The 142,392-nt window shown below is 44.7% G+C and overlaps 6 protein-coding genes and 1 long non-coding RNA gene across 12 annotated transcripts in view; 2 read left to right on the top strand and 5 right to left on the bottom strand.

Annotated features, from left to right (window-relative positions):
* Window positions 1-18,798: 18,798 nt before the first annotated feature.
* Window positions 18,799-26,533, bottom strand: btg1 (B-cell translocation gene 1, anti-proliferative). The gene is made up of 2 exons (XM_030112968.1): window positions 26,062-26,533; window positions 18,799-22,558 (listed from the first exon to the last, which is right to left on the bottom strand). The coding sequence occupies exons 1-2, from the start codon at window positions 26,204-26,206 to the stop codon at window positions 22,155-22,157; spliced, it is 549 nt and encodes a 182-aa protein (XP_029968828.1). The 5' UTR covers window positions 26,207-26,533; the 3' UTR covers window positions 18,799-22,154.
* Window positions 26,534-70,022: 43,489 nt separating this feature from the next.
* fam3c (FAM3 metabolism regulating signaling molecule C) lies at window positions 70,023-74,414 on the bottom strand. The gene is made up of 10 exons (XM_030113412.1): window positions 74,285-74,414; window positions 73,359-73,409; window positions 72,581-72,685; window positions 72,414-72,440; window positions 72,054-72,177; window positions 71,505-71,563; window positions 71,372-71,422; window positions 71,219-71,303; window positions 71,012-71,138; window positions 70,023-70,698 (listed from the first exon to the last, which is right to left on the bottom strand). Exons 2-10 carry the CDS (start codon window positions 73,372-73,374, stop codon window positions 70,609-70,611), a joined length of 684 nt encoding a protein of 227 aa, XP_029969272.1. The 5' UTR covers window positions 73,375-73,409; window positions 74,285-74,414; the 3' UTR covers window positions 70,023-70,608.
* Window positions 74,415-76,146: 1,732 nt separating this feature from the next.
* LOC115404162 (sortilin) lies at window positions 76,147-84,119 on the bottom strand. Its single transcript, XM_030113389.1, has 21 exons — window positions 83,793-84,119; window positions 82,998-83,060; window positions 82,695-82,771; window positions 82,529-82,625; window positions 82,259-82,426; window positions 82,029-82,102; window positions 81,893-81,939; window positions 81,545-81,681; window positions 81,364-81,447; window positions 80,369-80,429; window positions 79,287-79,439; window positions 79,048-79,145; window positions 78,854-78,953; window positions 78,597-78,771; window positions 78,315-78,508; window positions 78,025-78,217; window positions 77,789-77,905; window positions 77,561-77,705; window positions 77,368-77,474; window positions 77,171-77,288; window positions 76,147-77,076 (listed from the first exon to the last, which is right to left on the bottom strand). The coding sequence occupies exons 1-21, from the start codon at window positions 84,027-84,029 to the stop codon at window positions 77,062-77,064; spliced, it is 2,460 nt and encodes an 819-aa protein (XP_029969249.1). The 5' UTR covers window positions 84,030-84,119; the 3' UTR covers window positions 76,147-77,061.
* Window positions 84,120-86,587: 2,468 nt separating this feature from the next.
* On the bottom strand, window positions 86,588-88,182 carry LOC115404366 (uncharacterized). Its single transcript, XR_003933342.1, has 2 exons — window positions 88,044-88,182; window positions 86,588-87,103 (listed from the first exon to the last, which is right to left on the bottom strand). It is a non-coding gene; the product is annotated as an uncharacterized LOC115404366 (long non-coding RNA).
* A 5,711-nt stretch (window positions 88,183-93,893) lies between these two features.
* Window positions 93,894-110,429, top strand: impdh1b (IMP (inosine 5'-monophosphate) dehydrogenase 1b). Of its 4 annotated transcripts, none has more exons than XM_030113088.1 (16): window positions 93,894-94,193; window positions 100,099-100,197; window positions 100,380-100,457; window positions 103,139-103,187; window positions 104,567-104,668; window positions 104,998-105,072; window positions 105,494-105,700; window positions 105,780-105,867; window positions 105,987-106,186; window positions 106,355-106,445; window positions 106,550-106,645; window positions 107,115-107,258; window positions 107,729-107,873; window positions 107,961-108,104; window positions 108,189-108,272; window positions 108,362-110,429. In XM_030113088.1, exons 1-16 carry the CDS (start codon window positions 93,985-93,987, stop codon window positions 108,381-108,383), a joined length of 1,833 nt encoding a protein of 610 aa, XP_029968948.1. In that variant the 5' UTR covers window positions 93,894-93,984; the 3' UTR covers window positions 108,384-110,429. The 4 variants fall into 4 exon arrangements, with proteins under 4 accessions (XP_029968948.1, XP_029968949.1, XP_029968951.1 ...); XM_030113091.1 differs by lacking the exon at window positions 93,894-94,193 and adding an exon at window positions 97,873-97,998; XM_030113090.1 differs by lacking the exon at window positions 93,894-94,193 and adding an exon at window positions 98,011-99,381.
* prrt4b (proline rich transmembrane protein 4b) lies at window positions 110,032-131,618 on the bottom strand. The gene is made up of 4 exons (XM_030113087.1): window positions 131,496-131,618; window positions 124,316-125,467; window positions 119,890-120,027; window positions 110,032-113,132 (listed from the first exon to the last, which is right to left on the bottom strand). The coding sequence occupies exons 2-4, from the start codon at window positions 125,373-125,375 to the stop codon at window positions 111,073-111,075; spliced, it is 3,258 nt and encodes a 1,085-aa protein (XP_029968947.1). The 5' UTR covers window positions 125,376-125,467; window positions 131,496-131,618; the 3' UTR covers window positions 110,032-111,072.
* Window positions 131,619-140,156: 8,538 nt separating this feature from the next.
* LOC115404206 (uncharacterized) overlaps window positions 140,157-142,392 on the top strand; it is a 2,757-nt gene continuing 521 nt past the window's right edge. The window contains exons 1-3 of one of the 3 annotated variants that reach the window (XM_030113441.1): window positions 140,157-140,291; window positions 141,172-141,731; window positions 142,265-142,392. The exon at window positions 142,265-142,392 is cut by the window's right edge and continues 521 nt beyond it. In XM_030113441.1, the coding sequence (XP_029969301.1) occupies window positions 140,272-140,291; window positions 141,172-141,731; window positions 142,265-142,392 (708 nt within the window). In that variant the 5' untranslated portion in view covers window positions 140,157-140,271. Of the gene's footprint in view, window positions 140,319-141,162; window positions 141,732-142,264 lie in introns of all 3 variants that reach the window. The other 2 variants (XM_030113440.1, XM_030113442.1) reach the window with 2 other exon arrangements.

The following is a 142,392-nucleotide window of genomic DNA, read 5'->3' as shown; positions in this document are numbered from 1 at the left end:
TGTTGAGTAAGATTAGTGATATTTTTTTGCGTTTCATTGATGGATGGTAACTCCAGCAGGGTTGCTCCAGATCTGGCATGAGGATCCTGTTTGTTACAGCTGGGGCGCTTTTAGGAGAACAGTTCATTTTCTCATCCCATTTCGTTTTGGTTCCCTGGGATCGTCCATCCATTCAAACAAAACCTGTTGAGATAAATGGTGGCGAAGTGCGTCTGTGCGGGTTTTTAATTGTGCGTTTTGCTGTGTTCGCCCTTTGATAGGCGATGGGTGTAAACGGCAGCTCGGATCAGCTCCAGCAGGCCTAAGTTAGATAAAGTGTCTACAGAGTGAATCGATGAAACATTTTTGTATTTAGATACAGTGACCCTCCTGTTGTCTTCTTTTGGTTTCTGGGTGATTTTAATATTTCATTTTGCATTTTTATTCTATTTATTCTTCTATTTAAAAAGGCGTTGCTATTTCACGTTTCGGGCCCGGGTCACTGCGTCTGTCTGCGTTTCCCCTGCAGAACACAAAACCCCCATTACGCACACGTTTCCACATAGTTGCAGGTTGTAGACGCGTGTTGGGTCCGTCGCCCCACCGAAGCGTGGAGCCCATATGGTGGGCAGGTTGGACGGTCCCGGAACGCTCCATTATGTGGCGATTTGGCAGCGCACACGCCGTTACCTCCGCTACCCTTTCCACACTCCTGCATCGATGATGTGCCGCCCCGCTCCAGGAGTAGCTCAGCGTGGGCGTGTGTGTGTGTGTGTGAGTGTACGTGTGTGTCCGTGAGGTAACGAAGCATCCAGTGTGTGGGAGAGTGTACTGCCAGGACACAGAAAGTGTGTGTGTGTGTGTGTGTGTGTGTGTGTCCCTGCAGCGGGCATATGGGCTCGGAGACGGCCGCGGGCCAGCCTGGCTCAGGCTGCGCTCACCTCCAGGACCACAGCAGATGCTCCGGCGACACCAGTGGAAGGAAGCGTAAAACACAAAGGTGGGCGTGCGCCGTACGCAGGGCCACGCTAACGAGAGTTACGGTTATTTTTACGCTTTGGTCACAACATAGCGATGTATTGCTATTCTTACTTTTCCCGTGGATGAAAAGTGTCGTCGAGCTGCAGCGCTCCTGTCTGTCTTTGTGCCGTTAACGATCAACGTTACTGCCATCCATTGCCGTTTCCTTAAAGGTTACTATATCTATAAGCTGCTGTTTACTGTTTACAAGTTGACTGTTTTGGCAAAGCAAAATTAGCCAGTATGTGTGCATTATGTGCAGCTAAAATAAACACTTATAACTAATTAAGTAACTATTAGTAGCAACATCAGTCAAATACTGGTTTTCAGTGAATTTTGCAACTTAGTGTTGAACAAATTGTATTTAAATCTTTTTTTTTTAATCGATTTCGCCATGTTGTCTGAAAATGTTATAGCAGAAGAAAAAAATAGAGACAAAACTAAAAGAGCAGCGTTTGCAGACTTACAGCAGACAGTAACATCCATGACACTCTCCACACGAGACAGAACCAACATCTGAGTGCCGTGTATCAAACTGACAGGCCTTTTGTCGAGAGACTGATGTGCTGGCAGGTTGTTTTTTTTGTTTTTTTAAAGCCTTCTTTGAGAAGTGTGTGTGTTTCCCTCAGCTGTGCACCAAGTATGACATTCATTCATAACAGTTGGGACGGACTGGCACTGCTGCTGAGTAGCTGAATTCCTTGTTTAGTCACACACACACACACTCAGATACTACAGCATACAAACAGTGAGTCTTGATCGAATAGGACGAATAATTTCAGTATAACATGAAATTAGGTAGATTTTGATACCAATCAGAAATATTGTGTCGTTTTAGGAAAGTGTTTCAGTCCCAAACTCTTGTGATTTTCAGTAAAATCCTGTGGAAACCCAATTCAACTCCCTGAAGATTATGATAATCCCAGGCATCGCTTTGGTGGTTTTTATTTTTCATGTTTATTATAGACAGAGGTTAGCAGATGTCTGTTCCTCAGCAAATCCCCCATTTTGCCGGGAAGCTCCCACTCAGCACCCACACACACACACACACACACACACACACACACACACACACACATAGAGCAGAGCTGCAACCATCCAGTCAGCCAGGAGGAGACACACACTGGCTTCACAAGCCATTTCTCCGCCTTTGCGCGGCGATACACAAACACACTGCTCAGACACACACACACAGGCCGAGGAGAGGAAGTGGGTCATCTCTCAATGGGGCTGCAGGATAACAACACAACGTATAAATATAACGCCGTTCTATCAGAACCGTCACAGATGTAATTACACGTCACTGTTTTTTTTTTTAATTTACCTTGAAACTGAGATATTACAAGAACAGTGAAGTGAACATTTACTTGTGTGTGAGGATTGGGGGGGTGGGGGGGTGAAAGGTTGAGCCGCCGTCTCGTCTTTTGTCCTTCTGGCCATGCCCGGTTGCGTTACATTTCAGACGATCATTATGCACTCACACACACACACTCCCCCTACTTGACCTCGCCATTGGCCATTAACTGCCTGCATCTGTTGTGTTCAGCCATGACCTAATGCCAGCAGTGTGAAAAAAACAAGGTTAGAGCCTGGAAACCAGGAGGACGGAGGGCAGGACTTCAGCCTCGTTTGTGCAGTTATTACTCCGAGCTGAGAATCTACTGACTGCAAGACGCTCTCGCTGAACTCACGCCTGTTAATGGGATTCAGCTGACAAGCAATCGTACACACACACACGCCAACGCTTTTCCGCTTGCCCCCCTGCGGTAAGCCGAGCTCTGCCTCGACCGCACCGCTGTCCCTTTATGACGTCCGCCCTCTCTTTGTTGTTTGCGCCGGGTGGACGTGCATGCTGGGCGCCCGTCGAGGCCTTTAGAAACAGAACAGAGGTGTCCGGCGAGGCGCCCGCCTGGCCTTTTTACCTCCTCACTGGACCAAGCGCGGCTTGAAAGGCACCGGAGCGCCGCGGAGATTAAACTGCAAACCGGATGCCGCTGGAACACAGGAACGCATTTCGTGGTTTTCCTTGTGAGAGCGCACATCATAAAACAAACGCAATCAAGCTCAAAGAAATACCGGGAATTCAGCATGTTTGGTAAAGACACTATAAATGAATTTAGCTGAAACAAACGCTGTGATGAAAACAGTCATAACAGGCCAAAAAGTGTGTGTCTGTGGTTCGGATTGTTCTCTCAGACGTTCGGGTCTTTCCCTGAGGTAATTAAAAGGCCGTTCCAGCCCTGGACGGACGGAGGGCCGGCGACCGTGGCTGAGTGGAAGCGAAGAGAGACATGGGGGGGCTGTGGAGGGGCCGCCGCTGCCAGAAACACTCTGGATGGTCCGCCGTAAGCCCAGCAACCCCACTCTGAGGCCGTGCCAGTGCCCCCCCAACACACACACACACACACACACACACACTCACTGCTGCAGACACAGACAAGCGCTCGCTCGGCCGGTTGTGCCAGTATCACCCCCGGGGTGGAGGATACATTAACTAATTGCTCGGCCCGGCTTACGGCGCACAACAGCTCGGACGGAGCGAGAAGGAGGAGAGACGGAGAATAATGAAGGCGAAAAAGAGAGATCAGGGCGACGTGAATGGAAGGGAAGAAAGAGGCCGGGAGACGGACGGGTCGAGAGACAGACAGACAGACAGACAGACAGGGAGCTTGTTTACATGGGCACGAGTCCAACACGGCACTGGGACTTCGGCCAGCAGTGGCAGGACAATGGGGCGGGCTGCAAGGCCGTGTGCGTGCGTGCATGTGTGCACGTTATTCAGCGCGCGGCGTTTGGGACAATGGGCCAGTGGGGTATTGAAGGATGGAGGGTGGAGGGGGGGATTATAGGTCAGAGCAAAGAGAGAAAGACAAGAGATTTGAGTCAGGGAAGAGCAAAAAACAAAAAAATAGCAGAGTGAGGGAGGGAGGGAGGGAGGGGGGGGGGGGATGTGAAGCCGAGCAAACATTAGACAGGTACAGACCCCCGGGACAAACACACCGCCTGCTGCCCGGGGCGTCCCGCCGCCTGAGCCTCAGATGTGCCCACGCTGCCCGGAGAAGGTGCCCAGACCCTTCCCCAGACCCCCCGGTAGCCCACCTCTCCCCTCCGCTCTCCTCTCTCTCTCTCTCTCTCTCTCTCCAACCTGACACACACAAAGAGGACCTACAAAACGAATCGGCCAAACAAGTGTATGCATTGTTGCCGGCGGTTACGCAGAATGGCGAGGATTTGGCTACTTTGTGGGCTGCGAGGGCCCTTTGGAGATCTTCGGCCGGGTATCTATGGTGACGAGAGCGAAAGAACATAACACTTTTGTTCACGGGAGTACAAAATTGTGTGTGTTTGTGTGTGTGTGTGTGTGGGAGGGGGTACTTTCCAAAGGCACAGAAGCGCAGGTGCTGGTATCCTCCCTGACATTATTTCTTCACTTTTCTCTTTTGCCCGGGTTGTTTTGTTGCTCTTTGCTCACTTTGACTGATGTGTGCCGAGTTTGGAGCCAGACTTGAAAGAGAAGAGGGAAAAAGAAAAACACCTCTAGTATCAGTGTGGTCATGTCAAACTTGTAAACAACGGACGAGCCCGAGGAGTCAGCCACATGTTGAAATAGCTCAGATGGATTAACCGAGGAGAGCGTGGCTGTGTTAACTCACTAATTTACTCTCACTGAAAAGAAAAATACACAACAAAAACACAAAGCTGCGAACTTGTTCGATGGTTTTCACAATAATTGTGTTTGTGTGTATTTTTGTGTGTGTGTGTGTGTGTGTGTGTTTGGTTTTCTGACTGACAAGCGAGGTGATTCATGTTGTCACGGGCATACAGAGCTGTGCAAATGTCCTGTGTTCGGCCTGTGTACACTTAGGGAGGTGCGCCGTGTGCGCATATAATCCTCTCACACCATGTCTTTCTGTGTGTGTGTGTGTGTGTGTGTGTGTGTGTCTGTGGGGAGCGCATTGTGTACTTCCTTCAATTCTTCTCAGCGGATCTGCCGCCCCGCTGTAGCTGGAGTGCGGGACGAGGTCACATTATCACGGAGACACGCACAACCCTGGACATTTAGTTTGTTAATCCCCTCTGTAGCAGGCGAGGCCCACCTGGTCTCTTACATCTGCACTGAATGGCCAGATTGTCTAAATTCGCCACAAAGCGCTGGACAGTGGAGAGTGTGTGCGCTGTTTCGAGAGTGTGTGCGCCGTTTCCTCGTCTACCTTCTTTCTGATGTCCAGGCTTTTCATATTTTTGACCCGATACTTTAAAGTGCAACCTCGTGATTTGCCCGCAGCTTCGCAATTATCCTCTGCATATCTTCTTGGAAAGCGAGAACATAAGCAAGAGCAATTTACCCCCATCCTCCTTCCTTTTGCTTGATAAACAGCAAGAAAGCAAGTTTCCATGACCTCAATGACTAATTGGGCCTCTTGCTCTTTTTTTTTTTTTATCTCGTCCTACCTCTTTGCTGGTGCTGTCTGTGTTTTCTCTTTTTATAAATGGACTGTAATGACAGATAATCATCCGGGGATTTAACAGAGAGAGGAAAAATACAGCGGTGGGAGAAAATGCAAGCGATGTAAACCGAACGGTCAACAGGTCACCTGTGATTACAAGTAATGACTTTGCAGACGTGCACAACGGACGGTGCGGATGGAGCGAAGAAGCTCCCGAATTACTGGATCAGCCGCACAAAGTGTGTTTGCACAAAAACACACATCACTTTAAAACCATAATTAAACGTTGATTACACAGTGGGAAACATAATGATTACTGTGCGTCCGTGTGTGTGTGAGAGATCCAATCTATAGTTACCGCTGGGTGAGGTCGCATTAGCTTCCCTTATATACAGGAAGCTTCTCCCCGTCTCTCAAACACACATGAACTCATTCCCTCAAACAGTTTCAGACTTTACTCCTTTTTCCTTTTTCTTTTTTTCTTAATTCTTCTCATTCCAGGGAGTGCCAGGCTTCGCTGTCGAAATTGTTTTGCATTGCTATAACTGCAGAGTGAGCTGAAAGGAAAACTTGTGTCCGTATCCTGGAAACATTTTACAAACATTTGACCTATTTAAGGGAAACTTTATCCTCCTTCCCAAGTCTTAAATCAAGGATTTATTCCTTTAGCTTCCTCAACCAGCAGTCAGGGAACAGGTAACAAAACACTGAAAAGGGTTTACCACTTCATTTATTTGTCAGTAACTGCAGTCCAAACGAGCCACGTCCCACTATATATAGACGCAGGGTAGTATCACTGCCCTATATGGCCGCTGTTGTTTCACCACCGAACCCTTCCCTGTGAGTAAACAAGCCCGATATCGACAGCAGTAAATCAGAAAATAAATAAATCACACTGTAACGCACACGCTCACGCACGCGCACCTGTCAGTACGGTGAAATCTGGGCCCGGGCATGCTGCCGAAAGCGTCACCGGCATCGTAACTTCAGCATTACATAAGGTTGTGCCGGGGTTGTGTTATGCGTACCCGACCATCCACCCACGCGCCTGAGACACCCAGCGCATTAGGAAATGTGTGTGTTGTCAGGTCACACTCGAGGGAACAGGTGTTTGCAGGGTTGCATCAGCTGTTAGAGATCTGCACACATGCATTTCAATCTTATTGGTGCATTTTTAAACTGTAGCGCGAGCGGCGGCACATAAAGCCCAGTGCAGAAATCCACCTGTCTTCACAACGTTGCCGCTGAAATCAATGAGAAGTGTGTCCACTGTGCACAGAAAATGACTTGACATATAAATCACACCGTAATTACAGGTGAGCGGTGAAATCTGTTGCCATGGCAATAACAAAGTTGGCACAAATAGTCCATTTATTGTAGATGAGTCACCAGACATGGATTGTTTGTCCACTTCGATACAAATGAAGTCTGTTAAAAGGCCAGTGCTTGTTGCAAGTGCAGCATTCCACCCAACCCTGTGGTCTTCGGTGTACATCCATTTAATTATCAGTTATATGTTCAAAGGTTAATAACAAGTTTGACAAAATGATAGCACATGAGTTTCAACAGATACTATCAATCCTTATAGGACTGGACAGGATCAGTTTGTAGCTATAATTCTGATTATTTACAGTGGTTTAATGTGTGCACACATAAAAAAAAAAATGAGTATGAAGAATGTAAGGCTGAGCGTGAAGTTTAAAAGGCAGAGGACCCTCTTTTTAGTGGCGTCATTGCAGTACAGTGGCTGTTTTCCGCTCGGTTCAGCTGGCAGGTCAAAGATCACATACACACAGAGAAAAGGCCCTGACCTTTCTCTTCCCCGGGATCCGTGGTAATTCATGTGGAACGAGAATGCGAACACGCTCAGCTTCCCGACCTTTTCACAGACTCGGCTTCATGCGGATATGCAAAACAGCCACCTTTGCATTCCCACATAATTGTCGGAGCACGTTTTGCATGCGACACATGTGAGAGGAGAGCAGGTATTTTTGAGCATTTTTTGCTTTGGTTGTGCCCGAAGACTCATTTTGAAAAACACAGGGTGATTATTACTGTTAATATTTATTGCTTACTTAACAAATCTTCCAGCAGTACTTCTTAGATCTTTCTATTTCGAGCAGGATATAACAAGAAAAGCGTGTGAACAATTATCCTGTTCTTGATGTATCTTACCTGGACATGTTCATGTTCAGCCTTCTGAAAGGAGCTGAGGCCTAAATGGGGAACTTTCTTTGTTCCTTTGGGGGGGGGACTAAAAACCTCCACGGCTTAGACAGCTGAGGCTGTTTGCAGAAACCGGAGGAAGAGGAGATGGTATCAACTTTCCAAACATGGGGGTTTTAGGACAACAGGTGACAGTTATGCCCATCCATACTGTGAATACTCCCCCTTCTCTCCCTCACTCTCCTTTTCTCTGCCTTCTCTGCAGCTGCATCAAGGATTTTCTTTGTCAGGTCAGTGAACAATGAGGTAAGGAAAAAGGAAAACGGAGTAGCCTTCGTGAGCAAACAGAAGAAGAAAGAAAGTTTGTAAGAATGTCAACACGGCCTTTCACTACTTCGACCAAAAATTGCTTTACTTTGAAAAATCTGAGCCTGGAGTTTGGAGAAGTAGCGAACGAGTGGCAGCAGACCACCGACCTGAAGGCACGACTATTGAGAAACTTGAGAGAATAAGGAGGTAAACAAATCGCCGGAGTACCAAGGAGGCCGGAGGGTGTTGTTGACATGCAGGGTGGGTGTCTCTGCGTCATTGTCTGCCCCATCTGTCTGGCTTTATCTCCGCTTACCACCCCCTGGCCTTGCCACCACCTCCTCCTCCTCCTCCTCCTCCTCCTCGTCCTGCTCCGGAGCTTCACCTCCCCCTCTCCGGCCGTCCCTCCCGGGCTGCTGGCAGGCGACGGGGGGAACTTCCACGCCGCGGCAACCGGTGGCATTGTTCACATGCGCGGCGCACATATGTGCACAGTTGGCTGGCTGAGAGTACACACACCCAAATTATAGGCATCTGTTAGCAATGAAGGAGGAAACACATGAATGGAAATCAGAGGGGCTGTTTGTACTTTCTTATCAGATTTACGCTGCAGGAACTGCATGGGAAACAGTGCGAATCAAAGACCGAATGAAGGACGATCTGCTGCCGAGACCTAATATTCATACCGTCTAATGTTTAGCGCGCACACAGGGGTAATCTAGAAACCAACCCAGACAGCATATAGGGATAACCCACAAACACAGCTGTGGATAAAGGCTGTTTTGGACGACATCAAAGACGTCCTTGGTGAGGTGTTCGCATGCGGGAGAGGAAGGTTTAGGATTTCTCTTTGAACCGGTTTTGTTGTTGGCAGGAACCATGTGGGTCTTTTCTTTGTTTGGCTCACATGTTAAATTCTGTGCAGGGGTAGAGGAAAAAAAAAAGAAAGAACTTGTAAAGAAAAACACCCTCTGTGTGGATATCCCGACTGAAATGGGTTTAGCACATTTGTTGCCCGCTGGAAAATTAAAGAAGTTTGGATAGCAGCCGTTCGGATGTGCTCACCACAGACATCAAACATGACTCTCGGCACATGTGCACAAGCTCATTGGGAAATATGCGAGGCATTAGACATCAGCAGACAATAATGCTCCCAGTCACGTTGCTGCTCTGCCCTGAGAGACAAGCACAACTGCAGGCAGATGGAACTGTATCTGATCCCAACAACAATGTTCCCCTCGCATCAGCCAGTTTCTTAGTCATATCCTCATCGTCAACAAAGAGAAACCTTTGCCCCGTGTGAGCGAAATGAACCGAGCCGAGCTCATTATATTTGACTCACGTTTCTCTCAGCATCGACGCAAACAGAGTGAAACAGGGACAGTGATCGGCTGCTGATTACGGCTTCTATATCTACCAGTATCAGTTGCATACGAAAAGAAAAGCACTCATTAACAAAGAAGAGAAAGGCTAAAGCACCTCTTATTTCTCACTTTTGCTGGTGTTGGCGCACGCCTGCATGTGTTGTAAAGCCACATGTCTGCTTAGCATGTCCGTGGAAACTTGCAAATGAAGGCCTGGCCTGTAAATGCAAATAAATTGTTGTTATCGTGGTGAAGAGCGGACAGGGACTGACAATGCAGCTTCTATCCTTCTGTTTTTCGACGTGTTCTGGCACAGAGGTTTTTATTCTCTTTTTTTCTGCAGTTTTCAGATTTGTGTGTTTTTTCAGTCACAGGTTAAAACATCAGAGTCGGTTTAACAGCCTGCGTGGAGTTCTCTCTCTGCCATCCGTCTTTCACCTGCAGCCGCTCATAAAAGACTCAAGAGCAGATTTATTGGTCACGGAAAAAGCTCACAACTCATCTTCAGACATGGCAATATATCTGGAAAGTAGAAAAAAAAAATGAAGTGTGTATAAACAAATGAATCCAGATGTAGTGATGAATGCAGATGTTTTGACATTAATATATGTTCCACCCGTAGAAATGCACGCTGGTGTTGTTCCGCTCGCATAAACAACAGATCCCTGTCTGCCTTGGGTCGGACTGGAGGAGGAGACACACACACACACACACACACACACACACAATCCTATCCGACATCCCGTTTGCGAACACTTAAGAGACAGCGCGCCCCTTCCTCCCACCCTCCCAATAATTTAATGAAACCAGAAGTAGGCCAAGCGTATGCAGCCGCAGTCAAACCCTGCTTTCATGTTCCAGCGTGCCGCTGACGTTTTACACGGTGGATCCACACAACCCCACGGTTTCATTTCCATCCCTATAGAGGAGGCGGCGAGAGAGCCGAACCGGGGAAAAGCAGCGGCTAAAGGGAGTTTATTCAGAGAAACCTGGAAAAGGGTGTCTGAGATAATTTACAACTGCCACTGATAATATGTGTAGTATTCCATTTTCCCGATCAGTCAAACATGCCCTGACATTCAATCCATCCAAACAGCCCTTTTAATAGATCAATTGCGTGTTTTAGCTTCTTCCTTTTAAGAAATCTGAGTCCGTGTTGCACATTTTACAGATGTTTACAGTTTGAAGTTAGCATTACTGTGGATTACACGATGCTCGTACACCCCACCGCAGGATTTCCACCCCTGTGGTCACAGAGAATAATTGAAATGTACCTAAAAGTGATGTTTCTGGATTGTTTGATTCTTCCTCCCTCTTCTTCCTGTACACCGCCAGCGAAGTGTTTAAGGAACACAAAGAACCCAAAACAGAGCAGGACCGTGAACCCATGGATTTTGTGGATGTCAGCACATTTGGGAAAGGGTTAGAATGGCTTTTTGGCGTCATTGTGGCCCAGAGGTTCGTTCAGAGTGGCTCAGAAACGGCTCCAGCTGTGGTGGAGAGCCATGAAGGGGCAGCTCTGAGAGAGAGGCTGCAGGAGAAGAGATGAGGGAGAATCAGCGGCGGAGACGTGGAGGCAGATTAGAGGAGAGGGGCAGACTGGGATGCGAAGAGGAGCAGATGTTTCCCTTCTGAGAGGCATTAGGAGTCGAAGCCCTCCGCCCACGCCGCTTTCATGTCTGCTGTGATGTGGGCCGGTGGCGTGGACCGTACGGGGAGAGTGTTTACTTACAGGAGGGGAATGTGAAAAGTTGAGCGTCGGCGAAGTCAAGTTCGTACTGCACTCTCATGTCCGTGTGCCCCCCCCCCGCCCCGCCCGCCCCGCCCCCGGTAAGGTGCCATCCTCCTCCTCCTCCTCCCTGATGCAACTAGGCCAGCGCCGAGTTCACCGGAATGCGCGGCATGGGACCGGCCCGTTCCAGCCGAGCCCGCGATAAATCTCGCACCAACTGGGCCGAGCGCAGGCAGAGCGGCTGGGGGAGCATATCAGCCGCCGCCACACCCCGACAGCTGTGACAGTGCACGTACGTGCGCCTCCCCCGTCAGCCCGCCAGCGGCCGACGAACCGCTCATATCTCTGCTATCTGGAGGTCCTCTCGGGTCCTGCTGAGGCGCTGGAGGGGCATGTGGAGAAGATACCGTGTTCGGAGTTTGGGCTCAGGGCCCTGCTGGAAGGAGTTTGCATGTTCTCCCTGTCACATAAGTCGTTTCCTCCATTCCTGTCCCTTGCACTCCTCAAACTGTCCTGTGTTCCTGTTTCAAAGGTTCTAATTTGCAGTCCGTGTTGCAGTCCATCTGCTCATTTTCTCTGCAGGTATTTCTAGAAAGCCTCACAGCTCAGAACTGGCAGCACCTCACATGATTCATGATCATTACTGAAGCTTCAAACATGACTGATAATAAGTGAATCTATAGATATGCCTCCCGTTTGAACCTTAACTCTCTCCACCACTGAGATGTTCCCAATTCACGTCGACCTTGTTTACAATTACAAAGACTCTGCTGATTCTGGTTTCACTTCTCTTCATTTTCTGTGTCGTCTCTTCTTTGAAGATGTGAAGCTTCACTGAGAGGAAATCATTTCTGCTCAGCTCAGCTTATCCATCGTTTTTGGATCTGTCTTGTCAGTAGCTTGTTTTCAAATCGCTTTTTAAGTATGTAGACTAGAGTACGTGGCCTACCATCTCCCCTCTTTACGGCACACAAGATCATTTTCCTGAAGCGGTGATGTGAAGAAGGTCAATTAGCAAAATGAAACTCAAAATAGACATCAAGCATTCTGTAAATATTACAAAATTAGATGCAAATTTTGCATGCATTTTTTTCCCTCAAAGTAGGGAAGTTCCAGCAAATTTTTCAACCTTCACATCAAATTAGTCGCTCCATTTGTCAAATTATTATAAAAGCAGTTTTGCTCTCATCCCAGCAGAGGTTGCCTATTCCTGTTGTATGCTCCTCTTTAACAGTTAATATGATATAAATACAAAGCCCTCTTCGTGTTAAAGTTATGGATATATGGTTTATGTCACCTCATCAAGTATAATCTTAAGACTTAAGTTATTATTTATTCAGTTCCAGGCTGTGTATCTTTTGCGTTAATGAGCAACACATTGATCTCACACTGAAAATTAGCCTGCTGCAGTTACTTATTAAGCTGCAGGTCCGATGGAGGTCACGGTTGTTTTCGTCACGTTCGATGTTTTGCTGCTGCTTTATCAACCGTATCTCCCAGCCAGGGAACAAAGAACGTCACACGAACACGACTCCTGCTGTCCACACGGGCTTTGTACCTTCTGCTGCGAACAAAGTCAACCGTTAATTGTCGTCGCGCCGCCAGGGCCGCGCTGACAGAACTCGGCTGATAAGAGCAAAACCAATTTTCCACATTTCCGTGAAAGAACATTTTGTATGTGTGTTTTTAGTGGTGAAACAACACTGTCTTAAATTAAGATTGAGGTGAGATTGAAGGTCGTGTCTCCGGATCTGCATTTTTAAAGGTCATGAAGCGACCTCACAGCGACAGAGCTGGTTTATGTCCAAGTTTGCATGTTCTCAGTGTGTTTGCAGCTTTCGGTTCCTCCGGGAGGCCATGTTGTTCGCCCAGATATTTGTGGATGTGCCTTTGTGCACGCTTATGTAGATTCGACCAAACTAATTTAGTTGTTTTTTTTTTTTTGTTTTTTTTAACTCGGGCACAGTGTGTTCTTGTACAAATTACGCCTGTGTGTTTTCGCGAACACACGGATGCTGCTGACTGCCACAGCTTGGCTGTGGGTGTTTTGAAGCCGTGTGTGTGTGTGTGTGTGTGTGTGTGTGTGTGTGTGTGTGTGTGTGTGTGTTCTCACACAGCTGTGTTCACAGTAGAGCCACACATCTTCCTGTCAGCTGTTTTCTTTCTTGCTGCTGTTTTCCTCAATGCTGCTCAATCAGACTCTCTCTGCCTCCTGAATGATTTTTCTGTCTCGAAGCAACACTTTTTTTTTTTTCCATTCACGTCACATTTTTAATCCGTCTTTAGTGCCACATTTCCCTCGGTTTGCCTGTGTGTCCTATCTCTTAATTCCCCGTCTCCCATCCTAAATCGCCTTCTTTATCGCTCCATCGCTCTGCGTTGCCTTCTGTGACCGCGTCGCATGTTCTCATCTCGGTAAACAGGAAACAGCTGAGGAGCTCGTCTTTTTTTCCTGTCAGTTTCACAGAAGGCGAAACCAAACCGCCGGAGCCGAGGCCGGCGTCGCCGCCGCCTGCTGCAGTCAGACGAGGCGCAGCGGTTCGAGTTTAGCGAGCGGCGTTGTGTTTACAAGCAGCAGTGGGGAGGGGGGGGTCTTTAAACGAACACGTGCTTTCGGCGAAAAGATGTCAAGCGGCCGTTCTCTCCCCCCGCCGGAACGTCGGCCTCCCGAAACGACTCCTGTGATGCAACAGCGGCTCCGAGTCAGAAACCGATTCAGGAGGGAGAATTTTTGAGGATGTGAAGCCTTGATGTGAAAAAGTGAAATGGCCGCCGCTCGCCGGGGGATTTTCTCCTCCAGTCAGCAGAAAGCAAGCGGCCTGTGATGCAAGTGACCTTCAGCCCGTGTGTGTGTGTGTTTGTGTGTGTGTGTGGGTCTGTTTATTGAAGTGAGCGCAGCCTTCCCACTGTGTTTGTCGGCGTGAATGAACCGACGCTCTAAAAAGAGCGAGTGATTGATTGTGTGTGCCTCGTTCTTTTTTGTGTCGACGGCTCCGACTAAATAAATGTGCAAAATGTGTGTATGCGCTTCGCGTATACATACCCGGACCGCCGTGTGTGGCCAGACCTCATGGAGATCGGGCCTCTTGCTCAGCCCCAAGGCTAGGCTATATTTAGGAGGCAGGTTTTTTTTTCCCTCTCTCTTTCTCTCTCTCTCTCCGAGTGGTTTAAAGTGTTGCCTACCGATTGGGAGAGGCTGACCACAGGAATATGTTGCCTCCGTGTCTCACCGCCGACTTTCAGATAACCATATGTGGGAGAATACAAACGGGCGACGACACCGGCGGTGGTTAGCATGTTAGCTTATCATTAGGATGCAGAACTTGCTGGTAGGACAGACTCTTAAATGCATGAAGCACAGTTCCAATTTGTTCCACAAATTGTTAACCAGAGAGAAATTGCTGGCTCCACGTGGACTTTTAAGTCGGCGTAAAATCCCCTTTGAACACTTTATATTTATTTATATATATTTTTTTTAGCTTCAAATGCATTCGCAGACACACACATCACATGATTCTCACCAAGCTAGTCTTCGCCTTACCCCAATAAGGCCTGATGCCAGAGTCTGGAATGAATTCCTGCGCTGTGCGAGTGTGTGGTGACTGGTGACAGCGGCAGCCCGGAGGAGCAGGAGGTATAAAGATAGACGGAGGTGGTGGGAAAGGAGGGGGCGACGGAGACGGGGGCAGGACTGGGCGGAGGGGGGGTGACTTGGGAAAGGAGAATCCAGAACCTGAGAAGGAGATAAAGAGATGATCTGTTTTTGTAAAAAAAATGAAAATGAAGGGGGCTCTGAGTGGAAGTTGAGGAATCCGTGGGTCAAATTGTACAAACTCGAAGGTCACATTTAATTTCTGAGTCACCAACACACTGAAGTCACCAGTCTGTTTGACTTTTAGCTGTTATTGACACGACCCCCGGACCGAAGTCTAACTTCGTCATGGGGAGCGTGAAGACGGACGTGCGTTCAGTCTCGTGTCTGAATGGTCATATTTACACACACACACGCACACACACACCCATCTTATAGGGAAAAAGTAAAGCTTCAAACATGGGTGGAAATCACAAAGGGAGGAAATGAGGGATCAGGGCCGCAACACCAGCAGACCCCACATGAAGCACAGAAACTGTTCTAGTTTCTAAATTAGCTCAAAATCATATAAAATATTGACTTAAGCTTTCTTTGCTTTACGGAAACATCGAAATTGTATAAAAGAAATAATCAAAACAAGATTAAGAATAATCCCAACCGTGTTGACAATTACATTTTGGGTTAAAGTTGGACTCGGATCTCAGTTTTGTAGAACAAGGAGCTTTAAAGATGAAAAATATCATCAAAAGTTCTTGAAATTTTAACCAAGCTAGAAATATTTTGATTCACCAAAGGTCTACTTCCAGTATAATGCCAAGAAAACATTTCTTTCTGGCTGATAGAGGTAATACTTCCTTCCAAAGGTAATTGTTGCGTTTGAAAACATGCTGTAGAGAAGTTTCAGGGTTTTCTTGTTCACACGTTTAATTCAGCAACGTTTCTTTGAGCTCCTTTGGGGTGAGCTTTTAAATTTACACCCAGCAAACATAATCACAGCTTCTTCTCTGGCCGTGCACCATTTTCCTGTCAACACCGTAACCCCAGCTGGCCTGGACACCCCGCCCCGCGCCGATTCGGTGACGTCCGACGACCCGAGCTCGGCGTCTTTGTCCCGACTGTCTTCTGTTTCAGCCTTTGTGCCGTCTCTGGACGCCGGTGGGAAGGGTGTGTGCGAGCGAGCGAAAGCAGATGTCACCGCTGAGGATGAATAGTCGCCCTGAGGGGAAAGAGAGAGAGAGAGAGAGCTGGTGGAGCCTCTGCGCCCCAGAGACCCACGCCGGCAGGACGGCGCTCGGTTTCAAAGAGGCACCACCGTGTCCTCGCCTCCTGAATGATGTATACAGCGAGACGGAACACAGGGATACTAATCGAGAGGAAATCCAACCGCGCCGGCACGCTGCATCGTCGTGTATTTGGCCATCAACAGTTTGCCGACGTTTTTAAGAAGTAGCGCCGCAACACAAACGTGCACACAAAGCCCGTCGGCGTGAGGCGCATTCTGCAAAACGCCGCTGTCCTTCAGGCAGAGGAGCATAAACACACAGCGTCTCCGCAGGAGGGCTACCCTGTCATCTCACTGGCTGTAAAGCGGGACCCAGATGTCTGCTTCCACCCCCCCCCCTGTTAACACGTGCACGCAGACACGTGCACGTACACACACAATGCCACACACCGCGTCTTTGTTCTCAGACAGCTTGTACACAACATGCAGTGTACATAAAAGAAGCAAACTCTTCCATTTCACAGTTAGATTCCAGTATTAAAAACGACCATTTAGTAAACACTGGGTCGATTTATGGAGCCTCAGTTTGTCATTTCATATTAATTCGATCAGCTTAATGTAAGCAGCGCTGCAGGGTGACCTCTGTTGCTATGTCAGTGAGACGAACGGGCAGAAATGTTACGCTGCTGTTTCATCAGATCCAGCCTGAAACTCTAATGAAACTCCCGCACGACAAACTGCACCCCATTCCCACCTTACACGCAATATATTGAAGCGAAATCTGCGTCGAAATCGAATCTGCGTGTCTTTCCTTTAACCTGCTTTTTGACTGTTGAGACAAGATTTTAAAAATCAGAGTAAATGTGAAACACTTTCGACACAACCACAGTTTCTGCAACCGACTTGTGCGAAAACAGTGTCAAAACAGATTGCTCAAAAGAGTCGTTGCGAAACATTTTCCACCAGAGCGTTGCTAAACTGGGTTAAATCTGTACTTGTTTGCTCCTGGATGCTTGTCTGTTCACTTCCTCCACAGAGTTTCATCCAAAACAAACCCGGCCAGCCACACCCCGGGAATTTTTTTTTTTTTTTTTTTTTTTTTGACCGGCTTCCATTCTGAACAAAAATGGAAATTTGCAGCGCCGCGTATGGAAAATCCAAAAAAAAAAAAAAAGACCCCGACATTTTCCGATAATGTGTCTTCCCACTCTGCGGCGGCGGGGGCCTCATGCCGGCCAGTGTTTGGAGAGGTCGGGCTCAGCCTAAGCACGAGCTCAGTCACCTTCCCTCTCTGCGCCCTCGGCCCCACGCCTTCAGCTTTCGCTAAACCAGCTCTGCTCATTCCCTCCTTTTGTCCGTTTGTCAGAACGAGCCACATGTTTTTCTTTTTCTGCCTGCTGCTAAGCAACCTGGCGGATTCAGAGAGCTACAAAAGGACTGTAGTCTTAATCCAGACGCTCTGGGTTTCTGCAGCGTCAGCTGTTTTTTTTTTTTTTTTTCCGTAGGTACAGGTTCGGTATCCTAATGGCCTTTTTTCATCTGTGCAGTAACTCAGGAGTTGAAAGCACCGTAGGTGGAAAGTGGAACGTGACCGCAAAAAAAAAAAAAAATCACGTGCACGTGCATTTTGTTGTGAAGCGATTGGATTTGCTGATCAGGGAAAGCTGCAGCAAAGAGCTTATGAAATGTTCCACATTCGTAAAGAGTAGCCCGTCCCGTTAGTGCAGCAGATTTCCTGTTGCACGTGTCGCACGCCGGTCCGAGTCGCGGCGGCGTTTCAGAACTCCTCTTTTGGTTTAATGTGCTTACAGAATGCGCGACCTAAAAAAAAAAAATCTCCTAATACGACAAAGTGCCGTTTACTGTCCCAGGAGGGGGACAAATGTCAGCCAGGCAGAACTGCTGACTTGAGCGTTCGGCGCAGATGGCCTCCTCCGTCCTTAAAGTTTTGTAGGTCAAATTCCGATCCGGGCTCCAGCGAGGCCACGAAATCAATGCTTCGGTTTGTAGAGCCGCTGTCGAACAAGTTCAAGACTTTGTCTGGACCTCATTATGTGCTTTGGATTTAATAATCTGAAGTCATTATTAAATTAAATTAAGTGCTGAGTAAATAATGACACAGCTCACAGGAAGTATGATGCCAAGATAGGAAATCTTTTATTACAGAGAAAAAAAAACTTTTCTTCCAAAATATAGAAATCTGTACAACTTCCGCACAATCAATTTACATGAACTGTACAAATTTACAGCAGTTCATCACAACATACCCAAGGAAAAATAAACTGAACACGTTAAAGATGTACTGACATGAGATCACAAGATACAGCTTTTCTTCTTGGGTAAGCTCAGATTTTTTTGTCTATTTTCTGGTTTTTGTATGTAAATAGAAAAAAAAAAAAAGGGAAAAAACAAACTGAAAAGAAAAGAAAGAAAAGAAAAAAAGAAGAAAAAAAACAAAGGATACGTCTACACTTACAGATCATGGAAACTAATATTTTTTTTTTTTTTTTTTACCAAAACAACTTTGGTCCTGCCAACACTCCCAACACAAATGGCTTCACTTACGAAAAGCGTTATCCATGTTAAAAGATGAAATACGAAAAAGGAATACATCTAAAAACACCTCAGGATAGCAATTATTGGCACTTCCCATGTGTAATGTTATGTACTCTACCATTTGTTGTACAGTTACAATACATTCTACAATATGTAAAACACCTCAAATGTGAAAGTGGCAATAATTCAACTAATCGATGACAATATTGACAACAACGACAACAAAACTGCTGTTCCCTTCCTGTTTCATGTCTTAACATGCACAACTTTTTCCATAAGAGTATTTATTGAATGTCCGAGGCCTGAGTTTGGCAATACATTCCAGGAGAGACTCCTCGCGTCTCGAAAAAAAATGTCACACAACTTCAACTTGACATTTAGTGCATTTATGTGCTATTTTTTTCTCTCTCTCTCTCTCTCTCGCTTTACCTCTGACTACTCAAAGCACTCTCACAACGATTCTGAAACCTATGTGCGCACAAGCTGAATGGATGCCATTTAAATAATCCGTATTTCTGAGGACTTTGAACCATTTTTGGGTGGCGGTAGCACAGTCGAGAAGGTGTCGAGGGGGATTTTTTGGGGGGGTTGAATTTTTGCAGCTTTGAAAAATTAAAAAGAAAAAAAAAACCCAAGGTCGGTTAATAAAAGTGGGTTAGAACATCAGACTAAAAAAAAAATCCTCTTCAAAAAAGAGGATGAAAATGAGTGGAAAGATGAGGAAAATCTACCAGTGTGACCATAAAATACATCGAGAGAAGAGTGAGACGAGACGATCATCCCGCGTCCGAAATATCGACCAAAACATCTTGTCACGTGACACCGACAAAAAAAAAAAAAAAAAAAAGCTATCATGGAGCAGCGCGGTTTGGAAACGGGCGTCCACCATGGAAACCAAAGCTCTGGGCTCCCATCCCAGCAGGCTCCTCTCCATCTGGCCAACGTGGAATCACTGCTTTTCACAGATTGCTGAAGGGAGTATCAGCAGAGAGCAGGGCAGGAAGGGGGGGGGGGGGGGGGGGGGCGTTTAAGGGTTGCAGTGCGTCAAAGGCTATAGCTATATTACCCATGATCCTCTCAGGCTTAGGGGAGGCTTAAACACCCATAGGTCTGGTGATGAGCGGCGAACCAGCCTGCCGTGACAGATTTGGCCAGCGGCTCAGGCCCGAGCAACACCAGCAGCCGCGCCGGCATCTGTTCCGCCACGCCGCGAGCCGCTCAGCCCCAGAACCGGGGGGCGAATTTGGTGGTGGGGGGGCGGTGGGGGGGGTACATCAGACAGCCATCGCATCCTTTCACATGCATGTAAACAAAGTTGCTACTCAAACTCAGTAATTAAGTGCAGCACAATCCAGTGAGATGAAAACGGAAAACAATGGCGTAGTACCCTCGATTCTTCATCTTGTGTCCACGTTTCCCTGTCTCTCACTAGCCCCCGAAGTGCAGCTTGAGCACGCCAAGTGCGTGTGCTGGTTATCCATCACTGTTGAGGGAGGGTTCAGGGCTTCTGGCCGGGGCGGGGGTTCGTTGAACAAGTCCAGAGTGGGGGGCTGGAGGGATTTTAGCTGCCCTGGACAAAAGGAGTCCGGCCCTGGCCCCCCACTCTCTCACACCAGCGCCCCATCCCCGCCTTCCTTACCCAGCTCCCCACGGTGATGGATGATGATATGTGTCACATTAAGTCTACCTGCATCCACAGGGGGTCAGCTAGCAGCGTGCCGGCTCGCTTTTGGCTGGAAAAAGGAGGTCTGAGCTGCGGGGTGATATGTGGCACGTGAGGCACTAACACCCCCGGCGCCGCCAAGAGAGAGAGAGAGCGGCGGCGGCGCGGGGTTCTGAAGCTGCCAGGCTGAAAAGAGGATGCCTCCGACGAGGGTCCGGGCAGCGTAGTGCACCAGGCTGGCTCGAATACGCCTGATGCTCGTCTCAACATCACAAATGGCTCAAAATTCACGACAATGAGGTCTCTATATGGCCGTGCGCCTTCAGTTAATGCAAATAGAAATGGAAGGCTGCCCCGGCCTGGTGTTGTTGTCAATTCAAGTCAAAACGAATCTCTGAACAGTCGGCGCTCCAGACCTCCTTTTGGCCAAAGTCTCACACAGTCATCACTTAGTCCAGACCTTTCAGACAAACTGTTTTTTTTTTTTTTTTTTTTTTTAATCAGCAACACAAATCACCATCTGTGTGTGTCTGGGGGCGAGGGGGGTAGAGCGTGTGTGTGTGTGTGTGTGTGGGGGGGGGGCAGCTTAGCTCTGCAACGTGCCAGAGTCGACAGTGCCATATGAATGGATGACAAAACGTTTCTAACATACCACCCAGAAAACTCTCTCCTCCTTTAAAAACAGCTCTGAAATGCTCACAGATACAGTGCTCAAGGTTTTTTTTTTCTTTTTTTTGTTTTTGAAATCCATAGATGTACACTCCCGAATCACCCGACGTGGGAGCCAACAGTATCAACAAAACGGCTAAAAGTGAAGAAGGGCAGTAAAAACGGTGCGAACAGATGACATTCGAATGGATGGAATGCAGGCGATTTCTTTCTCTAAGTACACATCCCACACAATCTCACGTCAAAGTGCATTCAATGTCAATTCTATAGCCGGGCCACAGGACCGCCAATTTTTGGGTAATTAGGGCCCCCCTTTTTGCTACACTTTGAGTTTTGGTAATGCAAGAGACGACAAAGTGGTGACAGGAAGGAGCGGGCTAAATCAACAACGCAGGAACTTGATTGTGAATCTCATCAACATTCATTTCGTGGGGGGAGGAGGAGGATCCCCTCGTCCTCCCCCAGAAAGCTACACACACGTGGGCGATGGGAGGGCGACACACTGATATCCATAGGCGGTGGGCGCCACAACACGTTCCACTTGCACTTACGTACAGGCCGACTGATGGCAGGAGGGGAGGAAGAGAAGTTAAGACCACAGGGCCGCTTTCTCAACAGCTACAAGATAAGGAAAATAGACTCCCTGTGGTCCAAAAAGGTAGTTTCTTTGAGTAGAAAATAGAGATGCTCTCATTGGGTCGTTTCTTTACCTTGAGCTTGGATTGCAAAGGCCCGTCTCAACTTCCACTTCCTCCCCATGCAAGAACCAAAAAACAATTTGGAGGGGAGAAAAAAAAAAAAAACAGAGAAAAATCTGCATTTTGAAATTCGGTGGGTAGTTCCTGGAAAATAAATCCTTACAATTTAGATTCTGGTGTTCTTTTTTGTTGTTTTTTTGTTGTTGTTTTTTTTTGCAGTGGTGTGTTGAACATGTACCCATAGTAACCACAAGTAAGAAAAGTGCAAAGTCGATGCTGATAGCCCCTTGGGAGACGGAGCCGGTCACCTTGATGTTTACAGTTGGAGGGTGAGGCGGGGTGAGGTGGAGCCCGTCTCCAGCGGGAGGGGGTGGGTTCCTGGTTGGTTGGTTGGTTGGTTGGTTGGTTGGTTTAGCTGCCCCAACAGTTCCATTTTCACAAAGCCTCTCCTAAAAAAACGGAGTGCCCAACTGATCCAATGACACAACAGAACAGATGACAATGGGGGAGGGGGGGTAAAAAATATCAAACCTACAAGGTTTCCATCACCTGGACGATAGGCCACATCCTCTGTTTTTTTTTTTTCTTTTTTTTTCCTTTTGCTTTTTTTTCTTCTTTCACTATTTCATTTCATATTCTTAGCTTTAAAAAGGCTCGCCCTGATCAGGTCAAAACAACAATGACCGGCCACGGCGTGACCCTGAACGAAAGTAGGCCGGAGCGACCGCGCGCCGCTTTAGCTGGACACGGTCATCATGTTGTAGGCTTTGGAGGGACTGGCTCTGCCCAGCACCCTCAGTTCCTCCTTGCAGCTGATGTGACTGTCCACCATGGGGCTCACCGAGCCGCTGTTCCCTGAGGCGGAGCTGGCGGCGGCCGCCATCGGCATTCCCCCGGGGCCGGGCTGCGACTCGTACAGGACGCAGATAGAGCCGTCCTCGCCGATGCGGTAGGACACTTCGAAGGGGTCCACCCAGAGCGTGAGCTCGCTCGGCAGGAGCAGGTAGAGTTGCTGGATGGTCAGGCCGATGCGCTGGCCCGCCTGCCACACCAGGGGGTCCATCTTGTGGTTGATGCGGATGCAGCGGTAGCCTGAGCCCTTGCAGGGCCGGTCTGGGAACCAGTGGTGCTTATATTGCTCTGCAGGGACACAAAGAGACACAAAGGAAATGACAATTAGATCCAGATCAGTTTTGGGAACTTCACAATTTCAGTCCAATCATATGTGACGATGGGAGGTGACTGTGGTCGAGTCGGTAAAGACTGCGGTCACATCGACTCGGAACAAAGGTCGAACAGGAAGCAGACGCCCTGTACTTTGTCTCAGATAAGCACAGCGGTTCAATAAAACAATCTTGGCTGTAAAAGCAAGTTTATATGAACGTATGAGAACATAATAACAGAGAAAAACAACAGCCCGTTCGGAAAAAACATGGACTTTAACACTTGGCAAAAGCATTTGGAAATGTTTCACATTGGCTTGTTTGCATTTTAATGACTTTAGTCTTGTCCTTCCATCTTTTTATAGAACTTACAGTACATTTTCATTTTTCTAAGAACTGTGTGGTAAAAATATATTATTATTATTTATGTCATTCTTAATAGATTTAATCCTAAACAAATCATTACTGCCAACAGTTTATTGATTAAGAGGAGAAAACCTTAATCGTGTTTTTGGAAGAAAGTAAATAAATTGAAAATGAGATGGTCAAAATACAGTAAACTACAGTGGAACTGCTCAAGATTCACAGGCTGAGGTTTGATTTCACGTAATTTAGTAATTCTGTAATTCTGTAATCTAAACAAAATGAGTGTTCATATATTCTTCATACGTAAGATTTCAGTGTAAAGCTCGTGAAAATCACACTATGGTTGTGTGTACAGAAGTACAGGTGGTTGCTGTGCGGTGGCAGAAACCCTCTCCACCTGTTCGAGGGCTGATAAGCGGCTCTGAACAGGCAGCCAGTCGCACTCCGGGGCCTACGTGACAAAAAGACACAATCCCTCCCCTGGCCTTCGTCAGTGTCACAAAGTCTCCCATGACTGGCTGGACAAAAAAACACCAAAAGTGCCCCAGCCAGCCATCTGGGACACGCAGCTCCGCCCCCTTAAAGGCAGAGGAGCCTGTTTTTGTTTTTCTCGCCTGTGTGGAAGTTTTTTCGGAGTCCGGTGATTCACTCCGGCGCTGCTCTCCCCACAAGCAGAACACTCTGGTTTCTAATGTATGTGGAAGTACAATGTGACGCGTTATTTTCTGGCAGGCCTCGGAAAGCCGGACACTTTCAGATCCCCTTTTGTCCCAACCTTTATATACACTGATCTTTTCCAATTTCAGGAACCCACCGAGCCACAGCTCACCCCCCAGCATGGCTCATCCATATTAAAACCCCATTTATGGAGGCTGAAAAATGAGTGAGGGGAAGTAGGCCAGCGTTCAGGCCCGGAGGCCACCTGTATGCATCTACAGGATAATAACCCCTCCGCCCACCCCACCCCACCCCACCCCTCCCCCCACTCGCCTTATCGTACACCGCCGAGCTAATGGAGGGGCTGGCACTCATGAAAGAGCACAAGGGGGCTGGATGAGCTTTCAGCCGGAGACTGCGCCACAAAAGGCTGCTACCTACAAACCCCGGAGCAGCTGGGGAACGATCGGCTCAGCGTGGCCTATTCTTAAAAACCAGGGCACATGGGAGGAGGGGGGGTGGAGGAGGGGAGGAGGGGGGAGGGGGGGTGAGTGGAAAAGTAAGCAGACAAGCGTGCGCTTAACCTAAAGAGTTTAACCAAAGACGGTTGTTTATTCATCGGAGCTGACCTCGAACGCTTGCATTACGTGAACGCATCCCGGCCTGCTGGGTATTTTCCACTCGGTCACTTCCGGGACGAGACTCAGCTCGTGTCGCCGCTGACGCACAGAAAAAAAGTGAAGCTACCCAAACAACAACAACAACAAATACTACTACACAACTACCGCAGCGAGCGCCGGGACCGATTTCTCCCCCCTGCTCCCCTTTTCGCTCGGCACAAACACGGAGGCCGAGGCACGCCGCTTTTCAGCACGCAGACACAATAGTGAGTAACTGTGATGATTCCAGGCACAAAAGCACTCAGGCTGGCCTAGTTCAGCTGCAGCGAGCCCCACGGGGCACTGCCACACACTCGCTTTGGTTTTCACACATTTGCCTCATCCTGAAATGAGACTTTGTGGAACCTTTTTTTTTTTGCGTGCTAAATTTGGGCTGCTTTGTTTTGCACCGCAGTGGATTCCTCCTCCACTTCCTCCGACTTTAACGTCCTCCTATAAGCGCCCCACCAAAACACGTCCCCTCCCCCACCGCGGCCAGTCAGCAGACTCCCAAGTTTTGTCTGTTTATAAACACCGCCGCTGAAAGCAGCCCTCACAAAGACCCACTGCACAAATCCCCACATCATTTCCCAGAAATCACAGCATTGTTCTGTCTCAAACATTTACAGGATGAATTCTAGCAGATCATAATATTGCTTCAGTTTTTAAATCAAGGATTTCTTATATAAGTGTTTTTACTTTTTTCTTGCAACTTGGTTTCCAAAATGAATATAACGGATGTGTTGTTTTGATGCTATATTTAAAGTTAAACCCTCACAGGCATCCCGTGGGATCAACTTGTTTTTCCAACAAGCTTGGCCCTCCTATAGGGAATGTAGGTCATCCGCTGTTGCACGGAGATGGAATAAGACAGATGTATGGCAGCTTTAGAGAGCTCGGAGATCGGAATGTGCACAGCAGGAAATGACATACAATCCCACAGATATTTTGTTATGTAAGGGGAAAAAAAAAAGAGATCAAACTAAATTTGACTGCAATGATAAATGTGTTCAGGTTCGTTTTCGTCCAGATAAGGAAAAACTGAGATCTGATCTGATATTTGAGGGCAGTGAATAGATAGGAAGTGTGTTGTCTGTGCGTAAACTAAAGGGGTGGGACGTGTAGTTACGCAGAAAGTCGACCATTTTGTCAGAAAATGTCAAATTACAAGTAATAAAGCTGTAATAGTTATTAAAGTCGCTACATGCTCATGTTTCTATCGAAATTGAAGCGTAAAAAATGGAATTTCTTCAGTTCTTAACACTAAAAAGAGGCTGGTAAAGGGCGTCTAACCCGGGACAGGTTTTCATTAATAATCTATTTTGTCCAAAGCATTACGTAATTGAGCGGCAGCCTCCGCCGTCTCACTGGAGGCTGTTTTGCTCCGTCGACCGAGGCGCACTTCCTTGTTTGAGCCGAGCGCCTCTTCCTCCCCACCCCCACACCGACGCACAGCGCCACATTGAACTTCACAGGAATCATCTCCCCCACTTTTAAACCACCGTTACATTTTATTCTTAAAATCTGTCGACAGATCGCCCCCAGTGCGTGTGTGTGTGTGTGTGTGTGTGTGTGTGTGTTTATAGTTTTCCGCTCTCCGTCCTGCGCAAACAGCGGTGCGCGCTGGAAGCGCTGATAAGTGATACTTAAGAGAACAAAGAAAAGGTTCTTCTGAACCGATCTCACATCGGTTGGAGCGCAGATTTCACCATTTCGTCATAAAATAGCCCCACACGTCGACGTGCGAAGCAGCACGACGTAACGCGAAGCGGATTTCGTGCGTAAAACGGATCCTTACCTGCCAAAATGTCCTGTAAGCTTTGGCTGAATGTTTGGACCTGTCGATCGTTTACGTTTCCTTTTACCCTCAGAAATCTCGACAGAAATCCGACGGCGGCGTTGATCTCTGGTTTCATGGTTCCCCGGGCACAAAGGGTATGCATTGAGAAAGGCAAGCAGCGACGATCCGTGCGCTTTCCCTGGGTTTTCTTCTTTTTTTCTTTTTACGTGTCTGTCCGACTGCTTCTCTCCGGTTCAGAGCGGCGATCCTTATCTGTTGGCGCTTGTGTTGTTTCTCTTGGCATTTATTTGTCGAGGTAGAGGGAAGTTTTGCTCAACAGAGAGAGAGCCCCGCAGGCTGGGACGGTTCAGTGTCGGGGGGAAATAGACGCCTGTTGTTGATAAATACAGCGGGTTGGAGGGGGGGTGTCCCTCTGCCAGTCTCTCGCCGACCCTCCCTGCGCACTTTCCTCCTCCAGAGTGGAGCTCCGTGAGAGGAGACGCGCTGTTTTATAGCCCCCCCTCCTCCTCCTCCTCCTCCTCCGCCTCCTTCTCCGCCCTCCGCGCAGCGATGACACAAGCTGCTCCAGCAACCGGAGCGCACCAATCCCGCGCCGGGCCGCACATATAGGGGGGGAGCGCAGCGCGCGCGTCACGTCAGCGCTCTGAAAATAAACAGAGCGACGCGGCGTGAAACCCTGGTGCCTTCCAGTGTTGTCGGGAAATACGAGCTCTCAGAGAGAAAAAAAAGAAATAATAATCAAAAGAGGAACGAATAATGATAACTAAAAAAAGAAAACCCCTCACTGTCAATCAGTAATGACATAAATAAAACCATACTGTAATTATTTAGCCTGCTTTATGGTCAATATTGCAGGTAATAGGTAATAAACAAAACCACAGGATTAAATATATATAATAATATTATTTAACCCTTTTGAAAAATAATACTCATGTGTTCTTGTTTTCTTCCAAACTTCACAAAGGATGTAAGCTTTAAATTTGTTGTGCTAATCGTCAAAGTTCCAGCATATTGACTATAGTGTTTGGGTCTTTAATCTTCTTATCAAAGCACCTAATTGAGAAATTAATCATAAAAATATGAGAAAAACTACTTTCAAAAAGCACAATGCACATAAAACTACAAGTTATTCAATTGTTTTCTAAACATATACTATTGTAGAACACGTGCTTTGTAGAACATCAGGGGGATCAAATAAAATTACATATATATATATATATATATATATATATATATATATATATATATATATATATATATATATAATTTGATACAGATCTGTGTGTGATTTTGATCATTTTTATGCCACAAAGTGAGAGATTCCACTTTATAATTACACTGTCATGGTGGATCTTTATACTGACTTTAAAGTGTTGATGTATGAAAACATTCTGCAACAATGGTTCGAAATGTTTACTTTTACAAACTTTTGGTAGGTTCTCCATGGTTCTAATATTTCTGAATTGGAACCTAAATGTGGTGGGTTAGCTATAGTTCTAATACACACACTGTCGTTATAGCAGTCCCAATTTTACTGTATTTTCTTGAAACCAGCGTTCTTCTTGCTACTTTTAATCTCTATTTCTATTTATTGAATGTACTTTGTAGACACAGAAGACAACGCAAACAAGAAATATGGAAGTTTCCAATCAAAAGTGAAGCTAATTTGGCCAAAACTTGACATTTTTTCTTTGATTACGATGTGAAAAGACCAGTGTAGCATTCGGATTTGCACACTTACAGGTTCCATACTATTCTGAGTGCATCCAGTCTGTCTAGTTAAGCTGTGAAGAACTGTCAGTTCAAAATGGTCAGAAAGCGAAGCGTGGTGACACGCTGGACACGTCTCCCTCCCAGCCAGTGCCATCTTGGCTGCTTTTCCGAAGGGAAGGGAACCGCAGCTGTCACGAAGCCAGACGCTTCAAAACACAAACGGAGGATGTGCCGTCGGAGCAGACGACAATGGGATTTAATTACAATGTAATTGCAAGAAAACGCTCATTTTCCTTGGAGAGGGAGCAAATATGCTGGCGAGGATTTGGTTGGAGGTGAAGAAAACAGCATGTCGTTCAGAGCCAAACAGCAGCAGATTCATGAGAAAAGTAACATTTATCTGACCAGTGGTGAATTCCAGCCATTAATTTGATTACATCAAGTAGGATTCCTCACACTGAGCGCTTTGATCAAACCAGGTTGGTTTAGATACCCAGAATTTCAACAGCATTTGATTATTTAATCAGTCTTCTATGATCTTTTATCCTTTTCATTCTCTCTGCTGATAATAAGCTTCATTTACCCGCAACTTCCCCTTTAAATTCCCGTCTTTTCCCTTTTGTGAAACCCCCCCTACAATACTGAGAAAATACATACAATGGTTTCATTTAAAAGTAAGTCGTGCACATTTCCAAACAGTTCAGTGTTCTTCTGTAGACGTGTCCTTCTCTAAACCGAGGCGTGTCGGCTGCGTTTGGACACCAGGGCTTATTACATTGTTTACAGTACCATATGTTCAAAGTAATGATTTTATTGCTTCTGCTTTTTTTTTTTTCAGGGCAGTCCAGTGTAGAGAACAGGTGTGTATGTGTCTGTTTGTGTGTGTGTGTGTGTGTGTGTGTGTGCTCGGGTGTGTTGCACAGACAGGAAGAGCAGCAAGACTGTTTACATTACAGCAGCCTGAGCTTCTTTGTTGCTCTCACTCCCTTTCAGGCTGTACGTCAGCCCAGCAGGCCCGAGGGTGTTTGTTCACATAAGAAACCGGAAGAGTCTCGATCCGCAGCAAAAAAAAAAAAAAAAAAAAAAAAAAAAAAAAAAAAAAAAAGAACCACATCTTGTGTGACCTTGTTGAAGACCGAGGTGGCACCGCCACCCTGGGTTTCTTTACAGAAAGGGGCCAGTCCCTACGTGCTCATTAAAAAGAGTGGAAAAATACAGGCTTGCTGCTGCTGCTGCTGCTGCTGCTGTTTGTTTGTTGCACGCAGTCATGATGACCCGCTGAGCTTTCCAATCATGGTGCAATCAAAAAGAGGCCGGGACCACACCGACCGGAGCAACAGCTGACCCCGAAGAGCAGCACCAAACCGGCACAAGATGAGGGCTCGGGGGATGAAATGCCCATTTCCCCGGCGATAAATGGCTTAATAAGCAGCTGAGCAAGAGCTTGAAAAGAACAGATGTTCATTTGAAAACGTGCTGTACTTTATAACTCCAGTCTCTTTTGGTTTTAGGTTCTAATTGTAATGACTTAATAGTTCAAAATATCTTTATTTCCACAGGTTTAAGGCTCATTTTACTTCTGTGACACAAATAGTCTTTAATATTCAGCTTGAAATCTACAAAAAGCAGGTACATTAAAATAATATTTGATGACTTTCTGTGTAACAGTCCTGACATTTGACATTTAGATGTCACCGTTTGAGGGAACATTTGAAAAGCTGCTGCCTCCAAAAAAAAAAAACAAGAAAAAGTATCAGTTCCTCACCTAAAGGACACAACGTTCAGGGAAATCCTCAAATCACACACAGGTCCAAACACGTGTAAAACCCACAGCCTTCACCACAAGCTCTGTCATAGTTTCGCCCGTACACCGCGATACTATTCCGGGAGGGTGGACGGTTTCAGTGTGCCGCAGGAGGTCCGGCGAGTGGAAATCATCAGAAGTAAAGTCCAGTTCGTAGCAACTGTGGTCGAACGCAGCTGAGAATTTCGTTTTTCTGTTTCACTCTTTATGTGGATGCAACCGACTTTCCATATTACTCTCATATTCCTGCTCCATTCACATCTCCTGGGACATTACCTCACAAAAATAAGATTAAAGCAACCTTTAAGTGTAATAAGATAGGGTCTTTATAGTATTTATAACACTTAAGAGTGGAATATTTGGTCTATTAAGAATTCAGTACATATAATTACATGTCTCTTGTGTGAAAAACATTGAGAAATAAAAAGAGACATGAATGCCCTGCATTTACAAGTAGAAATGGTCATATACTTCTGTTATTACATATGTAGCAGGGAGGGGGATCTATCATGCATCTATATAGGCAGTGCTTGGCTGCATTTGCATGTATAAATGTGCATATGCACACTGTGTTTGCATTAGTAGAAAAACAAGGACTCATATAGGAAGGCTGTGTTTTCCTGCAGGGGATTGGGGCCACCCATCCCCCCTCTGGTCTATGAAACCCATCCCGAAGCTGAATTAGCTTTTTTTTTTTCTCTCTCTCTCTTTTTCTATTTATACTCCACCCACAGTCGTACATTTTCCTTGGATACCAGTCTTTGCGTATTTTGACAATAACATTTAGCCAATGATTGATCCGCTGGTCATAAATGGCTTTTGCTGACAGGTGCGAGTCAGAGCTTCGTCTCTGGACACCAACAGCCGTAATAAGCGTCTACAGCCGGCACACCTGTAGCGTTTTATCTTGATTATCTCGCTTTATAATTTGTCATCATTAAACCTCATGACTCACTCAAGTAAACACATGTTTTACCGCTTGTTCTCATTATGCTTCACGGTACACAATGTACTTATACAAAGTATATGGACGCAAATACTCCTTCATTGATGGTCAATCTGCTTTTTTGATACCACAAAAGGAAAGTATTGTGTCGTCATACTGTTGAATAAAACCACAAAACTTGAGAATGAGAAGTTCTGTGTTTGAGTTTTTAAGTTTTTTCTTCCCCTTTTTTTTTTTCCTATCTGCATTTAGAGACGACTCTCAGATGCCACACGGCAGCAGACGCAGAAGGAGGCCGCCGCCTGTGCCCCGCCGGCCCAGCAGGAAGCGCCTCCTGGGTGCTGCAGCAGTCGCGGCGAAGCAGGCAGAGAGATTTGCACGTCCGTATCCGTACCGAGCTCACATCTGTGCAGAGGCAAAGTGGCTCATTACCGACGGAGCAGCGTGGCTGTATGTGGCTGAACTCTGGAAACTCTGCAGGGGAGATGAAAGTCAAACGCCATAAAAGAGAAAGAAAGTATAGGCAGTAACCAAGAGGGTAATTAGACCTGGAAAACCCCAAACCCTCCTGCTCTTTCTGATACACGAGAAACGCCGTGGCTGCAGAGCACCTGAAAAAGAAACAGACACTGCAGAGAGCCTTCTGCTCCTGCGAGGTGTTTTTAATGCGGAGGCCACCAGCACGGGGTAAAATATGGCCCTGGTTGTTGCCAGACAAGGGTGGGGTATCCTGTCGTTACGCCGGGCCCTCGGAGTAATGAATGGAGGCTTTTATCTCCAAACCGCACGTGAACTGCAGCGGGGGAAAGAATGTCAGGTCAGGAATGAAGCGCCAGTTCTTGGCCGCTCGCTGGAATGGGGCAGAGTTTTTCCAAACACGCTCTTCTTTCACGGTGTTTATACGCACACGCCTGGCTGTCCATAAGGGCGCGGGGAGGGGTACACAAAGACCAGCTGAGACACCAACTTTCTGTCTGCGGGTTGAAGAAAAGGCTCAGGAAACATAACAGGGGCTGGTCGCATCGAGACAAAAAGACATAACAATGTACCTGATGTTCCCAACACACAGGGGACAGATCCGAATAACATTCCCTCAACATCCACAGATAATTATCTGTCTCTTTGTGCAGGATCCAGCTTATCATTCCTGTGCAGCTTCACTGTCAGCAGAGTTTGCCCCTTTGTACCATCAAATGGGCTTTTTCATGACATGACCCACTTAGCATATTTGCGCTCAGTGTAGTTGAACTTGAACCCTCGTTGTTCTTTAAACAGCAGCTGCACACTCCCAAGGGTTAAGGACTTTTTTTAAAGTTCTTGTGTTGGATCACTTGCAATAATCTACATGCATTCTTAAAGCCTGGAGTCCAAAACAGCAGTGTCCTGTTGAAGGGTATGTCCATACTTGACACTTTATACAAATTTCATGTCAACCGTGCAATCAGCCTGACCAAATTCACACACATATGACACCCTGACTAGGTAAATATTCTCAAAATAGACTTCATCCCCCCTTAAATATGGCCTATGTGTGTTTGATAGTACGAAGCTCACTGAACACAGCTTTATTGGGTGTAAGTGTAGAAACAGTCACTTGCAGTAGTTTTCTGTGTGTAGTGTTGATATTAAAGTTATTATCCGTGTTTTTTTTTTGTTTTTTTTATCACTGATCACCTGCGTTTTAGCAAACCAACCACTGTTCTGCTGTAAATTGAACCATTGTGTCAAGACTCATCTTTACTCACGGGAAATGTTGCACAATACAAGCATTTACCATTATTTCATAACTTCAGACTTGTGACTACAGTGACTCTGTAACATTAAAGCCCCGAAGCAAACTGCTGAACTATGCTGGAAATTTAACACAGACTAGAACTGAACGTATAGAGACTTTACGTTGTCTTATTGATGAATGTTCTCACCAAATCACTTTATATTCCAAGGTTTTAGATACCTGCTTTCAACAATTTAGGAACAAACCTCCAGTTTTGGGATTGAAAATGACCAATGAAGCTACAGCCCTGTTTTTTTTTTCTGTACAACATATTGTGCTTCCCCTCCACAGATACAGCTTATACTAATGTATTGCTTCCTTGAGTGAAATATCTGAGCACATTGTTCCCTGTGAAGAACAAAACACACCCTTGGAGCGCTCCGGCTAATACCGAACATTTTAACCTTATTATGTCCTCACTGGAACAGCCTCGTCTTGTTTACTCGGGGAGGGAACAAAGAGCAGCTGTCTGCTCCCGAGCTTATCGCTGATTATATTACCAGAGTCAACACGAAATAAAGTCGCCCAGGATGACCCGCGGGCGAACGGCGCAAGAGCGTGAAACGTCTCGGGGAAGGCGAGGGAGACGTCACGGTGAGTGTTTGGGCGTGGCTCCGGGGAGGCAATCGCCTTCCAGACAAACGAGTCAGTGAAACCATCGACGCCCTTCCCTCTTTTTTCCTCCCCGGTCAGCAGGAAGGGACTCTTCTGAAAAAAACCACAAACTTTCCAAGATCCTCTCTCTCTCTCTCTCTCTCTCTCTCTCTCTCTCTCTCTCTCTCTCTCTCTCTCTCTCTCTCTCTCTCTCTCTCTCTCTCTCTCTCTCTCGCTCTCTCTGGCTTGGCCGGGGACTCCCTCACAAAAATGAAGCAACGTGCACACTGAACACCACTGCAGCCTGTTTTTCATTGTTAGTTTTTTTTTCTCCTCGTTTTCTACGCCTGACTTGGCTTAGATTCGTCCTGTGTTTGCTTAACTCATGCGAGGTTTACGAACCAGATGGATTATTTCTCTCTAAATCATTTACAACCTTTTTTTTTTTTCCTTTTCATTTTTTTTCAATCGTCGCTATATATTGCAGTTTTGATTCCCGCTCGTGGCTTTCCAGTTGGTCCCGAGTTATTCGTGTTCCGTTCTTGGCAAGATGAAACGTAGAGACGTGAGCTGTGAGGATTAAACTTGTCTGCTGCGGTATTTATTTTATTCCGTTTCTCTTTCCACTCGCACATGAAGCGTTACGTGCCCACTGACTCAGTTCCTCAGTTTCCTCAAGTCGGAGGAAAAGAGGGAAGGACTCGTGCAAACTTCTGCCGGCGAGTCAAACAATGTGCAACCTATATGTGTGTGTGTGTGTGTGTGTGTGTGTGTATTTATATCTGTGACATTTGAGCCTGCGAGGGGCCTGCCAAAAGCGGCCACATCCAGCCTTGAAAAGTGATTGCCAAACGATCCCTTCAGCACCTTCACATGTCTGCGAGTCATCAAGCTCAGCCGATGTGTTTGCTTTTTTTGCTTTTCTTTCAGGTACAAATACTCTCATGCTTTCAACATGAACCCTGCAGCAGTTATTCTGTCATATTCAAGCTGACTGGGCGCTAAACTGGCGCAAGATACACCTGCTTCAGATCTCTTCTTTAGGATGTTCACCCTCAACCGTTGCATAATAACACTAATTAAAGGCCAAACATACTCGATCCCGTTGCAAGACTTGTCCTTACAGGAATAGCCTATAGGAGTGTGAGGCAGCTGTGAGTTATATAGCAAAGGAACCACCGTGTTCATGAAGCAGACTGCTTTCTTTGAGTCTGACTGAGCAGGTTCAGCTAAATACAGGAAAGGCAGAGAGAATTTAGCGTCTCCAACTGAAGGTACAGCCTCTACTATTTACTGTTTACAGTCATCTTGATGAGATGCATTTCATACATGCACCAGAGGCGTTTCAGTGTATGAGAATCCATATGTGATTGCATAACAGTAAAAGAATAGACTGACATGGCATGCAGCCTACAGCAGGTCCTGGTTTTCCATCTGTACGGCGGCCATTGTTGAAAAGTTCCCGTGTGTGCCTTCCTGCGGCAAAACAATGGAAAAACAAAACTCTTTCCAGCAGAGTACATCCTGCGCAGATATAGTCAAAATTTTGCTTTACAAATCTGCACTCGATGCTATAAATGGTTGAATTTGCCTGCCATGTGTTTCTTTTTCAGCATCAAAGTGCGTCATTATTCTTTAAACACATGTAGCATCCATTTTAATCTATTTCCATTAAATTTTACATGCGCTGCAGGAAAACGCTCCCCGCTCCGTGCGCATGTGGCACGGCGCGCGCGGCACGTTGCTGATCTCGTGCGGTGGCAGACTCACTTTTCCTGCTGGAATTATCCAAGTTTCTTTGCCCTCCGGTTGAGTCATTATACAGTCACACACCAGGCAGTCAGAGCGGGCCGCACAGCGCGGCGTCTGTCTCTGGCATGTTTTGCGTGAGATATAAATATGGAACGTTCCGATGAATATTACATACGTGTTCATCTCACTTTATCTGGGACAGGATTCACACATACTGAATATCACTCTGCTGCGCTGTGCTGCAGTTTAACCCAGATTAATGCTATTTTACATGCCCTGGAAGTCAATATTTAATCCAGACGGAGCGCAGTTCTCAAGTTTTGCTGAAATGGACACTTAGAGAGGAAGTGTTTGTATGTCTGAAAAGTTCCCAGCTCAAGACTGCACATGTGAGTGTGTGTGTGTGTGTGATGGTGCTACCTTAAGCCCTCGCCGTGACTCACCCTTTAAACAGCCGCAAACAGCTGGGGATCAGATCCAGTCTGGGCCCGGGCGAGCTGTCACTTCACCGCGAGCTGCTATTCATGACTCAGGCTACAGTTTCAGCGAGCGCGGCGGCAAAACGCGGACGAGCTGAAACCCAAAGTGTGCGGGACTCGCCCTGGGACGCGCTCGCCGTGACTCACGGGGGATGTTAAATTTTCCATGCGGTGATGAGGGTCAACAGTTTCCCACTGGAAAGTAGAAGTCGGTGTACTTTGCACTGCAGGTTAATGCTATTTTATTAACCCAGACCTAGAGACAAGTCAGATTTACAAATAAAAAAATGGAATTAATATCTGTTTCAAATGTGTTTTCACACTTGCTAGTAAGCAAAAGAGGTGTGAGTCAAATGCAGACTGATACGTTGGAGCAGCTGTAGGTCAGGAGCTACAATGTATCCATCTGCAGTTTACAGTGTATACTTGTATGTCCCTACAGTGGCCACGTTTCCATGACTACTGAGGATGACGTCATGGGAACAGCGTTCGTGTAGCTTTTACAGGAAGTTCTTTCATTGTGTCGCTCTTCGAGGAACAAGTGTTTTCTGCAACATTTTATTCTGTGCATGATGCTCTTTGATATGAGCCACACTTTTTTTTCTTTTCTTTTTTTTTTTTTTTTTCCTGTCACTGTTTGCAAAAATCTTGCACCGTTCCGTAGACGTTTGTCTCACAGCTAGAAGATTTTGTTGTGGGTTTGGATTACAAGTTTGCATCTTCTAACACGGATAAAGCAAAGATAAATCAATGGAATACAGACTCTTTCTGTGGAGACACATGATGTGCAACATTTTTCCCATGAACTGTTGAGTTGCATGTTTCACAGATGTTATCATACAACATATCAGTGAGGCGTAGAATCAAGTTGCTGGCTTTTTCCATGACGTGTGAAGCCACATGCTGAGCTCCTCATCAGACTTTAGGGGTTCCAGGACCACCTCTTCAACCCAGTCTCGGCTCGGCCGTTCCGTCTACAAGTAACAATTGGTTGAATTGATTTTTGTTTCAGACAAGTGGCAGCGTTTCTGAGTAACTTGGTATAAAACCTGCTTTTCAAAGTAATTCACCTTGCGACACTTCTAAAGAAAGTAGACACTAAGTTAAAATGAAACATTTTTACAGTTTTACTTTAATAAGTGTATTTTTCTCATCGTCTACAACACCTTCATGTTTATAGTAATGAAATCTCACTGTGAATTGTCTTATTTACTGTTTATAGCTTCAAAATGTTTCCAGGTTTTTGTACAGTAGTGTTATCACAAATGTAACGAAACAACTTAACAGTAATATAGTGTTACCATGTTTGCTGAAAGTTAATTACTGAGCCACACAGTAAATTACTGTTAATTTCGCAGATGATTCCTTACAGCATAGGGTCAAAGTGAAAATGATCATAATTAGCAATAGTCTAAAACGTTGACTGGGATTTTATTATTGTACTTTTTTTTTCTCAAAACTTTGTTGTTGATTTAAATAGTAAAATCTAAAATCTTCGTAGTTATAAACTCAAAAAATGCAATAAATTACTATTTTTACAGTGTCCTCCATGCTTATTTCTGACCTCAGTCAATATGTCTCACAAAAAAAAAAACCTTGAAGTGACTTGATTTCAGTAAGAACGACACTTGCCAATAATACAAGCGTAACAGATAAAGATTTCCAAACGCATGGAGAGAAAACAGGTTTTCAGATTAACTGGATGAACGCTGACAGAACCTGACAGTTTGTTCAGTCAGATCTGCTGTTTCACTCTCATGAGCATGTCCACTCTGAGTCACACATGCTGCTTGCTGCTGTTCTTTAATCTTGAACTGAACAAGTACAGCAACTTCAACAAATGACTTTCTTTGCTTTTTTAAGGCGATTATTTTCCTTATTTTGCTTTTTTTTTTTTTTCTTCTTCTTCTTTCACTGACAACAGCCCGGCTTTGAAACAAATCTTCTGAACCTGTTGTAGCGACAGTAATCACGACGAGACAAGCAATAAAACATTCAGTGTTTTCTTTGGATTCTTGGCAATAAAAAAAAAGATGTAATATCAGCAACCTTCTCACTGATCAAACCACAAACATGGATCAAATCTTCTGCAACCCAGTTCGAGGGATTCTCCATCAAATACATAAACAAATGGAGTTGTGTTTTATTTTGGCCCGTCGTTGCTTCAAATCGTTCTCCAGCATATGAAAATAATAAGTGCTTCTGGTTGAGTCAGTGTTGGGAGACATGCCAGGTCATGTTGAGGAGCTGCCAGACTGATGATTAGTGTGTGTGATGGCTGGGGGGCGAGTGGGCGGCGAAACAGCGCAACGCCAATCTGCTCAGATTTCAGTTTCACTCCCAATGAAGCGGCGTGATCGCAGCAGACAGAATAAGGTTTTATTCTCCAGTGTGAGTTCTAGGTGGGAAGGAGTGCTGCTAAAACATGGCTGAAGCTTTGTTCTTGCTTGTTTTTCGACGCCGTGTCGGAGATCTGTCATGTGTCAGGACATGTTAAGCTGGATCTGGGGTTTTGCCAAGCAGGGTGGATTTCTGAGGTGTGTGTGTGTGTGTGTGGGAGGATGGGACATGTGCAGAGGGGGGGGGGGATTAAATACTCTTAACTTTCCTCAAACTGTCTGATTCTTCTCTTTTTAAAAGCAACAAACCGAAACGCCCAGACATCATAATACTGTGAAGGCTTGACAGGCGGGATCCAGCCCTGCCATGTTTAAGGAAAACGGGCCGCTCTGATGTCAGGTTAAAGGGCTCCTGAACACAACACTCACAAACAACAGGAGCTGCGCTTCCTTTGTGGAAAAAGCTCAACATCAAGGAGCTTTAAAAATGATGTGCTTGCAGTGTTTTTTTTTTTATTTTTAAAGTGGAAGCAAAGTGAGTTTTCAAAGGGAGAAAAATGTGAGATCCCCCCCCCCCCCACCCACCCACCAGCAACTGCGGGTTCAATCTAAACATGAAACCCAGATTGCATAGCTGCTTCTGAAACATGCAGGAACAGTCACGGGGAGTGTTCCTGTGGGAGGACCGCATAAACTCCACACACCGGGTTCAGCAGCGAGATGTGGTGTGACGAGACAGACGGTCACGCGGCCTCGCCGGACGGTGATACAGTTTTGGAAACGAAGGCCTTTGTTTCCAGTGGAATGAGAAGTATCCTTGCATATCTGTATATAAGTTGATATGAAGCTCATAGATTACATATTATTGACTTTGCACACAGCTATTTGTCGTTCCTGCAGATTCAGACTTTTCGGATATTTCCTGTGGCTTTGGAAGTGGAAGTTTCCCAGCAGTTCCTGACTTCATGCAGGCAGCATAAGGATGGGTTTGACTGATTAATAGTGTGATCAAAGCATTACACTAAAATTATAAATCAAAGCGTGTGTTGCGTTCTTGTTTTGATCTTTAATTGTTGTTGCTGTCTTGTGGTTTGTCCAAAAACAGGATCTGTGAGTCTTGTTTTCTGGCACCACATGTATCAGCTGCTAACTGGATTTAGAATGCGTTTCTGTTTCCTTCTTGCCGTCGAAGCTCGGATAATTAAGCTCAACATATTGTTGCTCTGGCAGTAAAAGCTAAAATATTCGTCTGGAAATATTTAGTACTTTTCTTGCTGCAGCAGCATTCTGCCAGGTCATTTCAGTTCTTTCTAACTTAAAGAAGCAAATTTCTGAAAACAGAATGAAAAAAGAAGAAAATGTTTTGCATCGCCTCTACATTTAGCTATAAACAGGCACTAGTGCAATAATGTGGCTCAGTAATGTTTTTTCTATGATATATCTGGATTTGGACAGACAGCCAGAATCTGCAAACCTTGGGGATGAAATCTTGCACAGAACACGTTTCAGTTCCTCTTTACTCCTATTTTTAAGTCCAGCAGATGCCCCACAACAAGGGCGCAGATTTGAAAGTGTGTGTGTGTGTGTACCTTAGAGGGCCACGCTTCCCTTTTTAGGAACAAACACCTGCCTGCACAAGGGGAATTGGTAAAGTCAAGCAAAAATGCTCTAGCTTTGCACTCGGTGTGTTTGTGGGCGTGTTTGCTTGTGTGATTTTATCATTTTAACCTTGTAAAATCATTCCTATGTGACTCCTTTATTATCTTCATGCCCCAGAAGCAAGTGGTTATTCTTCAAACCTGGCTTTAAGGCTGAAAGAGTAACGTGATGATGAGATTCTCAGAGATGATGGTTAAAAGGCAAAGCAACGTCTAAAAATGATTGAAACTGAGATAGAAAGAGTTCTCATTACTTGGTACTCAGGGCTTGCTTTGGAGTCAATCTGCAGGAAATAAATGTAAGGCAATGGAGTGTTTCCAAAACACATGAAAACACAATCTGTGTGTGTGTGTGTGTGTGTTAGGGGACTCAAATTAAAGCTATCTATATAGTATTCCGAGCATATGGCCACAAAGCCTCTCAGGACTGCAACAAAGAAGGCTAATCTCTTGTTGTCAGCCCTGGCCCATATACATGCTATAGAGTATGACAGGTACCCTCCCATGCCATGCACACACACACACACACACACACACACACACACACACGCCATCCTCCCTGGAGGACAGCTGAAGTTGTGAGGGACCATACCGATCCAGGCTGAGGCTGTGACAGGCCCTTCCTCCCACCTCTGTCTCTGCAGTAATTAAATGAGCGCCGCCGGTGAGCAGCACTCAGGAAATTGGCCCTGTGCAGCTCCCGCCTGCGCTGTCAGTGTTTTCCAGGTGCCGCAGGCGGGAAGGGACGTGGCCGCGCAGGGTGGAGAACAGAGCAAACCGAGGGAAGAGTTGCCGTCGGGGTAAAATGAGGGGCGAAATAAGGCGAGGGGCGACCAATCAGGAGACGGCGGAGCCGGAGAGACGATGAGTCTGAGCGAAATGTCCATCATGCGTAGGAAGTGTGAATGTCACGCCGTCTCCCCACTCGCACGTTACCCAGAGTATTACGGCGCTGTCACAGCGCTGTGTTTACACGTCCGCTTCGGTTTTTTTTTTCTCATTTAAGACACGGGCGAGGTGAAGATTGGTTGGAGGTGAAAAAGCACCAGGTGTCATTGCAGAATCGCAGCGAGGAGGAAGTGATATTGTGTCGGGGTGAGAGACAGAAGAAACAGAAGAGCCGTTCTCCTCCAGTGAAAAGCTATTTTAGATCTAAACATCTGAACCAATACACACATTTTTAGTATCTCCAAGTGAGATTGTTTGACTTTAAAGATCCCACAACACTGTGTTAAATTTAACGGCCATCGCTTTAACCGTTGATCTTCGTCGGTCACACGGGTCACAGTCATGGATGTTTACACGGACGAGGCTTGTTTACTGTTGCGAACCTTCGGCTTCCCATTGATCATGCTGAATTTCAGGTTTCTCCTCTTTGACTCGCGGGCAAACACCCGCAGAGCGCCGACAGTTGACAGCCGTCAGCACTTCAGGCCGATAGATAAGAATGTGCGAGACTGTTTTGGAGAAAGTGTGAAACCTGATGCACCTCAGCAGCTTTGCAAAACAAGTTGTGAAATGTTGCTTAAACCACGCGATACCTGCTCTGGTTGAGGCTGTCCTCGCTTACCTTGACCAAACTCAACCCTGGGCAGCAAGTGCAAGTCGTCATATTTCCCCAGATTGGATTTTTATTTATTTATTTGCTGTTCTGGGGCGCCTGGGGTGTGTGTTCCTCTGAAATTAGATCCCTGGCCACAATTTGTACACCCTTCAACCACGGTTCCAGTTAGCTGGAAGGTGACAGCGGACATTAATTGGCCCCTTTAGTCTCGGTGGCGAGGCTGTTGATCAAGCGCTGGCGTGCGACTCGCTCTGGGAGGCAAGACGCGTTCACACTCCGCTGATGGTTGCGTGATTAGACCCCCCCCCCGCCGCTCCCATTGTCAGATAAGAACACCCAAAACAAAAGACGGAGCGTGCATATTTAATTTACTCCCGTTTTGATCGGGCACCTTTGAGAAGAGGCTGGTGGTCGAATCGGCCTTTTGATAAAAGGAGTGATTAAATGTCAGGGCTGCAGACCCCATACAGCCCAGTAACAGTGACGAAACAAAAGAGGTGTGAGATGGGAAAGTTGATATCCGCCGCAGTGCCGGGAAAGAGAACTCAAAGAACATTTGGCCTGCTAATTTGTCGGACAAAAGAGATGAAAGTGAAGCCAAAGGTAAAAAAAACAAGGCGAACAGGTTGGTGAAGGACGAAAGCAGCAACAGAGAGGAGGCGTGTGTGTGATGGAACGCAGATAGCACACATAACACAAGTGACATCAAAGTTATAAATAAATGTGGAGAAGGAAGCGTTTGGCGCAGAGACGCTGCAGCGATACCGAGCTCTGCTTCCAGCAGCTGCCCGGCCAGCATTTGTTTATATTTCTGTCCGGCTTCCGCCGACACGCGTCACTTGCATTAACTGATAATCTCTGGGCCCGCTGGGGAGCATCTCCAGCGCCGAGCTAATGCGGGGAGATTGCAGGCATGTGTGTGTGTCGCTCTTCTGCATTGTTAGGCTGAATGATTACGTCCCTGCGCCATGGATGCAGCTTATTAACGAGATTTCCAGTGGAAATGTGCATACCGTCGATTGTTTTTATTGTTCACATTACTGTGATCTCTTTATGTGTGTGTGCATGAAGTCCTGGGTGTTTCACTATGACCTCATGTGGTTGCATCCTCTGTTTTTTTTTTTCCATTTTCCCTTCCTGTTGCATCAGAAATGAAGAGGTACTGAAAGTATTGGTTGCTCCAAGTGGCCGTTTCATTCTCTCAGGATGACTACCTGTTGAGGCTGGGATCAGAAGTACAAACACACACTGACACACACATGCTTGCAAACGCATACAAATACAAAGGGAATAGTCTTAACGTGTGGATCAACTTCAATCCAGATCTTAAAATGACCTCTCGCTGCACAGCCAGCAGTATTTTAACACCTTCAGCGGCGTGACACACGCCACAAATGTACACCACGTGTTCAGATGCTTATTTCAATGACCGTTTTTTGCTCTGCAAAACAATGATCTACCAGTTAGGCTCCCTCAGTAACTGCATACTTATTTTGTTCACATGCCTGAAGACTATAATACACGAGCCTCGGAGCGTCTCGCCGTGGTTTAGTGGCTTTCTTTCACTGTTCAGCGGCGTTGCTTCACATTTAATGCCGAATTACGAGGGTCGGTGGATGTGAAGTTACAACAGCTCGATTCATCTCGTCTGCACACCTTTGCGTTTGCATTTACAACACACCATATAACATATCGATACACCTGCCACAGCGGCCAGACACGGCCTCCCGTCTAGACAGAATCCGTCGTCGGCCCCGCAAGAACAGGGTCCCTTGTTCCCGTGCGCGGCTAAAGCTGAGCTCCCTGCGTTTATGAGCGCATGTTTCCGACCACGCGGCGTCCAGAACAGGCAGGAAAACTTTAGCCGAGCGTAAAATACCCCCTTCATGTCTCACAAAGCCGTTCTTTGAAGATTACCCCGTTTAGGTTCTACTGAAATGATGAAAAATTGTAGAATTTGAAATGAAAAGTTGCTGCTGTTTGTAAAACAAAAGTTTATTTGCGTTGGGTTGAAGAGGTGTGCACCCGTTTTTCTATTTGTGCCTGTAAATGCTTGAAAAAAACAAAAGAAAAGGGGAAAAACATGCAAGAGACAGCTGATTGTAATTGGCTGAGGCAGTGGCATGCAGTGCCTCAGCTCAAGAAGCGCTTTGATTGTGGGAAGTCAAGTGTGTTTAAATATTTTCACCCGAGCAGAGACCGACCTTCCTCTCAGGAATGACGGCTTTTTCAATCTGACTTATCTTCTCACAAGGCAAAGTTACACGGCAATCCCCTGAGAATCCTAAAGGAATGTTTTTGATATATTTGTCAGTTATATAATCAACAAACAGTGAAACTCAATCACAGAATGTTTGATTTTGTTTATTTAAATGAGAAATCCGAAATTGTGTTTTACTGTACAATCAAGTTCTGTGCAGTATGCACGAACGTTAACAATTTGATGATTAAAACTTGGTTTATAACTGTTACAGTGCATGTAGGAGGGCCTCATATTATTAGAAGTGTCGAATCATTCATGCTTTTTTTTGTAGCTATTATACCTGTACACACACACACACACACACGCATATACACACACTCTCTTCATTAAAAGCAGCCTTCACAGTCGGGCTCGCCAAAGGAATCCAACCATATGGGGCAGTGGGCAGGAGAAACGGCAGCATGTGTTTGTAAAAGATAAAGCTCCGCTTTGTAGTGCGGCTGCCTTCAGGGAAAACTCCGCAATTTGTGCCCGCCATCAAAGAAACGGCCATCAAGAAGCATGTTTGCAATAACAATGGAACAAATGCACTTTTAGAATGTTCTTTTTTCGCATGTTGGGTGTCTGTTTTAGACGAAGTTTCAACATACAGTGTGCCACTCACCGGGCTTTTATCCGCAGTATGTAATGGCATTTTAAAGCCCTGCGCAGGGTTATATTTCCCACAGAGGTCCGCGCTGCCCGCCGCTATAACCATGGTGACAGGTGCTTGGAAGCACATCCTGCACGTCACCTTCAAGTGGCTGCACTTTCCTTTTGTTCTTGGTAATTAAAATGGATTATCAGGGTTTTTCTTTCCCCCCTTCGCAGTCCTTTTAGACTCACATTCTTCCCCCTCGGTGTTGACGGAGGGCTTTGACGGGAACAATTAAAGGGATAAAAAAGGGAGAGACCGACATGCATGCGTTTGCCCTCTTGCTGCGTCTTGCTATACTACAGTCCTCTCCGGCTCAGTATTTACCACAACATCACCAGCACATCATGTTTATGAGAACGTCACGTCTTGGATATTGAGAAGTAAACTCTTGGGTGCAGCAGGAATTAATTCTTAAAAAGAAAGAAATGAGTCTTAAGACTTAACTCGGCTGTTGCTTTGTGAATGTTCCCCCCTAAACTCCTGAAATAAGCTGTTTCTGCATGTCAAGCTGCCCCCACAGTGCCTGATTTTGAAACTCATCTAATTACATATTTACTCAATGGATTTCCTGCTTTAATTCAGTGTCTCTCCTCAAGAGCTTAAAGCCCTTTAATTGCCGTGGTTTATGACTGTATTAAAAAATACATTCGACTCAGCAGATGTGTGTTTCATTGTACGCTGGAAATGCACTGGTCAATACTGAACGCTAGGTTTTAAAACTCTTACATAACAAGCGGATGAACGGGACGACGGGGGCTTCTGGGGATGTCAGGACTAATAAACCGTATCGAGATTCTGCCCCTCGGCCAGGTCTGAATATCCAGACTCAGACTGTCCGATTCATCAATATTTTGTTGCAGAAAACTTTCTTGTTTACATGGAAACACTATGAAAACAGTTTTCATTTCATTTGATGGGGCCAGTTTTTTTTCTTTACTGAACCGATCATTTCATCCTAACAGCTAGATTTGTATTCTGTTCTCACGGCACGCTCAAACGGTTCATATCCTCTTGATGTTAATAGAAATCTGGAGGATTATTGAATATAGGCAACCTAATGGCTCCTATTAGCAACCCTACTGTACTTGGAAGAGTCTATCTAATTATATGGGCATCGAATTAGAGTGACCCAGAGGTCACAAACATGCTGGCATGAATAAATGATCAAACTCTCAATCCCGTTGTTCTGCAGCGTCAGAGTGAAACCTATTAATAAGCGCATTAGCCAAACAGCCGGGGCCGCTGTACGGGAGATATCTGAGAGGTGTAAGCTCGGGTCAACCTTGATGTATAATTTCAGTCGCTCTGCAAGGCAGCGGCGTGACAGTGATGGATAGCTCGGCGAGAGGGCAAAGAGGAGGAAAGATGGACAGGGAGAGAAGGAAGACGAGCGGGTGTCGGGCAGACGCGAGGAGAAAAGCCGACATCAAGAGGAGGAAAGAAACGAACGCCACAGAGGGAGAGGAGAAATTAGCTTGAAGCAGAATAAGTGGAATCAAAGCGCCCGAGTCTCAAGTCTCATCTGTAGCCGTTTCTTTTTTCTTTTTCTTTTTTTTTTCCTCGTGAAGCGCTCTGGATGGGGATTACATCGGGAAGAGTGCCAAGGAAACGGGGAGCGGTGGAGAGACACTGAAAGAGAATGGAGAGAGAGGGGGCGCTGACCTACTTGGAATGGGAATTCTAATACGGCATCGGAATCAGCGACGGGGGGGAAAAAAAAGAGGAAATGAAAAGAAGAACAAGACGATAGCGGCTTCTTGCTACCAGACGATCCTCAAGCAAATTCAAACCAGGCTGTGATTCTACGCAGGCCTTTGTCTCCCAGCAGCCTTCTGTTATTCAAGCCAGGACAAATCAATCTTTCCTTATAATTTGTCTGCATTAGGCTGTAATGGAAGCAACGTATACAAAGCCAATTCATCTTGTGTCACAGCACGTGCGCGAAACCCCCAATCTACTCGCTTTCCTCCGCTGTTCTCCGCTGTCAGACGCTGAATTCTTAATCCATTTATAATTAAATGTCATATATTTGGAAAGACAGGAGATTAATAAATGGGAAATTGAGGAACGGTGGGCAGAGAAACAAATATTGACCACAGGAGTGTAGAAAGGGACACATGGCCACAGGGACCACGAGGAGTGATTGTGCGTCTTAGTTATATTTGATATGTATGACAGAGAGATGAATGGCCGGAGCTTTTTAATCTCGCCGTCCGGTGCGAGTCAACACGCGCGAAGACGGACACATGCAGCTCCGCTGGCCCGCAGGTGCGCGCTTCGATTTCCACTACAAATACCTACAGCCACAGGACAGTTCCTCCTCCATGAACGTGCAGAGAATTGCAGTTATTTACGTGTAAGAATCTGTGCAAATGTGCACAAAAACAGCCGAGAAACCCCCCAAAAACACACATGATTTTCATTTTATGAGCAGCATCTGCTGTGGAAGACCAGAACAAAAGGCCCGAATTTTTGTCCCTTTCCCATCCCTCCAGGTGTGTGTGTGTGTGTGTGTGTGTGAGGGGGGGTGGAGTCTGTTTGGAAGATTGGCCTCACCTGGTCTGGTGCACTTAAAAAGGCCGCAGCTGGGAAAACACTCATTTCCCTCGTTCTGTGTGCTGAGATTAGATCTCTCGTTGAGTTTCAGTAAAACAAAAGTGGAGCTTCGGTTGGATGCGACATGTGTGGTCTCTCTTTCAGTGTTTCTCTCGATTGTGACTTTATCCTGTAAAGTTACGGAGCTCCTGTTGTGTTGTTCTTTTGCTACAAGTAGCACTTATGAAGGCTAAAGAGTCGGTTCGGCTTTCAGGAAAAAAGCATCTGAAGGATTCCTCGCTTCAAGTTTTTTTTTTTTCTTTAAATAAAAAATGATGGGACTGGATCTCTTTAAATCTCTCAATAGCAACCCAACATAGTTTCCAGAACACGTTGAGGTTCTTCGGAGACTCCTGTTTACTGGATGGGTTCAGAGAGCAGGTCCAGCCAAGCGAAATGTTTTCCGCAGCGTTCCCGGCTCCATTCAGCTGCCGGCCATCTTCCTTCAGAGTCAGAGCGTCTGCTGTGGGGAATATGAGCTCCTCTCTGCTCTCCTGATGAGTTTTGGGGATAAAATCTGCAGTAATTGGTGCTCCTTCACCGGCAGACCAGAAAAAAAGAATCAAATAAATGAAGCGGAGGAGCGTTGTGGCTAATGTTAGACTCCCTCGTGAATTTCATGTTGGAAAGATTTTGTTGTAAACTACCCTTGGGGATCCATAAACATAATGTCAGAGATGTGCCAGTAATTTGCTTTTAACTTGAATCTGAAGGTCAGGTCGGTGGGTCTCTGCTTGCCCTCCAGAACATCAGTTTCTCTCTCATTAAATTCTCAGAATGATCATTACAGCCTTGTTTTTAACCTTACAAGTTCCTTTTTTAGTCATAAATGTTGCTCTCCATCTTGTACTGAGCCACGCCGCGTTTGATTTGCAGTTTAAACACTGACCTTTTTTGGTGGTTTTGTATGATTGAAACAAACAATATGTTAATAAGTGATTTTGCTGAAGACTGATGAGAAGCGTTTCCTGACTTGGGGTCGTCCAGAGCGCTCGTGCTCAGAGGCACGTAACACTTCTGTATCCTTCCTTTGAAGGAAAATAGAAAGTGGGCTGTGTTTACTTCAAGGGGAAATGGTGCAAAATGCATAGATGGGGCAATAATAAACCATTTTTTTATGCTGATTCAGTGAAAGGCTTAATTGCATCATTTTAATTGGGCTTTCTCCGTGAGGGTTATGGGATGGATGGCTTTTTATACATCCTCTCACGGTGTTGGCATATAGATCTCTAGTGGCATTTGTGATGAATGGGCTGAAAGTAGCGCCCTTAATCTACAAGCCGGTTGCGTCTTTGGATTTCACCATCGCACCTTTTCTCATGGAAGTAGAGCAAAGTAGAAACTGTCCTGTTTTTGGAGTCGAAATGATTCTTATATCTGTCTGAAATGGTACTACTTTGATGATTGCATCATAAAAATAAGATAAAACATTAAACAACTATGCTCAGACATCTCCAGCATCCTGATTATTTTGCCGTTTATTATCAGATTTTTCGGCTCTCCCGGGTTTATGTGCGGTCGGATCTCTGAATGAACGAATCGGCTGCGGGTTGATCTCGGCCGCTGTGGCAGAAGATCTCATCTGCTACCCTGAGCACGGTGAGACGATGAGTCGGAGGTGGACGGGAACAGTACAGGATGTGCTCTCTCTGGATGACTCACCCAGCAGTCGGAACACACACATTAGCACACGGGAGTACAGCGGGGAACAGCCACACGTGGTACCGGAGAGACGGCGGGGTGATCGGAGAGCTCCCGTAATGTCCCCAAACATCACTGCGTCCCAGAATACACACCGGATGTAGCTTCTGTCCGTTTCTTTCTCTTCAAATGGATTTTACCCACTGTATTGCTATTTCACACAGTCTACATTTAGTTTTTTTTTATAGATGTAATGATGGATATTACATTTAGTGAATCCTCCAAGCATTTACACTTTTCTCCACTTTCAGAAACACCTAAAGGCAATTAGCTCCCAACACCATATGCTGCAATACGGAGCGCAAACTTCTATAAGAGCAGAAATGAAGCACGACCACGCACCGAATCGCCCTTCACATCGCCATCAGACGGTTGCCAACACACACCCACAGGCTGGTTTTCATAAGCTCACACCTCTTAAGTATGTGAGAAGATTTTCCACACACACACACACACGCTCGCCTGTGTAATGTGATTGTCTCGCACGCAGACCGTTGGCTAATGTGGAAACTTCTGCGGGGGGACGGATGAAAATGCGCCCCCCGTGGCGTGTGCGCTCATCAGTGTGACAGCGAGGCAGGTGAAGATGAGCACGGGCGGCGCTCTCCTTCCAAGGAGATCCTCTCCGAGCTGCAGACGGGGTGATGTCATTCTTCCGATCGATGCAGCAGCGAGCCTCCTTGATGTGATTTCTGCTAAATTTATTAGCATCATGCACCGCGGGAGCCTCTGGGGTGAAACCAAGAAGCGGCACGGGGGGGGGGGGGGGTAACATGACCGCCTATCTCCTCCACACCCATTTCTGCGTGCACACACTCCTGATTTGAGACATACATGTCAGCCAAGTGCAAGAGTACAGCAGCCGTACTGAGAAGCCGGTGCAGTTCGGTCAAGAGAAGCTCGTCCGAAAACAAGCCCCACCTCTCCTCGTGGGGATCCGAGGGGTTAAGGGTCGTAATGTCTCTCTGGTGTTGACCTCACCGTCTTATAAATAAGAGATTAACCCATCCGATGCCTGGATGCAGGCGGGAGGTGGAGCGAGCATCAACACACTGGGACCAGTGGGAGGATTGTATCCATGTGAGCTCATTGTTTGTCTGCGCCTTGATTTTTTCCATGAGCTGAAAGAACAGAGTGTGTGTGTGTGTGTGTGTGTGTGTGTGTGAGAGAGAGAGAAAGAGAGAGAGAGAGCAGGAAATTATGCATCATATGGATTTATATTAGTATAGGACTTAGCATATATTAAAGGCCATTTTCACCATCACGCTGTGTTCTGGGGATTGGTCTCCGAGTGTGTTTACAGCATGTGTGTGTGTGTGTGTGTGTGTGTGTGTGTGTGTGTGTGTGTGTGTGTGTGTGTGTGGCTCAGCCTAAACCCAGAGAGCAGAAGAAACCAGCCTTTTCTCCAGTTTTCAAAAGTTAAATATTATACAAGTGTGATTCACCATGTCAGCAGTAATCATGCTCTGGATTTGTTTTCAGCCACACGAGGCGCGGTCTCCACTTTGATCAAGAGGAGAAGAGTCAACAAAGTGGAAGAGAAGAAGACGGGTTCATTCCAGGTGTCAGTTTGGCCAAACTCAGATGGTTAGAACCGCCATGCCAAACTCTTGACGTTATGACAGACTGAAAAATCATCCTTTATGATATTAATCTATGCCACCTTTCTCACCAAGCTCCAGCTGTACTGGGCTGTTGTGATGAAGGGGTAGCCAAGTTTCGATCCCTCTAACCTGGCTCACATCCGCACCCTCACCTGAGGTCATGAAATCTGGGTCAGGACTGAAAGAATGAAACCCAAGCAGCTGGAAGGAGCTGTCTTTGCAGGTCTCACCTTTTGTGTGGAGGTGAGGAGATTAGCCATTCGGGAAAGATTCAAAAGAGATTGCGTGGAAAGCGGCGGGTTGGAGGCGGTGTGATCTGATCGGGTAGCACGCTCGTGACCTCCTCTCGGAGGTGCAGCAGGCGCGGCCTAACCAGAGGAGGCCTGCGAGGTTGCCTCAGGACGGCCGGAGAGATTAGATCTCCTGGCCGGCCTGGAAAAGCTCAAAGTCCCCTGAATGAGCTGGTAGAAGGTTCAGGGAACGGGTTATCTCCATCTCTCCGGTTTCTATGCTTTCCACAACACCAACATAAAAGTGTGCTACACATTACCTTTCCTGACCTGTTAACAACCAGGTCAGGGCGCCTCTGTGGCAAAGGGAAACCATAAAGAGGAAGCAGGGATCAGGACCCCGCCCTCCTATAGGGAAAAACATCCACATTTATTTAAACACTTGAGGTAAATAAAGCATTTTAATGTATGTTTCTAAAGATTCTGTTTGTTTTATTCTTCCCACATGAGCTGAAGTGAAGCACAAAGAGAACTTGTACTAATACTGTTCATGTAAAGCCTGAACAAGCTGTTAGAATAGTTGAATATCTATCAATCTAAACATTACAATTATAAAAGCCATAATTTAGGCCAAAAAAGTGCCTTATCCTCCACAACTGAAACAACAAACAAAAAAAAAAACTATGTGAAATAATGTTATAAAAATGTGCACGTGGACAGAGAATGTGATGTGCTGGCATGAAACGCCGAGGAGAATAACAAAGGAAAAGTGAGAGAATGGAGCGAGGGAGTCAAGGGCGAGGAATGTTATGACGATTATACGGCCTCATAAATGTCCATGCCCGGCCAAAATTGGAAGGCAAAAGTATGTGTAAAGTGGGTGTTTAAATGCATTTCAGTTTGTATTCTTTGCCTTTTGTGTGTTTTTTTAATATATATATGTGCATGTGTGGAAATGCTCATACGTGCTCGACTTATGTAACTATGGAGGAGAGGATAAAGTGAAACTATGGGAGGGATTTTGACAGCGAGGCGCATGCTGGAGGCCAGCCAGGGACGAAAATTGTCCAGAGATTACAGGGTTCCAGAGACTAATGGCCTCCCAATGTCACCCGGTGCATCTCGGCTGCGGGGATAAACTGGGGGTCCGGTTCAGGGGATTTACGTTGATGAAGCGCAGAAGAGGAGGCCGTGACCTTCCGTGTTGGACCAGCTGAGAACTTGTGTGTTCGACGTGTGTCTTTCTGCGTGCGCACGGGTCGGCGGGTTTGCCACCTTTCACAGCGTCGTGCAGAATGTGTCACACTTCATCAAGACTAATTACATGTGGGAGAGCAGTTTGGAAGCAAAAAAAAAAAAAAAAAAAAAAAACGACCTTCATGGGGAGTAACATGCTCCAGTCTCCTTGACCACAGACACATGCATGTGTGCATGGAATCGCATATGTATACACATTCCTGATTTATGCATGCAGCGCTGTGCACACAGGCAGGCACTATGCTACACACCATAAATCAGTTTAGTGCTACGCTGGAACATCTCGACGGTCAAAGGGGGACGGTTGGTTAACTCTCAGGTAAAAAACAAGGTAATCTGGGACAGAAACTCCCCTCAGGGTTCCTCAAGGCTGCTCCCAGTTAATGTGTGCTCATGGTATCAGATGGCAAAGATGTGAGAGGTCAATGGCTGTAAGTGGGGTGAGATCGGGTTGTTTGCTTTTGTTTTATGTTTAAACTATTTTACAGAATAATAATCTAAGAAAAGTGTTGAATGTCCCTCATCTGGGTCACAGCAGTTAATTTATTCAGCCGAGTCACTTCAAAACCCCACGATGGTTGAAGGGACAGTATCCCTTTAAGGTTAATTTACCATTGTCTGCTGCAGTGAAGAGATAAGTGTGGTTTGTAGTGCATCTTAACCACAGTGGTCAATAAGAGTGTGGCGTAATGTATGAACGTTGGCTTTCTTCTCACCCTGCCAGGAGACATCAACGGCGCCGATTGTGCTTCGGGAATCGGTGACATCATTCCGTCTCTCTCTCAGGGCAATCTACATACACAAACAGTCACACACACACACACACACGCCCATCCGCAGTCACGTTTTCTTTCAGCCTGAAGGGCTGAAGAAAGAAGGGCCTCACAAAGCACGAGGTCAGAAAGTTCAGTGAGTACGGGAGTGGGCGGAGAACTCCATAGACCTACATCACAGACATAATCAACAATGGCGGTCATCTGAGTCTTCACAACAACTCTGACACACACACACACACACACACACAGGCCTACTATCACTTTCCAGCAAACATACTGGCCACAACCTGCATCTGTTTCCAATTCATAATGGGCGGCTTGTTATTAGGCATCTCCACCAACCCCCGCAGAAGAGTCTGCCGGGACCTCGGCGCTTCAATGGACCTCTTATATCTGCAGAGAGAGAGAGAGCCAGTGCCAAACAAGGCTGGCACAGAGAGGGAACAACGTGGGCACGTGGGAAAAGCATGGGCGATCCGCGGCCCGTCTCGTGATCCAACACAATAAGTTTCAAATGGAGGGGCTGGCAGACGGAAAACAAAAAAAAAAAAAAAAACTGAGAGATGAACAGAACCAAAAAGTCTATAGTACCGCCGGGTCCCTCGTGACGCGATGCTCATTTCAAATCAAATAACAAAACCTTGGACGGACGCAAAATGAACAGACTAATTAAAAAGGAACAATAGGAAAAAGAGATAAAACAAAAGCTTGGCCTGAAAACTGACATTGAATGGAGAAGTCTGCAGGAGCGTGTCGCACTCAGTATATCCATGCTGTAAAGTTTCTGTTGAGGGATCGCAGTCACAGTGTCATGGGTTCAAGTTTAGTTGGCTTTCCGTCGCTACCTCTGGGTTTCCCCCCACAGTCCAACAACCTATCCAGAGGTTAACTGGCGAATCTAATTATCATGTGAGCATGTGAGAGTGTTTCTCTTTGTGTTTGTCTTCCTTTCTCAAACTCAGCTTCAGAGTTAGACAAACTGAAATAGAAGATCAGCACATACAATGAAATTCATGAAATCAGTCCTGCTTTTAAAACCAAGTGGAAATATTTACAACTCCGAGACAAAATGGCCGCTTGTTTGCGTCTGCTGCGAGACGCAGGATCCGCTGTTGTTTGCACGTCCCGAGGGTTTGCTTCTCCGCCTGTTGGAAAAACACACAGGTGACTCAATCAGGAAGGGCTTGTCTCTACATCAACAAAGGACGACAGAGCGCGGCAGATGATGTGCGGATTTCATCGCGCGGCTCCCGTCTTCTTTATCGGTCAAACTGCTCGCCGTGTACCATAACAAAGTTAGCCAGATAATCCCCACAGGCCCGCGGGCCAGATCTGAATGTGTTGCATGGGAGCAGAGGGGAAGAGCGTCCGTATGGGTGTACACGGAATGAATTGTGTATTTGTGTGCGGCTGATAAGCGTAAACAGTCCTCTCAGACTGTAGCATTTGCCTACGCTGATTACATCTCAGCCTCCTCCTGCCAAATCAGCCTCACCCTGGCCCTCGCCGCAGCACACACACACACACACACACACGCACACACTACGCACAAACAAACAGATTAAACACTCGAGCACAGGCATGCGATGCGTAAAGGCAGCTCTGAAATGCTCCAAACGCGCTTTTTTCAGCTGCACCGTCAACAAACAGGACGTTTCTGCTCATGCAAATTCAACCCCCCCCCCCTCCCCACCTCTACCCAGAGGTAGCTTGATGGGAATCTCGGACAATGATGAACTCATACTTTCCTGCGCTCCTGTATGCTAATGAAAGGCTTTATGTGGATGGGCTGTCAGGGGATTCATAATTACAGGGCTGCAGAGGAGGGCTGAGGGGCTGTAATGAGCCGTGCAGCCTGGTGGGTCCTCCGACGGGAGAGCTGGAGGATAAACGCCTCCTGTGGATCTTCATTCAGTCTGTGGGAGCGAGGGAGTGTGTGTGTCTGTGTGTGCACCGAGCACAGACACTTGTTAAAGCTCTAATTCCACAGTTATCAAGTCGTTTTGATGAGTTTACAGTTAAGGTTTTCGGCGAAATACCGGCTCCAGCGAAGTGCTCTCAGCTTCATTCTGTTCCGTACTTCTCTGGACGTGTAGAACAAGCCGGATCTCATCAAGAAATTGTCAAAGTTTGGGGTTTTTTTTGTTCTTTTTTTTCCATGTAATGTAATAGTTAAGTTTATCTGTGTGTCTGACTCTCGCCTCCCGTTAGCCTTGCAGCCAAATCGTTTAGAAGTGGTGCTTCTTTTCTGCCACTTGAATTTTGGGACTTCTGAACCATAAAAGGAGAACGCACAGGTACACACACTCCTCACTCGAGTGGAGGCACAGGGCGCTTGTCAGATGAAAGCCGACACTTTATGCTCGGGCTCTCAGTTACACTTATTTAAAGAGCCGGAATCGTGCTGCTTTTCTTGTGACCTTCGAAATCAAAATTAATTTTTATCTAATCAAAAGCAATTAGTGACTTGCATGAGTGCAGTTTTTTTTTCCTACAATAGAACAGATTTGTAAGGTGCTGCAGCCAGGCGTACTTTGGAAGCATATGATTGATTTTTTTTTAATTACTTTCCACAAATTACAGGTTGTGACATTTATATTTTTTGCCATTTTATTTCACGTGACGTTTGTTTCACGACGTTATCTCGCTGAGAGTCCTTTTCAAGAGAGACCCGTCAGGCATATAAATGAGTCAATGTTATACAATTAGTGACAGAAAAACATTTGTAAGTTCGAAACCTTCGGTCAGAAATAACCCTGGGGACATATGTAATCATTTTCTGTGATAAAATCTGCGTTGCGCTGCATCCAGTTATTTTTGGAAGCAGATGATAGCATTTTTCCACACAGTTCCACATTGTCTGTTTCTTTGCAATCTAATTGATGGTGAGAAACAAAGCAACAGTAAGGATTTGCCCCACCGTCAGTCACGTGCACGGGGCAGTCGTTTGTGTAAATAGGTCCCTCAGATGGCACCGTACTACATCTGTTCCCCACTCTATAAATCTGACCACTAATTAGACGATGCCTGGAAGAGCCGACGTTAATGCACAGATGGAGGAAGAGGCTGTGTAACCAAAGGTGGGAGGATTATAAAGATCAGTGACAAAGAGCTTGGAAAACATGGGAATGTTTGTCTTCTGGGAAATTACAAAATTGTTTATTGCATGTGGCATAATGTCAGTGATTACTTAAATTGCCTGTGGATAATTTGTATTTTGTGAAAATGCATAATATGGCTTACATCCCGAAACCCTCTCATTTAAAACTACGCTTTTGGAGAGGGGGCAGTTGTGTTTTATCCAGGAAGGTCAGTCCAAAAGCTCCCTCCCTCTCATGGTGTGAAGTTATGTTTCTCAGGAAGAGGACACACGTAAAACCCATTTCCATGCCGTAACAATCACATGGCGGAGCTGAAAATCGAACAGACAATTTCGGTAATGCTCGAGATTACGCACAGAAACCGCTTTCATTCCTCCGATAATCACGCATGCAAATGCGGAAATGGAAGCCGAAGGGGTCAGCGTAACCAGATTGGAGATATTCACATCCAGCTCGTGCCACGTGGGTCGAAAAATTATCTTGAAATCAATCTGGGCTCCTCTTCACTCGCACTCCACAATCAGCTCCATGCCTGAACGTCCCTCCGAGCTCAATAACAACCTGATTTCATACATATCCTCACCTTGCTTCAAGGACGCGCTCTCTGCGGGAAACCAGAAGGTTTTACATACATTAGAATACAGAACACCTCCCAGTTTAACATTGTTGGTTATGAAGATGGAAGAAACGTCGTTTTAGGCAAACAGCGCGTCAGTCAAGTGTATTGTCTGTGATGGAAATGTGGATTATATTTGCATTTGTCCCCCGAAAGATAATACACCAGAGAACCCCATTATTCTAAAATACGTCACTATTTTAAAAGAAAAGTGTCCTGAAGATGATTACTAATTCAATAATATTCCCAGTTTGACCTCATCTTCTTGCTTAAAATGGCAGAAATAGTGTCTGTGAATAGTTTGTAAAATACCTGCAGTCAGCCAGATATGTGCTGAATCCGCTATCAGCAGAGAAGTGGGAAGACCACAATGGCCTTTTATGCTTTTCTCGGTTACTGCGCGAGTATAAAATTTAGCACAGTGGGCTTTGGCTGACAGCGTTGGAGCTGCGCGCCAGACCGTTTCCCTACAAGCTGTGTTTTGACTGACTGCTGCTTGTGTTCCGTGCTCTGCGACTCGCAGTTGGACGACGTTCCTTTTTTTTTTTTTAACAGCCAGTAGCAGTTTTTCTGCTTCTCATCTATTCCAAGGAAAACATCCAGGCCGCATTTACCGTTGTGCCATAAAAACTAACGCCGTGGTGCCGCTTGCATTTAAACCTTGCAGCTATTAGACAAATGCAGGAGCGCTCAGAAGCCTAATCTTTAAAGTGTCTGTATCTGATCATCGCCAGCTCATTTATTTAATTCAGGAATCAAAATCTTTTTGGCTGCTCCTTCTCACTTGGATCTCTGCAACAAGTCAAGTACAACACACCTTAGTTTGGCGTGTTCGTTCAGGTATTGACGTTCTCGCGTGATTTTATGTTTCGACACACTACAATAAAAATGTGTTCGAGGTTCAACTGGTCCTTCTGTACTTGTAGAAAAAAAAAAAGATGGTTCTGTTGATGAGGATCTTTTACTGACTTTTTGTTGTAGGAGTGTAAAGAAAATTGATTCTTCCAGGAATTCAATCATGGGACCTTTTACTCCAGTTACATAACGATACAATTTATTCATGGTGGTTGGTTTTACATTTGTTAAACTTGAATTTTTTTGTGTACAAAGTGTCGTTTATGTATTCCAAAAGAAAGCATTTGTTTCCAGTCGGTGACGGCCTGATCTCCTCCCCGGTGACCCTGAAGGCTCCTGCAGCAGCTCGGTTTTCCTCTCAGTTCTGAGCAGCAGTGGTCAAACTGTGTGGTTTTGCGAGGCTTCCGTCATTTCTGTCAGAGTTAGAAAATAATCTGAGCCGGTCTGCGGTGCATGACTGCGATATCCAGACTCCAGGCTCATCTTCCATCAGATGACCGCAGATTTTAAGCAATAATTTAAGATGGAGTCACTATTACTTATCTTCTGGCTGAGACAGGCGAAATCATACGACAATATATAACAATTCAACTTTGGTGGGTCGTGTGATTTCACTTGAAATGGAGCCGAAACTGACCGTGTAAACACACTAACCGAGGGTTCATTCAGGAAAACAAAACTTGACAAAAAAAAAAAGCTATCTGTCCAACCGAGTCTCCGAAGAGCCCAAGAAGAAACAAACCAAACGGTAATTAAGAACGCCAAGATTCACCCCATTAAAGTCTCAGAGAGTGGAGAGTAAGAGGAGGCCGGGAGGAGGAAGATGGATTACAGGGGAGTGTTGGGAAAGGCAACGGAAGGAGAAGCAGACATCACCCATTACCCCATTACCATTACTCTGGGTGGCTGTGGGATTGATGAATGAAGGGCTTTGAGAGTAATTGGATTACAGGCAGCCAATTGCAACGAGAGCTGGAAAAAGGAGTGGAAGAAGATTAAAAAAAAAAAAAGAAAAACACTTGAACAACAACAAAGAAAAAGCTGGAATTCCTCTCCCACTCTTCTAAGTGTTCCTTAGAAAACACGTTTCCGAGCGCTTCATATGGCCTGAGCTTTATGTAACGCAGCGCTCGTATATAGCAGATGCATTAGCAGCCTCACCGTACTGCATATTTTATAGCGTCTCCCACATGCGAGTCTATGTGCGTTCAAGCACGACTGCCCACGTCTAGACTCACATCGAGCACATGAGAATAGGCCACCTGGCTTTCCTTTTTTCCCCCCCTTACATCTCGCACAGTACAAACATTATCAGCCTTCCAGCAGGTCAGACGGTTTTAAATTAGACAGGTTGTTTGTTCTGTGAGCGTAATCGGCCCATACCTGTTACACAACGTGCGAGGTGAACGCAAATATGACGTGCTGACCGTGTTAAACGATACCTGGCAACATGGCTGAGGTGAGATGATCGGGAAGCTTTGTCACGGCCGAGATATCGACGTGTGTGTGTGTGTGTGTGTGTGTGTGTGTCCACAGAGCGGGTGACCGGCAGCGTATCAGCGGTGGAGGGCTTCTGGACGAGTCTGAGGTTTGTATCTCGGTGGAAATGGAAACACTCGCTGGAAAGAGCTGATAAACACGCAGGACCTTTTGTGGTTATCCAGAGAGGACAGAATTAGAAGTCGCACTCACCCGGGCCAGAGGTAACGGTCAGCGAGGTGAACGCTGCAGCTGCGCCACGGCTGCGCTTTTTCCATGCATGTATCTCCTGCTCGCAGCCCGGCCACCCTCCTCCTCAGACCGAGGACTTCAATTAATTACTAGTTAGTTTAGAAATGTCCGAAACACTCTTTACAGTTGGTTTTCTTTACGCTCAATATCCAGGAGTTGACAATAAAAAGTAAAAACAGCACGATTACCTGGCGACTGTCGAAGGATAAAAACACACAATCAGATTTTTCTGCATAAAAAATTGTTATTTGCAAAAAAAAAAACCTAATGCATTTCACAAAATGAAAAGCCATTTTCTACTCTCACTCTGTCACTATGAAGAGGAAATGTTACCAATTAACTTCCCTGGTTTGGAGGAAAATGGAATTAGCTGATGTATAACTCATCTCTATGTAAATTGCTGACTAGTTCGATTTCATTTCTTAATTTGCGTTCATGTACTGTGATCTGCATGTCGCGAGCAGCTAACGGTGACAAGGTCTTCTCTTTAACCATACTTTTGGTTCCTTTTCCCGTCTTTAATTACGGCCGACTCTCATATGAATTATGTTAGATCCTAAAATTGAATTCCATTATATGTAAAAACAGGATTTTATTCAAAACGAAGACAATCTCAGCTGCAAATACTTTAAAGTCATTGGGGGGGGGGGAAAGCATTTAATGTGTTTTTCTGCTATCGTCAGTTTCATTCAGTTTTAAACTCTGGATATGTGAGAAACTCCACTATTGTAGGAATTAAACTACGGACGCCATATTTCTCTGCCTACAAGAAAAAGTTTACATTCTTCTGGATAATACATTTCATGTGTACATTTGTGCTGCCACATAGTTTGCAAGGTTTCAAAACTGAAGATTAAACGTAGCGACTGCCTCACACAGACTGGAACATGAAAAAAAACCCCAAAACCAAACACTCACATTTATTACACCAGGAGCTCAGATACCTCCCTTCAGTCCAAACTATGTTTTATGACCGCATGCCTTTTTCCCCCTTCTGCAGGATCTCTGCTAAAAACTGTTAACTATGTAAACATGAGCAAAACACAAGTCGAGGAGAAGGAGGAGCTCAGTCCCGCATTCTATTGACTTCTATTCAGTTGGATTCTGCTTTACTGTTTGCGGCTCCTGAACTAAAAGCTTCCAGTCTGACAGAGTTCGAATGTGTTTTTTTCCCCAATGGGACCGGAGAACTTTCACACCTCCCAGGTATGCATGAATGCGCTGTTCTGTAGGCGGAGGGGGGGGGGGGGGCTTGACAAGATGCAGGTGGACACAATCAGGGTGAGAGGGCAGATGAGACACGGGGAGTGGCGAACGCTCAGAACGTGACTGAGAAGATGTGCGAATGCAAATTCCACATAGAGCCATTTTTGATGATTCCCCTCGATGACAAAATGTCTTTCGTTTGCAGTTTTTTTGCCTTCAGCCTGCTTGTTTTTGCACATCCAGCCTCACAGTTTTATCGCTGATCTCTTGGCTCGAGTTAAAGTATTGGTTTCTCCATTACTCTGACTACAAAACGCAATGCTGAGTAAATAAACAACACTTTTACAACTTTTGTTGAACTATTCCAATCAGTGTGGTCCTTTAAACGTCATCCTGCGGCCCAGATTGATCCACTGGGTCGATGTGTTTGACACCTTTAAATTAGAGTTCGCAGAATAAAGTCTGACAAGTGTGTCTTTAAGGGGGAACAGGAACTGTTGTTGGCCAGCAGATTCGAACCGGCAACCATAAACGGCCTTGAGCTTTCTGTCCCTGTGTCCTCTCAGGCAGTCGGTCATATCGGCCAGTGTTCTTCTTCAGTTATAATCCCTGAAGCCCGAGGCGACGCTGCTCCCATATCAGGACGGCGCTGTGCAAACGAACAGCGGTGTTTTCTTGTGCTCTGCCGTCATGGCGTGAGGAAGTTATAAATAGGAATCGAGGGGAAGTATGCAAATGGAAACTTACGAGGCGCACAGGAAGCTCTTCCCCACCGAGCTTTAATCCACGTTTATCCTTCATATTGGATTTTATGGTAGAGAATAATTACCGCTCACGCTCCTCTGATGCTGTTGGTCATATTGTAAAATCGGCAGTGTCGTGCGTTAGCGGAGGCACCGTATGTGGAAATCCACACGTCGGTTGAGTTTTAATTGATAAATTGGCCCTCTAAGACGAGAGAAGGATGTTGGGAAGAGCAGGATCTTGAACTGCCAGAGCTCGTTACGAGGAACACACGTCATCCCTGTGATTGAATGACCCTCTGTGCAGCAGTCGGCTGTAATGGAGATGTGTGGCTTTGTCGCTTCATGTGTGTATTTAGTGTGTGCAAGCATGTGACGTGTGCTAATGCGTGTGTGTGTGTGTGTGTGTGTTTTGGTCCGCGCCTCCGTCTTTTCTGTGTCATCCATCCGTCCCTGGTGAACTCCACATGCCATTAAAGGATAGCGGGTCCGCAGCCATTAGTGTAACGGGATCAGACCACCGAGAGCCGCGCACGTGCATTTATATATATGTGTGCCGCAGACATTCGCTCGGTATCAAGAGGGCAGACGCACACACACACACACACACACACACACACACACACTCAGACGTAGGAGAAACCATTACTGCTGCTCGTCTTCGCAGCACTTAAGAGGGCAGTTAGTTATTTTGCGTGTGTGTGTGTGTGTGTCTGTTTGCATGAAGAAGAAAAAAAAAAGAAAAGAAAAAGGATCAAAATCATGACAGCAGAATGCATCCAACCCCGCAGCTCACTTTCTTGGCAGGAGGTGAAATGGAGACAAGAGAGAGAAATGCAATAGCGATTGTGTTTACCCCCCGATGTCACCCGGCGCTGCATCCAGCCTCCCGGAGGAGGAGGGAAAATGGAAGTCTGCTTGTTTTGTTTTGGTTTTTTTTTTTTTTCTGATGTTTTCTCCTATCCACAAGGCAGCGCTCACAGCCAGCCACAGCTCTTCCAGTAAGCTATAATTATCGCCAAACTGACGCAGATTACCGGAGGGAGGAACGGAGGGAGGGGGGGGGGGGGAGAAACAGCGGTGAGGGGTTTTCGAACAATGGCGCGGAAAAATGATAGGCTTAATATTGAGGTCACATAATAAAGGCAAATAGAGGCGAAATGAGACGATGCGATGGCGCACAAAACATTCCCCACGCCCGGCCAAAAGAGACAGAGGGAGTTTTTGTCCTTGGCTGCTATCAACGTTTTGCACAAGATGTGCTGTTGGCAATTACGTCCGCCATTGAAAAACACTTGAAGAGTTTGAACAGCGAGTACAGAGCGAAAGTGAACCGTCTTTATCCGTCTCTAATGAAATTGCTTTGAAACGAATTAAGAGTTAGCATGAATGATTTCTTCCGTTGGCCATTTAAGGCTCGCCAGGCGTGACCGAGTGGGCCGGGAGCCATATTTGGACAGCCCCGAGCCAAACGGCGTCGAGTTTCCACGCGGCTCGTGTGACGCGGGAGGCCGTCTCGCACAGAGATGTTGTGAAAAACGATCCGAGGAAAGTTGCGTCGGTTCTGAAATGGAACCCATATGGCTCTGCGGCGGAGGGGTGTCGTCGAGCAATCAGGCAGACGATGAAACCAAAACAGAGGCTTAAGGAAAGACGTCAAAACACATTTAAAGAAAAAGGAACACATGCAGGGCTCAAGCAAAAACATTTGGATCCACTCTGCTGCAGAAACTCTCCCCAGCCGTCTGTCCAATCACAAAGAATGTTTTCTTTTTCTCTCCTTCACCTTATCAATGCTCTGAAAAACACCACCTCCTCTCCTGAGCACACATCAACAAAAGCTTGTTTTTGTTGGAGCGAGCGGCGCAGCCTCGCCCCTCCCCTCCTATCGCCAGGTGTTTCTGGATGCTCATTGGTCACCCGAGCAGGCAGATTGCAACACCTCCTCGAAGTTCAGTGACCTCGGCTCCCGGCGTTACAATGAGACGTCTGGCGGATGAGTCAGGCCGAAGGGAGCCGCGGTGTTTTTCTGCAACACGCTTTACAGTAAAACTGCAGGTGCAACAAGCATCGATAAAACGCGAGTGTTGATGTGAGAAAAGAGAAAAGTCCCTTGAGCAGCTTGGGCTGTTTACTTGAAGAGATTGCAGCAAAGCCGAGTTATTCTGCAGATGGACCTGAATCCTGTGTTCTATCCTCAGGAAAAAAAAAAAAAAAAAAATACAGAAGTAGGTGCAGAAATGAGCGACTAACTGATCACTGCTGCAAGTTTTGCAGCATGATCAGAATTACTTTACTTCAAAAAGGATCTGTCTGCATTTATTTTTAGCACTAGCCAGAAACATTCCCGTCGCTCCCACACACACACACACACACACACACACACACCGCAGTAATAACATGCTATTAACTGATTACTGCAAAATTAGTGCGAGTTACATTTACCGATGTTTCTGAACTCATTTAGGTTCTTTTGTTGTAAGTTAAAGACGCTGCAGACTCGCCGCCACTTTGACCTACTGACAAGCCTTCGGCCCCATTTTCAAGTAAAAAAGCACAACTGTAATTCTAATTAGTTGCTGCTTTATTTGCAAAATAAATGACTCATTCAATAAAAAAAGCAACCAAAACATGTGGCGCTGTGATGTTGTGTTTTCACATGAGGGGCCTCCAAGGTTATGGAGTTATTTTTACCTTGACACACCTGAGTATGTGAAGCAACGCAGCTCTCCTCGCGTGTGTTTGGGTCATACCGTGAGTGAAAGGTGTAGGTCAAACACACACACCTGCATCTTTTTTTCTTTTTTTTTTCTTTTTATGAAAGCGAAAACAGTCCGGAGACAGACCGGCGTTTGTGCTGCAGAGGAAACTGTGAAATACCGTCACCTACAGTGTGTACAGTTGGCTTGGCTCGGGCTCAAAGTACACACACACACACACAAATGGTAAAGCAACATGGCCGTCATTAGTGGGCCGTTGTTTGCGCAGGCTGCTCTCGGCTCTGAGGTCTCTCCAGTCCAAACAGCCGCCGTGGAGAAACCATTTCATTTTCCCTTTTCCAAAACTGTTTTTTTTTTTTTTTTGCAAAGTAAAGCCGCTGTGGAAGCAGCACCACATCAAACAGGAACTGGATATAGAACTCATAATAAACAAATGTGAATCATAAAGTCTGTGTCATTTAACATTTGAGAGCATTTAGGCAAGAATACACACCGAAGCTCTTTGAAAGTCGTCTCATGCTGCTGATCAGACAAATCTTTGTTCGTTTTATTGATAGATTGATGCCAGAGTAACCCGAGGCAGACCCCACAGACTGAACTCCAGGTGGTCACAAGCTGAAAATTTACTCCACTTAGTTTTAATAGGCTTCATTTCTACGCAAGAACACCGCGCGCCGGAAAACAAACATAGTGAGACCTCAAAATTTTGCAAGCAACTGTCAGCGGAGTCAGGGAAGTTTCCATGCTTGTGCTAAAAAAATCTGAACTTTTATATTCAGAGTAGAAATTCAGGTCAAACACATGCCCAGATTTTCTCAATTTAAAGGGAAAACTCGCTGGTAGATGTGTACAGAGTCAATAATATGCGCCCGATATGAATTTTAAAATGGTACCTAATGTAATGTAATGATATACTGTCTTGCTGCTGTCCAAGGACACTCCTATGTGAGCATGGAGTTTTCCTACAGATGGATTGTACACTCATTTTACCGATAAGACTCTCACGGTGTCATTAGTCAGAAAATGTCACCGTGATTTGGCTGAAGTGTACGGCTGTAAATCATGTCTCCTGTCTGTGAGACGGAAAGTTTATGAAGCCTTAAAAAGCCTTATTTACATACTCCAGTGTTATGGATCTCAGGGGTTTTTGAGTCAGTTTTGAGCGCGTTTCCCTCCTTATCCTGGGAATCTTGGTTTAGATCTGGAAAAACTCCTGAAACAGCATTTAATGAGGAAAGTCAAAGCGAGCGTGCAGCCTGTGCAGGTCTTCACAGTGTGCGCCTTGCATTCAGAGTTGATTTGTTCATGATTTAACATTAAACCCTAAACACTCTATGATCAGCCCTGTCGCTGTTCAAAAAACAAAACGCGCAGCGGTGACTCAAACCCACTGCGCTGACTTTCAGTCAGTTTTATGGGGCAGCATGTTTATGTGTTGTGCAGTGAAGGGCATGCAGGATGCAGCAGGACGCAGGACAGTTTATGAGGTGGCTCTGTTTATCGGGGGGAGGCTGCACTCCATCATGAGAAATATATAGAGTGATTTTCTGCTCTCTCTCTCTCGGTACCAGCTCCACAGTTACGACTCTGCTATGGCTCAAAGCCTGTAATCATTCGAATGCTTATTTCACATTTTTATAATTGTATAACAACTCCGGGGCAAAGTCAGAGACTTGGGCTACATACATGCTGCAGTAGATTAGATGTGACGTGTGTTCAGCCTCTCTGTACCAAGCGAAGGGAAGACGTGCACACTGAGTGTACTTTGCATTCCCTTGAAAAAAAAAAGAAAAAAGTGCAGTTAGAATATATGAGTGATGGTGTTCAATCAGGGGAACCAGAGAGGAGTGTTGTCTAGACTGTTGCATAATGAATGAGGCCGACTGTGTGGTTACAGCAGTGGAAGTCCACCGGCCACGTTGACAATATCTCTGCACACCGACTGAAAAAACTCGCTGCAAAACAAAAAGCGAGGTGCAAACAATTTTTGATTTTTGAACACTGCCGCAGAATGGCTTTAAGCCTCCTGCGGACCGCTGGAAGCTTAAAGGGACAAGCTGTGATCATCTACATGGGTTTTTTTCGTCAGACAAAAAAGTGGAAAAAATTCTTTTTACTGAAGCGATAACTTCTTTAAGATTTTGTACAGCTGCAGAGAGAATTGCTTTTTTGACATACCTGGCAATGGATTCCAGATAACTACGTTTACTACACGATGCTGAAGTGAAGAAAAGACAGAATCGTCTGCAAAGAATCTCACATTTTTTCTGCAGAAAATACAAAAATTCCTCTGAGAGCAAAACACACAATGTTTTGCAGAAAATATAATAATCTTCTATCTACAGTAGGAAATGCAACAATCCCAAGAAGAGAAATTGCAATCCTCTACAAGGAATATCACAATCTTCCTCAAAAACATGCTTTAATTTTAAAATTTCTGCAGAAAGAACGACAATCCTCAGAAGGAAACTTTCATCTTGTGTGGGAAATAGCACAAACTTCTGCAAAAAGCACCACATTGTTCAGCAGAAAATACCACAGTTAAGCTCAAACAGAACCCCATCATCTGCAGAGAATTCAAAAATCCTGAGAAAATACCTCCATTTTTACAGAAGGCCAACAGAACCTGCCAGGCCGAGCGTGCAGCCTTCGGAAAGCTGATTTACGTTTTTAACTGAAACTGGTTCAACTTGGATCCTGTGGAAATCTGAGGTATTCTGTTTTTCACCGGCGGTGATCTGACCCATCTCAACATCCTGACCTCAGACTCGGAGGCAGCAGAAAGTCTCGGTGAAGTTTATGAATGAGACCTTTGTTTTGACGGAAAAGACCAAAGAGCCCACGAGCGTAGATGATTACGAGCCGTGTTCACAAAGAGAAGAGGTTAGTTCTAGTTCACAGCCGAGCTGGTTATGAGGCAGAAACTCTCCTTTCCCTGAACTGAAAAGAAAACAAGTCATCCGCTTCCACAACAACAAAGAGGACATGTGACCAACAGTTAACGTGACCCTGAGATTGTGTGAAATGATCCATGTGATCGGTTATTGATCCATTTGGGTGTCTGCGCCGAATTTGTCTTTCAGTGCCGAGGTCAGCAGGAAGTTTCCCACACACCCATTGAGAGTAAACACAGCTGTCTGTGCCTCGGCGAAGTTTTCTGGGACGGGAGGCTGGGGTCGAAAACAAGGGCGGTTGGGTCGCGGCGTGACGGGGGAAGGGAGACACAAAGATCCTGAAAAAACACCGAGAAGGTTGAAGGTTGGAGGGTTAATGTGGCGAGATGGAGGTAAACGCGAGGGCCGGGCCGTGTTCGGGGTTCTACTGTCGGGAGAGAAATAAGGGGAGTGGCCCTGATCCAGGACCTTCAGGCGACGCATTGCAGCCTGGGAAAATATCAAAGAGAACCTTAAACACTGCGATAACGCTCATGGGAAAGAAAACACCTTCTGAAGGACGAGTGAAGAGATAATAACATCCCAGTTTTAATTCAAGTAAGCAGAATGAAGTTTATAGTCACTGCTGAAGAAACAAGAAGAAGAAATACTTGAAGCGGGGGGGGGGGGACTGCTCAGGGGAAGAAGCTGCTTTCTCTTTGTTGATGTTTTGAGGAGTGTGTGTGTGTGTGTGTGTGTGTGTGTACCTCCGAGCAGCGAGAACAGTTCACATGGCTGGTATGTGGTGAGTGGGGTGGTGGGGGGAACGAGGGGCCCTTTAAAAAAAACAGCTGGCCTCCTTTAAATGTCTCGCAGGAGGGGCGGTGTGTGCTTTCACGATACGCCCTCGCCGCTCGCTGCATGTTCTTCCCGTTCTCCACTGTACACCACATAAAGGTCATCGGCAGTTTCTATACTTAATACAAAAGCAGAATTATTCTCCACACCATCTGTTTATAAAAGGTTGAGCGCAGCATAAAGGATTTCTTGCTTCCCACGTCTCTCTGTTGTTGAAGCGAGGAAGCGAGGCTCTTCCTGGAAGCAGTATCCCGACACCAGTCCCAAACAATAGAAAATTCCCTCAATGCAAACCGACCTGTCATTCTGTTTGGCCTTGAAAAGTCGTTGCGCCTTGTGAATCGGAGGACGTCGTGTTTTGTTCCGATCAGGGGAGACAGAATACATCAGGACAGCTGTTTCCAGGTCAGCAACCGGCGAAGGCGGCTGTTGATTAATCCTTGGCGGCTAAACTTTCCTTATATCTCAGCCTTTAAGCAGGCTGAAGGTAAAAAGTTGTCCAGTCAGCACTACACGAAGGGTTGAAGGGAGGAGACAGAAGCAGCTCAGGTGGTCTAAAGTTGTAGAAGGGTCTCTGGTCAGCAGATACTCGGGTCAGAGGTGTCCTCAGCAGGAGGGTGTGTATTTTGGTCTGTGGCGAGACTCGGTCAGCAGTGATGTTTCTGTCCGGTCACTGAAACGCTGCGGGATGGGCCTATCATTAAAGTCGTTAGTGGTTGTTTTTTTTTTTTTTCCCACAAAACCAGGGCGGCATCATGGACAGGATGGGCATCTTCATCACTCGCTTAATAGAGGAGTTGTCCTGAAAGGAAAAAGAAAAAAAAAAAAAAGCAGGAGTTTCTCGATCAGAGGGGGCAAAGGGCAAAGGTCGGCGGTCAGACTGAGGCAACGGGGAGTGAGAAAGCCGAGCTCCTCAAGAGGGAAGCCTGTTGTTTAGTGGACAGATTTATTTTGGGAGTATGCAAAGCAAAGGGAACTGAAGTGGGGGAAATGGGGAAACGGCTTTGTCCTTATATGAAAAAAAAAGAAAAGCATGAATTCTTAGAGGCTGATTTCCTTTGGCTCCACAGCATCGCTCGACGTTCACACACACAGCATGGAGACAGTCGATCACGTATCGATTCGCCATCGCACCAGGCCGCAGCGTCCTGACCAGCGGCCTCGTGTCCTTTAAAAACAAGCGGGGAAATAAAACGCTGCATGTGGAGTTTTGGTGACAGCAGAGGAAACGGGAAGGTGGTTTTTTCCAGCTGGTGGAAATGAGGAAGACGTCGGTGTCGAGCGAAGGTCAACACATGTTTACCAGTGACTTACGGCAAAAAAAAAAAAAAATTATAATCTAAATGAATAAACTCGTGTGTTCCAGTTGTCATTAGAACTGGGAATTCCAGCTTGTTTTGATTGTGAAAGACTCACTCCCTCAAGTTCAGAATTACACGTTTGAAGCCATCCTGCAATCCAGTTTTCTTTGAGCTTCGAATTGCTGTTTATGGATTGTTACCTCCTTGGAAATGAATATTTTAGCGTTCCTGCTAATCACAAAATTGCAAGTCGTGAAATACTACTTCTTCCTTAATATTGGTACAAAAGGCATTTGTTTATTACCCCATCACAACAAAGCAGAGGAAACATTGTTCAGAGCTTTTTCTGTTTATGTCATTGTTTATACCAAAATATGAGGCTGATTGCAGTTTGTTCGAGTTGAAAATCAAAAAAAAAAAAAAAAATCCAACTGAAGGGACTTTAAAAACTCCAAATTCAGAAACAACTGGGATCATAACCTTTCCTCTCTCCAGTTTTTCAATAATGTACCATTAAAAATGATACTTAATGATACACTGAATATTTCCGATCATTTAAATTTAAGTTTTTCCATATAAACGAGGCTACAGCTTCACTGAGCAGAAAGATGATGTTTAACTGGTTAATTCTTCTCCAATACATCAGATATAAAACCCAGCAGACATTTCAATTCAACTCATCTGAGTGGGAAGGCTGAACAGAATGAACCAATGGCGCCATCTGCTGGACATCATGCAGAACTGCTCGAGGCAGGGAAACATTATTTCTAGGAAGATCTGTTAGAAAAAAAATCACTAAAATATAAAGCTGTTGTGTGCTTAAAATCCTATAGCAATACAATTTCACATCAATATTAACTTTTTTCCTGCAAAGTGACTATTTCCTGTGAATTTCATCCAAAAAACTGTCACTTAATAACATATTTGTGTGACACTTTCAGATTGGTTCGGTTTACCAGGATTTTGTGTCATAATGATAATAGCTGACCCTCCTGCTTCAAACTTCTGTTATTGACATGATTTGAGTTTTTCCCCTTCACATGGAAAACGCCTCTTATTTCCAGTGAGTGAACAAAATCTGACTTAAGCTGTAAATCATTAAATGTGTGTATCTTTGGGTACTTTTACTCCTTATCACTGGTTTTATGGTCAATAAAATTGACATTGCTTATTTTCTTTTTGCTTTCATGAATTCCTTTTTTTTTTTTTTTTCTGAAGACCGTTTTGTGAGAATAGTTATTAGTGACCATTTTGGAAATTCTTCTTTTTAAAAAGGGGACTTTAGAAAAGAGAAGTATAAATGTTGTTGTTTTCATGCTGTACTCTCTGATTTGGGGCTGTTTTTAAAGGAAGCATGTTTCACGCGCTCACATCTAAAGCAAAATGAAGAAGTTTGCTGCACAAGTGCACTTTTAATGAAACTAAAATACGTGACTGAGAGTTTGGGATCAAACGTGAAATCTCTGTAAGATGAGACTCGCTGAACCATCCCATCAGCTTCATGCTCAGATTATTGGTATGTTGAAATTCCACACATCTTAACCTGCACAGCTGGTTGACTCCTTGACGAAATATGGAAATGAACGAAACCAGATCAACAGGTTAACCCTCAGTGTCAGCATGTCTGTCTATTCGGATGTGGTTATATTGATTTCACTGTGAAAAAAGGAAAAAAAAAATCTCGTTTCTATTTACCAAACTCCCAATTTAGAAAAATAGAATCAATACTCAGCAAATTATATCTCAATCCTCCATACTTCTTTGGGATGATGAGGGTTTTCACCCGTGACGCCAGGAGAAAGCTGCGGTGCAGCAGCCGGGTGTGTTCACCGCGACGCCGCACGGCCCAAAGACAAGAGAGCAGCTCATGAAAACAATGACCCGCTTCTGTTTGACTTGAGGGAGAGGCTTCAGGAAGTTCACAGAATATCATAAACTCAGCGCATTTCTTTAGCTCACCTTCATTCAATATTTAGTTTCAACCAAAAACTATTTGATGCATCCTGCTTCTTTATATTTTTAATGTCCTAACAGCCAGGTTTTAAGTCTATGAACTGCTGAATTCCCAATTTTCACAAAGCAGCAAGTCTACCTGAAGCGATGTAGCAAAGATTAACAGTGGCTGACACTCCGGCTGTTCAGTGAACGCAACACAAAGAAGCCAATTCCATACAAACAGGAGGAACCGCATACCGGCAGAACGACCTCAAAATACCTCCATCATGAAAACGCACACACATACACACACACACACACACACACACGATCCCAACTAACTGCATCATTTATTTTAAGAAAATTATATTAATATTACAATGTTCATTAAATTATTCAGAATCTGGACCCTTCTCTAAACAAATATTTACATATTTCACAGTGAATTTGGTACATTTGGTTTTCCCGTCATGAAAATACACAAAATCCTACTAAATAAGAACTTTAGTCAAATAAAAAGCTCTGAAACAAACAAACAAAAAGAATCATAAAGATGGAAACATTTTTTTTTTTTAAAAATGAACGCAGGATGATTAAGGCAATGTGGGAGGGAGTCAGTCTTCGCGGCCCGTTGAGAAACGTCTCTGGGCTTCAGAGCGAGTCAATGGATGCTTTCTGGGCAGAGCAATCTACGGACTAACTTCGCTACGAGCCCTGGAAGAACTTCAGAAGGGCTTCGATTTCCCGCAGACAAGCGGCCCTTTGTCCCGCTCACATCTTCAGCAGAGACTTTGGATTGAATGGTGCAAAAAAAAAAAAAAAAGTGAAATCCCTTCTGTCGGCTGAAGAGGCGTAACCAGAAAACCAGAGACGGGGGGGAGAAACGGCAGACGGCTTCCGGCGCACGGCGGCGCGCTGCTCACTCGTGCTTCTGCGGGACGCAGCCCTCCATCTCCAGCACGTCCGGCCAGCCGTCGAACTTGTTGGTGTCGGCGCTGTTTTTGATGTGCTGAGGAGGGAAAGACGAGACGAACCTGAGTTTCACTACATCCTCCAGGAACAGTTCCAGTGTGTGAGGTGATAAGGCTGCTGGCTTCAGGCGGAATCGTGTCCGTGTGTGTGTGTGTGTGTGTGTGTGTGTGTGTTTCGTTCTCTTGAACACAGCCTGTTAAGTTGTGTTGTTGTGTGTGTTTAACGCTCTCACAAGGTAAGATTACATGTAAGATTACAATCAAGTGTCAACAGGAGCTGAGATGGGATGAATCATGGCTCCTCTCTCTCTGGACAGAACCTGAAGATCGTCCACGCTGCGTTCTGTTTACCTGCTCGAAGGGACTCTTGGTCTTGATCCCTTTCCCTCCCACAAAGATCCAGTTATCGCGGAATTTCACATTACTGATGGACGAGCTGCCCAGGTCGGCGATGAGCTTCCTGGCTTCATCGTTAAGTCTGCAGAACAAAAGGAGGCAAATCATTTTCCCCTACACTGGAGGTGACAGCGGCCGCGATTCTGTGGAGGACGCTCTTACTTTGTAGCAGGATCGTCAAACGAAGCCATCATCACGATGGTCCCTTCTTCGATTTCCTTCAGGAACTTAATTAAGGGGACCACATCTGGAAGGAGAGAAATGTGGTGAAATCGACTTTCTTTTGAAAACAAACCGGCTGCTGAACACACTCACCTCCTCCCCACATGTCGAAACTGTCTGTCTTTATAATTTCGCTTGTTCTTCCTGTGGAGAAGAAGAGATTCAGCTCGAATCAAAAGAACAAAACAAAACAGCTCATTCATAGTTAATTAATTTGAAAACGTACCATCAGCCAGAGCGATGTTGATCCCTCGGCCCACATTGTTCTTCACGCTGCTCATTACTCTGCAACAGACGAACATTATGTTTAAAAATCAGGAAAAAGTATTAATGAAAGATTAAATCATCTCACTGCTACTTTTATAGAGCCACAAGCTGAAATGTGATTGTTAATGTAATTTGAAATCGCTGGAAGAGCTACAGCCAGTGTTCCACATCAGTGCTGAGAGGGGATCGGGTTATCTTTGTTCAGGATATTGTATCAGCAGCTCTACGTCATTCAGAGGCGACTGATAACCGGTCAGTCTGGTCCATGATGATAAGTGTTTCCAAATATCAATAACAGTAATTTGACCTCAGCAGTGCTGTGGTGAAGGTCAGGAACCTCTTTTAAAGCTGCTCTCATCATTTCAACTTTTTAGAATTGATGCAAACTGAAATGTGTTTGACACCCCTGACGACGCACACTTCCTGTGACACACTTTGGTGCTACAGCCCACTGCACAAGCTGCACAAGTTCCTGTGTGGCGTGGAAGCCCCAAGACCCGCCACTCACAGTTTATCCTCCAGGCAGAAGCGCGGCCCCACCACGCTGGCCGCGCCGCTCGCGATCTTGAAGGCAAAGTGTCCCGGCGGACACGCCTTGGAAAGCCCGCACTTGTGCTTGACCGGCTTCACGGCTGCGAACACAAAACCTCTGGTCACGCACAGAAGTGCAAACACAAACTAATCAGGACTCTATCTACACACGAAGCTGTCACACGGCTTCTACCAACGGGATACTGCTGATTTACCATTCTGTGTTGACTTGTACAGAGAGATGGAAAAGAGGAGCACATGCAGGAAAACATCAGTAATTCAGAAGAACAGAGGAAAGCGTAGAATAAGTAGAGTAATAATATAAAAAGTTACTTACTCACTGTACTTTCTGGACCAGACATGGCTGAAAAACAAATCAAACAAACTATTTAAAAAATTTAATAGGAGGATAATATTTATGCTGTCTAAACTGTCTGAAAGAAGAGATCTAGAAATTGATGATACATGATTACAGATGTGTGCTTTTGTCTAGACATCACTCACTGAACAGTTTGCCAACTTTAAAGTCCGTGGTGAGATCCAGCAGTTGAAAGGCCAGAAAGACGAGAAGCAGGAATGCAAAGACGAGCACTGCCAACTTGAGGATACCTGGGAGAGGCAAGGAGAGGCGTGAAGGCATCGCTTTACAAATGACATCATTACTGTTGCTTCACTTTTGAATGGCTGCAACGACTCAATGTTTGCACTACTCGACTCATTACTTCTTTTACACGTTTTGCACATTGTGAACAAAGCGACAGCTGTCACTAGACCAATTATACTAATTTATCAGGTGGTGTGTAGGATATGTGCGCTTTCTTATGTCAATATTGGTCCATTATCTGTCACAACAGTCCATAACAATAGTCTATCGCAAGATAGCAAGTCATCTCCCTCAACTGAGATGGCATGAACTATACCAGTTCCAAGTTTTTGACAGTTAACAGTCGGCACATGTCTTCCATTTCAGCTCCCTTATTCCTTCGACGTGATTGTTCCAAGTTTGGCCCAGAGTGACAACATGTGCAGAACCATGAGTCTCATTCCTGTCTAACTGCTCTGTATACACGCAGCAGAAGATGATATTACAGCCTCGCTTCAAACCCTGAGGTTAGAGGAGGAAGCTTGTAATCAAATTCTCACCACTTGAACTCAAGTCAGGAAAGAACTCTCAGTTAAATATCTCAGAACACACAGACTTGAGGGTTTATTTCCGATTACACGATCAATGCTCCGAATCCCTGTCTTGTTGCTTTCTCGGAGTAAACACAGCATCACGTACCGTTGGCCCTGAACATCTTCAAGAAATTCCAGCCACTCTGCCCTGTACAACCTGTAGAGACAAAACAACATGGATGAACTCTCATGGCCACTTTTTCTTCCTGTTTGAGTTCATGATAATCACAGCAGACACAAAATACAGAAATCAGATGTTTAGAATTTGTATAAATGTCACAGAAAGGCTTTAAACTAATGGCATGTCTACATTTGTTTTGTTTTGTTTATTTTTAACTTACAGATAACCTGACAACACATGAACTGTGACTATATTTAATCACAGAATCATAATACATATTACATAGTGTAATATCTACATTTCTCTGTTATTACCACATCATATTTCAGGAGCAGTTCCCCAAAAATCGTAATAAAACGTTTTTTGAAACCATAACTCTGTAAATAATTTCCATTTTGAGAATCTTTGCATACTTCCGGTGGTGTTTACTTCATGTAGTCTCGGGTAGAGGAGTTCCGAGGTTTGAATTTTTTTTCATTTCCTGTTAAACCATTCAACAATACTTATAATCCAGTAAATAAATATCAATAAATAATATTCCCACTTTTATAAGTTACACACATATGTTACATTATTTGATTGGGCTTCGGTGGTTCTTAAAGCGACGTCCACTTTAGCCCAGACTCTTAGCATGACAGGTTCTGGCTAACGTTGGCTTTATCTGTCAGATAGTATTTTTCAAGACTACAAGCGGAAATAAAATGCGGTATTTCATAGTTTTACATGACATGTGATGCGTTTTGAAAAGCTAGCCATCTTCAGCTGCAGCAACTTGAGACTGACACCGTTAAACTTCCTCGTCCCTGTCCCGGCAGTGCTAACAGGTTCTGTTTCATCCCACCGAAGCCCGAAGAGAGCGGGAAAGAAGGCAGCTCGCGCGGGCGGTGTTTGGGTTGGAGATCCGGGCTCACCTGTCCGGCCTCCGCGGCGGATACGAAGCTCCGACGGTGTTTAAAGACAACTACCCGGTACAGCTGCAGAACCGAGCCCTGTCATGACAGCTGGTCTATGGAGGCGGGATACGCAGCGAGATGAGCCACTCCGTCTGAGAAAACGGAAACCAAAAAAACAGCGCTTATGAGGCTGCGCACACAGCAAGATGAGCCACTCTGTCTGAGAAAAGTGAGACCAAAAAGAGCTACGAGGAGTTACTCACAGCGAGATGCGCCACTCTGTTTAAGAAAACGCGTCCATAGCATTGAACTTCGCAAATACTTCTCTGTTTACATATTTTGTGTTCAGTTTCAGTGCATTAAACATAGCATAGAAATGTTTTACTTTACTTCAACGAGGAAATTCTTGGAAATTCTATTTTTTACTAAATATAACCTATATGCTTCAGAAAGCAGAATGAAGTCACAAACCAATTCACAAACCTGTTCTGAAGAACAAATACACATAAGCACGCGCTCACACACACAAATGCAGACTGACAGCTGTCAGTCTCAGAGCGTCCGCTGTCCATGGTGCTGAAAGCTCAAATAAAGTCACGGGCTACATCTGTACCATTTTTGATGCAGCTTAAATATAAAATGAGCACAGCTGGTCTAAAATTACACAATCTATTCAGATAAATATAGACACAGCTATCTATATCTTTTGGAATTCACGTATATTAGAGAAAAAAAATAGAGTCTACGGTCTCTTATAGTTGAGAGCAACACAAGGCACATTCAAATAGGCAGGTGTTTAAGACCACAGCATTCTGATGAAGATAATATTTTTGAAGGTTTCACTGACTCACCAATGGCTCCGATGTTAGGTTTTGGGTAGTACCGCTAGCGGCTAGCATAGTACTTAGCATACTGTTTAACTTCCCTCCAAAGAGTTCAGATTAAGTGCAAAGAAAAACCTCGTTAATGCCACACAGCCAATCAGCGCTGCTTACAGCTCTGATGCATTCATGGACAGTCGTAAATTAAGATTTAGCAACCGCCCCCTTGCCCCCACTCTGGCTCTGCTACAGCATGTCCTCATCCTGTTTCACCTAAGTGCTGTCTTAGACTCTCCTTTGTTGGTATCACAGACACATCCCTCAAGTGTTTTTAATCTTAATTCTGTGGCCATACTCATTTATCCACCTCCACTCACACCCCAGCCATCCTCCGTCACCTCAGGTGTTCCACAGGGTTCTGTCTTCAGTCCTCTCCTCTTCATAATCTTCCTTCTCCCATTTGACAACTTCCGAAAATACAATATCCTGCTCCACAGTTATGCAGATGACAACCAGCTCTGCCTATCCACTGCACACTCCTCCTGTCTTCATCCCACTCACTCTCACAATTCACTGAAATTTAACAGCAATAAAACTCAGGGCTTCCTCGTTGGCATTAAATCCAGTCTATCAAAAAACGGACACTTTTGCTATCCAGACCGAAGGCATTCAGTTCCCCAGCCTTCGGAACATTTTTTTTTTTTTTTTTTTTACATCTTCAATTGTCAATTCTTTAATCTGAGGAATTCCATAAATATGTGTGATGGAAATTAAATATTAGTCCATTACATTTGAATCCAGAGATTTGAGTGTACATTTTCTTAGGGAGATAACGCTTCTTTACAGTCAGGCTTTAGTGTGAATATTTTAATCCTGTTTCAGAACATTTCATTACCTGCTTCCGTTTCATTTACCTGTAAATAAGACGTGTTGAACTCGAACATCTGTTTTCATGACAGAGTGAGACATCTGTCAAAAACACCTCTTTGTCTTCTTCCTCCTTCCTCATTAAGAAGCAGATGAAACATGTTGCAGCGCCAACACTGCCACCTACCGGGCAGCTTTTAAAGTACAGCTTTATTTTGTCTGCTGAATTTAGTTTTGTTACAAATCCACATTTTCAGGATTGTTTCAGACTGTTTTCACATTAAACAGAAAAAGGTGGAGAAAAAACAATGAATGAAAAAATACTGGAATATTTTGATTTCAATTTCCCCGAAGACACTGTGTGAAGCTCGCTCATAAAACATGAAGATGATACAGAAGTGCAAAAAAAGCTGTAATTCTGGAGAAATTCCAGCAGGAGTTGATGATGCTGGTTTCAAAAAGAGCCCTGATCTCATCAGAACCCATTAAAAGATGTCGATTTTCAGAATGCAAATAAACATATAAAGCGGCGCTTTATATGTTTATTTGCATTCTTTAAAAGCGCAGAACATATTCTGGTCTCTGTCACAAGTTTCTACAACCGACAGGCTGGACCAATCACATTTGCATCCGGTTTCAAATGTTCAATATGGAGACGTCCTGCTGGACTCGCTGAAATCTTCACAGCGGGATTTCGGAACACTATGGGTGACGTCACAAAAGCTTTATCCACTGTATTTACCATCTATGCTCCCTCTGCTTTCACTGGACTTGAAAGGAATCGTGAACGCTCATCTTAATAAAAACAGGAGTTATTCTGGAGGCGAGTGTCCATATAAACTGATCTGAATCTTTTACAATCGTAAAATAAAACCTCCTTGTTCAGCATCTGCACCTATACTCTTCATCTTTGGCTCTGTCTCACAAAATTACACAACAGTACATATCTATTTTTCTTAAAAAAAAGAAAAAAAAGTGAAGCAGTGAAAAAAAAAAAATCAGCTCAATAAATTAAGGCTTTCAGTGTTTTCATATCAACGACAAATCCAAGAAAATATAGGCGGCCGTTTCTTCAAACACAACATCCATCACACCCCCAGAAATGCGTCATACGAGGAGATCCTGTTGAAGAGAGGACAAAATGTTTCAGTATGAAAGAAGGTTGAACAGTATGGAATCATATAAGGTGAAAACAGGAGCACTAAATATATCTTACATCATCTGAATCCTGATGGCAGGCTGTGCCGTTGCTGCTCGTGCCACTCTCGTGATCGAGTGTGACGCCGTTGTTGTCCTCCTGGATCCGGAGGTTTGAGAAACGATACTCAGGGCACCTGTTAAAGAAGATAAAAGAAACTAAGTGAAGCTGGTGGGTGCAGATATAATCACAGCAGGGATGTGCTTCTGTCTCACCTGTGTCTGTACATCACTCTTCTGACAACCAGGACAGCAGAGACGATGGCGATCAGGACGATGAGTCCGGCTCCGGTGCACACCAGAATCAGCACCAGCCTTTCTCGCTGGAAAATACACAAATCGACTGAAGCAAACACACACACTGCCTTGTTAGACATCAGAGAGTCGGGATCTGTGAGGACCGACTGACCGGCGTGTCGAAGTGTGTGACCGAAGACGTGGACTTCTCCGGCGGACCCGGGCTGGGTTTAACTCCACAGGGTCTGATCACCGTCTGCATGGCCTGCTGAGGAGTGAATCCCCCCTCGCACCGGTTACTGGGCACCTTCCGATACCTTCACATGCATGAATCAATCAGAGATTTGCATTTGCCTGAGATCGAAGCATTTTTTTTTTTTCTATTTTAAAAGAATTGTACCCAGCTGTCAGCAGCTCGTCCTCCTCCCCATTCAGACAGATCTCCAAGGTTTTATTTGCTGCACTTGGTTGTCTGACACACTCGGAGGTGTTAACGTGGCGATAGTAGCCGTAGTCACTTTCATCAAGGACAGAGGGAGGATTATCAGGGGGAATATTTTAAAGGCTACTCATAATAACAAAATGAAGAAACAGTGAAAATACAGGCTTTTTAAACTTGCCCACGGTGTGACATACCATAAGTAGTCCTCCCTGGTGCACAGGCAGGAGCTCTGCTTCTTGCTCACTTCAAAGCCGCGGCCGTTCCTGCACACAGACTGCTTCTTCAGCCTCCTGTACGTCTCCTTCATGCCCAGGACGCAGCCGGTTCTGTCCGGTTCGGCTCCCTGTGCTGCATGCGCCAGCCACTCTTCGTAGTCCTGGTCGTTACCTGGAGAAGTACATGAATGAAAAAGTCTTAGGTCACGTTTTTGCCATAGTCAACTAAATGGACACAGAGGCCGAGGACAGACAGTACGCTGGCTTACACTCTCTTGTGATGAGGCTCTGGAAGTCGATGGTGACGGCCACCCACATGGGCTGGCCGTCGTCCTCCGGCCTGAAGCCCCACACGCTGACGTTCATGGCCTTGGTGCCCGGCTCGGACGCCAGCCCGGCGAAGAAGAAAGGCTGCTCTGTGAAGTTGTAGGACTTCCAGCACTGGCCCTCGTCCGTGGAAAACCTGGCGGAAAGAAACAGCAGCAACCGATGAGTATCATTTACAGGGTTGGTACTGTTAACCGAACATAGAGTGGAAGATTCGTCTTTACTTTATCGTCTTGACTTGTCTGTCTCGCTGGACCTCAACAGCAACAATCAGACCCCCAGAGTCCAGTATGCTGTAGTGGTGCGGACCCCTCAGAGTCCCCCTCCAGTTGTAACCCCCGTCTGAAGACACAAACACGTCTGGATGCTGCGAGGATGAAAGAGAATCACCCACAGTGCCTGAGGAAGGAGAAAAACCCACCGATTTCAGACAATTACTTAGATTGAAATCTTGTTTGACCATGATTCCCAGTTCCATTACCGTGAGCGATGACGAGGCCGACGGCGGTCGGCTCGGACAGAGCCAACATGGGCACCAGTCGGTTATTGCGACTATGCTCACCATGAATGTGGAGGTTGCACTGTGAAAGTGCAAAATGAAGAAAGACTTGTCGAATAAAGAAGTAAACTGTGAATATCCAGACAGGGATTAGGCTTTTCTTCACGTTATCGTACCTTCTTGACTTGGTCCTCACAGTTCACGTTCTCCGGCTTGTTGAGTTGCCGCCATGTTCCTCCTCTGTTGAAGGAAATGACGGATCTTATGCGTCCATCTGCAACAAAAAGTGTAGAATTAAATCGGTAACATAAGGAAAACATGGATTTTTTTTTAACTGTGTATTTATGTAGAAGCATACTGTATATTTTATTTTTTAGATAATAAAAAGGAGAAAAGAGTCTGACCAGATTCTTACCCAAATCCAGTTTGTTAGTCAGATAAACTCCTCTCAGGGAAGTAATGTTGGTGAAATCGCTCTTCCTCTGACCGTCAAACAGATGGCGCTCCAGGGATTTAGAGAACAGGATCCCGCGGTCGTCTGAGGTGTACATGGTCCCAAAGTAAGTGTCTGAGACAGAAAGAGACAAGGGGAGGACAGCTTTCAGTCTCTCAATGAGAGAAATCCAGCATTTAATTCAACGTTTACGGGAGGCAGTTGCAGCTGTTCGACTCCTCACGTCACCTTCAGAGAGATTTAGCACCTGGGAACGGCTGACTCAAAACCTTTCAACATCAGCATCGTCCATCAGCGTCTATCCGTGCGAAGCTGCCGCACGTGTCAGCTGAGGGCCTTGAAGGACGAGCCGGGCTGGCGGAGGGGGACGGGCGTCGCAGGGGTTTGCGAGCATGTGTGTGTGTGTGTGTGTGTTTGCGTTACACCCTGATACCAAGATATGTTTGTCAGCTTTTGCTGTGTAACCCAAATCTGCCTCACTTCAGCAAACAAGAGATAAAGCCCCCTTCGGCCCGTATCGCCCGTATTTATCTCTGCAGAACAAAAGTCCCCGTCACCCCGAGACGTACGGCGCGAAGCTGGAGCCGGCGCTGAAAAACACAACTTTAAAGCCAGAATAAATGGGAGTAGAGTGAGAAAAAGAGTGAGTGGAGAGAATGATGTGAAGAGAGAGGGCGAGAAAGGAAAGGAACAAAGAGTTGGCAGCTGAAGTTGTACACACACACACACACACTCACACACACACTCAATATGATGGAGTGATTTGTCAGCAACACTAAGAACTTGTGAAACCAGTCGGGTCTTTGCTGTTGAGCTTTTCCATGACAACAAAAAGGGGCTGAGAGAGCTATAAATCCCATCAGGCTGTGTGGGCATATTTGCCAATACGTGTCAAGCATGCTGTCGAGTTTTTGAAGGCGTGTGTGCGAGTGTGTGTGTGTGTGTGTGTGTGTGTGTGTTTGCATTTTGAATGGAAAAATATGGACAAAGAGATTAACTGTGCCCTCGAGTGTGAGTGTGTGTGTGCAGTGTTTGTGTGGTACCTCCCGGGTTGTCCACATGCATGAAGAGCATGTCCTCGTCTCCGTCCAGGATGGAGTAGAACTGCAAACACACACACACACACACACACACACACACACACAAAAAGTGGGTGAGAGAATCTCCTTTTGTTTTGCAGGCTAAAAAAAACCACAGTGTTGTGATGACTGCTTTAATCCCAGTTTAATCATCGTGAGAGAGAGTGTGTGTTTGTGCTGTCAACAGCTTATGTGTGTGTGTGTGTGTGTGTGTGTGTGTGTGTGTGTGTGTGTGTGTGTGTGTGTGTGTGGGTGTTTCATCAGAGCAGGTGTTTGTTCAGTTGGAAATGTTGCAGCTGAAGTCAACTTCTTTAACGTCCCAACCCCACACACACACACACACACACACACACACACACACACACACTGTCAAAACAAAACATGTGAGCCACTGTGGATCTGCAAGGCTTACAAAAACACGTGGCCTGAAGTTCATTCAGTCAACATTTCTTCTTTTTGGGGCTGAATAAACCAGACTAACTCATCTTATGAAATTACATTACCATTGAACCGATTTGATTTTAAGTTATTTATTAATCAAAGAGTCCAGATGAGGAGGAAGCTCGAGTTGAATTCTGCCACATTTCTTAATCAACTGATACAAAAGGCAACTTTACTCATACGCCCGTTTTACTTTTGCTTCCACTTTTACTCATTTTGTACACGTGGCTCCCATGTGCTGAGGCCGTAACAGAAAGTAAGTACTTGTAAATAAATAATATGAGTACTTCTGTCACTTCAAGGTAGAAATATTAAAAGTTATGACCAAACACCCCCCCAAAATAAAATAAAATGAAAAAGATTATAAATTTAAATGATTAATATACTCAGTTTTATTCAGTTTATCATAATTAGTGTCTGAAAAATCTGGAGAGAAATGCACAATTTAAGAAATATGGTCACTTTGCCAGTAAAGGAGTTGAATACAAACCATAAGTGACAAAACATGCTTGTCTCACCTGCTCGGTGGACGCAGAGGGAAGCAGCGCTCGGCTGAAGGTTTCTCCTTGGTCTGATGAGAAATACATGACACGAGGGGTTCTCTGGGAGCGAAACAGTGCATCACTAAGTAGACAAAAACTCACTCCTTCACTGATTTACACTATTTTGAAGCGGAGGTTTTGTTCCCGTGCGACTCACCGGATCTTCCATCACAGAGAAGAAGAGGAAAGCTCCGATGTAGCCGAAGCTGTAGATGTCCTCGTGGATGGTGGCGAAGGTCTTCCCCAGATCGCTTGTTTTCTTGAGCAGTAAATCTCCCCTCTCATCCTCCTCAACTGTGACACAAAGGATTCAGTTATTTATAAAAATTTATCTGACTTTGTGTTGATTAGATGCAAGTTCCTGATATTACTGCTTAATTTTTAGTTTCCAAAGTGCCTTAATTCCAAAGATGTTACACTCGGATGTGATTTTTTTTTTAAAGCATCAAACTTTTGCAAAGCAGCTGAACAAATATCAACATAGCGTGGTGTTTTAGTTTCTCACCTGGATCTACTCGAATGCAGCTGAAGAACAAGTTGATGCCAGCTCCCCTAAAGGAACAGAGGAAGTTGGTCGTGATTATTTCTGCATGTGAGAGTGATGGTGTCGTTTCCCCACCAATCACTCTGTATATCCTCACCATGAGTAAGAATGCACTCCATCATAGACTTTTGTCCACCTGGCACCAAAGTCCAGAGAGAGCCAGAGACTGCCCTGAAAATCAGGAAACAGGAATGTTTACCTTCCCTTTCAAGGTGTGTTCGCGGTGTGTGTGCACACTTCACACAGGTGTTTGTGCCTTGACCAAGAAAACTAAACAAAAAGGGGAAAAAAATTGACGAGAAACGAGGCTTGATTACAAAGACTCACATCGATGCTGAGGGCCACGAGGTAGTCGGGGTTGAGGAAGTGGTACGTGATTGGCTGAGCCAGGTGGAAAGGCAGCTGGATGAACTTGAAAGTTGCGCCGGCGTCAACAGAGGTGAAGATGATCCCGCCGGGATTGTCGACCACCGGGATGTCTGCTGTCAGGATCACCTGGCCAACAAAGACGAATGAGCGTGAAAACTTCACACACTTCACACATTGATAAAGAAGAGAGGCTCCAGTCACATGTCGTCCGGAGGGCTGCTGACTTACAGAGCTCCCCGGCCCCACGCTGACTCCAAACTCCTCCTTGATGAAGGTGTGGTTGATGCGCTGGGAGATGTCGTGGAAGGATTTGCCGTAATCGGTGCTGGGGGAGGAGAAAGGGAGTCATGTTTTGATTGAGAGGAACGTGCGAGCCCGTCGGATGCTCACTCACCTTCTGTAAAGCCGAGAGGAGCCTCCATCTAGAAAAGAGTCAATAGGAGCGCTAAATGTGGACAGCACCAGGATCACCTGATAAATGCAGCAAAATGGTTAAAACTTCTCTTCAGTGGTGTAAAAAAACATCTGAACTAAACTCCAAAAGTTCAGTTGGAGGACAAATAGGACAGTTATAGCAATTTTATAGCCAATTTTGACATATGCACTTTCAATTTGTCAATCTTAAAGTTATAATACTATCTTCATAAGTAGGATGTCTGGAGATGATATACAGCGACATTCAAAATGAAATACTCACTCCTGTACCGTCGCCCACCCACGTGAGAATTACATAGGAGCCATCGTCACCATTAAACCCTGTCTAGGAGAGAGAGGAGAAGGGTGCATAATATGTAAATATGGACAACAAAGAAGTGGGTCAAAATGACTATTTGCTAGATTTGTGGTAAAAAAAAGTGAGGTTGCTCCCTCCTGAGCAAAGCTAGTTTATTTAGAATTCCTTGTTTGCAGGTTGAACTGCAACAATGTGCTCAAAATAAGTCTTTCTTTCTCTTTAGGTTTGGACAATCAAGGACACAATACACCTTTGTTGGTTTTAGTTGTCATTCATATTACAGAAACACGAACTTTGGCTTGAATTTCACTTTTATTTGCTCTGTTTTAGCTTCTTGTGTGTCTCCTCAACTTATATACAAGTGTCATGCCATCCAGAATATTATCGTGCCACACTTATGTGCACTCACCTTGTATATCTAAAAATGCATTTGATGTAAATTAAAGCTCAAACTTCAGAACATGTAATAATGTAAGTCATCTGATTTCTCCAGTTTCCCGTTTTGCACACTGCGTCAGTTGTTATTGGGTTGGAGCCCAGAATGTCCGGTCAGAGCTCAGAGGAGCAACATGAAGTGTGAGATCCAGATACCAAAGGCATGCACATAAAAAAAAAAATGTACAAGATTGATTACTTTGTCATACAGCACAGAATTATCGTTTTGAAAAAGAAAAAATGTTTTTACGCACAAACAAAACAGCCAATGACTTCAGGATTATTAAAAATAAAATAAAATAAAATAAAAAACACGCAGCTCACCTCGTGTGTGTTATCATCCAGAACCTTGTGCTCTGCCGGGGTGAGGGGGAGCCGGCAGGAGGCGAAGGGAGGACCGTGTGAAAGCTGCGATGCGCCGGCGGCCCCGCCGGGATCCCTCCTGGGGCGTGTGCGCCCCTGACCCCTGCCAGGATCCTGCTCAGATCCTGGCTTCCCTCTGCTTTCAGCGCCCAGCACATGGACGCACAGCCCGCCGAGGAGCACAAATCTCCACCACATATCTGCACCGACCAAATCCCAGAGGGGAGAACACCTGTCCGAGCGCCTGGGACCGAGACGCGCGCCGACACTGGCGCAGGTAATAACGCAGCGCGCTGAAGTCAAGTGGGGGTGGGAAGTGTTTGGACGGGTCATTAACATAAAAAGTGCTGCGTGGAGTGGCGTTTCCACCCTCAGCAGGTGTTTCTGCCCCTATCCCGGCGACCTGGTTTAAGATTTAGAGAAGGGGTGATGGAAAAGGCTCTTATCAGAGAGAGAGAGAGAGAGAGAGGATGAGGGAAGTTCTTTTGTGTTGCGCTCAGGTGCTGTGAAAAATCTTTGACTCTTGACAACAGGAGTTAGAATTGTACACAAGACCTTTTGATACAGAAAGACTCTAATGACGGGGAACTTCGGAATTACGCGCAGTCGTGGCACAGCACGCAGTCAGCCGCTCCATCCTCCCCACTCCCATCCGTTTCACAAAATCCCACCAAGATAATGATAGCTGAACAAAAACTGATTAAAAAAAAAACCAAACAAAAAAACTAAAAAACAAGATATTAAACCCCTGGAACAGTGTCCCACAATGCCTTTCACCTAATTGAATAAAGGTGTGTCTCAGACAAGTGTTCCATATGCTGCCATTCCTTCATTATTTGCCTCTTTATTATTATTTGCTTCTTTGTTATCCCTTTGGCCTCTGATACTCAATGGAATTTCAGCTATGACATCTCATGATAGCACCTGCTGAGCAAGTTCATCCACTACTTTGGTGCCTTTCACACATGCGCTTGACCTCCTGCGTTTCCTAAATCTAGTAATAGATAAAGTTTCCAGGAATTCATGAACAATGTCTGACAGCAATAGCAATGCAAAGCGGCAAACGAAGTGTTGCTTTTTCCGCTGTTGAGTCCTCATCGTGTTCTCATCATCACATTGATCTTCAGTTTCGGAACAGTGATTCTGCAGGACTGGATCTCTCCTGACCTAGTTTCATATCCTTTCGCTTCTCCATGCAAAGCAGTCCTGCTTTGACTTGCCCATCTGGAATGGAAGATGCTATGATCAAGCAGCTTGGGTGCCTCCAGAGGTCTCCTTATTTGCTGTTGCCATCTGAATCAGACTTCTCACTGGGAAGCAAGAAATCTTTAATGGCATTGTGAAACCATCACGCAACCATCAATTATGCAACAAATGACTGATCACTGAGCTGCAGCAGAAGTGCCAGAATAGTATTTCTTGGCAGAATCGCTGCAGAGCGTCAGTTTCCGTGTAACGTGAATGAGTAAGCCTGTCTGAAGCAACTCGTGATGGGAGGTTCAGACAACACACAGCTGTTTGCCCGCAGGCTGCTCCATCGCTCCAGCTGTGACATGTTTCTTTTATCCTCGACACACTGAAAGGTGACATGAAATTAATTTTCCATCTTAAACTGTTGTTTGAAAATGTGTCGTTAAAAAAAAGTCAATAGTGCAAGAGACATGACCTCATTTAACTCATTCAAAAGTTTCTTTTAGAGAACACCACAGCAAGACAGAGGCAAATCTTTCTGGATGTGACCCAGATACATGAACAATGCCTGGAACATAGCAGAATTTTTAGAACAAAGGTGTTTATATTAAATATTATTTTTGAATACTGGTTGTTGGGAGGCTTAAAACAGAGACTAGGTGGAGAAATGGAAAGTTGTTGAAAAAACTTCAGGATATGTCTGAACATAATGGGCTCCTAATGACGCACGGCTGATGAATGGCTGGCATGTGTGTGATAATTTCACCACTGTGACTATCATTTACCATCACAACTGTTGCCAGATCATTGGCACACTTACCTCCCCTCTAATGGAAATGTTCAGAGGACAGTTCAAAAAAGGTCAACATGGAGTTGGATTGAAAACTTGACGATTTCAAGCAATGCTTAACCTTCATGAAAGCAGGATGATTGTACTAGACCCCGTTGTATGACTGTATGAGTCCATGGATTGTATATTTTACGAGCCTCAGTGGATTTCTCAGGATGTTTGAAAAATAAAAGATATGTCTTCTCCACACTGGCCGGAAAATGGTGATTAAATTGGCTTTGACGTTTTGAAAAGCAGAGATAATCATGACTTTCGTCTTCAGCCATCTCACTGAATCGAGCTCTAATGACTAATTTGGCGAGCCATGCCACGAGGTGTAGCTGGAACGCTCAACTCTCTTTTAAAAGGAAAAATGAACTGAAAAGAACAGCTCTATCTTTCACAGGTCTTGAGCAATACATCATAAGTGAAACATTGCAAAGTCACTTTACTGTTTCAACAGTAGCAGGCTATTAAAAAGGGTTCCAAAAGTAGCAGACATTGCTGTACTGTTCTGTGTAGTTGCATAAGTAACCATGTGAGGAAAAAGGAAGAATCACTTTTTGAACAGCCAAATGCTTTTTTCTGTTTGTTTTTTTTCTTTTTCTGGCATTTCGTCTACTCTTTGAAAGAAGCTGAGACTCTGTCAGGACCTGCTCTTTCCCTTCTCAGTCCAACGCCAAATTACCATCAATATTTCTTATCGCATCGTTAAAGTGGACCCATTAAAAAAACATGGCTCTGCAGGGTTTTATTCACAAAATGACAAAACTGTTCACTTTTAGTGCAAGAATCAGTGTTCAGTAGTGCTTTCATGTTTGTCGTCACATTTTAGTTTTTTTTTAGCTGCTACAGTTCGTTTTAACAGGAACCAACTGCTCAAGACACAACATGACAGCAGGTACCCAGCAAGTCGCAACCGGCTTCTTGCAGGGGGAAACGCAATCCGGGAAAAATGTCCAGACCACGGCACAGTTTGAACACGCTGTGTGTCAGTCCAACAGTCTGACCGCGGCGCCGTCACGAGCCCGGATCTGTAGTCACCGCCGGTCGCTTGTTGCTGCTCGATGAGAGCTGCCTGTCAGTCTGATGGGCCACCTCTCTGATGTAGCGGTGGTCCGGGGTGTACATGAGGCCACCGATGTGGTCCGCCAGCTCAGAAATGACTGCAACGAAGTACAGTGCCATCCCAAAAACAGACAATCCGATTATCTTGAGGAATGCTGCCATTGGTCCGATCGGTCCGACTGGTCTGCAAGAAACAAAAACAAAACAATAAGTATAGCTTAGATAGCGAGGCAGGTAAGGTTACTTTCACGTAACTGGCAACAAGAGTATTTTTCAAATGGGAATTTGCTATTTTCCAGCTCACAAAAGCAATATGGCCACTTTAAGATTTAAACAAGATAATTCACATACAGAAGTTTGTCTTCTGCTGTTAACTTATCAAGTAATCATTGATGAAGCTTAATAATCACAAAATCAAATCTATTTCATGGAAGTATCAAGAACAGGTGCTGTTATTTATCATATACTTCCAGACTTTTAGTGACAACGTTCCTTTTTCTTTTTTTTTTTCTTTTTTTTTTTTTATTATATTTTGGCTGGTCAAGCTACTTGATGAGGAGATGAAGTCTCTGTGTGAAAAATGTAGCAGATAATCTGGGTGATCTGAGAAAGTGGGATACTCTGAAGAGCTTTCAAAACTAATTTCACACCACAGTTTATTATTAACAACAGCTATGTTGTAGGTAAAATCTGATCATATCCATCCGCTTTTAGAAGTTCAGTTTTCTTGAAAATCCTGATTTTCCATCCATCTGGATGATGATCACTTCTCTGAAACGTGCAGATTTTCTTGGGGCTTCCATCAAACCTGTCGGACTGATCTGAAACCTCCCGGTTGGGGTTCTCCAGGTTGATGTGTTGAGATAAACTGGCATCAGCTGAGACGGTGGTACGTTTACCGACTGCTTGGAAACCCGCTTAACTTTTACCTCCATAAAACACATTCAATTGTCAAGGAGAGCTCAGCTGGACCGTGAACGCATCGTCGCATTGCAAGCGCGTGTAATAGCATCAGACATCGGTCACGCGGAGTGCATGGCTTAAGAAAAACGGTAGAAAAACAGGAACCGCTCAGTGAAAAGGTGAGCATAATTCATTTGGACGTTAAAAATAAAACCACTCACTCGACTTGGTCGTGTCTCGCGCCGCCGTCGCCGTCCTCGTGAGCCGCGGTAGTTTTCCAGACGCAGCTGCCTTCGCGAGCGCAGCTCACACGCGGTTTTGTTCAGCAGCGACTACAGACGCATTTCCTGTTCTTATGAAGGCGGAGGAGCTGTTCATCCCAGCAGACACGACTCCCCCCTCCTCTCTGTGCTGTCAGGCCGCCCGCCTGCTGTGAAACTGGCATCTCTCTGCCCGAGGAGCTGCGGCTCAACTGTTTCCTCTTCAAACGACCGCATGACCTGAGGAGACCCGCGGACTTTCCACCGCGGGGACTTTTCCTCGCTAAGAAATCACTGTTTGGTTTGAGCAGCGATGCAGATGTTCAGTCATCGTGCTTTAGTTAGCAAATTCACATGCAACATTTCCACTCTATCAAGTTCACGAGTGCATTTAAAAATGCAGAACTGAAGATATGTTATTATGCTGCAATTATGCTGACAGACGCCAAACCAGTGAGGGAAACTTTAGTCTAAAAATAAGCATACAAGTGCTTCATTTCTTCAAATGTTTCAGTTGTTTACTCCATCTGCCTTCCACATGAGAGGCCTGAAGTTAGATTAAATCCAAAAAGCACAATTCGTTTATGTCTTCGTAATTATACTGTGTTATAGACTGTACATCTATTTTGACAAAAATCAAAAGTTGATTAAAAGAAATGTGGTGTAAATCATAATACGGCCCTTTTTACTGAAATGTGGTGCAATTTGTTGCTGAAATCTGATGAACTGCCTCAAGTTGTAACAACGCGCACGTGCTTGACACGCTGTAATTGTGTTTGATGTAATAAACTGCCGCAGCCACTAGATGGCAGTGTCTGACAGAAAGGAGCTAAATGATAGTTTTATTTATTTATTTATTTATCTTTATTTATTTATTGTCTTGCTGCAGACTAACCCTTTAAATCTGCTGCTTTATTAGCTTTAAAAATCCGAAGGTCTGTGTCCAGTCTTGGACCTTTGGGGTTATTTTTGTCAGCATGTTCCTCTATTTCAATTAGAATTTTTTTTAAATGAACCTCAAGAGAGTCATATAGACAAAAAGTTTGTTATGTTAGTTATTACTGAGGAGTGTAAGAACACAAACCCTTAAAAAAAAGTATACCTTATGGTGTTTCTCGTCATTTTCGACCCATTTGCATTTACTTCAAAAGAAAGGCAAAAAGGCAGCAGAACTTCAATGCAGATGGAAAATAAAAAGCAGAACTATTAATAAAACAACACAGAGATTTTCCGGCACTGATGCACTTTGTGATGTGAAAAGAGTGCTAGGTAAGCTCTACAGCTGCCCGACCAAGGCTGCAGCTTCTCGCCGCCCTCTTTCTGTTCCCTCAATGCGTGGCTTGACAAGGGAATTTCCCAACTCCTCAAGAAATATTCTCCCTTAGTGGATGTGGGTCCACAACACAGACACATCAAGTATGTTGTAAAATACAACTATTGGCTATCTCCTGCTCATTTGCAGTGTAGGTGGCAGTCAGCATGTCCAGGTTATGAACTCCTGCAAGATATCAGGCCACAAGCATACATTGATATCAACGATACATCACAGCAAAACCTGTGACTCCAGGGGAAATGCAGCAGCTGCCCTGCCATGTACACCAAGACCACTGAGCTCTAACACATTTGACCATTTTTGGACTTCTTTCAGCGGCAGCAGCTTCACCACCGCTGACCTCCTCATCATGTGTCTCTTTCTTCTGGATGATACTCTCCATCATCTTCCTCCTCAGAAACCTGCTCATCTGTGTCATTGTACTGCTCTGTTTCCTCTCCCTTATTTACACCAAAAATGCCTTTCAGAACTTGGCCACAGCGAATCTTCTTTCCATTTTTGCAGGCTGTGAGCTCCACACTGAATTGACCTCACATGTCTGGACATGCCCGCCTTTGCTTGTTTTGTTCTCATGTCTCTTGTGAGGTTTTTTTTTTTTTTTTAATATATACTCTGTTAATGATTTTCACATAAAACACCAGAAAAAGCAAAGCCATGCAGTTATTACTAACAATAATGACAGTTGCATTTTATTCTGTCAATTTGAAAAACAGTGTTTGGAGCATTATTGCTCCGTGTTATGAATAACCGGGGGAACTTTAATAGCCATTATTATTCATTCCACTCCAACTTTTCGACTGTCGGGAAAACATCTGCCTGAATGGTTTATAGCTTCATAAGACATGCTTCACTGACTTATTTCCACCTGTTATTCATTACTGAGCTGGGGAGCGATTTATGCCTGTATTTAGATTAATCCTTCTATGAAAATCCAAATTAAATTTGGGGGATTTGGGACATAGTTTCTGGATCTCATCATGATTGTGCAAAGCAGCAGTTTTTGGAAAGCTTATATATTTGATATATTATTATATATCAACTACATCAGGACTTAAAACATCATTATTTGCTCAGACAGTACAGTAAATAATACATTTTGCTTGTTACCTTTATCTTAATATAGCTTTTACTTTATCAGTTTTCCTTTTAACACTTTTCTTAATCTCTGTATTTTGTTGTATTTCCTTGTGAAGCACTGTGAATTGCCAACAGTCTGAATGATGCTATATAATCAAACTCAGCTTGTTGTACTTCTTATTTAATGAATATTTTAGGTAACAATCTGTATTTTTATTTAAACTGAAACCGAAGTCATTCGCTGAATTGCTGTTGTATTTCCGAAACAGGTAATATTAAGAAAAAAAAATCAATTGAAGTATGAGATTAACATTCAGTTATCATCATACATACATAAATATCACTCAAAGCAAACGCTCAGCTCTATTCTCAGTCCATTGTCCATCCTGCAATCATCTTTCTGTCGAACTCTTGCTTTATTTGACAGTGTGTGGGGCTAAGATGAGGTAAATCTGACAGCAGGAGACACACAGAAAATTATTTTTCCTCTGCTCCTCAGCACCCTGCTGGACCTGCAGCCCCTTTTCGTACCTTTTCCCAGAAGGCAGCAGGAAGAAGATGTGTTGAGAAGGGTGTTATTGCTGTCAGGATGCTGCGCTGCCTTCAGGAGAGAAGGATAGGCTTGTGCAAAGGCCTGAACAAGGCGATGAAGATGTAAGCCCCCCAGGAGAAAGTGTCCAGGTGAATCGAGATGAGATCTGCTTTTTTTAAGGATCTGAGGAGAGTATAGCTGCTGTTGAGCTCTTTTAATGATCGGTGGGATGTTTATGTTCCAGTTCAGACCATCAGCTCAGTGAACTCCTCATATTTCACGCTGCTATAGCATTCACAAGTATCCTGAATTCAATCAGCATCTTCTTTGTCACCTGAATAGACTAAGCAATGGCTGGAACTGGTATCCACACAGTTCTCCATACTGATACTGATTTCAGGTGCTTTATTCTTTCGTTTTAAATTGACTATTTTCTCTTCGATTTTTTTTATTCTGCTGGTGTCTTTGTTTTCTATATCTTCTGTATTTCAACAAGTTTGTCAGTTTTTAGCATTGCTCTTGAGCTTTAAACTTGACTTGAAACCTGTATCAAATAAATGAAAAAGGAATGCAATTGTCATATGCCTAAATTGAAAAAAGAAGAGATAAATTGAGGTTTAAATAAGAAAACAAGCTTTTCTAGACATGCACCAAACTCCTGACACTTAATTCTAATGTAACTACTTTAATACTGTTTCTTCATTTGGCTTCTTTTTCTGAAAATCTCTCAAAGCTGCATTTTTCACAGTGCTTCCATGTACAACAGATTATTCAACTGTTTTTTTTTTTTTTTTTTTTTTTTTTTTTTTTTTGTCTGACAGACTTAATCTTGAAATTCAAGTTTAACTGGCCGGTAATTATTCAGCTGCTCCTTTTAGGGGCATTATCGAAACTTTAGAACAATTATGGTGCTCAAAAAATTGCCTTGTGAAATAAATTGTGATCCTCAGAGAGATTAAGAGCCCCTACACACACACACACACACACACACACACACACACACACACACACACACACACACTGGAGGAGCACTCTTGCTGAGAATAGTTACTCTTGTGTTGAACCTTATGACTCTGATTTGTCTCAGCCAGCCAATGGCTGTCACATGACATTCATTATGACGAATACAATCTAATGAAAAAGGGCAACCTGAGGACATGCCCGAGTGAAATTAAGCATCAGGTTGTTCCAGTTCATCTGCATGTGATGCCAACTCTTTAATAGTGCTGTTGGAGTGAAGCTCCTTTGCAGGGGACGGTTTTTTTGGATGTGTTACGTGTGTTTGGTGGGGGTTGGGTTAAACGTGATGGGTAAGTGGGGAACTCACTACGGCTCCAGAGAACAAGCTATAAGAGGATTTTCCATCTTAACGTCTCAGCAACTGTCACAGACAGTCAGTCACCTGGAAGTGATCCCTCTGAGAGGGGTGACATCCTGTTAAAGTTCTGTTTGTCCTCACAAATGACAACAAATCGTCATTTCTCGTTGCTTTAATTTTATGTGCAATCCTTCATCTCGTTTTGTGTCGATGCCACGTCCCTCTGCAGCTTTAAATACTCTGTCACACGTACTGTCTGCGGCTAAAAATAGCCTCCACCAAATGCAGTGTTTAGCCAAGTTTGACAAACATTTGCCAAAACTGAAACACACACACAGCTTATGAAGGAAGAGTTAGCTTTTTATTTAACGCTCAACTGCCCAAAGCCCATGAGCTTGTCAAGCAAATAAACTAAAAAAAATAAAGTCTGAACTTGCTGAAGTCTTTAAAAAAATGTTCTCCTTTCCAGGATCTAGTTTGATATGACAAATGTACAACCAAGCTGAACGGTTTTTCTTCAGTACCGGATGTTTCTGAGCCATACAGAGGTTGATTATGCAACTCTTTTGTGCATTCTCACACAAATACATGTTGTGGTGGACTGAATCTGACCTCAGTCTCTGGCTTTCTTTCTTTCTTTTTTTTTTTTTTTTTTTTTTTTTTCAGGGTGCACTGATTCCCATTGAGCTGTTTTTATTTGGCCCCAGCTCTGGAATGAAAACCAAAATTATCCATCTGTGTTGCACATAGCTTGAGAAACACTAAAACTCAGGAGCTAAAAACACACCCTCCCAGCGCAACATATTTCCATAAATGTTATGTTTGCTGAGTGTTTTTAGGTTTCAGCGCGGCCCGGCGCGCCACGCTGATGTGCCTGCGAAAAATGTGCCGCTCTCTTCGCCCTGCTCATTCACTCTAGTGCCGTCCTTTCTAATTCCGAAATCCTCTTTGTGAAAATGACGTGGTGGCACTGATAAAAAGCAGGATTAACCCATACATCGAGAGGGAGCAAGACATAAAGAGAGATACATGGAGCACTTAGCGGGACGGCACCACTCGCTCACTCCATTCAGCTTTGTGTTCACCGCTCAGGGCAGTGGCTGCTTTATCCCACATAGAGGTTCAGCACGGGGCTTCTGCTGTGCTCCTCTTCCTTCCGTTGCTTCTGCGCCTCTCACAGAATAAACGTCCTCCAAGGTTTGAGGGAGATCAAAACAACAGCTTCTTCCACAACAACGCTCTGCTGCTGGCATCGTCTCTACAGTGACACCCTCTCAGTGGAAGTATCTCCTAGGTGACGCCCGCCACCGACACGCCTAGAGGTGGCTGGAGCCTTTTTGTAGGCAGGTACGCTCTGAGGACGGGCAGACTCACAAGCTCTGCTGTCCTGTTCTTTGTGGGAAAATCTTTTCAGCCTTCTGTTGACACTGGAAAGCAACAGCAGCTCTGTTATTAGAGAGGACAATGGAACTTAGATAAGAATATTTGGAAAGCAAAAGAGGGATTTCCATACGTGGACTGGGACTTTTACTAGACTTGACGTGATCGTCTACATCGGGACATCTTGAACTTTACAAATCAAAGCAAGAGACTTGTTGCTGTTTCTGGCTGCACAACAAGGCTGAAGCCTGACCTTGGACTCATGATGGAGGGATTTGGGTACGAGCACTTTGCAGACGAAGCAAAACAGAGCCAGCAGGGGGACTGTGGAAGAGTTGCAGGTGGAACTCAGCCCCCGTGTGCAACTTCCCAGGAAAGGGAACATTATGTGCGACAGAGCTCACATGGACATGAGAGTGCAGCCCAGAGATACAGCGCCACCAGGATCCAGGCTGGTTTAGGTCCAGAGAGGTGAGAACATAAGACACCTTTAAGTACAAATCAAACTCGGTGCTTATTTTTATCCAGTACTGTGAAAAAAGTATGAGGGGGAAAAAAGGAAATTGTGTCCACAAGTGCAAATTTTACAACTCTAAAATCTGAATGTTCTGCAAAAACTTAAATGCTTAAAATAGTTCTTTATAGCTAAAGTCTAGAGCTTACTGTTGTTGTTTTTTTTAAATATGGCGTTTCTTCTATTATGTATGTGTCTGCATTAACTGTTGTGCAATTGCTGTTTATGCAATTACTTCTTTGAGAATCTAGTTTTATTACGTCACCATGTTTAAGAACTTGCCAGGTGCAGTTCGTTTTCCGTTGCTTGATGAGTCCTGTAAATACACAAAGAATGGAACTGAACCTTTAAACCAAGGATCGCAGCACGCTTTCACCTCGGGTGCCAAGGTAAAATGAAGATGTGGGCCGAGGTCCAGGATCTCATACTTTCACTGGCTCTGCCTATAAAAGGTTCCGCATGTAAATGAGCGTCACGTTGCGGGCTCACCTTACATGTCCACACACATCCACTGACTCGCGTTCGATCGGTGTGCCCTCCAGTTTCAATCCCCTGCTTTGAATGATACTTCATTTTTAAGTTGACTGATGGCGATCTTCACACGCCAGCATAACCAGATAACCACACACACAAATTGACTTGTGCTCAGTTGCCGAGTGCTATTTTTAACCTGCACCTTGTCCGCGCTGACAGTTCTGTGATGCACCATTAAGGCGGGAGTGAGCGGCGTGCTGCAGGCAGGATAAACAAGCCTGAATCAGGAGCTCAGAATAGCTACGGTGCAGAAAGGAACCACTGACCCACATCTGCAGTGACCCACATTTAATTTGACACAGAGAGTGGGAACCAGATCCCCTGAGTCACCTTGGCAGATCCTTCTTGTGACCCTCGCCTAAGATTCATTTGCAACAAACAACTGTGAGTGGCACTGAGGAAACATGAATCACTCGATATGAGACATCCTTTCAAGAAATCACTTTGAGAAAGATACCGTCACTCTGTGATCACGCTTTGTCAGCTGAACACCTCGCTCGCTGAAAGAGATAGTTCATGTTTTTAAGAGACTGCTGCATGTATGTCAAAAGGTTTCAGGGTTGAAGGCAGCTTGATAGACGATACAGGCAGGCAGATATATATATAAATATATATGTAGCTGTGAGAAAGCAGTGTGGTATGTTTCTTCGGTGGCTTGGTATCATGGTGGCGTGCTGACGGACCGTCTAGTAATGTCAACGTGCACGTGTGTGAGCTTCTTGCTTGAAGGTGGCAGAATGCATCAGACACTCAGCACGTGCTAAATGCTGTATGATCGAATGGCCCGCCGTGCAAACTGAGGAAATGCTCTCATTTTTGTGGCAAAAGACTTCTCATCAGGTGTAGTGGTTGGCTCTGTCACGTCACAATGAGAGGACCCCAGATTGATTCTGAAATCAGGGCCGTTTTATGTGGCAGCTGTGCTTTGGTGTGTTTCCTACAGGTTCTCTAATTTCTTTCCGCAGTCCAGGATCAGCTGGGATAAAGCGGGAATGAGAGATGAATGGATGGATCTCTCATTAGATTTTCCAGCAATCAAAAGAGCTTTAATATGTATTCTTATTATCTCCGATAGAAATTTTTGCTTTGAACTTGTTTTTTTTTTCTTCAAAGCAGCACAAATAAGCACAACCTGATGAAAACAGCTGCAGTTTTTCTTTTCTACACCGCTGGACATAGTAGAGTTTCAGCATGGTTACAGACACGTACACACCCACAGTGCTTTTTTGCAGTCTTCAGTGAAAGAAATCTGAAAGTATCAGGCGATAATGATTTATTTCCGAGTGAATCAAACTGAAGTACAGCATTTTTATTGTTTGCATAGTTCCTGGCTGTTGTCACGGGTAAAATGTGATGGATTCTGGCCTTTCATCACACTTAACCTTACTACGATGATTTCTAGCGTGATTTTCATGTGACCAAGAAGATAATGAAGAAACAAAATGTTCTGGTTTAGGAGGAGGCAAGTTAATTTTTAATTTGTCCTCTCAGGAAGACACAGTTCCTTCATTCACTGACTTGAGGGTCAGGTCTGCAAACAAGATCAACTCTAATTCATCTTTGAGTATCCAATAAACAGTGATATATAGTAAATATATCAAGCACTGCATGTGCGCCATCATATTGAGGAAGGATCACTCCAGACCGACCATTCACCTTCTTCATTTGTCATTGCACAAACATGCCACAAAATAATCATTTGCAACTATTAATTATTAAATAAAAGCTATAGTTTAATGCTTTTTTTATAGTTACGGTCTGGTATTCTTGTCCGTCTTTATCTCGCTCTGTTGGTTTGTTTGTTTGTTGTCAGGACAACTCAAAAACTTATTGATTGTTGTTGATGTAATTTGACAGACTAACTGATAATATGCAAAGGAAGGCATTTGGATTAATCGGATCATATTCTGGACAGTTAATTAATCAGACAGTATCGAGATCCACACCGTGATTAAGCTGGGAGAAGGCACAGTCCCTGAATGTCTTCGTGTTTCTTTCCTTGATGGATTATTTTTTTTGATGGATTGTTGTTCCTCAAGTTTCATGCCTTGGCATGCTGTTGATAGTAATCTGTTTCAGCATTATATGTGCACTGTTGAATTGACTGTTATATTTCATGTCAGGCAGCTTTAAATTACTGTATTTTAATTTTAATTAATTCTTCTGCCATGTTTTCTCTTCCTCGTTTGCTATTGTCACCGATTCCCCTGCTGACCTTTACGCCTGGTTTCAGGTTCCATGTCGATGGTGCATTTCTTGTGCACTTCCTCCCCCAGTTTCCTGTGGCTCCATCCTTAGTGTGTTAACCTTGATTGTTTTCATGTGCGTCTCATCAAGCCCCGACTCCTCATGCATGTGTGAAGCTTTGGGCCTGTACTGTTTAGATCCCGTGATTCCTGTCTGGTTGCTTGTTTAATCATCATCTCATAAGCTCTGGATTCCTCTCAGAATCGGTTCCAGTCTACCTCTGCTATCTATTGGATTGTTTTTGGCAATATAGACCTTCATCTGTGATGTGAAGATCTTTCTATATGATACACATTTGATTCAAGTTTGATTTATTGGGTTGTTAGTGATATATTAGTTAATGTAACATCAATTTGTCTCACTGTCTCAAAGTCAAAGTGAGTTTCATCGTCAATTCTTCTGTAAATACAGTAAAATCAGGATTTTGCCCAGGTGTAGACATATCGCCCAAAAAGAGAATACAGACAATATCTAGAATAAATATAAGAATAAACAGGAATTGGGTAAGTGCAACAGCATTTTATGATAGAAGCTAAAAATGAACTGTGCCATATATCTCTGGAAAGAACAACATCAGTGCAATACACATTTTATCACCATGCAAACACTTTTTATTGTGCATAATTATTCTGCATCATTATCCAGCTGGGACACTTTGCTCCTCTCAACAAACTTGCGCAATGTACTCACGAGCCGGTCTGTGCGCTTTGTTTAAAAAAAAAAAAAACCTCTCGTGCACGGCTGAGTGGAGGATCTGCAGGCTGCACAGGGTTAACCAGCCTGGATGGGGGAGAAAGAGGAGGAGGGGGGGAGAAAGAGGGGTGGAGGGATGTGACGCCGCCGCCGAGAGTACATAACAGCAACACGCTGTATCCGCAGCCAGCGACAGGCTTCCACTCCCCATTCACTCCACTGCCGATCCAGGACTCTTCACCGGATCTCTCCGCCACGAAGGACCGGTTGTTTGCTTTGTGCTTCGAGGTAAAAAAAAAAAAAAAAAAAAAAAAAAAGATAGCGAGAGAGACTTATATTGTCCTCGGCGCGGCTTCCTCGCGACGGGCACATCTGGAAAGTTGCTCGCTTCTAGTCAACGTGGGCATCCAGTTTCTTAAAGGTGGCTAGCCGCTAAAGCCTTTCCCCCTCCCGGGGGCAGAACTGCTGGGAGTTCACGTTAGGATAGGAGGTGGTCTGTCTGAAACGCGAAGCCTCTGTTGCCGTTCGGGGAGTTGTGAGGTTTAATGAGGTTAGCGGGAAAAAAAAAAGGCATTGATATTAAGAGCGTGTTGCTAATGCTAACTGCTAATGGCTGCTCCCACATGTCTGCCTGTGAAACGTAGCCTAGTCTGCTAAAAAGTTATGCTTGATGTAAAATATTATTATTATGCTTAGACCACTGGATAGAATGACAATTAATTTGGAGATTTTGTTTTGTTATAATGCTATTGAATATTACACAAGCACGAACGTGCTTCGACATATATTGTTTTTGTTAGCATCCCTGCTGATTTAACCCATTCTCTCATCTGACAGTCTGAACAATGAAGATCACAGCAGTCACACTGTTACTAATATTAGCAACCATTCTGGGTTTATTTTACAGTCTTAAGAACCAAAGCTCCCCAGCATATTGGTAGCAGTGGTGATGATACATGCAGATATTTTTGCAACATTGCGTGTGAATACTAATCAAGTCCACTTACGTGAGAGCAGCGCCAACAGTGCTTTCTGCTTGCAACCTATTTTTGGAGTAAGAGAAGCCCCCTCTCCTTCAGGTTTCTGGAAAATATAGTCAAGAGTCATTCTGCCAGTCAGTCCTATCACCCTACATGCACTCGCGTGCTTTTGGCAGGAAGCCCAGTTCAAAGACCTGCCCGCAGCACAAATCTCCCTTCAAAACTCTGCCAAAATAACGTTGTGTACGTTTCTGGAAAGGTGCAGCGTAAAGAGGAAAGATTTGACCCATTATTATCCGTTGACGAGGATTCCATCTGTCATTCGGCTGAGTTGAAAACACGCTCAACCCGTCATGATGGTTAGATTTTAACTTTTACGTCTGACTACCGTGTTATTCTCGTAAAATTCCAATCAAACGCTCATTGACGCAGTCATTGTGACCATATAAAGCTTTTATTGGGAAGAAATGTTATTGCGTACTGCGTAGTGGGGCGGTGTATTTGTCCTGGAAACGCGGTTATCAACGTCCACCAGACGTGTTGTGTGTGTGTGTGTGTGTGTCTGTGTGTCTGTGTGCGTGCGCGCGTGCAGCTCGACGTGCTCAGCGACCAGCAGCATGGATCATGTATCGCGGCCGAGCGGCGGCATGGATGCTGCGTCCGCGCATCTCTGCGCAAACAACAAAGACAGGTCGGAAACGTTTTGTTCCCTCCCGACGTCTGGCGATCGCTGAAATGTTTGCTAGCTGCAGATAGTGCTAATATAGGTCACCGGGCCAGCTTATCGAACGGGCCGAGACGATACGATCTGCGCGTTTTCGCTCCGGACGGGGTCATTGCGCATCAAATTATTCTTGTGTGCACCGTTTGGGTATCGAAAGCGTTGCAAGAAGTCGAGTGGCGGTTCAGCTGCATGTTAGTGGGTCACACGGCTATGTTGCATGAGAAGAGCGGTCGTGTGGGGACATGCTCTCAGCGTCTGATTTTATTCTAGGAAATCATGATTAAGGGGAAAGATGGATGCAGATCAGGGGGAAAGGAATAGCTCCATCTTTTCTCTCAACGCAGAAATCCTTTTGTCTCATTGTGTGCAAACGTGCAGCTTGTATCATCACAATAACTCAGCATTACCTCCTGCATGCGTGCATGTTTACCAGGGGGTTATTTATAAAAGTTGATGCACCTGACACGCAGGCGCACCAGCCCTGAGGCTGGCGGGGGATGTTGATGTTGCCATGGTTATGTCTTCCTGTGAGAAGGTCATCAAAGCGCTGCCTGCAGAGTGGATGTCTAGTGTTCCTCCAGTCGTCCTCATTACTGTGTGTGTAGACGAGTGTTGGTAAGCATCTGCATGTGGAGTGCCGTGCTGCACATTTACCGGACTTTGCCTCTTTTTACCACTTGGCAGCATGGCGGATTACCTAATCAGCGGTGGCACAGGCTACGTCCCTGATGACGGACTCTCCGCCCAGCAGCTCTTCTCTATTGGAGATGGCCTCACATACAAGTAAGTCTTAATTGCATGGAAAAAGCTTTTTGTTTTTTTTTTTTGTTTTTTTATTTTGGTCCTTGACATTTCAGTCATTTCAAAGTAAGGTTTACTTCTCTTTAAAGCCTGAACTGTGCGAAATGGTGGCTAAAGTGTGCGCACCAGTGCTTTGTAATGGCCAACACATTTTGAATCGGCAGATCTGACCAACAGTGTGTTGTCTCCGATGGTCATACGGCTGAAGAGCTATGCTCTAAAGGAGATGGGTTGACTTACAAGTGAGTAAAACAGTCGTTTTCAAACTGTTTCAGAAATGCTCTGTCTGTCCAAATAGCAACTTCAAAGGGGGGGGGGGGGGGGGGGGGCAAATGATTGTCCTTCCAAAGAAATTTGACTCCTTCGAAATCTCAGTCGAAGTGCATGAATGCAGGTTAACATACGTTCGGTTGGAATGCTTAACTCAATCTTGGTCATGGGGATAAAATTTGCTTCCAATTGAACTTAACTGCATTATTTACTTGCTACTAATCACTGTGTTGCATGACCTGTCCTGTAAATGCAGAGTGTGTGACAGAACAGCTCATGTCCTCTTCCTCACAGTCGGCTTTTGGTCAAAGTACTAACTGAGCTTTAATTTCACTCCTCTTCATTAACCTCACCCTTCTCTGCTGGTGGCTACTGCTTTGTAGATCAACAAATCTTGCAACTAAAACAATTCTGCTTATTTTATCCTTTTTTTTTTTTTTAAATCACACTGCAGTACTAAACATCAAAACTGTACAGTTCAATTGTAGTTGTTGTCTGGGACTGAAGAACATGCCATCCTTCTACATCCTTGACCTTTGCTACAAGTCCCAACAACCTCCACAATTAATGATTAAGATGCACTCTCAACATTCCCCAAAAGGTCACTTTTAGTTAATGTATCATAGCTTGGTTGAGCATTTATCAGCTGAAAGTCTTCTGAAATCTGCGCTCTAACCTCCACTGCTCCTTCTTTGCACAAGCTAATTAAGGAAAAAGCATCGGGGCCTCTTTGTGTGGTTTGTAATTAGGTGCAGCATGTCTGAAGGAAAGGCTGCACACATGATTGCCTGCACGGACATCATGTGGATTTCAGGAGAAATTGAGGTGGACGGGGTCAGTTTGATGATGAGAAACGTTGCATCTCTTTGTTCTGTTTCAGTCTCTTATGGCAGGAAGTTTGTAGAAATGAATGAGTGGCAGCTTTTTTCCACACAGACCTGTTTTCTGTCTGTTTCCAGTCATAGCTTTAAAGTAAATGTATCCAATTGTCAAACAATGTATATATCATAAAAAAAGTCATTTCCTGTTTAAGGTTTAGGAAACGTTCACTTTTTTTCTGAAGCGTCTTTCCAGTAAATGAGGTGAAAATGATACACAGGAAGACGTGAACAGCTTTGTGAGAGATGTAGCTTCCTGCAAGCATGTGACCCTCAACCTGGTGCAGAAAGTCTCCCAAACATCACAGTTGCTGTTGTTTTAGTGAGTTCTGTGAGACACTCCATGTTTGTTTTTTGTACTCCAGAATAGGCCTTGAAAACATAAGTCCATTGCAACCCCTGCCCGAAAACAGTCAGCTTTTGTTGCAGCGAATTGAGAGATGGGTTTCTATGTGCATATAATGTAAAACACAGATTATATTTGCAAATAAACCGAGGTTTGTCTACTACGCTCTCTAACGCTGTGGTACAAATTACATTCATGCTGCTCAAATTACTTCAAAACCGGATTGAGCTTCCCGTTTTAGAGTGCAGAGGCCGAGTTCAATCGCGAACACAGAGTCCCTTTCCGTGTTGGTGTACATGCAAATTAAGTTAATTTCCACATGCTAAGGTTTGGATTGTCACATGCTGCTGCTGACTGAAGTATTAGTCTACTTCTTTGCCACACATAATTAGACTAATTGTGGAAATGCGCCTTGTTAAACTCCATGCTCGTAGATCTATTGTTCTAGCTGTGAAAGTTCGTTACAGATGCTTTGATGTGTGTTTGAGTGAGAGCATGAAACGCTATTGATTCTTTGTTTAGCCGCAGACAAGAACCAGCAGGTGAGGATCGGTTGCTGTGAACCACTCCCACTTAGGATAATTCATTTGTCTGCCTTTACCATGCAAATGAAAACCACGATGAGAAATGGCCACACCAGTGTTTTGTTTAGGATTCAGGTTTGACGACGCGAGCTTCTGGCTGTACTGCTGACTCGGAGTCAGTGGATACCGCCCGTGTGCTTCAGCTGAGGTCTGCGGTTCCTGCTAAATGCTAGCAGATGTGGGTTGGATTCCCTCGCTTGTTTGTGGGTGTCGGCGCTCCAAATTAAGGGGAAACAAACGCGACTCTTCCCATGCAGCGTCTCACCTCGTGCATCTATCGGATACCTTTTCTTCTCCCACACTGAAGCAGAGATAAGGTTAAACTCTCAGACCTCTATCATTCACTTCTGCACTCATCAGTGGTGCTCATAACTCGCCTCTCTCACCAAAGTTTCCTTTACCATCCAATATACATAAAGCACCCCTTCTTCCCTGTTTTTTTCCATCTTGTCTCCGTCTATTTTCACACCCATCTGTTAGGAAAGCCACAGAGTACACACAGTCTCCAGCAGAAAAACAAACACGCCATTCCTGCGTCGAGCTGTTGCTCCTCCGCTCGTGCTGGTGGACATAACATTGTGTTAAAACTGGAAGGGGTCAGCTGCTGACCAAAACACACAGAGAAGAGCCATAAAAGTGTAATTATAATGAACTCATGCTCACCCATTTCCTTAAAGAGACTCGATAAGTCCTTTTCTTGGGAGCACCATGCCAAACATTGCCTCTTCTGGTTGGTTCCATCACGAGGTGGTCTTTCTGATGGTATTTTGTCTGCTGATTTTTGAACCCTTGACCGTTGCCGCCATCAGCCTCTTTACTGTGGCATCTTGTTTTTTGTCTTTCAGCGACTTCCTGATCTTACCAGGCTTCATCGACTTCACCTCAGACGAAGTGGTGAGTACGCACGTGTGAAAGGTACAAAAGGTCACGCTGTTAGTCCCTCCAAAGATTGTAACGACGGAGTGTAGCAACTCAGTTTTCAAGCAAGTGAGCATTGCTTCAGTGTTATTTTTCCCCAACACCCCCTTCAGGATGACCCATCAGGCATTCAAACCGTTATTGGCCAAGCCTGTCTCCAAACCGTCTATTTTTACTGATGTGGGTGTTTTTAATTTGTTTTTTTTTTTCACAAACATCTCCACTCCAAACCGAAGCTATGTTTTGTAATTGTGGTTTTAACAAAAAAATACTGAGGTTTTTCCTCCATTTAAAAGCCTTGGCTTCATTTCTCCTCCCTTCCTGCCCAGCTATTTTTGCCCGGTGTGGTCACACACTGGCTGCTCGTTCCCTCTTGTTGTTTACATTTGGTCAGTTGTTCATCCGTCCCTCTCAGCAGATGACGGGAGAGTTAATCTCAGGGATTTGGATGAAATCCTTCTCTTCTGTGTTGACCATCTCTGAGGGTTTTGATTTAATATATCTGTAATCTGTCCCCTCTTTCCTTGAGCGTTAAAGAGCGCTCACTTTACTGCGGCGGCGATATTGGCCTGCCGTGCTGTCAGGGGTTAGCCGGCTCCCTAGTCTCGATCTGCCCTACTTTCAGGCTAGATAGTGAGCCCATTCAAGCTTGAATAACATAAATGCTTGCACACTTGGCCTCGGTAACATGGCGAACGAGGGCAGAGCTCTCTAAGTTGTTACCTTTTAGGTTCGTACGCCCTCTGTGAGGTGTCAGAAACATGAAGCGGTCTCACGTGAAAGTTGGAGCCGCTGTAGGACATTCTTTTGGGGTCGTCATGTTCTTGCCAGGCTTTCCTAGCTCTTGGTTGAATGTAGCAGGTTAGTGCAGTTGTGCTCGCTTAATAGTGTTGGGGGGGTGGATTCCTCTTCGCTCTGAAAGATCACCAGTGTTTGCTTGTCATAGATAGAAGAGTAAAAGCTGACTGGTTTCCCACGTGCAGGAATGTCATTATTTTCACTTGACCGGCGAGTGAAAACAAAGCCAGTCGAATGTTGTGGGAATCGCTCAGGAGTGACATTGAGCATGGGTGTGAGATGCTGACCAGCCTCATGTTTCCACACACTGAGAGGAGGAGCAGCGCCACATGTTTGATCTTCAGTCAATTTTTGAAGCACAGGCATATTTAAAAATATTGCTTTCACTCGATGAGATTGAATATAAAGTAACACGAAACTCCCATTTTCACAAGGTATTTGTGTGTGTCAGCAGTTCTACTGAGGGAAGAACAGAGCTGGTTGAATCCAGTACAGCTCCCTGGCTCACTCTGCCCCCTGGTGGACTCTGACAGGTGTCCTCTGTTCTGCTCTCCCAGGACCTGACATCAGCTCTGACCAGGAAGATTACGCTGAAGACCCCCCTCATCTCCTCTCCCATGGACACGGTCACGGAGTCGGCCATGGCCATTGCTATGGCGGTAAGAAGTCGAGCCGGACGACAAAAAAAACGATATGAAACATGGATAATGGACTTTTTTCAGTAGATTGCATTCGTCCTTTCTTTGACACAGTTTCAATAGCCAATGATAGTGAACATAACGGGACAGGTGACCACTCCAGCAGTGAGACACTGCTGAAAAAAAGTTTCTGTATATTTCCCTGTCTTGAGAGAGAAAAAAATGAGATATTTTGGGCCACATTGCCCAGCCCCAATAAGAAGCATGCATCAATTATAGAGAAAAGTTCAGCTTTTAGTTTTCAATCTTTAATCATGAATGTTATGTGTTCCCTCTTTGCAATGTTGCAGTTAATGGGAGGGATTGGAATCATTCACCACAACTGCACACCAGAATTTCAGGCCAATGAAGTCCGCAAAGTCAAGGTGAACTACCTTTTTTCCTTTTTTTTTTTTCTTTTTAATTTTTTTTTCCTTTTTTTTTTTTCTTTTTAATTTTTTTTAAGTGTTCTGTGTTTCATATTTAGTGTTTTTTGTTTTCCTGTACATGTTTAGCATTAGCTGAAACACTGGATAATGATCTGAACCAATCTCATTTGCCTCTGACATGTGCGTGACCACTGACTACACTTTTTGTGTCATCTTATCCTTTCTAGTATATGGTAAATGTTTTGTTTGTGCGTTGGTTTTGTGTGAGTGTGTGTTTTTTTTTCCACTTTTACTTTGATTAATATTTTGCCGTCTGTTACTGTGTGTCTCGTTGTTTCTTTGCCGTTTGCTGTTTAACATGAAGTGCTTTTTAAAATGTGAACAGTGGTAACAGTCGTGGCTTTTTCTGGGTTTGCAGAGGTTTGAGCAAGGTTTTATCACAGACCCCGTGGTTATGAGTCCACGCCACACGGTTGGGGACGTGATCGAAGCCAAAGTAAGACACGGCTTCTCTGGTATCCCTGTAACAGAGACGGGAAAAATGGGCGGCAAACTGGTGGGCATTGTCACCTCGAGAGATATTGACTTTCTCTCTGAGAAAGACCACAACAAACCCCTGGAAGAGGTGTGTATCTTCACTTATGTCGATGTTTTCTCAAGCTTCAGTCTTATTTAAACTCCGAAATCCTTCCGTTTTCTCCCAGGCTATGACTAAGAGGGAGGAGTTGGTGGTAGCTCCAGCTGGTGTTACATTGAAAGAAGCCAATGATATCCTGCAGCGCAGCAAAAAAGGTGAATAAAACTGTACATTCTCTCTCTTCACATTCACTGGCTTCACTTTTAGCCGTAGAGGAGGTACATAGGGCATCAGACAGACCAATAATACGGTGTTGTATTTTCTCTTCAACTAGGCAAACTCCCCATTGTGAATGACAACGATGAGCTGGTGGCCATCATTGCCAGGACAGATCTGAAGAAAAACAGGGACTACCCCCTCGCATCGAAGGACTCGCGCAAACAGCTGCTGTGTGGCGCCGCCATCGGCACAAGGGAGGACGACAAATACAGACTGGACCTGCTAGTTCAAGCTGGAGTGGATGTCGTCGTACTGGTGAGCGTTTTTCATCTGAATCATTCTTCTTCTATGTGAAAGGATGGAATCTTGTCTCTGTACCAATTTATCCTATGTGGTAAATATCTTCATTTCTAGGAATATTCAGAAATGCTACGTTTTAGGTATCGGTATAATCATGTTAAACTGTTGTTTTTACTTTTCTAGGACTCTTCACAAGGCAACTCGGTTTATCAGATCAATATGATAAATTATATTAAACAGAAGTATCCAGAGTTGCAGGTAGTGGGAGGAAACGGTGAGTGCCATGTTCAAGTATCCGGCTGTCACTACATGCTGCATGAGTCAAACATTTCAGCACCTTCGCTGACTTTCTTCAACAAGCCTTTCTTCTGTCTGCAGTTGTGACGGCAGCCCAGGCCAAGAACCTGATCGATGCCGGTGTGGACGCGCTGAGGGTTGGCATGGGCTGTGGCTCCATCTGCATCACACAAGAAGGTAGAGAGAGGACGCCTGTCCCGAACACAGAGTGCTGAGGATACAGAAAAAGCTTTTAGATATTTAATTCCAGAAGTTGCAGTGTGATCGTACAAGTTTAAGATGAACACAATTCACACCATTAAATCTCAAAATTTAGCACAACTGCTTGTTATCCAGTTTCTGCTGTGAGTCTGAGTATGAACTGAAGGGGAGGGGGGGGCTATCAGTTGCTAACAGTAACGGATACCTCGAGACCACTCCTAGTTGTCATGGTGATTTGCCTCTCTCTGTGTTGCCATGGGGATGGGTCTCATGCTCAGACTGGGTCACATTGACTAAAATCAACAGACGCGATGCAGCAGAACACAAATTCCCTGCCGTGGTGAAACGTACAGGAAGTTGTTAATTCAGGCAGATCGTTCTTATCCTGAAACGTGTTCTGTGTTTAATTTACCGTGGTCTTCATGTTTAATGTTTCATCTTGTAGTCATGGCTTGTGGGCGGCCTCAGGGGACCTCTGTGTACAAGGTCGCAGAGTACGCCAGGCGTTTCGGCGTTCCAGTCATCGCCGACGGGGGCATTCAGACCGTTGGCCATGTGGTGAAGGCGCTGTCTCTCGGAGCATCGACAGGTGAGATCTGAGCGAGGAAAAAAATCGAATCCATAACATATCCAAGCTGCCTGTAGGAGGAAACTGGAGTACCTGTTTAAAAAAAAAAAACGCACAAATGGGAATGTTTCACAGAAAGCCCCGTCGGCCCGGACTTGAACTGTAAATATTGTGACTGTGTGATGTTGGAGTCAATCAAAACACCACATTGTTTCCTGGTTAGATTACTGAAAATTATTGTATTTCTAATAATAACTCTTTTACTGAAGTGGGGAAAGTGTTCAGCCTTTTGTTGCAATGTTTTTGAACACTTCAGCAGCAGATTGCTTCAGCATCTGGCAGCGTTTCCACTAAAACACTCGTCCTGTTGTTTCGGTCTTACATTCCTCTTGCGTCTCGTCTGTGGCTCTAGGAGTTCGCAGCGGCTCACGCACTGAGACCATGTGGGTAGTTTACTGACAAAGGTAACTCCCTCATCTGTTCCCCTCCAGTTATGATGGGCTCGTTGCTAGCAGCCACCACCGAGGCTCCTGGAGAGTACTTCTTTTCAGACGGCGTGCGCCTGAAGAAGTACCGTGGCATGGGCTCCCTGGACGCCATGGAGAAAAGCACCAGCAGCCAGAAACGCTATTTCAGGCACGTGGAAGATGGTGTCAAAACCCAAAGTGCAGCCACCTCCGATGTTGTGAAGTCGATATTAAAAATCTGCTGCTTTACCAACAGTGAGGGGGACAAGGTGAAGGTGGCCCAGGGCGTGTCGGGCTCAGTCCAGGACAAGGGCTCCATCCACAAATTCGTACCTTACCTGATAGCAGGTATTCAACATGGCTGCCAGGACATTGGAGCTAAGAGTCTGTCTATTCTACGGTGAGTTGTGCCCTCGAGTCGTCGCAGGGTTTTCGTTCTCTCTTCTTTGTGCGTTTTTATATTTAGTGTGCATCTTCTCCTCAGATCCATGATGTACTCTGGGGAGCTGAAGTTTGAGAAGCGGACCATGTCTGCGCAGGTGGAGGGAGGCGTGCACGGACTCCACTCGTAAGAAACCCGAAACCAGCGGAAAAGTAGCTTAATATTTAACATCACCCACCAGACCTGAACTCTGTCCTCTTCTTTTGCCTCCACAGTTACGAGAAGCGGCTTTACTGAAGCGGTTTTGAGTGCAGGTCAACCGTGCACGTGACACACCCAAAACTAACAGCGACCAAATGTTGAACCGCCACTCCGCTAGAATCCACATCACACGCACTACACCTTCTGCGCTCCTCCCCGGCTCATCACTCGTGCCCTCTCCGATCCCAGCCAGCTGAGCTTTGGGGAGGTGAAGGACACCAAAGTGAAGTGAGACTCTCTCCGATCCCGACACCGGACTCTGAACACCTTGGATTTTGCACACAAGATGTGGCGCATCAGGGTTTTTGGAACGACGTACCCCTCCTGTATCTTGAGTATGCAGCCTAATCCCAATTTTATGTATGACTGTGTGCGCGCGTGTGTGTGTTGGTCATAGTGAGAGGACAAACTGTGGATCACGTGTCCTCGGTGTGTGACGTTGACAATGTGCATTGGGACAGACAAAGTGACGGTGCACTGTGTTTACATGTTCTGTTTATAGTGAATGAAATGCAGGCAGATAGTGCAGATCCCATCAGGGCTTTTTTTTTTTTTTTTTTCCTCTTTCATTTGGGATCAAGGCTTACCAGCGAGCTCCATGTCAGAATCCTCACAAATCCCAAGCTCTTGAACACTTGAACACAGTCTCACACACACGTGCAGAAAACGTGTCTGTAATGATTTCTTTTTTGCAGAGCTTCTGGCAGCAGAGGCGACGTCTCCATTAAGAGTAGCTGCTCGTATTTCAGAATTTATTGTTTACGCTTGTGTTTGATGCATTTTGAGGTACGAACTATTGGCCATATGTGTTTTCCCGTCAGCTTTGTATCCTCCGTTGTCACCTGCAGTCAGTAGATCACCCAGTTTTTTGCCACTGTGGATGTTGACTTGCCCCACAAAAGACACACTGAGCCAAACCAACCAGTGTCCCATCTCAGTGCATAGCGTTCTCATGTCGAGCCAGGAAGGGACCAAAACGCTGACGATCAGGTATGTTGTGAAGAGACATCTGTGGAAAGGAAAATTATGAATGACCGTTCCCTTGACCTTAATTTGAATACTTTTCGATAAAGCAACTTTATATTAAACCTGTATAGTCTCGGGGGCTTGGAATTGAGCATGAAGGGTTTTTGATATGCATGTTTGTTTTTTCACAAAGCCAAAATCATGGCTGTATTTATATTCTGCTTTAATTGCATACATACTGCCAAGTGTATCTAACACTTCTTTGACACTCTTCTTTTGTAATTTTCAAACCAAAATTGGCGTGACAAGTTACTTGTTGCCTTGTCACTTGATCCCTCCTGTGCTTTCATAGTTCTCTGCAATAACCTTTTTTTTCTTTTGTTTGTTTCTATTCACCGGAGAAATGCCTTGAAACAGGTCATTATTAAAGCTGCACCTGCCAGCTTAGTGAAAACGCAGAATGCTACACCTTCTCGCCTCCTTGACTTCCTTTGAGACGGTATCACAGTACTCGTCGTCACTCGGCTTATGTAGAAGTAGGCTTTCCTAACATTTTTACTTTCTTTTTGCCATTCAGATGTTTTTTTTTTTTTTTTTTTTTTAAAGAATAATGTCGCAGATTGTGAGCTGAGTTGCTTTCTCTAACGTGCTCGTACCCTCAGCAGGGTTCACTTGACTAACAAGGTCTTGCAACTGGACTTTAGTGCAAGGAAGTGTCTGGAGAATTATTTACAATTCTAAACCATTGGAAATGACTGCTGCTTGTTTTCAATTTCCCACCTAAAGATGTAATTCAGGTTTTCAAAATGTCTTACATGTCAAGTACCGAGTCCTGCAAGTCCATCTGGAAAGCACAAATATCTCATACTTGATATGGTCTCCCTTTCTTTTTCGTTACCATTTTGTGTGGAAAAATCAACAGTCCTCACAACACGATAGTAGCGTCCATTGAACAGTGACGGAGCTTTTTAGATGGACAGAAAAGACTCAGTATTTAGTGAATCCAAGATGGGATTTTGAGGAATATCTCTTCAGATCATGTTTACAGTAAAACTCAACAGAGGAAAGTTGCTTTTGCTGTTTATGGTAATAAAGAATAAAAACTACTGCAAGCTGTGTGTGTGTGTTTTTTTAGCCCTGCAACATCAGTCAAGGACAAGATGACACATCTTATAAAACAAACTTTATTAAACATGTGGAGCAATGTTATATCTGAGCATAAATAAATTAGTGAGCTGGTCATAGAGGATGCTGTCTGGATCATAATAGGGCATTTTGATAAATGTGGCGTGCCTTTTGCCAGCAGAGGGCGATACTGCACTATAACTGCAAGAAACATGTAGCATATAAAGACTTGAACATGATATATGGAGTTTGAAATGTCTTGACTTCAGTAGTATTAAGCGTTTAAATAAGTCACAGTTCTGTCTGTTGGAATGTTTGAAAGCATTAAAAACATTTGTACAAATCAAGTCTTGTACTAACACCACTCAGTAAAATGTTACTATTATTTAGACCGTATCAAACTCCACCAACCTTTATCAAACATGAAAAAGTTACAAATAACCTTTTGGCTTTTGACATTCTTGGCACTTAGACCCTCACTGACATTTCCTAACGACTGCCTCCTCAAAACTTTCCTTTGACAGCTCTCAGTCTTTCATGGCGTATGCAGAGCTACCGTGCACTATCAAACGGTCTGCATAGGGCAGCCACCCATCCTGACGTTCTAATATAGCTTTTGTTTAACCAGACTCGTTTATAAATCAATAGTCTCGCTGCAGATGCTTAAAGCATCGATTTGTCTGCAGACGCTGATGAATTCTTCCTGAACGGATCGGTCTGCCTCACTTGACATATCCAGATCCAGGCTTTCCTGCGAGGCTGCTCCCAGGGTCTGATAGTGCCTCTGTGGATCAGTGTGGCCAGAGGACGCCACCAGGCCCGTGTCTCCTTCCTGAAGAAGCTGCAGCGCATGTCTCTCTGGGCTTGGGCAGAGGATCAGTGAGGAACCCCCGACTGAGGTTCTGTAGAGTGAACATGAAGAAGAACTGCCTCGCCAATGATCTTGAGATGAAGAGCTGGAAGAGGAACCCGAAGAAGGAGATTTCGGAGTACATTCAACGTCGTCCCCTTTAGACTTGTCGGCTTGTTGAGACGTCATCTCCACACACGAGGAGGTCCGGTAAAGGCCAGGATCTGCCGAGATGGGATCGCAGAAACCATTGCTGGGGAGTGTCCAGTGGTTGTTCATGGAAACGTCGCTGCAGCGGAGAGGTCTGGCTGGGCTGAAGAGGCTCATGGGAAAGAGGGCCTCGCTGAAGAGGGCCTCATCTATGCTGCGGCGCAGGTTGATGGGCGAGGGTGGCCGCAGGTCCGTCGTAGAGTCGCTGGTGAACGAGGAGCCACCTGAGGCTTCTCTGCCTCCTGCATCCTCCGGCTTCTCTGAACCCCGAGTGTCCAAATCCAAGTCCAGGTCACGGTATGCCAAGGCGCGGTTGCTGTGGTAGAGGAGGTCCAGGCCATTCAGACTGCTGCCAAGCCTCTCATCCATCAAGGTGTACAGAGGAAGGCTCTCCGTCTCTCCAAGCCCAACAGTGTCAACTATTGCAAGCTTTTCTTGCTGGCTCAGTGTCCACTGGTAGCTTCCAGGCAGGATGGGGGACTTGGATGCTAAGAGTTCGGTCCAGCAGCTTCCAGCAGCTGGGAGATGGTCAGAACAATACACTGGCTGCGCAACGACCAAGGCCAAAGTGAGGCAAATCCCAAGTTCACACAGCCGGCAGCTGAACTGGAAAGTCCACCAGGGCCAAGGATGGAAGACCTCCTCTCCACCCGCAACACCCATGGCATTGAGCATTGCGTACAGCTGAAGTCCTGCACAAGCGAGAGAAAACAGCGCCGACAGACAAACAGTCACAGCTGCTCGGTCCCAGTCGCGACTCTCGGCGAAGGGACAGCGGTTGTAACGTTCAGCCGGTGTTGGAGATGTGTTATTCAGGTGGTAGATGTGCTTTGAGTCCGCCCGCACATAGATGTAGAAGACAAAGTAGGCAGTGGATAAGAATGTTGCAAGGGCCACAAAGGCTCCACGGGAGATGAGTGACAGGAAGAGGCATAGCGGCGGCTCTTGCTGGTAGAACTTGAGTAATGTCACTGGCCCGAATGCTGCTGCAAAGTGCAGGATTACAAGGCAGGCCAGGAAGCAGGGTCTCTGAAAGGCCGAGTAGGAGAGCTGCATCCTCGAGCGCATTGACAGGAGGAGGAAGACCAGGCCGAAAGCTGCAGTGAGGCAGGGGAACGGTGCTTCGTAGAGCATCAGGGAGGCTTCTGTCGAGGGTAGACGATCCTGGTGGCCATAGGCGTCATACAGAAGCGAGAAGGATCTGGTACAACCAGCAGCTAGCAAAAACAGGCTGACGAGGGCAAAGTAGCCACAGCCAGACGGGCACCGGAGCGGTAGACAGAGCAGGTTGAGTGCCGACGCCAGAGTCAGCATCGCGAAGACGCACCCGGCACCGTAGACATGCGCCTCCCAGGCCAGGCCCCAGACGGCCATCGCACTATTCCAGTCCGTGTACAGCGGCACCAACATGGGTGGAGCTGGAATTAGGAAAGGGTTGATGGTGTGGTTCATAGCAGTGGTGTTCTGTGTGGGTTGGAGCCCCACAGAGGTTGCAGAGTCCCACGTTTCGGAGGGGTTGCAGATACCAGAGTGTTCTTTATTGCAGTCTGGAAGGAAAGTGATGTCGCTGCCCGCCAGACTTGACGTCCAGTCTTCAGTACTCAGAGAAACATGTGGATGGTCTGGGTGTGTGCCTGGAATAGAGCAGAAGATACATTTCTTAGAATTGCTGATAGGATAAACAGGATTAATATTTCAATGAGGCAATAAAAAAAAAAAAAAGGCTAAAAGAAAATGTCTAATCTTGGAGCTGTAAACATCTCTTTTCTTCCATTTAAAAAGCATGCTAATTACCCACTCATGAGGTTAGACAGAAGCATTTAATCAGTGTTCAAACTATGTGAGCTGGAAAACACGTTGGCTCGGATCCAGCGTGGTGAAAGAGTGCTTTTCTCTTATTGTGTTAATCCCGTGTAAAAGCCTGTAAAGGAGGCAACTTCAAAATGAGCAAAGCCCAAAACAGTAAGAGGGCGTGTGTGTGTGTGTGTGTGTGTGTGTGTGTGTGTGTGTGTGTATGTATGCCCACTCAGAAACCACAGTGTTTCCCTTGCATTACGTAAGCCATCTGCTGTTTCCATACTGGTCCAGTTAATTATGACTGTGTTAGACATGTTTCAGCACTCTGAAGGAAGTGGTTAGGCTTTGGAAGTTGGGGACTAAGCCGTATATATGTGTTTGAAATCTAATCTGCTATGCTCATCTACACAGAACGTGTGTATGCAACTCATTTACTGGAGGGGTTTGTTCACACGGCATAATTCCTCACAGATGGGCAAAATAGGCAAACAATGTTCAAATCTTTTGTCTTCACATGCAAGTGTTGGACGTTTTTTTTTTCTAAAACAAAACCATCACGACATGCATGCTGGTTTTATGCCACAGAAAATAGCACAGTGAGACCCCTGCCAACAAGTGTAACCTAAAAACCAGGTTCTAATATCCATTCTAATGTAACACAAAGGAGGAAAAACTTCTGACTGCATTTCAGTGATTTGCAGACACACTCAGCCTCATCAGTCGTTTTGCAGAGGGTTTATCAGACAATAACGCCTCCATAAAGAGCCAGGTGCCGTAATGGTCCACAGAGGCTGCGACTAACAGGGATGGCACTGTAACTCAGGCAGGTTTAATGAAGTCTACACCCATAAATATATCCTAATAATCACTGTGATGACAGATTTGACACATCAGTAAATTTGTCTAAGTGCATGTGACAGCCATTGCTTTTACTTTGGAAGAAAACAGTACTGAATAGTAGTTATAACACACGCTTACATCCTATACCTGGAGAATGCATTATAGCTTGCGGTTACATGTATTCCGTGAATATGCTTTTCTTCGCCCCTCCACTTTGAACTAAAAGTGGAATTCATGCGGTTTCACGTTTTTGTTTTGAGTCCTTCTCACATATTTTTTTATGAGGTGTATTTTTGCCTTTCCCATCCCACCCTGTCCTGGTCCCCTAATTTGCTCTTTTGTTTATGATTTCCCTTCAACGCCCGCCTTCAAAAAAGGAAACTCCCATAGGTGGGTTTGTTATTTTAAAGTGGGACAGATTTCTTTAGCGTTGCTGCTATTCCGTCTGACTGTCCTGGATTTTACAACACGCTCGGCAGGCCTCACGTTTTCTGCTTTTGCTGGATTATTTTTTTCTTGTTCTTATACCAAATGTACGGCAGCTGCTGCTTCTGTCATGTCGAAGATGTGTGATTCATTGGTGAAATGTTAAGCGCTGAACACACTCCCTTTCTGAATCAGACGTACAAGTGGCAGAGGATTTCCAGAAATGCCATCTGCCTGCCGTTTGTCTTTATCATTCTCCTCATTTGTCCCCTGACCTCAGAGTCGAACAACAGCGCGGGGTTGTGATAAAAATGTCAAGCTTGAGGAAATATGACCCACGCTGCCAGGCCAGCCCCCCCGCTCCTCCGGCATTTCTGAGTGTGACACAGCATTTTTTATTTTTCGCAGCATCCAGAGCTTCTCTGAGTTTAATCAATCTGTCAACAGGAGGAAAAAACAAAGATCGATTTTAGAGAAGCTTATTTGTTGTTGTGCTGATGCTCAGCTTGATGACTCTGTGTGGCTCCCCTGAGTGTCTTCCTCATTATGACCCCTCAGCTTTTTACTGTACAATATTGTAAAGAGCAAATATGACAGTTAAAGAGGATAAGATTGATGCAACGTCCAGATCAGCTCTGCCAAAGTACACACCGTGTGCCATTAAATAAGATGTAAATGGACTCAGCGTCCTGTTTCTTTAGTCACATTTTATTACCAAGACAGAGTGATGGATTTTGTATCCGTCCATCCATCTTCTTTACCCAGCAGTACAGCTGTGGGGAATGGAGCCAGCCGGCTACGGGTGAAGGCAGGATACAGTGTGGGCAAGTCTCCAGTTCATCACAGAGAGCAGACACACACACAGAGTTTCCAACAGGCTGACATTCACAACTGCAAATTCAAAACTGGGGCAGATCGTCCTCCACAATGCTAGTCCTGAAGAATGGATGAAAGAAAGAATGAAACAAATCTGAATATTAATCAAATTCAAACACCCTGAGATCGGTGTGAAAAGCTGCATAGATCGGATGCCAGGCTATAGATTATCAGTATGAGTCACTGATCGATGGGTGTGATGACAAACATTTCCTGTTGACCCAACTGCTGCCTGTTTTTCGGCATTTGATCCACCAAATACCCTGAAAAATTAGAAAGCATCTGTTCCACCGGTGATGTTATTTAAACTATAACAACATATTTCACCTTCATGGTGACATTAAAAGGGAATGAGGAAATGATTGCTTGTGAAACTATAATTGGAACCAATTGGCTTGGACCGCAGCAGCGGACTGAACAACTGACCAACCATGTATGCTCCAATGCGCTGCCGCTACACAGCTAAAAGTCGATAGATTAATCAATGGCATTGATAATCATTCGGCTAAACAGTGAAATAACAATGGAAGTGGATGATAGCCAAATATCTGAAAGTTGTGACTCCAGCTGATTAAAACCAATGTTCTCATATAACTATTTTGAACAAGTGAAAATACAACTAGGAGGAAATGTGGCTGAAGTGTAGAACACACACTCAGCTGCTGGTGTTTTTGATTGTGGGGCCCACTGATACAGTAGGTGTGCTTCAGGATGCTGTTATGTCATTAACTTCTTTTCCCGCTTGTTTACTTTCCAGGGCGGTGACTTGCGGGCCCCTGAGTGGAAAACGTGACGCATATTGAACGGCCGACATGTTTTGTTGCCTCGCACACATCGATAAATGTCACGTCTGGACAGCCAGGCCAACCGAACGGCCCGGACCGCGTTTGCTGTGAAGAAGGATCAGAGTGATGCGTTCCGCTGGATGCTGCTCGGCCATGTGACACATTCCTGAGGAAACAAATCTCTCATGCTCGGAGCAGCTGACACATCTTGAGCGGGCTGACTGAATGTTTAGCCTTCCATGGATCCCAACTAAAAGATAATAACTGAGAGAAAACCCTTTACAAGACTGGATTCCATCTAACAATTTCACAATGGTGTGAAAGGCTTATGGAAGCAGTTATACAATATTGAGATTACTTTTATTCACACTCTTAAACTTATTAAAATATCACAGACTATCATTATAATTATTATTATTATTGTTATTATTATTATTATTATTATTATTATTATTATTTTAAACGTTTGTCTGAGCATTTGCACTGGAAAACTGATAATAATAATAATAATAATAATAATAATAATAATATATATATATATATATATATATATATATATATATATATATATATATATATATATATATATATATATATATATATATCAAATTTATTTTTATTTTTATATTTTTAATTTAACCTGGAATTCATAGGTGGAGACAGGTGACCACGCCCAGTGGGCGGGCCTTAGGAGTGAGGCTTACCTGAAAGAGTATTTATTGTTGAAATAATAAATGGCTTCACAAAATAGTTTTTAATTCCTTTCAATATATGTGAGGACTAAAACTAAACGTTTTGTGTGATTCTTACATGAAAAGGGATCATGGCAGCTGCAACGTTTCCTACATCTTTCAGGACCTCCGCCTGTCAATCAATCTAGTCTGTTTCTGATTGGCTGACCTGGAGAAGGTGGAGAAGGTGGGTTGGATTGTGTGAAAATGCAGAGGAAGTGAAGGAGTTCAGCCTTTAACCAGGCCGTGACCCTGTGCTGCTTCTCAGCCACACACTGGGATCTGAGTAATTCAGAAATAAATCAACCTGGGAGCTGTTTATTTCCTCAGAGGTGGATTTAATATCGCCTGCTGGATTCTGCATGAAGCTGCAGTGAAATAACTCAAACCACCGGGCATCAGTGGTGAAACACAGTCAGCTGCTTTCATCAGACTTCAGGGATGCTTTCAGACTCAACACTGCACAGATGGCAGGTAAGAAGAATTTATTTCTATATTTTATGCGCATAATGGCTCAAACATGATTCTTCTAGTAGGACTGGATCCTGCTTTTATCCTCTCTGGGTTTCTATCCGTTCTGCTTATTGTAACTGATCCATCTTGAAGTTCTATTTACTTTAATTTGATGTCCTTTGCATTGTTTATGCCAGTGTGGCTGTGCAGGTGTATCAGGCTGTTGATGCTGGTAGCAGGAAAGCTGCTGACTGTGCTTCTTGTAAAGGTGAACAATGACCTTTTAATGCAGCACATAAAAGGCCAGGCTCCTGGGGGAGCATGCCTGTTCAATGCATCTCCATACACACCGTATAGGTCACCGTACTCACCCACTTTAGTAACCATAGACACTTCCTTCCACTCTGAAATGTTGGTATAGCTGCACATGTTGACCCATGCTGTGGGCTTTTTACTTTTTGGTTTGATTTGTGTTAAAGATTTGATTTTGTGTTGGTGGACTTGCACATTCATGATGTGAGCCTTTACATACTTGTTGAAAGGCTTTCACAATAATATCTAGGCCTGTATGTGGTACCTGTGGAAAGTAATTTCTTTTTCACTGTTGCTGTTAAAACAAAACTTTTTTTAAAGATATAAGAATATTTGGATGGACTCCCATTCATGCTACCCTGGAGGTTGCCATTTTCCATTTTCACTTGAAAATGTTGTGTAAACAGGTCTCTGTTTATAGTTCCCCCCACTTTTAAATTGATTTTTCCATCCATGCCAGGAGTTGCTCATATACACTGATTTCAGGCACTTGTCAAAGTCTATATTCTCCTTCCTCTGTATTTATACTGAAGTGTGTTAAAATGTTTGTAGCCACACAACACTCAAATGTCAACACATGCTTCAAGTTTCTGTCTGATTATCATGATCAAGACAGCATTTCATTTTTGAAGATGAATTTTTATCATCATTAAGTAAATAAATCATGGATCATGCTCATCAATGTCGGTTCACAGCAACTATTTATGTCTTTGATTCTCTTGAAGGTGCTAATATAACTTGAGGAGTCTCTCCTCGGGTGCTTAACCTTGCTGCAGGTGAGGCCGTAAAGCTGAAGGCTCCACTGATGTTGAGCGGACTCAAACAACCCCACGCTCGTCTCTAATTGGCTGCGTGTTGATTCCGCATAATGAAACTGAAGGCTCCATGTAGTTTTCATCTTGATTGCCTTCATTTTCAATTTGGATCGCCTCAGAAAAAGCAATTTAGAGGGAGCGGCTTCGCTCTTGGAGAAGTTACACCACGCATACTGAGGAGGAGCCGGTTGTTTGTGTTTTCAATCAGGAGACTGGGAGTGTTTGTGGGCGTCCTCGATACAATGCAAAACCACCTGCTTTGGATCCATCAAAGTAAATAGGAGAGTCTGTGTGATAACTGTAATCGTGTTTATGTGCGACGCAGACTTTGAACACAATCAAACGGCAGATATTGTTTCCCAGGCTTCCCTGTGACACTCCAAACCTCACAGCCCCGGAGCGGCCCACCGTCGGCACGCGGCACATTTGACAGGTCTATTTCTGAAAATCACTTGACAACATCTGCTATTCTGGGCGAGGTAATGTAGGTTAGATCTGTGAACTGGGCCAAAAGCAGATCTTTTCAAAAGCGTGTCAGCATGATGGATTAATACATGAAGAAAAGTGGTTTTCAAAGTGTGCGGCCGGTCTTTCCTTTGGGGGATACAGCAGCAGGAACAATGCTGGGGGTCAGAGCGAGACCGCTTCCTGTTCGGACTTTTCCTTTTAGTTGTTGAGAAGTCACGATGAAAAGAAAACTGATGAAAGGATCAGAATCAGTAATATAATCAACAGTTATACAGCTCCAAACTTTATATAACCAATATAACCAATAAACTAAAATGTTTTTGACACCCATGGTCTCATGCAGCCTCTCAGAAATGCACTGAATGACAGAAATGTGTCACTCCGTCTCTATCCCAACTGCGTTTGTCCTCTAATCTCTAACTAGGATATAAGTCGCATGTGTTGAAAGAACCGTTTCACACTCAGCCTGCAGCGGCTCTTCTGTTCAAATTGCTCCGGGCAGCACAATTGCCCATTCTGTGTGTTTCCAGTTTGTTTTAATGGCGGCTGTTGTCATTGGATCAATGCCTGTCTGTCTGTGAAGTGAATTACTTGTTCGTTGGGAGGACATTGTGCCCCGGCTCCTCCGTTCTGAGGTTCTCTCTGCAATCGCAGCTTGAATTTGCAGTTTTCTTCTCCCGTTGGAAGCAATTAGTCGCTTCAGGCAAAAGATGCAGGGTGATTGTCTCTCCAAGTCCTCTGACAGATTTACAGACAGAAACAAGCAACGTGCCGTCTTTTTGCTTGTCCCCCCTCTCAGTATGGCAGTGCAAACCCGTGTTTAAGACAGATTGGACTTCCAGCTCGGTTACAGTGTTTGCTCCCATCTCCAGGGATGTGTTTGCTCACCTGTGCTCTGTGGCAGGGATGTTGTTAGCAGCTTAGAGGCTGGCGTGGAGACATCTGCCAGAGTTTTGTGATCGTCCTTGTCTGTGGCTGAAGGAAGTGCGCCGTCTTCGTCGTCCTTATCCTGTCTGCCCGGCAGCTCTGGGAAGACATGTGCAGTTTAACCTCTGGGAAGAAAAAGGAGCTTACCAAATGAAAGTTTAACCCTCTCTGTTCTCTGCTCGCAGCACAACTGAGACTCAACACTGTAGAAAATGGCAGGGCTGTATTTCTTAACCTAGTTCTGTCAGAGATCGACCTATCATCCGCTTAGCTGCAGCCATTCATCCATAGCAGTGAAGACCGGCCCTTTGTGGTCTAATTACTTTGACATCCTTATGTGAATGCACACGGCTGTGTACGTCCCGGTCCACTGTCGATCCAGTCCAGTGTTACAAATTGATGCTAAACAAAAAAATATAGAGAGCTCAAAACCCCAAAATGCAAGAGAAGGACGGCATTAGATGGGGAGAATGAGTAATGAAATAACTGCGTGACAGACAGAAATTATTTCACCTTTCTTTTCCCTGTGGTTTTAAACTGTGTAGTCACATAATTTGTTTCTGCTCTCTGCCATTCACACAGAAATAATCTGTTTTACAACACCGTGCAACAGTCATTAACGGCGCCAGATGAGATTTGGAGTTAAAACCCAGTGAATGAGTGGTTGGGGAAAAACTAATGAGCTGAACGTCGAAGCAAGAAATACCAGGTGTAATTTTATTTTACAGCTTTGAAATTAATATTTAAAAAAGACAAAAGCCATAAAAATAGGGAGGGGGATAATGAGTAATGGAAAATAAACTGCTACAAATCAATGTATGATATCATCTCAGTAAATAATCTAGGCCGTACTGGTATTACCTCCATTAATCACAGGTTTTAAATGTCTCTGAAGACAAATCTCTTCATGGTTTTACTGCAGTGTTATCTTCCACACAGCTGGAGCTCAGATCCTTCAGCTGCTGAAGGAAAATCAAAAATCAAGAGGTAGTTTGTGTCTGAGCTAATTCAAAATATGTTAATTTGTTGCAGGTATTTACAGTTTATCTCAATAGTTGATGGTCTTTTCCCCATGTTAAAATACAGATTCATTATTTAAAGTAAAATTTGAGACGCGTACTACAGCCAGAGCAAAGAACTTTCAATGCATAAAGGGAAGATATTAGCGTGTCTGTAGAGTTACATTAATGTCTAATGAGATTTAATCTGCAGGAGAGGAGGAGAGTAAATATGGGCACTCATTCACTCTCTGCACATCACAAACAGCATTATGATGACCAGCAGTTCTCAGAGCATGCTGAGTGAGCAGAACAGCACAAGAAGGGATGAAAGAGGGAAACATGCCAGCTAAAAAAACACTATTTCCATTTTCCTGACTGAAGAGCAAAACCCTCCATGTTACTGCTGAATTATCATTTCAACGTCTTCCTAATTAGCATTTTCATTTGGTTAATTTTGGCCTTAACATTTATCTTTATTCATCAAGTCAAACTAAAAGCTTGTAATGGACCTCAGTTTGTTTGTGACTCAGAGAATGAAAAGTAGTTTCAGAATAATTGGGAAAAGTATTTAGGACGTTGCCGGCTCTCGTCACATGGAGCCGTTTTTAGAGTGAAAACTGCCTGAAGGCTCTTCGTTATCTTTAGCTCGAAGAAACGATAAACAAAAGACAATGCTCCTCTCCATTACACTCTGCTTATCTTTCTAATTCCTGAAGGAGCTTACAAAACGATGACATGAATTAGCTTACAGCCGATATTCTGAACTGAAATTGAGAGAAAATATCCCAGAAAACAGAAAGGTGCCCATAATGAGTTGTGTAATAATGGAATATATTAAGATAAAGCCGCTTATCTTCTTCTTTTTTTAAAAAAAAACTCAATACACTTTCTCAAAATTGCATCACGTTGCTAATTTGGTTCATTTTCAAGATGGATACTAAAGAATTCAGAGCAGTCCTGCTTGTTATAAAATGATCCTCATTACTGGGTGCTGTCGGTTCTTTCCCTGGGATTCATTTAACTTGTGGGTCAAATCTGAAAAACAAACTTAACTGGCGTATTTAGTTATTATGAGACGATTAGCATAATCCTAAAGCTGCCACAGTGTCCAGTGTTTGCATTGAGGACCGCTTTCTATGGAAAATCTTTAAAAGGGGCATCGGATATTCATGTCACATGCTCGGCGTGTAAAACATTTCCATAATCAATTATTCTGTCATTGGCCGCGCGGCTCAAGCTGTTTTGTACACCCCTCGGATCGCAGAGACAATATATCCTTGGAGGTATTAATGGAGTGCGCTAAAGGTCTGCTAGTCTGGATATTAGTTCAGCATACAGCGGTGGTAATGATGGGAGGAGGGGAGAGAGGGAAATGGTGATGAGAAGAGCGTTTCCAGCTTCAGAAAGCCAACATTTTCACCCCTCGGACTGTCCCTCTTCCCTTTTTCGCTCTCCTTTTTTTAATAATTGCCTTTTCTATCAGATGTTGCAGCAGGTCTCAGTAGAGGATGTGACACAGATGCGGAGCACTGCTATTTTTCAGGACCTGACAGTTCTCTCAAGGGCACAAACCAAATGCTCTTTCAATCAATGAAAATCTGGTTGTTGTTTTTTTTTTTTTTTTTTTTTGTGGTGAAGATTTTCCAGACCTCCAGCAGTGAAAGTGCTCACCCTGCGCAGCCTTAAAGTAGATTACAGCACACACGGCAGTATTCACATGGGGATAATGTATGATAATACATGGTGCTGTACTTTCATTTTCTTTTTCTTTTCCATCTTCTGTTGTTTTTTTCAAACGTCTCCTCGAACGGCCAGAAGCGTTCCTCATCCCTGTCACAGCAGTGGCTTCTGACACGTCTGTCCGTGTACCAGAGCGGCGGGGATTGGTGTTTGTACAGAGGCAAAAAGATTGCAAACACTGACAGAGAGAGGGAGGTGGGATGAGGGGGGGGGGGGGGGGGGCTAAATGGCAAGAAGCCTGTTCAGCATCCACGGACAGCGACTGTCGGGCGGATGGTCCCACAGGAGAGGTGGTGCTGGTGGTTTCGCTGACTGTGCGCTTAGAATACAGATACGTGCCCAGAGCAGCCCTCCCCGCCCGGCCTATAACCCCCCCCCTCTTTTCCTCTTCTGTATGCCACCGCACGGCAGACAGCTGCAAACAAGTGCAGACACAACACCAGCAGACAAAACATAATGTCCCGTCTGCTTTAGCAGAAAATACCGAACGCACCGGTTGTGTTCTCACGCAGCTAATGCAGATGGAAAATGTAATTTTCAACTCCATGAAGAAATAATTTGGACACACTTTTAGGAAACATTTTAAAGAGTTAAAGTTTAAGATGTACTTTCAAACTGCAAAGTTGGTATTTAGTACTGTTCTGTACTAAATTTATAACTATAAACCTTTAATTTACACACCAGGTAGGTTATAGTCACAAAACACTATCACCAGCGCCCATCCACCGAACGCTCATAGTTTTCCCTTTAATCGAGTCATCATTTTCTGTCCGACCTTTGACCCTACATGATGAATGTGTCTGTAGAAGACTCATTAAGCATACAGACAGCCAGGAGAAATGGGGGATGGGCCAGGAGAATAGGGGGAATAGCTTCAATGTCATGTCAGGGTCTCCTGAGATATATCAACTACCGGTGGCTTTCAGCTCATCATGTGCAAAAACAAAAGCCCTATCCAGTAGGTTTCAATCAGATAAACTTTTCCTCCATTTTCTCAGGTAATGGCTTCTGCAATGTTGATGTGGAGCTGTGGAATAGTCCTCTGAAATAAGATGGTGCACATTTCTCGTTGGTTACAGATATGAAATGCTAGATTAAAATGGCAAGGTACCTTGGATATAGACTCATGGGTAAACAACTACAAAGCAGTGAGGACATTTCTTTGTCCACCTGGAATGTGTTGCATAACCCATTTGAAGGCTTTATTCTTTTCAGTTTAAAGCCTGCAAGCTTGAAGCCTTGAAAATTAAAAAAAAAGTGCCAGTCTGTGTTTTTAGAGCTCTGTCTGTGAAGAGGCTCCCATCTGTGAAATGGTATTTAAATATCCTCATATACACGTATCTGTTAAGTAGCCTGATGTCTGTGTACCTTCTGAAAAATAATAGATGTACTTATATGGTACCCCTGTCAAGGTAAGTCAACAAGAATTGATTATTAACTGATCAACCGGATTTTAACAGCCCCGCCATTTATGCAAATCTTGCATCTTTCACTCCTGGCCATGTCAGATTTCCCATTGATCGACCAGGACTGTCTGCAGCCTTTTGACAGTCCTCCATTGAACACTAAAGACCTGTCTGTAGATGATGGATCACATCCACTGAATCAGTCCAGCCATTATTGATTTTTTAAAAATCTTTGCTTACCTCCTGTGATTGGGAAGTTAACCCCTTGCCTCTGAGTTGTGCTCGTTATGGATTCCAGGACTTCTTCGTGATCAATTCCCATTGCAGTGGAGATTATCCATGGCTGTTCCTCTGCGGCGCTCACCCTGGTCTCTGAGAAGCGCAGGCCGGTCTGGGTAGGGTGAGCGTCGGGCACTGTGGCCTCTCCAGCATGGCGAGAAATGCCCACAGTTGTGGAGCGTTGTGGGTCTTTTACAAATGTTGTTTCTGGGGAGGGAGAATGATCGACGGGCCTCAGAGGCTGTCTGCTGGTTAGTGTGGTCTCCACTCTTCCCGGGTTAATTGTCGTGGTTTTGGCTGCTGCCCATGTCAAGGCAGTGGGAACAGTCGTCTCTGGCGCTATCGTTGAAGAAACCTCTCCTGGTAAATCTTCATCTTTCTGATAAACTCTGTGTTCTGTTGGGAGGTGTTGAGCGGTGGCTCCCATGCTGGGTTCGTCTACTCGTGTTGTGCCCCATGGTGGGTGGGTATGTGTTGCGTTTTGTTCAGGAGTGTTAGTGCTGGTCGCGCTGTCGGCGAACAGAGTGTTTCTGACGGAGCTGCTTGTGGGAGAGTAGGAGTCTGAAACAAGAGCATCATTGTGGCTCTGAACTCCGCTGCTGTGTGGAGAATCTGATGTCCATGTGGGAAGTGATTCAGTTCTTATCTTCGTCACACTGGTTAGGAGCCCCTGAGTCAGAGTGGTGGGTAGTTCAGACGCTTCAGAAATGCTCTCTTCCCCTGATCCCGAGTGGTCTTGCAGGGGATCAATTGTATCGGTCAGCCCTTTAACAGCTGTGGTGAATGTAGCTGTTTGGTCTCCGCCATCTGAGCTAGCATAAAAGGGGATCCAGAACAGTGAGGGTGGTTTAGGGATCTTTGGCAGGGACGGGGCCCACCAATAGGAGCTGGGTTTATTCTCGGGGGGATTCTCACGCGGTGGTGTTGCTCCCCAGAGAGCCTCTTCGTCTGCCAGGGCCTGCCTGTGAAGTAGCAACAGATACCAGAAGAAGAGAGCCAAGGTCCGGTGGAGGCGAAGCATGCTGTCTGCAGTGGCGTGCGTATCGGTCACATGTTGTTCTCCATACTCCTGCTCCCTGAGGCGGGGGTTGGCACGCTCGCCAGCAAAATGGCCTAGAGAACAAGAACACACAGAATTCAGGGTAACACACTTTCCCTCCACTCTCAGACGGCTAAATTTGAGTTGACGAGAACTTGATATCATTTGCATCTGTTCACTTTTCTTTTCATGCTCTCGACTTTCTCCGAGGGTGACCTGCTTTTCCACTCTTTGTCCAAGCCTGTAAAGTATATCAAGTAGGGAAACTATGCCACCGATTACAAGCAACTGCTGAACTTAGCGGGCTAAAAAAAAATGTCATCCACCACAAATCACAACAAGAGCTTAAGTATCGCTGACAACCGGCAATTAGTGGTGCCCGGTTAGATGTGGCGGTCAGTATTTATGTCATGCTCTTGCTTCAGATGCGTACTGTGTCGCGGTGGTTGGGCTGCTCCACAGACTGGCCAATTAGAAGAGGATCTTCCATCCACATGTATCCCATTCAGCACGTAGCGGTCAAGAAATATTGTGAGAGAGTTGGGTTGGGGGAGGTTCATGAAGAATTAGGGTCCAGCACCCCAGTCTCAGAATGGAGGGTCCTCCTAGTCTATTGTTGAGGGCCGAATGGTTCAAAGTCACTAGCCTGTTGCCTCAGTGAAAAGACTGGGGCACCAAAGGAATTTCCTCAACGACAACAACAACCTGTATGCTTTAGCTGTACTTAACTCCCCCCTTCAATAACCCCCCAGCTTTGGCCTTGCTTTCATTCAGTCTCTGATGTATTTGTTCTTTAAAGTGAACCGAGGAAGATGTGTGGGAGTGTAAAAAAAAAAAAAAAAGTCAATATTCTCAGATGTGTTCTCTCCAGCTTCTTGTATTAGGCCACCCTTCTTTTTAATTTTTCTTTTCAGCGTCAGCTCCTCTCCTTCTTTTCTGACGAGTTAATTTTCAGCTCGTTTTTTCCTCTAATCCATGCCAGTTTTCTACACTGGCTTCTTCTCACAATTTTCTTTCATGTGCACGCGCTTTTACTTCAATCAGCCACTGCCATACAGCTCACGCTAGTTCTCACTGATGAGAACAGCGTTTTGACCAGCCATCTCCCCCCCCTGCGCCCGCCCGCCTGCAGGGATAGAGCCAGCCTGGATACGCAGTCAGATGCTCAGATATGAAGACAGACTACCGCGGAGTGAATCAAACACACAGCTGCCCACACACTCCCCACTTTTAGCTCTTTTGCTTAACAGCCTGAAAATCAGTTTGCGGTGCGGTGTGACGTTGTTTTTAGACGCTTCCTGTGTTTTCGGCCCGCGCTGGCCAACCTGCGTGCTGTCACTTGTCGTCGTGCAGAGATGTGGCTGCAGATAAATTTGTACATGACTCTCTGTACGTCGGTGCATCTGTGTACTTCGTTTGCCCACATGCATTGCTCTGTAGTCAGTCCGCACACCCACACATGCACACTCACAATCTCTGAGATTTCTCAAGATGTTTAAACGGGAGGTTCTCGTTTCCCACTGCAAGGCTGATAAAAAGAAATGTGAAGAGAAAAACGTCTTAGGGAAGCATATGGGAGATGACCAGGCTTCTCTGATTGCCCTATTGTTGACCTAATGCATAAATAATCATTTAAAAAGCAGAGAGCGTGTATAATTTATTAACATGAACGTTCTCAGATTTCACTCCAGTATCACTTTCATTGAGGAACCTGTGGCGTAGTAAAATGAAACTCATTTAGACGTCTACATCATGTCTTTTTTATGTTATAACAGTATGAATGATGCTACAATCCTTCAAACAGAGTGCTTTACATTTAGCGCTTAGTCTCATTGGAAGTCTTTGACCACCAACATGTAGTCAAATCATACACGCCTTTAAGTAATTGTGCTTTAAATTGTTGCATTTTAATAGCAGCATTTTTGATTTATAGCATAAAAATGCAGTTTGCAGGTGTTTGGTTTCTCCTTTAGCTCCAAATATAACATCATGCATTTATGAAACACTGATAAACAAAATGAAAAACTATGGATTTAGCTCAAAATGTTTTCATCACAACTTATAATTCAAGTTAGGGGTGGGCACACTAAACACTTTCAACAAAAACCGTAATATAAATCTGTGGCTGTGGGTTCAAAAACTACCTTTGCAATTTGTTTTATTTTTTTTTATTCCTCAGCACTTCCCTACATACAACAGAGGAATTTCACTCTATGATCTGCAAACCAGAGAAAATTGATCTGCCACCCACTATGGGTCTATTTGTGGATTCAACCCTGCAAGTTACACCTGACACAAAGCCATGTGACCTTTGAGGAATTACATTTATTTATAGCTGCTCAATAGCAACTGTACAGAGCTTTTTTTGATGACCGTCTTTCCTGGGAATCTATTAATGTATTCATTTTGAATTGATTTGGAAACCTTTAGTTTAAAACAGAAAATAAGCTTTAAATTCCATGTATTCCTTTCTCTTCTCATAGTGATTTCTTGAAACAAATTTGATGGAATTTCACTTGCAGGGCAATGAAACATGCACACAACCCCTAATCTTTGGAAAACAGAGGTTTGAACCAAACTATGATTCAAAACAACCACAGTGGAACTGAACTGTGGGTTAAATGACCCATTACATCGCAAGTCTGCAGAAAAACTGTGACTGCGTTCAGAGTTTTACTGGGTTACCAAAACACAGGATAAACTGTGTCGATGCAGCACAGCGTGCACTTCGGTGTATAAATGAAAGTTAGTGAGCAATACTGAGACGGCGTTTAGCCGTCACAGATGATTGGTACTGCTGTGAATCAGTTTTATGAATAACCAATCCAGCAATCAAGCTTAGTTACGACTAACCAGAAGTCATCTAAAAACTCGTGCTTTAATGTCAGTGCAGATCCAGCTTTTAACTTTGTTGTCGCCGTTTATCTCCACATCAAATGCGAGCCCGCCAGCAGCACTGTCTGGTCTGACAGGCCGCAGAGCGAGCGGAGAGGAACCATAAAACAGCGTCTGTGGGGAGTTTACAAGTCCCTTCTATTATTTTTGCTGGCGTTTAGTCTCACTGCTCCTGACAAAAACAGGCCGAGGGGAGGGGGAGGGGGGGGGGGGGGGTGGCACGGCGGTGTGCTCGATGGAGCAGAGATAGAGAGAGAGGGAGGCCGAGAGCAGAAGACAAGGGCAGGAGAGGAGCACAAGACAAACCCACCGCTCCGACATTCAGCCGTGGTGTTATTAGTGAAGGGGAGTAAACCCCGCAGCGGTCTCCTTGATGCTCACTTCAGTTTGTTGCCTCTTTTATTAACTCCGTAAAAGGACTCCGGTCTTTCTCGATATTCTGTGTTCAGCCCCACTTGATCTCTTCTCCCGGCACCAGCAGTCACGCTGATCTCAATCTGCTCCGTTCGCATTCCTCTGTTCAAATTTCTGTTTGTTTTTTTGTTTTTTTTTTTCCTCCTAAGCAGATGTCACAGTTGTATCCAACTCCTGGCTCTCTGTCATCATAATAAGATGGAAAGAAAAAGCTTTCTGAGAATGAAATTCAGAGCTGACCTTAGAGGAGAGGTGAGATAGGAACGGCTGAATTAGAAGTGTATCTCTCCTGACTGATTGAAGTAGCTGAGGGGACTCACAAATGGAGACGGATTGACTGTGGCCAGTGTCATTACTATTTAACAAACCCTCTATAAGCACGGGGAGGTCTGAGGATCAATGACAAAGTCCAGAGTAATGGAGTAATTTACCTCCCTGCAAATGGCTACTGTTGTGGGTGACATTTCGTTTTCTCAAACTGCTGTGTGGGTGTGCATATTTACAAGCAGTACTTTTCACTCCAGTGTTATTTCCATGATTGTAATGTAGTTGCACTTGCGTGCGAGTGTGCGTGCGCGTCCTCCCACGTGCCGTTTAGTCCTGCATTACGCTGGAAGCCCTCTAACATCATGGCCTCTATGGAAGGAGTCAACTTATGGCTTTTTCCTCTTGTTCTGTCCTGACTTTGACACCCGGCGCAGATGTCAATACTGCACAGATTCAGTGGGACTGGCTGCTTTCACAACAACAGCGAGTTATTCTACATAAAGCAGCACATTTGAATGAACTTTCTAAAGCGCAAGAGAGCTGAATGCAGCCACCTGACGTCTCTGTGGCGAGGATTGAGATTGTAGTTTTCACCTTGGTGTTTCAATAATAACTTGAGCTGCACAATGTAGTTTAAATTTATCTTAATTAGCTGACATCAATCTTCAAAATAGAAATAGCATACTGAACTGAAATACTCGTACATATTGTGTTTCCATACATTCAAGATCTTCACTGCATGAGATGTTGTCAGCTGATGGATTTCGAGTGTTTGATTGTGGAAAATGAAGCCTTCAATATGGTATCATGGTTGTTACTGTGTGTAAGACAATATAGGAACGTTAATTCACTGTACAATAAAAGCAGATAATTGATTGTTAAAAACAAACCTTATTGCAAAGTTTGACCAAATGTAACATTTTGTGAATTTCACTGCATCAATTCTTTGACATGATCAATGTGATTGTGATGATACTCTTTGGGTTTCCTCCTTTAAGCAAGGTGATCAATGGACTTTAATTGTACGGCGCATTTTAGTGCTTTTTTACAAGGTCCTTTACATTCACGACTACTCATCCATCACTGGGAGGAGGCTGCTGCCTGCTAGTTCAGTCTGTTAACCTGATTAACTCTCCAGATTTGTGATTTTGATGTCTTTATGAATGATGGTTGTTAATAGGTGTTTATGAGCGAAGTGCAGAAGATTTTTATCCTTTGCAGCAGAGCAACAGCGGCTGCTCTCCTAGTCTTTATACTAAGCTGGACTGACCATGTGAACTAATGAGATACTGTTTTTGGAAATCCATATCTCTGAATCCTTCCGTTTTCATGAATCACTGTTTCAATTAAGCGTGTGATTCAACAGTGGTCATTATCAGGAGTCGATATATAGCCAGTTAGTCCCCGAATAAACCCGTTCTCACGTCTAAGAATAGCCAAAGCCTTGATCCAAGTAGCAGTATATAAGTGTGACTTCACGGAGTTACGTGTTTCCCTGCTGGATTTACCAACCAGCAACATCCTGATTCACTCTATTTACAAACAAGATTAATTCCCCGCTATTCTAATCCGTAGAGGTTCCTCCTTCCTCTACCTTTTCATTGGCCCTGACATTTGCAGTAGGATATTATAATGCGTTTTTGTTGAAATACCTGCATGCTTTCATTTGTCTTCATTAGTCGGACTCGGCTGAGACCCCACAGCTCTGAACCCTCACTGGCCGCTCCTGAAATGTATTCTCCAGAAGGAATGATGTTCACGGAGCCGGGTTAATACTTGTGTTATCCTCTGAGCTGATGAATGCATTGAACCTGCTTATTGTAAAAGGACAGTCTGAAATACAGGCGTTCTCCCCGGCTGCCTTCGCCATGGTGACAGCTGAAGCCAAAGACGTCTCGCTAATCCCGCGGATTTGAGCACCTTTTGGAGTCCGCTGTTCCGCTTGTAATGAGTGTGCTGCACTTACATGCAAATAGGCACACACACACGCACACACACACACACAGAAGTAATTCAACCTTGCAGGAGCCTTTGCTGCTTTGCAAACCAAAATCAGACACAGATGCATGCATATATTCTGGATCCTTCAGCAAAAATGAGAAGACTTAACATGCATGTAACTATATTCACCGGATGCTGAATATTACAAATATTGTCTTGGTTTTATTACCTTCCTCCAAATGACACACTGTCAGACACACTCTCTCTCTCAGTAGGCAATATGTTCATCCTACAAATGTCCCCTTTGCTCTCATTTGTTCTGTTTTAAAAGCGCCATCAAGATTCAGATATCAGCAATAAATGTTCCGGCATGTGTTCTGTAGGACCCCGTGTGTTTGTGGGTGCGAGTGTGTTTACGTCTAACCACAGCTCAGCGCTGTCTCACCGGTAACAGTATGGGAGTCAGACACACACATCCTTTATATCTCCAGGCGCACCAGCTGATCACAATACACACTCGCAGGAGGACACAGAGAGGGAGACGGGCACATGGAAGCAGTTGAAATCATGTCATCGGCGGCTTACCTGCAGATGTGTGGAGTAAGATGGAGAATCCACAGCCCACAGCGGTGTGTGTGTGTGAGTGAGTGAGTGTGTGTCTGCAGGCGAGACCGTTTTTCTGAGCCTCTGTAGGTTCGCCTGTGTGGAATAGAGTTCCAGTCTCCCTCCTCCCCTCCCACTCTCTCTCTCCCTCTCTCTCTCTCCCTCCCTCTCTCTCTCTCTGTTTGTCCCTACCTCTCTCTCTCACTGCATCAGTCCTCCACTGCGTTGCTCCCATCACAATACATGTGGTCACACCTCACTGGGCAGATTGTTCATTAGCAGAGATCACCCACACACACTCACACACACACACACACACGGACACTGGGAAACAGAGTTAGGCAGTTGACAATGGCTTGTGCAAACACACATGCCGAAAATGGCTCACACAGCTTTTACATACGTGTGCGCACTCACACACACACACACGCAGTCTGAAAGCCGGTGACATTTCCAATGCAGCTGTTTTGAAGGACTAAATTTAGACCCAATGCCGGTCGCATTGTGGCGTTGACTTTTCAGCTCTGCAGACTCATCGTATTCCTCCGCACAGAGCCGAGGCTCAGATCAGAACTAAACTCAACATGAATAGCCAATATATTTTCTGAATTAAAGCCACATTTATGACAAACAATTTAAAATCTCTTGAAGTCCAGTTTGACATTTAGTGAATCCAGTCATCCTGTTGAAGCTACTTTCACACTGGATTAATAAACTAGTCTGATAGTTTGCAAAACTCTCGAATATCTACGTAACTTTGGTATATTAACAATTTGTGTACTTTATGAAGGCGTTTCATCTGGTTGTACTCAATAGTTTCTTTTGTTTCGGTCTGTTATTTGCTTCTTCGCTGAAGTGATTCGCTATCCTTCCATCTTTCACCTTTATGCTCACCTTATCAAGCTGAAGGTCGTATCGAGCTGGAGCGCGTCCCAGCTGACACCGAGAGAGAGAACACACCTTGAACCGCCAGTTCATCACCAGACTAACACACACAACGCTTAACCATACCTAAAAACTGGCTCTATAACTTGCCACTTAACCCACTTCCAGTTATTTTTTTCCCCAAACATCAAACAAGTCCGCATACATTTGTCACCAGTGATGGGAATATTAGATAAAGTCAATAGAAACATGTAGGCGTATGTGTATTTTTAAGTTAAATGCATTATGTTTGTGACTCAGTACATCAGGACCACATTTTACGCAGGAAATTAGTTTTTTCTTGTGTCTGTTTTTGCTCACTGCTCTACCACTAACACTCCCAGAATAAAACAAAACTCGTTCTGAAGTTCAACTTCTCTTTCAACAAACAATTCAATCATTAATTTGTGTTTAAACCTTACAATAGAACTACTTTGATCTCCAGCTTCCCACCGGCTTTACGTAATGCGAGCAGCGGCTCCCCTTTAGCACAGTTTAGCACAGCATTGTTTTCTCCGCCGGCGTCACGCTTCTTATCTCCGATGGCATCTAAGGTGTCCGGTGGGACGGCGAAACCGCTGCTCCTTACCTTTAATGCGATACTCCCCAGACCCTCGCCTTGACCATCCCCTGGAATTTCCCAAATATAGAAACAATTGGATAATTTGGGCAATGAGGAAGCATAATTTCCTGCGTGTGATGAAGACCCCTCCCCAGCCGCGCTCGGTCCCACCGGCGTGAATGAGATTGTCTTTAATAACATATTTGACCTTGAGTCTCCTCGCTGTTCTTACCACCTTTTACTTTACCTCAATTGAGATAAAACGGGCTACTTTTCTCAAACAGCAGCGTCCGCTGCCGTCGTTCCACGGCGTTGTCATGTCTTTACATAAAATAATTGGATTTCTACAGTGACCTTCAAGCGTGCAGGGAACCGCCGAATGCTAATAACAGCGACACGGTGTGTCTCTCAACAAACCACTCATTTCCCGATGTTTAAAAGTCATGTTTCATCCCACAAACGAAATCCACTCGCATGTAATCAGTGTGGACATAAGGCCTTTTCCCAGCCACTCCAGGACTGATTTAAATATTTCAGTCTCTTGAAGTTATGAATTCGGGACGGGGTAAGCTGATCTTTAAACTGTGCCTGAGGACAGCTTTAGCAGCAGACGTGGATCTGTGTTCTAATGAAGAAGACTCATTCATTCTCTGTGCTCGATCTTCATTCTTTCATATTTACATTTTTTACTGTATTCCTTGATTTTCCCCTTTGAAAATGCAGCTGCATGATAAGTGTGTGTAGAGAACAGTTAGTCTTTAAGATGTTCATATTGCAATACTCCAAAAAATATTTGATAAGCCAACATTAATCATCCATCTTCTACACCGGGGCTCGTAGGCCACTGGAGTCGATCCAATTTCTGAATGAAGTCATCGCTCCAGATTTATTGAGTTAATCTTTTGCTGTTGAAAGTGCTTGGTTTTTATTCCAGCACCTAGAAGCATCCTGCTGTGAGACTAAAAGCTGGCAGAGTTTACACCCCAGTCCATTACAGCGGCAACACAGACGGCCTCATCCACACCTGCAGACCGCTTGCAGTCAGCATTTCACTTCAGATGCTTGTTTTTGGACTGTCGGGGGAAACCAGAGTACCTGCTGAAAATCCGAGCACGCACAGAGAGGTCAGGCAAACTTTGCAGAGGACTGGCCCCAAACTCGAACTGTTGGTAGGAGTGCTAACCACCGAGTCACTGCAGGGCTGCCTGAGTTACTATTTTGTAGAATTGGAAAATTGTAAGGTGTTCTTAACTTTGTTTTAAACAAACTGAACAACATGCTATTTTGAGCTTGAATATTTGTTCTTTTTAGAATGTATGTTAAAATGCTACTCATCGATGTCAACACAGTGTTCCACATTTAATATTATGAGTAAAATACAATCTAGTGTGATAGATTAACATACACACTAATGCGATACAAAGAAATTGAATACATGCTTTCCATTTTTGGAGCTTTGTGGCTGCCCGAGTCTTTCTGATGTGACTCTCGTCAATAAGAATGTTTCAGTGCTGCAAGTTTGAAATTGATGCAAATCTTGTTGACAAATCCGTACTTCCAGGTGCAGCTCGATTTAACGCCTATGTAAATGGGACAATCAGATCTCTCAGTCAGAAAGATGTTAATCAGACTGACAAAAAAAGTGAGCATGGATTCTCCGCTTGTGATTAGATCATGAATAGGCTTAGAACAGCTTCTCCATTGCTACTGTCAATTCAGTCATATAGGGCCAAAATAACTTGAAATACCTACATGACTTGATTATCGTCAGATTACTTATGGTCCATGTAACCCCAGCTATGATATAGTACAATATATTAACTTCTGATGTTCTGCATTGCAATGAAATCTTATCATACTGTGATATCCAAAGCGTACATCCTTCAGGGAAATACGGTGGGAAGAATGGCAGCTCCATGGTTAGCAAACATCACATGCTCATGGCGAGCATGTGATGGGTTCAAGGCCTTGTTTTGTTCCTGTTCAGAATAGTTCAGTGTTTAAAGTTTTGAATCTGTTTATATGGAAACGACACAAATGCTGAGAATGTAGTGAGCATGTCGGTCCACTAGTGGGTGCGATTGTCTGTTTTTCTACACAACCATCATCCATAGGTCGTTGTGATGAAGAGGATTATGGGAGAAAATCATTTCGCGTCAAATTTATGAATGAATTCATCTTGAGGTTTTAGTTCTAATACCAACTGCTTTATTGATTTCACCTTTTACCCGTGCTGGGAAAGTACTTGACTTTTATTCCAGCACATCAAAGCAACTCGGTATCCTGCTGTGAGACTAAAAGCTCTTCCCTTTGAGATAACCTTTCTCCGTAGTGAAATGCACTTTTACACATATGCCTGTGTTATCAGGGTGACTAATGGCAGGGGACTTCAGTGCGTTAAAGAAGCTTTGGGACTTTCTCAAGTGCTGGCGTGTGTGTTTGTGTGTGTGTGTGTGAGTTAGAGACCCTTCAGACTGCTGTCCGCTCCTTGACCAGTTGGCTGGCTCCAGCGCACGGAAGGTGCCAGACAATGGGTGATTGTGAGGGGTCGCAGAAAGTTTCTTTGTCTTAAAATAAAATAAAAACAATGGTCGCTCTCTGCAGTTTGTCGGCTGTGCCATCGAAACAGACTTGGCTCTTTCACTGCGTCTTTTTTCAGTAAAGCCAGTAAGGCCAGCCTCACTGTCTTCCACATGCAGCCATGCTTTAATTGCTGAATGCATGTTTTTGTGTAAATTTCTTAAAAAATGTGAATATTGCTAATTTTTTCTTCCTGGATGTCACAAAAAAAGGAAGGAAACATGAATTTTTACCTGAGTTTTAACGTACGGAGCAGCGGGGCCCTTGATGGGATGACCTTTAGAAATCCTGAAAGACTTGAAGGGAAATATCTCATTTGCACAGAGTTCTTCTTTGCATGCAGCACGCACACTTGCAATGCATGTTTCAGTTCCACCTCAGGAGTGCACACTGCAGTGTATGTGTGGCTGCTTTAATGTTGTCATGAGTGTGTTCCCACATGGTTTTCCTTGGAGATTTGACATGGCTGATTAGGGTGGTTAGATGAGAATCGGAGATGACCTTGGTGGACAAATCGTCCGCGTTCCCTCGAAATCCAGATGCAGCCCCGTTGGGGTAACATAACTCTCATGTCTTTAGAGTCTAGCAGGCAGCAGAACTTTGATCAGCTTGAACTGATTGTATTAAATATTCTGTATCTGACACAACTCAAAATCCAATTTCTTCTTGTCTGCAGTCCGGCACCTCAACTGTGGACTGATGGAGCAGTGATGACAGCTACAGGCTTCTTATAGGATTGTAGCGCTTTGCGTTCGGGTCCAGCGAGGTGTGGGCTGTCGTCTGGGCTGTCGTTCCTAATCGGAGACTATGTGTTTAATACATCACCTCAGTGCATCTCCTGGGGTTTCACAAGGTCTCCTCACCAATAGGAAAGATTGATGGGATAAAAAAAAGCTCCTTGCCGAGATGACAGGTGTCAGGCGTCTGATATAACACCCTGTAAGCATGCTATAAATGCAAATTACAGCCGTCACAATGGGGGGAGCTTGAAGGAGCCGCCTGGTGGACAAAGACTTACAAAAGAGAAAGCAGACAGAAAAAAGACATTTATTATTGCTGCTTCTTTGTTTTATGGAAAAAAACAGTTTTTGTGTTGTTTTTTTTCTGTACATATTTCATTAGGTATTGATATTAGTGGAGTGAAGGCAGTAATAATAATTAAAATAAAGGCTTCTGGATGCTTTTGTCTCTGTCGGCTCATTGTTTTGGTTCCATTGCAGCTTTAAACCTGCAATTCTTCTGGGTTTTCTCACCTCAGTGAATATTGATATTGTATCCCTGTAATTTTGAGTAATATTATCTGCGTTTAAAAAAAACAAAACAAAAAAAAGCTTATGTTTGCAATTCACCATTTTAATTGATGGAAATCTTACACATGTTAAGACTCAGTTGAAACATTTTCTTGATTCATTGCTGTGGTTATTCTGGCGAATAACCATGTAAAATATTTCATCCCACATTTCTCTTGTTGTATTTCTCGTTCGTACTTTAATCCATACTCCAATGAACAGCATTAAGTAGACACAAAGAATACCACATCTCAACCAGCTTCAAACCTTACAATGACAAAAAGAGAGAGGAAAGAAAAGAAAAAGATATCAAACACACACAAAAAGACACTAAAACTACTAAAAGGTCATGTAGTGGGATCACAAAGACATGCAGAAAATGACCAGAAACAAAAATACACAGACTCTTAAAGGCCTACTTCCTGGCAGTAAAAGAAAAGACAATGTCAACACAAATCCATCTACAGTAGACACAAAGCTTATTGTAAATGCACAAAAAGTCCACAGAACTATGTAGGTGAACCCACACCAAATAGAAAAACAAACTATCACTTTTAGGATTGCTTAAAAAAATGGCACACAAAAAGACACAGAAATAACAGAAAACGTAGTTGGGTCACAATGACACATCAAAAGGTTCAAGAAACCCACTTTTAAATATAGAAAAACAACTTTCAGAATCTTGTGTATTGATGGTCGATACACACACACACACACACACACACACACACTCTCATGGAAAGTGGCTCACAGACAGCAGCGTGGAAAGCACGTGACAGCAGGAGAAAACACAACACAGATGAATGAGAGGGAGGAAAGTGCTGGAGAGAAATCAGGAAGCTGCAGCGGATTTTCCACACCCTGATGTGGGCGGACCCGTCCTGCCAGAACAACAGAGAGGGCACATTCTCCCCTCTCTCTCTCCTGCCCGCTTCGCCCTCCCTCCCAGCTCTCCCTCTCCTCTCAGACAATGGAGGCCGCGGTGAAACAATGTCGAAAGGAAAGGCCCGGGGGTTTGTGCGGCGGCGAAGAGAGGGTGGTCCGTGCAGCCTCTTTCACTCGACGGTCTGCAGCAAGAGGGGATGTATAGAAAATCAGCAGGGATGAGGGGAGGGGGGAGGGGAGGGGAGGGGGGGGGGGGGGGGGGGGGAGGATGACATGAGATGGGAGTCAAAGGAGTGGAGAGGGTTCCACCGCCACAAGGCCTGGGAGAGAGGGGGTCATGTTTTTGTGGGGCTCAAACTTTTTTTCTGATTGAATGAGCCTGAAAGTGGCCATGCTGATCCGGGGGGAGGAGGGGGAAGGGGGGGGAGGGGGGGAGGGCGTCATTTTGGGATGGGAAAGGATGAGCTGAGCTGAACTTCATAGATCCCAGATAGTCCCTGGTGTTTGGTCGTTTGAGAGTTGACAGTGACTCTAACAGTAATCCAGCTTTGTTGTCTGCCCATAACATTTTTAATGTACTTTCCATTAATGATTTTATTGTATTGTTCTCCGCATGCATGTGTGTTTTCATCATGAAAACAACCGACAGCACCCACTGTTGGCATGAACATGGATCAAGGCTCTGTTACTGTATGTTCAGGCTCGTCAACAATTTCTCAGCTGAACAGTGTTTAAATCCACTGCGTGAGACGACTTTCTGGAATGTGAACATGTGATCATTGCTGCAGCAGTTGAAGCTGCAGTGTCCTTTACTCCCTTGAAAGATGATGTTTCTTTTTATCCTTTAAATATTTGTTATTCCTGTCATTTTGACTTTATTTGATTATATTTAAAGGAGTGTCAAAAATGAATGTGACATCCCATATGCATCTTCAAACAGCTGGTACCTAGAATAAAAACCCTGGAAAGAGGAAGTGTGTGTGCATGTTGGTTAAAGGTGCAAACGGCTGTGAAAAGCAGAACTGACAAAAGCAAAAACTGAAGGCAGGAAAGGTTGTGACGATCGAAAGCTGACTTTGGGATGAACGGGAAGGTGTCATTGCAACTGTGACTCTGTATTTACCTTCCTATATGGTCATGACAACACTGGCTCACTTTTGCTTCCAGCTACACTGAGTTACCTCGTATCTTTCAAGAAGCACGATGAAGAAACTCAACGTGAAGAGATGAATGCAAAAAAAATAAGCATAGAATAAGGAAATGGAGCAAAAACATAATCAATGGAACAGTGAAAAATAGAGATGCAAAGTCATTTCAAACACTAACATGCATATACTCACGTTATCTATTTTAAATATATGTATATTTTGGTATATCTGTAACTAGTGTTGACCTTCGGTTAATGTTTGATTTGTTTAAAAAAATATTTTATACATTAGAAGTATCAGAAATTCAGTCAGTGCTTGGATACAACATTTATTTGTCAGATTTCTTTCGTTATAATGAACAGAAACACGTGGAACCAGGCTGTGATATGTTCCCTTAATTAAAACCAGTCCACAGTGTTGGTGGCATCCTTCCTTGTTGTGAATTAGGTGACCTGGACTGGAGTCGGAGTCCCGTCTGAATTGTCCCAGTCCACTCTGCCCTCAGTATTGATAACTGCTCTCATCCTGTCACTGTGGCCCTGATGATCCTCACCGACAGCGAGAGGACATAAAATGTAAATTTATTGAGATAACAACGACAATGTACAGATAATTTTAGCTTCTTATCCCTACATGATTAATTCCATTCTAACACAATGGTATGGACACTGTGAAGTCTCCTTTATTAGTGTAATCTTGATGAATTAGAAATGTAAATAAATCGGTCACATCAGGTTAACTGGTGGCCTGGATGTTGGAGTTCAGAAGCTCAATAAATGATTGATTTCACAAGTGATGGCCGGAAGAAGCTCGTTCAAGTCTCACTTCAGCCTGATATTATAGTAAACAGTCTGTAATTTCTGTGTGATGGTGGCATTTGAGAAGAGAAATATGAAATGTTTGCATTAACTGAACCAGGTTCTATTCCTCCTCTGTGGTGTGATTTAGATGTAGCCGTTCTCTGAGCCGGTGGCGCCATCTGCTGGCCGTGACGTGATTTACAGTTTGCTCCGTCCACAGACCTGATGACCTTCCCGCGTTTCTCTTTATAGCCTCGTGAATTCACTGCGTCCTCTTCCAGAATCTGCTCAGGGATGGAAATAGCCACAGCCAGGGATGCCGTCGCTGAATGGCGATAACCTGATTGAACACGCTATTTTTATGATCGGTTATCTGTAGTATTTATAGCCTGCGCGCGGCGGCTGCGCCATTATTCCTAACGAGTCGGGAGCGCGCCTCCTAGTGCGCGTCCACGGAAGACTGCGGGTGTTTAAAGGGGCGGCGTGAGAAAGCGAGGGGGGTCTGCAGCGGCCGATCCGAGCTTTTTCTCCCCCCGCACATCACCGGGAAGCGAAGAGCGCGCGCTGACAATGGGGAACCTCTCCAGAGGGTAACGGAGCACACGCCTCGGTTTGCGGTGTGACCTGCTTTTTTGCAGAACTTGCATGAATGAAGCTTCTGATTCAGATTCTGGGCGATGATGATGTGCAGCAGTGAGAGCCGCGAACGCAGAGGGATTACCCAGAAGCCTTCAATGCGTGCAAGAGTGAAATTCTAGCATTTGATCAGTCGATTGTTTTTTTTTATTAATTATATCAAACCATGAATGGACGCCATCACGCTGTGCAGCCATGTGTGCAAATGCATCCCAGTTCAGAGCTAAATTAGGACAGGGACTAATAATCACTGAAATTAAACCAGATTGTATTGAGATCATCAGGAATAAACACAAGTTCTGGCTTCTGCTGTGGATCTGTCAGGATACACCATGTACTGCTAATGTACTAATCAGCTGTAGGGCACTTGGAGGTTATGTTTCCAAAAACAAACTCACAGAAGGTCAGGTGTGCTTTAGGTGGTGACATTTGGTTCCAGGAAGAAGAGAGAAAAAAAAAATCCCGTGACCAACGGTGTGTTTATTTTTACTGCATCACTCACTGTAAGATACTGTCAGCCTTCTGTTTCACTGCAGCTGGACCCGATCCAGAAGAGAAACAAAGAAACTGTTGAGATGTGTTCTATGTGTTACTTTAAGCCCCGGCTAATGAGCTTTATGAATTTATACCATTCTTTTTTTCCCCCAAAACATCTAAAACTTAACCTTAAAATCAGTGTTCCAGCTCTGTCTTTGTGGACATTTTAAGAAATCCAGCTGCGATCCTCAGTATTTAGCACAGTGTCTCTGTAAGACATGCATGGAAACCTTCGGTTGGATCAGGTTTTAGTGAGAATGCCTTTTGGAATCTGATGTTTTGTTCCTGTAACTTCAGGAGTGATGCAGCCACGTCTGATCAAGCCTCCAGAGAGAAGTGTGTAACCAGAAGAATCAGCAGCAGTGTCACTTATTACTACAGTCCGCTCTCTGAGGCGGGATGCCCTCCCAAACCTCCAGGGACTCTCTCCTCTTCCCTTTCACCCCCTGCTCCGCCTGTCGCCGACTCCATGAGCCAATCACATTCTGCCTCCGCCTCACGCCCTCTCCTGGTTTTCTTCTCCTGGTTCGGTGCCACGCCCGGGCCGGTGGCCAAGTACAGGGACCTTTACCTGGACCGGGGCATGGATGTGCTCCTGGTACAGAGCAGCATGATGCACTTCCTGTGGCCCCGCTGGGGGCTCGACTACGGCCTGAAGGTGCTGAATATCCTGGAGGAGCCGCAGTTCTCTAAGAGGCCGGTGCTGGTCCACGCCTCCTCCCTCGGCGGCTACACTTTCACCCAGATGCTGGCCCACGTCGCTCACGGAGAGGAGAAGCGCCGGGGCCTGGCCCGGCGGGTGATGGGACACGTCTACGACAGCCTGGTGGTGGGCAGCCTGGAGTACATGGCGATAGGTGAGTGAGAGTGGCACCGAGGGGAGACTTTCACTCTTATTCTCCCCTGTTTTACGATTAGACTGACTAACCCGGTTCTTTGAATCCAAACATGTTGCACATCTCGCTCCTTCTATTTCCCCTCTTCTTGAGCATCCAGTCTCTAATTGTAGCCAGCAGAAGCACGTAGACGGTTGCTATGGGCGTCAGGAAGGACGTCACGATGGCGCTGTGGGAGTCGGCGCGGTGCTGATTGAGAGGTTCATCATCCGCGCACGTTAGAATACCTGCGGTCAGACGCAGGCCGCGTCAGTCTGAAATCCCGGAGGCTGCTGATACGGCAGAACCACGCAGCTCAGGTTGCTTTTGTGTTGGACGTTCGTGTCGTTGCTTTAATGATTCATTAGCAGCTGACCTACTGATCTAGTTTGTCTTCAGCTCAGGAATTCTTATGAGATCTCTTGTTTTCAGTCCGCCTCAGTGAGCAGTTGACTCATTTATATTGCAGAGACTCTGGAGTTTTTTTTAATGCTCTTTCTCATTTTGCTCGTCAGGTCTTGGGAAGACTCTGCTGCCACGTTTCCAGGGCCTCATCAAGCGCATCGCCATGCTGTACTTCTGGCTCTTCAAAGAACAGACGGCAGACTTCTACGAGAGATCCGTCCGGGTTTTCCACTACAGC

This window comes from Salarias fasciatus, chromosome 17 (genome assembly GCF_902148845.1).
Source record: "Salarias fasciatus chromosome 17, fSalaFa1.1, whole genome shotgun sequence".
Classification (NCBI taxonomy): domain Eukaryota; kingdom Metazoa; phylum Chordata; class Actinopteri; order Blenniiformes; family Blenniidae; genus Salarias; species Salarias fasciatus.
This window is presented reverse-complemented; position numbering and strand designations above follow the sequence as displayed.

What these genes read in the sequence shown, in the direction of transcription:
- btg1 (XM_030112968.1), bottom strand. Translation starts at nt 26,206, where the DNA reads ATGCATACCCTTTGTGCCCGGGGAACCATGAAACCAGAGATCAACGCC. An exon ending in CTTACAGGACATTTTGGCAG is followed by an intron (nt 22,559 to 26,061) that starts GTAAGGATCCGT and finishes GTGTCCCTGCAG; the next exon opens with AGCAATATAAGCACCACTGG.
- fam3c (XM_030113412.1), bottom strand. An exon ending in TTCTGCCTGGAGGATAAACT is followed by an intron (nt 71,564 to 72,053) that starts GTGAGTGGCGGG and finishes CGTCTGTTGCAG; the next exon opens with AGTAATGAGCAGCGTGAAGA. An exon ending in TTTCGACATGTGGGGAGGAG is followed by an intron (nt 71,304 to 71,371) that starts GTGAGTGTGTTC and finishes CTCTCCTTCCAG; the next exon opens with ATGTGGTCCCCTTAATTAAG.
- LOC115404162 (XM_030113389.1), bottom strand. Translation starts at nt 84,029, where the DNA reads ATGTGGTGGAGATTTGTGCTCCTCGGCGGGCTGTGCGTCCATGTGCTG. An exon ending in CCTCTGCGTCCACCGAGCAG is followed by an intron (nt 80,430 to 81,363) that starts GTGAGACAAGCA and finishes GTGTGTTTGCAG; the next exon opens with TTCTACTCCATCCTGGACGG. An exon ending in GACGAGCTGCTGACAGCTGG is followed by an intron (nt 77,706 to 77,788) that starts GTACAATTCTTT and finishes ATGCATGTGAAG; the next exon opens with GTATCGGAAGGTGCCCAGTA.
- impdh1b (XM_030113088.1), top strand. Translation starts at nt 93,985, where the DNA reads ATGATGGAGGGATTTGGGTACGAGCACTTTGCAGACGAAGCAAAACAG. An exon ending in GAGTGGATGTCGTCGTACTG is followed by an intron (nt 106,187 to 106,354) that starts GTGAGCGTTTTT and finishes TTACTTTTCTAG; the next exon opens with GACTCTTCACAAGGCAACTC. An exon ending in AGCCAGAAACGCTATTTCAG is followed by an intron (nt 107,874 to 107,960) that starts GCACGTGGAAGA and finishes CTTTACCAACAG; the next exon opens with TGAGGGGGACAAGGTGAAGG.
- prrt4b (XM_030113087.1), bottom strand. Translation starts at nt 125,375, where the DNA reads ATGCTTCGCCTCCACCGGACCTTGGCTCTCTTCTTCTGGTATCTGTTG. An exon ending in TAACTTCCCAATCACAGGAG is followed by an intron (nt 120,028 to 124,315) that starts GTAAGCAAAGAT and finishes ATGTCTTCCCAG; the next exon opens with AGCTGCCGGGCAGACAGGAT. An exon ending in ATCCCTGCCACAGAGCACAG is followed by an intron (nt 113,133 to 119,889) that starts GTGAGCAAACAC and finishes GCTCTATTCCAG; the next exon opens with GCACACACCCAGACCATCCA.